Here is a 139,534-nt window from a genome sequence, read left to right on the forward strand (position 1 = left end):
CGCTCGGCTCCGCCGCCGCCGGCCCGCTGACGTCAGCCGGCCGGCCCCGGCCGGGCGCGAGGCATTAGCATAATGAGGCGGCGGCGGCCAATCCCGCGGGGGTCCCGGCCCCCCCCCCCCCCCCCCCCCCCCCCGGAGGCGGTCCGCGGCCGCCGGCAGCTCGGCGTTAACAGCCGCGGCGCGGAGTGGCCGGCCGTGCTGCGAGCGTCCCCGTGCGCCGCCGAAGCCGTTCGTGCCCCCCGGGCCGGCGTCGCTAATCGCGATTTTGGTCTCGTTTTGGACGCGTTTCGGCACAAACAGCCGTGCCGGTATTTTTTTCCCACCCTCCTCCGGTGCCGGCCCCGCTCTCAGCTTCGCCCCGGGGCTGCCCCGTGTTTGTGCAGGGCGGTTTTGGGGGGCCGGGCAGAGGCAGCTGCCGCTCTCCGGCACCGCTCGTGTTTATTTTTAAACCCGTTGGCCCCGAGTGATTCACACGCTGCACGTTCCCGTGTTCTCCCCGGCAAGTTTTACATGACAAATCCCGGGTAAAAATAGATGTTCTCGAAGGAAGCCGCAAGGACGCGGTGGTGAAACGGGGGGACCGGCGGCACCCCGACAGATGGGCGCCCCGGCCCCAAAAGGACCCCCCCCCAAAGGGACCCCGCCTGCTGCCCTGCGGGCTCACGGCCTCGGGGCAAAGCTGCCGCAGATCGCCTGCAAAGCCTCGTAAGGGAGAAGGAGCCGTCTTACAGCCTCCTCTCGGAGCTCTCTGGGACTTGACAGCACGTCAAGCTATTATTATTTATGACTCTTGTGTTAGGAGTTACTCAAGTTAAGAGAAACGAACGTGCCAGGAGTGACAGGCGATCCTGGCTTGCCTTCAATGTCCCACCTGAACCATTGGGCCCGGGCAGAAATTGTGATTAAAAAAACAGAAAACAAAAACAAAAGAAAACAAAAAAAAAAAACAAAAACAAAAAAAAAAAAAAAACCACCAGAAAAAAGGGATGTGAGCTTCCCAGAGAGACTCTGAGGAAACAGAAGAGCATCTTCACTCAGGAAACAGCACACGGGCTCTCAGGAGCCAGCAAAAATACCCATCTTTCCCCCAGACCTGGCCAGCAGCTAAACATCATGTGCAAGGGCTCCAGCATGCTTTCTTTTCCCCTAGAACTCAGGGGGTTGCATCACATCAGGCAAGAACTACCCAGGTATTCTTTCACAGGAGAGTGAGAAACACAAGGCTTGATGATTTAGGAATGATTTTAATTCCAAATTAATAACAACAAGAAGTTTCCAGCCATAACAGAGAGCAAACAGCAGATCTCACTCATTTCAGACCAGGATGAATACACAAGAGTCCTGGCTTTCAGGATTTCTCCCAGAGAGATCCTCATGCTCACACTGGTTGGCATTTCCAGCAGGGCAACCCTACCCATCAAAGTACCAGAACCATGACTGTCCCTGCCCCTCAACATGCCAACAGCAGCCTCTTCTCCAAGGAAACGCGTCCAAACCAAACCACTTGGCTGCAGGAGAACCAGAAACGAGCTTCTCCAAGCTCACTACAGAGCAGCAGCAGGACAGATAATTTGGCCAAGTCCTCAGCAGAGGCCACAGCCAAGTGAAGAACTGAGCTGGGACTCCATGACATCCATGCACCCAGCTCAGCAGGGCTGCGAGGTCTGTGAGAGGCTTCGAGTAGGAGCAGACAGGGTTTGGGGCAGCAGAGACGGTGGCTTGGAGACAGGCCTCCTGCTTAGACACAGCTGAGGTACAGAGAGATGAGACAGAAAGGACAGGAAGCAACAAGTGATGCAGCAGTGTTGGTGTGCAGGAGACCACAGAAGCAAAACCAAGGTGGCAGCGACATCCTGGTGCTTGCAGGCCAGTTACACATAGGATTCTCCCCTGCACACACTGCTGTACAACTGGACACCACATTCTCTTAGCAGAGATGAAATCTGGGATACTGGCAGAGACTAAGCACAGCTTATCCAGCTGAGCAGGCATCCAGTAAGCTCCAGAGACAGCAGGGTGAGGCATAGCCAGATGCTCCTCCACCAATATCTCTGGAACCAGCCTGCCCCAGAGCGGGACCTATCCATCTCCTGCTAACAAAAAGCCCTGGTGTGGTGTTCCCAAGCCCCAGCTGAGCATGAAAAGGCATCTTTTTCTCTTTGAGGTCATTTATTTATAGATTTAAAGAAACCAAAATAGAAAAAGAGGCAAAGAGTGCACGCTAAGAAAAAAAATGTCCATTGCAACAATGCAAAAGCAGAAGCAGGGGTAGGAAAGGGGTCCCTTTACCATGCCAGCAGCTTTTGAGAGAGCAAGAGATCATTCCTCTGGTGTGCACAGAGACTGAGGGCAGTGGGATTCTCCTTTCAAAACCCGCCGAATTCATGATCACAGTATCCTACGAAGAGAGGCTCTGCCTGGACACCCCGTCTGGAAGTGGAGCAGCGGGACAACATTACACAGGGGACACTGAACAGTGCCTGGTGCTGTTCAGCAGGGGGGTGGCAGGAGCTGACGGATGCCATTTCCTCAGCACAAAACTCTTGCCACTGCAGAGCTACCAGCCCATGCCAACAGCACGGGCCCTCTTCCAGCACAGCACACAGCAAGCTTTGCCCACACGCAGGCACAAGAAATGCCGTGGACCTCCAAGGGTCTTTTCACACAATTGAAAGCTTACCTCATTTTCAATCCCCCTCACTGTTCTACCCATGCAGAGCTGATCCCCTGAGGCTGTCCCTTGCACTGACACCACAAGTTGGCAAGGCCCAGCAAGGAGGGATGGTTACCTGAGAAGCTCGCAGCGGAAGTCAGCCAACCGCACATAAGCATCTTGCAGGTTCCTCACTGTTGCATTACTCCAAAGCCTCTCAGCCACAGCCCCGGCTCTCGGCCTTGAAGGAACATGGGACAAAGGCAGGTAGGTCAGAGAAAGCTTCTCCTGCAGCGCTGAGCTCCCAAACATCTCCCTGACCAAAGTCCTTTGACACATAAAAGCACATGGCTTCTGTACATCAAAAGATACATGCCTGGTCAGGTGCAGAGCAGATGACAGGACAGACCAGCATTAAACGCAAACTGGTAGCAGTGGCAGGTGGCACAGGAGTGCGTTTCATTCTTACAGACAGCCACAGAATCTCATTTAAGCTTCAGAGAAGTTGTTACTACACAAATATGCTACCAGAGGACAGAGCACCTTGAGACCAAACCAGCAGCAGTGGGTGCACATCATGCTGTGCTGAAGGAGTCGAGCTAACCCTCTCTAAACATCTCTTACCAGAGCCTGGGGGTCAAGTTGGTGACGTCCACGTATTCACCCCACATGCACGCCTCCCCGCCAATCACCAGATCCTTCTGCTTAGTGCTGCCTGCCAGGGGACACAGCATTCAGGTGATCAGGTATTGTAAGACAACTGCATCTTCCTGCCCTGCCCAGGGTGGGGACGGTGACAACCGAGGGCTGGCTGAGCTGTAGAGGCTGTCATTTGTCCTTCTGGAAGCCCCTGCCTCAAACTCTAGGCAGGGAAAGAGCTGAGGTGTTTCCTGCCTGCAGCGAGGGAACAGCACAAAGCCCAGGAGCCAGGGGCACACTGATTCGAGCACCTTCACACCATCAGCGAGAACGAATGACCAAAAAGGCCAGCCCTTGCACCACCTCTGAGTGAGCAGTCAGCAGCCAAGAGGGGATGTGACATAAGGAACGCACCACTGAACTTTAAGGGCTCCACCTGGTAGGCTGCCATCCAGTCTTGCCCATAGGAGATGCGGTTGAGGTACCAGGGGGCAGAGAGCAGAGCCCTGTAGCCAGCCTTGGTGACATTTGCCATCTCCTCCGCATACGGCAGATTGTTCTTCCACACGTGGATGATCGTGTCTGGCCTCACCTGGCCCCACAAACACACATAAAGCCTGCATACAGCATCAGTGCAGCAACAGAACACCACCTCCCCTCACAAGAAGGGCTCCCCCAAGCCATCCCAGTTCCAAACACCACTCTGGTGAGCAGGGTTCTGCACCAGAAAGAAGCCACGACCAGTTATAACAGTGAAAGCTAGAACTACACCTGCACCCCTGTCCTGACTCATCTATTCCCTCCAAGGAAACTGGATTTTGAGCCAGGTCAAGACTCACTTGAGTGAGTTTGGCATGGGTGCTGACACCATTCACCCAAGTGTTAGGGAACTGTGCTAGGGCACGTGAGCAGCTCTCACCTTCACTCCATTGTCAAACACCTCCTGCCACACCATATAGCCCTTGCCAAGGGAAGAGACGATGTCCAGGAGTCTGGAATGGAAACAATACTGAGTTTAGGGTCCTCCCATCCCTCTTTTCTGGTTCACCGATACAGCTAACATCCCCCTCACAGAACTTTTTTCTCCCTCAACTCCAGGCCTTTTTGCAGTCAGTCTTCTGAAAAAAAAACACAACTAGGTTCTCTCTTTAGGGACAAAAAGGTAGGACCAAAGGGACAGTAGAAGACATTTGTGTCTGTCACATATTGCAGATGCTGGCTCAGGATGCAGCCACCCTTACCTCTGGATGTAGTATGATTCTAATTTTGTGTAGTCTTCACCAAAGCCCATCTTCTTCATGAAGACAAGAATTTCTGGATTGGACTTCCTGTGTACCAGAGAGAAGAGAATAGAAACCCCAAGCACCAACTCACAGAGCCTCTTTCAGAGCCCAGGGGAGCAGAACACCCAAGATTTATAGGTGATCGTGGCCAAGAAGCAACTGGCTGGGATGTGGGGATCCTGTGCTAGATTTCCTTCCCTCTTGCTCTCTTCTGCACATGAATAACCCTCTACTTTCCCCCTGCCTCTTCCTGACACTTAGGTGGTTGCTCCTTAAGGTACCCATCCACAAGCACGTGCTAAGTGCCCAGGCAGCAGAGCACTGTTTCGGACCCCAGTCTCCAGCCTGACCCATCTCTGCAGGAATCACTCACCAGCACGTGAAGTCCACCTCATCGCCACCGAGGTGAATGAAGTAGTCTGGGAACACTGCGCTGATCTCCTGAAACAAACTGGTCACAAACTGGTAGGTGGTGTTGAAGATGGGGTTGATGGGCCCATAGGTCCCAGAAGGATCCTTGCCCAAATAGCAGGGAGTCAGGAGGCCTGGAGCACCTGGGTCATAACAAAATCAGCAGAGTGAGAAGGGACCTAAGTGTGGCCATATCTCTTACGTCCTACATCCCAGCTGATGGCTTGCTCTTCCCCAGAGACAGCTTACGGGATGCCAAGCTCATGCCACGCTTTTGTGATCCAGATCACAGAGATCCTTCCTCCACCAGGTACAATGGCAGCCCTCCTCACACCCAAGCCCTCTGGTGAGGGTCTGTTCCTCACCTGGACCCCAGGAAAGCGTGTGCCCAGGTGTGTCAAACTCTGCAATGACTCTGATGCCACGGAGACGAGCATACTCGATTACTGTCTGCACATCACTGGCTGTGTACACATGGGTCATGGCATTGAAGGCTCCCTGGAGGAACATGAGGAATTACAGCATCTCACTCACAAGCTCGAGGAGCATCCAGCATTCCCTGAGCTGTCTGGGGAGCTGCACCCAACAGCATGGGTTACCTGCTTGCTAAGCTCTGGGAAAGTAAAGCTCTCATACGGGAAAGATGGATCGTCCACAATGTGCCAGTGGAACACATTTAACTTGTTGTAAGCCATGACGTCCTGGGAAGAAGCAGAAAACATGGGTAAGCACACCCTGCTCCTTTTGAAAGGTCTGTCAGCTTGAGGAATCGAGTGACTTCAGGTCCTGGACAACATAATATCCCCAAATGCTCCCAAGGACCTAAGAGTGATGCAGACATCTGTCAAACACATTGGCATCACAAAGAGCTGAGAAGGGCCATTAGTGGTTCCAATCACAATAAAATCCCTATTCTCCTTATATTAGAGCCAAGGGTTGAGATTTGGAAGTTTAATTCTGGCTGGGACAGATGCGGGACCTCTGCCCGCTTTCATCTAATGCAACTAAGCAAAAGGCAGTGCTCTCCCCTGCCTCACAAAGTAAGCTGGGCCACAGGAATCTGAGATACCTCAGGGTTTCCTCCTCCCATGTAGGAAGGGAGCTGTGAGTGACACCAGGAGCAGATACAGATACTGCACTAGGGAGGACCAACAGCACAGAAGCATTTTTCTGTGATTCACATCTGTGTACAAAGAACTGAGGTCATACAGCTATCTCACCCCAGCCTGTTGCTTCATCTAGACACAAGTAAGCATGCATTCTCCAAACACCTAGGTTTGGCAAGCTCTTCCTTGATGAGATGTGATCACAATGACCTATGCTCAGATCTTTAGAAATGAGCAACACACACAAAAAAGTAAGAAAACAGGAAGGCAACTCAGGGATGCTCATTTATCATAGCGGGACACCTGATTAAAGTGCTCCATCCCCCTGTGGGGCAGCACACATGCCTCCCACTATGGGTTTCCTACCAGAGTTTCCAAGATGGCTTTCAGAGGCAGGTAGTGGCGAGAGGTGTCCAGCAACAGGCCTCGGTGAGGGAAGCGGGGAAAGTCCACAATTTCTGTCTCATTGATATAGTACTGCACAAAGAGAGAAGACAGGGAAGAAGTGAGCAGGTCTGCAGGTAACACAGACATCAGCAGGAGGCAGTCAGTCATCTTCATCCCCAGGGCTAGCAGGACTCATTGGCTTCAAGCACAGCTTGTCCTCAGGAGCCAAGGTAGACTTGCATTGCCACGGGAACCACACTGGCCAGCCCACATGTGAGCCACCCACTCACCATGCCGTTCTCGTCTCTCCCAACAAGCTGGCTGAATGTCTCCAGGCCTGGGGGAGAACCACACACAGTCACTTTTGCAGCTGAACAGAGCTCAATTAAATAAGTCTATGGGGAAAGAGAGGCACAAAGAGATGTCCTGATGTGCAGGCAGGGTGGGAGTGACCAGCAGAAAGCTCTAAGCACACCTCACCTCTAAGAGCTCCCCAGACAGCGTCGGCATAGAGCAGCATGGAGTCTCTTGAGATATTCAGTTTATCTGAAACACAGCATCAGATCAGATGGCACAGACATTATGTTCATATTCTGCTAAGGGGCTCAAAACCTTAGTTGCAGGGGTGCAGCTGGATCAGGCAGTGATTTTGGTGGGGAACTGCATCCTTGGGTCCAAGGGAACTGATCTGGGGGTAGGGCTGTGGGTTTTTTTAAAACCTTTCCCACTGCTTTATCAGCACCCTCAGCTAAGTTGCTCCCTCCCTGTCCCAGTTTCTCAACCATACAACGAGGATTCTGCCTCTCCAGAATTAGGATTAAGTGCTGTAGGGTGCTATTTCCAACCAAGGAGCATAGAAATACCCATACTCCTGTTCCAGTCACTTCTTCCCACACCCATCCTGATTCTTACAGTTCTCCTTGGAGTCCAGGTTGGGAAAGCCATTGCAGCCTGGTGTGGCAACCGAGACGAGGAGTTCAGTGCAGGATGTCCTCCAGGGCTGCTTGTTCTCTGCAAGGCACACAGACCACAGGCATTAATTCCCCTGCTGCAAGCCTCCCAGCCCAGCCAGCAATGGGGACATCAGGCTGGTACTGCAACAGCTCCCAAGGCTTCCTGGACACCAGCTGCAACTACTAAAGTCTTCTCCAGGGAGGACGAAGCAGGAGCTCTGGCTGACCTTCCCTATCTGAAAAAGCATTTTTGAGTCCTGAATATTCATTGGCACACATGGGAAATGTTGCCCTGACTCCAAAGGGAGGTGTTAAACCCACCCTGAGATAAGTGGGTCTGCCCATAGCTGTCCAGGAGCAACGTGGGTCACAGCAGCACCAGTTCACATCTATAGCTCTGTGGCATGGTCAGGGACAGGCTGAAAAACAGAATGCTTGGTTTTGAGTGAGCCTCATCATAAGATGGCCACCGAGCAGGCTTCAGAGAGACTGTGGCACCACCAGTATTAGGGGGAAACACAGAGAACGCAGAACCTCAAATGGGGTTCAAGGAAAGAATGGTGAAACCTTTGTGTGCAGAGGAGAAATGGCTCCAAGATATTCCTCCATTCTGAGGTTTCCTCAGTTACAGACGAGCTGGTAGCCAAGGCAACCCTGCAGCCGTGTGAGCTGGCACACGGTGCACAGCAAGACCTGCTCTCTACGCCTGGCAAGGCAGAGGCTCACCAGGAACGGCCACTCAGAGGCCTGGAGACATGAGGAACACCTATCTTCCCCTTCCTGGGATGAGCACATCCCAGCACGTCCCTCTCACCTCTACGCAGATGAAGATTTTGGTTTCACTGCTGCTTTAGGGCAGAGAGTTGATCACATAGCCCCACTTCTGCTTTCATGCCTGAAGCCCAGCAGAACTAGGGCATCATCTACAAATCTCCAAAGTATTTTCAAACCCTAACAACTGTCCCTTCAAGTGCGATATGGTAACAGACGTTCCTAGCATCATCCCACCTGGGGCAGTAATTGCTTTCCCTGCCCAAGGAGAGGTAGAAAAATGCATTGAGAAGTACACTCTAAGGTCACAACCCACAGAAGCGGTGCCTCCTGCTCTCCATGGCTCTCAGGAGGGGGTGCTACAAAGCCAATCAGCTTGCACAGGTCCACAGAGATAAGAGAGGACGGCACCGAAGCATTTGGAGGCTTTCAAGAGGACCTTAAACTTGTTCTCCTGAAAGTCCAGCTGACAGACCAGCGCTGCCCTGGCACACTGCAAATGGCTCAGGAGAAGATGCTGATGTCTCCTTAGCTCTCTGCAGCTCAATCGGCGCGCTTGTCTGTTCAATTGGACAGAATAGTGGCTCTCTGAAACAGGAAGAAAATTGTTTCTGTCATATACTATTTCCATTAATAGAAACTATTTCTTTCCAGTCAGGGTTTCCACTGCCTGTTATTACTAATCACTTGTGGAAAAAGGAAGGCAAAGAGGAAAAAGGCCCTAAAATTAAGCATGCAGCGTGAACTTCACATATAGGAGAGCACACGGAAAACTGAGTATACACAGAGAGCCTGATGTGGCGATCACAAGAGATTGCTCCAAGTCATGGGGTGGTCAAATTTTCCTGACAGAAACAGGAAAACGTGAGTAATTACAGCAGCAAATTTAAGAAACTATGTGGTCTTTGTAACTTGCTACTTAAAATAATAAATTTTGAGAAATCAAATAAGCCAAGTGTTTCTTCTGAGTGTTTCAAATGCACTTTTGCCACAAGGCACTGGAAACAAAGCAAAGCAACTTCCATTGCTGTCATCCCTCTCTGCTCCAATCCATGTGAAGCACTGGGGAGCAGATCTACGGCTGTTTCTGAAGAATGGAGCACTGGGCACACAAAGAGCTGCTAGAAAAGATGAGCTCAGACTTCGGAGAGGCGATGGGGCAGTTGCAACACAGGCAGCAGCTTTGTCACGAGAAAAGGAAGCAAACCGCAATGCTGCTGAACTGAAGTGAGATCTGGAGATAAAGCTGAGATAAAAAGACCAACCTGAATGAAAACCCCCCTGAAAGAAATGCACGCAGGCTGGTGCTCACTGTGCCTCGCAGGGCTGGTTTGGTTCCACTTTTACTATTTGAAAAACACGAGCACAGCAAAGCACTCCTCTGCATGTAGCAAAGCAGCACCAGCCTCTGCTGGGAGACTCAGTTCAAGCAGCTGTGCCACAAGACCACAGCCTACACTTCTGTCAGCCACAGCTGAACTAAAGAAAAGAAGGGGAAAAAAGCAACACAGGGGATTCCACCTGAGCCGGCAACGTGCCCTGAGAGTCCTGGACAGGCCGTGGTGACACCATGAGCAGATCAGGACACCAACCAACGAGTGGAAGTGGAATGAGCTGCAATGGCAGAGGTTTCCGCCGCAGCGCTGGCTCAGCTCGTGCCCTTCGGGAGCAGAGCTCCACGCGGAGTTCACAGCAGACCCGGCCAGCCGGGGAAACCGAGCTCCGGCCGCAACCCACGCTCTCGGACAGAGACCTTTGCTTTATTGCGGTGCGGAGTTTAAAGGCTCCACTGTAAGAAGGCAGCACGGCTTCTACGGAAGCAGCGAGAGAGGACTTCGGCTTTGGGGACCGAGCCCTCCCCAGGCGCACACCCCCGCCGCCCCTCACCTGCGGGCCGCGCCGCGGCGAAGATCAGCGCCCAGTACCGCTGGAAGGCCTCGTCCAGCACGGCGCAGCCCGGCCCCACGGCGGAGCCGGCGGCGTGCGCGAAGCGGAAGCGGGCAGGGGGCAGTGGGCAGCGGGCGGGGGCCGGCGGGGAGCGCCGCAGCTGGGGCTGCGGCCATAGCGCGGCCGCCGGACCCACCGTGGCCAGGAGCAGCAGCGCCCGCGCCGCTATGGCAACGGGTGCCATGTCCGTGCCGAGGGGAGGGCCGAACCGCTGCGCCCGCCCCACGGTGCGGCCTCAAGAGCGCGCCCGGCACAGGGGGATGGGGCTGAGGGCTGTAACGGGAAGCCTGTCGGCCTCCGGACCCGCCTGCCCCGGCGTCGTTCGAGGGATCGGCCCTCGGGTGGGAGGGATGGGGTTCGGCGTTGAGGGCAGCAGGGAGGTTTGGGGGAAGCTCAGCCCATATCCAGCAGCGCAGCCCTCCGCAACCACGTGGGGCACCGCGGGCTGCCTGTACGGCCGGGGGAAGCTGAACCAAAACCCAAGGATGGGCGCAAAGCAGGCGGCAGCGCCAGAGCCAGGAGGACAAAGCGTGGCAGTCTGCAGCCACTGCGTAAAAGTGAGGGGCCAGCTGAAGTCCGGTGTCAGCCTTGGGCAGCCTGGGAGCACATCCCCTGCAGCACAGCTCCAAAAGGAGGCGGTTCCCCAGGATGGAGCTCCTGGAGCGTGGGCTCACGAGCAAGGCCCAAACGCGGCTTATTGGGGGCACATCAGGGCAGCGGGTGCTCTGACAAGGGGTGCTGTGGCTTGCAGTGAATCCTTATTTCAGTTTGTGTTGGTTGGCTGTTCACCAGACTTATGTAAAACGTTGTGATCACGGCCTGCGGTGAAAATATTCCAGTCTTTCTGTGTACTCTGTTGCTGTTGCTATTTTAGGGGCCCCGATGTCTCTGGGGGATGACTCAGAGAAGTTCGTTCCTATCTGGCCAGCGTTAATCCAGACTAACGGTCTGAGTCAGGAATGCATCTTTACATCAGAAAGCTGATGCCTGTTGCAGAGATACCTGCGGACACCCCGTGTTGGTCTGCAAGGGCTGTCCCGTTCCAGGCAGAGTGCAGCGGCTGAGGGATGTGCAGAGAGCTGTGCTCTCCACCACGGCATGAGGTACAGATAGAAATTGGTTACTCTGCTGTAAATTGTGATAAAGCTGTCACGCTTTGGGTCTTTCTGGTTTGTCCACTTTTGTGGCCTTTGGGCTGTCAGTGGAGCTCTGTGTAACACTGCATTTTTTTATGGATAAAGCCATCTATTACGCCTCCCAATTCCCTGTAACACTGGCTGCATCTGCATTTAATCAGGTGCATGTTTTGCATACAGATTCCTCTGCTGGTGAGAAGCACGTGAGCCTGTGAAAAGGGAGCGGGGGAGGCTGACTGTCCCATGGCCACAGTCCATCCCAACACCTGCTGGAGTCCTGCTGGATGTGAGCACGTGCCTGGATGTTCTGCAGGGCTGAGTCCGACCCGTGCTGCCCGCTATTAAATCTGGCTGCCTCACTTTCTGGGATCAGTTTGCTATGCGTGATCATGGAAACCTTCGCAGGGTGCTCCCAGGGCTTTCCTGTTTGTTTTGCTCTTTGAGCCAAGCGTTATCTAACACTCTTGTTCCCGAATGAAGCCAGCTCCCAGGTCAATGGGCTTGCTGCTGCTGTGGCTGGAAGAGGGCTCTGGAGAACACAGACCATCTTCTGCAACTGCCTGCAGATCTCTGACTTTAATGGTTGAGGACTCAGAAGCTTTCGAGGCCAACTTGCTTCCTCTACTTGGTTGTTCATCGATGTGTCCATCGATTTGCACCTTGACCACTGCAAGTCATGCTACATGCTGCCACTGAATGGCTTGGCAGATGCACATGGCAAATGAATTTCTCAGCACAGTTCAGCAGCCTTGCCAGGTGACAGAGCACATGCAACAGGAGCAAGTATGAGAGATTCAGTGCAGGAGTGAATCTCAGCTCCAGGTGCTTTGTGAGGAGGAATATTTCAACAAATATGATTTTAAAAGCAGAGTCTAAGGCAACGTGCTTGAGGGCAAGATGTGTTAATCAGTCTGAAGGATTTGGGTTCCTGACTAAGTGCCACAGAGCTCAGCCAGGTGGTATTTGCACTACCAGTATTATTTGCAAAGCCTTTTTGCTCTGGATCATCTCCAGCTTTTCGGTGGCTGAACAAACCTCTGTGATCTGAGGGGCATCTCAGCCCATGCTGATGGTGCAGGTCTTTAATGGGCGTGAAGGCAGCCAAAATCAGCCCCGAGGGAGGAGAGCAGAAGCTGGGCATGGAGAAATCTCCTGGGTTTCCTTTTACCACTGCAGCATCTCCACAGGTCTCAGGTGATAGAGTTTTTCTTTTTTCCCCAGGGATATCTGCTCAGCCCCACATGGGTCAGGGAGCAATGGAGCAGGAGGGAGGCAGGAGTACCAGCACTTTAGAAGCATTTTGGTACAGCAAACAGGGGCTCAGGGGTTGCTTGTGTCAGGGCCGTGGGGCTGCATGGGGGATCATTTAAACAACGGGCTCTGCATGGTGCTATCAGATAGAAGGGAGACTGCAGTGAGTTACTGTGGAGGCTGAGTATTCGTGGCTGCTGTCCCTGGCTGCTCTCAGTCACATCTGCGGATCTAAGCAATCAGCTGAACTGGAGTCAGTCAAACACCCATGGATGTGCAGGGAAGAATTCCTCTGTCTGGAAATGAATGCAGGGAGGCCCTGCTCCTGTAAATCCCTTAAGCGTGTGCTGAACTTCGTGGAGCAAGGTGATTGCAATGCAGTATTTTACTCTTGTCAGCTTCAGTGTTAACAGTTAGTAGAATCACTTGTGTAATTAAGCTCTTGCAAGAATAAAATGAAAAAGCACCAGGTGCCTATGGAGATCTAAATCATTTTTCAGACCAAGTAGAACAGCAGTTTTCAACTTTCCTCGGTAGTTGGAGTCTTAAAATTCCCTGAGGCAGCACAGATCCCCTCATAATGAACTGAAGCAGCAGCAGTGCTTCTTGTGGGCACCGTTCACAGCCAGTACAAGGGGAAAGTGGGAACCCAGGGCTTCGCAGTGAGGATTGAGTCAGAAACTTTGTAACTTTTGCAAAAAGCAGGGCTAGAATTTCACACCAGTCAATGCTTTTAAGTGGAACGTGTTAGTGTTTTAAATTTGTTTTGTTTTGGACAAAACAGACCAGTTTTGTCACTAACACAAACTGACACATGCAGCTCTGGGCACAACGAGCAAAATTATCAGTAATCAGCAAAGTGCTGATTGGTATAGAGCCAAGGAAGAAGGCTGGGACCAAAGGAGAACCACATTTGTGTGTTGGCATTCTTCACTGCACAGAGAAGATCCCATCACTGTTTATAAATGTTTGTCACTGGAACCTGTGGTAAAAAAGGAATCAATAGAGTTTGAAAGGCAACAATTGTCTGACATCAACCCTGTGCTGGGTAGGAGGAGGAAGCAACAAGAGTGTGTGTGCTGCAGGTGTGGGGAGCTGCTGTGACTGACAGTCCTCGCCAAAAGGTGAAGTTTCATTAACGCCTGGAGATTAACTGGCACACTGTGAGCAGGAAGTCAACCTGCCTTCCTTGATATATCTATGTGCAAGAAAATGTAAAGGCATTTCTAAATGGCTCTGTTGTGTGATGCAGTGAGATTCGCCCTGTTCCCGATGTTCCGGTGGAAGGCGTCATTCCCATTCAGGGTACGACAGTGACCGTACCTCGAACTGCACGAAGCAGAAGGGGCATGGGGCAGCGAGGAGGCTCCGACCTCTGCAGCGTCGGCAGGGGCCAGGAGAGGGCAGCGAGGAGGCACTCACAGCTCGGGGCACGCCGACACCCGCGGCGAGGATGCTCGGGGTGGCTGCAGGGCTGCGCACCCGGGCGCAGGGCCCTCCCTAGCAACAGGAGGAAAAAACAGATTATGACACCTGGGTAACCCCGTCCCGGAGAGAAAGGTCATCTCTGGCTACGGGTTGGATCCGCATCCAAGTGTGGCCCCGAGGAAGTTCCAAAGCTCTGACAAAGCAAAATCCTACCACTCAAGCACCTTTCTCAACTCCTTGGGGTTCATATACTTGCTTACATGTAGGCGAGGACTCATGTCACCAGCTGGATAGGACACTGAGCCCCTGGGGTGACAGTCACCCTGGGGTGACCACTGCTCTGTGACCCTTATCTGCCAGGACACAGGCAGAGCTGGGCAGCCAGCCACTGCCTGGCACAGAGGGTCCTGGAGATACGTAGTGGGAGAGGATGTGAGACAACCAACCAAGCCACTGTCACTTGATACATGAGGTGGCACCAGCCTGGCAAATGTCCAGCTGGTAAGTCTGGAGCTAAACAAAGCCGGTGTTATTTATACTTATGTAGGACAGGATGATTAATGCCCAGGCCTTTGCCATTCCAAATAAGTTGGATAATTAGGGAGCTGACTTTGTTTACTAGTAGCTTAGCATAAGGGAATGTATATGCCCAGCCCAAATATCTCCCCAGCCCCACGTGCACCCACATGTGTCACTGCGATGCACTCCTGACCTGGCCATCTCAGGGCAGCTCAGGGACAGCAGGCCGCCAGCGTGATGCTCTTGGATGGAACACAGGGCTTTGGCAGGGTCCCCAAATGCAGGTGTTGCCCCTCCTGCCTTCCTGGTGCAAAGCAGCCATCATTTTGCACTACCAAGCACCTTCTCCTTCCCCTGGGTGCCCATGGGTTCTAGGAAGAGAACAGAGCCTTGGCATGAGAGGGGTATTTGCAGGGCTTTGCACAACTGTCTGGGGAGGACACGGGGCAGTGAACTCATTGGGAGCAGCTGTGATGCTACAAAACACACAGGGCTGATTTTTGGCACTGCTTGTATATCCAAAGCTGCAGACTGGTACCCAGAAAGGTTTCCAGAGAGACTCTCCCAGGAAATCAAACACCTAACCTGCTTGGATCCCCAGGGACATCTACCTGCGTTACCCTGAACTGAAGTCCCTGACACTGTGGCTATCATCATGCTTTATGTGCTCCAGCAGAAAATAAACATCTCATTTTCTGCACGTGCCTCTGTCTGTTTCACAAGGTATTTATTGTTTGTGCTGCATAAAGATGGTGGAAGCACAAGCAGGAAGTAGGATCCTGTTGTGCCAGGTGCCGCACGAAGTGTTGCAATGACTCCTGCCCGTAAGAGCTGATGAAACTCATCACACCTATGCTGTGTATGGTGAGGCTGAGTATCCCCCGCCCTCAGGGCACAGGTCATTTTCCTCCAGGCAAAGAGGGTGAATAATGTTACCACATCAGAATGAACTGCGTCACCCAGGTAGAAATAATTCCCCAGGCTAAGAGGAAGCAGAAGATTATTGCTGTGGAGGGCAAAAGGTGGCCCTGGAGTCCTCCTGGGGCTGCACAGTCTCCTCACATCCGCAATGAATAGCAGTGGAGGATATGGGATCAGCTGGCTCTCCTCTGGGCCAGGCTGCAGCCTGTTACCAAGCCAACCAGAGTCCCTTGCGCTCCCCAAACGGCTGCAAACAATAAGCCCAGCTCGCCTCCCCCATCCCTCAGCTGTACCAGGCTGAGCACGTCTGATATCGGAAATGGAGAGGTCTGGAGAAAGCCCACAGGTTGTGGGCAAGCTGAGCGGTCAGGGTGCTGCAAGATCTGAAGGATGCTCAACTCCTGCAGCATCCTAGCATCCTGGGAACCATCTTGGTGTCTGTATCTACCCTGTGAGTGTCCAAGAGAGACCCTGCAAGGGACGGAGCCACCTGGGAGCTGCAGCCCCAGGTCCCTGACCTGCCCAGAGCACTCTAGAACACCATTTGCTGTTTGCAAAAGGTCTGTTTGTGACCATGTGACAAAGGCACTAGTGCATACTGTCTCCTGCAAAATGCCAGATTCAATAATAAACAGTGACAAGGCACTATGTGATGCTGCCTCTTTTTATAGCACCTATCCTGTGAGATTTTTTGGGGGGTTATGCAGCCCACTGGAGAAAGGCAATCTAGCCCAGCACAACTGTGAAAAACTGGGTATTTTTATCTCTGCTGACCAGACGGAGCACAGAGGCACCTGGAACGGCTGGGGTCACACAAGGCTTCATGGCTGGGAACCAGTGAAAAATATGTCAGAAACACTGCCTATCCCTGAGCCCACAGGGAGGTATTGCTGTTCAGCATTTCAACGCTGTCTGCTGCTGTGTGGTCTTCCCCAAAGGCAGAATTACCTGCATGGCCCATGCCAAGTCAGTTTTCCTTGGGAGGTACGTGTGGATCTGCTCTCCTTGGAAAACATCGTCTGTGCACAGAAACCCACTGCTCGCAGTCCTGATATCCACTCCCTTCCTGGGACACTGGAGATGGCATTCTGAAACACAGAGATAGATAGGTCTGATAGATCTTGCTTGTGAGGCGCTGCCCCCAGCCTGCACGGCCAGGGCAAAGCCTTGCACATCCATTCTGGTGCTAGCACATCACTGAACATATTTTCCCTCACATCTTCCTTACAATTCCCTTTCATTTGCTCACATTCCCTTATCATTTCCCTCACATTCCTCTCATGTTTCCATCATTTTCCTTGTATCTTCCCATCGCATTTCATTCACAGTTCTTTCCTTCACATTCGCCTCATACCTTCATTTTCCTCACATTTATATTGTTGCCGTAACATTTTTCTGTCATTTCCTTCACATTTCTCGTTTCTTTCCTTCTCATTTTTTTAATTTCCATATGTTGTCTCCCAAATTTCCCTGTCAATTCCCTCACCACTTTTCTTCACATTCCTTGGTTTATTTCCTTCAAATTTCCATTTCCACATTTTTTTTCCATTCATAATTCCACTTCCTTCACATTTTCCTCCAGTTTGCCAATTCCTTCAAGCTTCCCTCACATTTTCCTCATTCACCTCATATTTCCATAATTCCCTTCACATTTCCTTCCTTCTCATTTTCCTATTTCCTCCTATTTTCATTCATGTTTCCCTCACATTTCTTTCCATTTCCCTCACAGTCCCTCATTATTTCTGCTATTTCTGTTGTACTTTCCTTCACATTCCCCTCACATATTGCATTCCTGTTTCTCTCATTTCTTTCCTTCCCACTTTCCTACTTCCCCATCTTTTCTCACATTTCCCAGCAATTTCCTCACATTCCCCTCACATTTCCCTATTTCATTTTTTTCTCTCGCATTTCTGTCCTTGTTTCTTTCCCTCACATTTCTCTACTCTGCCGTCTCTATTTCCCTCACATTCCCCCCATTTTTTTGCCACTTCCCTCCAATTTTACCTTCCCGCTCCCCTCTCATTTCTTTACCTACGTCCCCCACATTCCCTCACACCCCTCCTGCTCATCCCGCACAACGGCAGCGCGCACACCGCCAACCCGCCCGCCCCGCGGGCCGAGGCGGCCTAACGCCACACTCAACATGGCGGCGCGCCACACCCAAGATGACGGCGGCGGGCGGGAAGAGGCGAGCGGGGCGGCTCAAGATGGCTCCCGGCGGGGCGAAGGGAGATGGCGGCCGCCGCGCATGCGCGGCGCGTCACGCCGCAGCACGTCACGCTCCGTGCCGTGACGTACCGTGCGTGCGCGGCGCGCGGTGACGGAGCGGGTCGGCCGCGTCTCTTTGTTGGCGCTGAGGCGGCCGAGGCGCGGCGGGGCCGGGAGTGAGGGTGGGGGGCGGGCGGGAGCCTCCAGTTCACCGCCTCGCCATGGACTCGGACGAGGGCTACAACTACGAGTTCGACGAGGACGAGGAGTGCAGCGAGGACAGCGGCGCGGAGGAGGACGACGAGGACGACGAAGAGGACGAGCCCGACGATAACCTGGACCTGGGCGAGGTGGAGCTGGTGGAGCCCGGCCTGCGCGTCGGCGGCGAGCGGGACGGGCTGCTGGGCGGCGAGACGGGCGGGCTGGGCCCGGGCGGCGGCGGAGGGCTGGGCGGCGGGCCGGGCCCCGGCGGCGGCGGCGGCCCCGAGCAGGAGGAGGACTACCGCTACGAGGTGCTGACGGCAGAGCAGATCCTGCAGCACATGGTGGAGTGCATCCGCGAGGTCAACGAAGTCATCCAGGTGCGGCTCTGCTCCGTCGGGGCGCTGCGGGCGGGCGCCGGGGCCGAGCGGCGGTTGCGGACGGTGGAACGCGGCCCCGGCCCTCCGCCCCGCCGCCCGGGGGGTCGGGGTGCCGGCGGCCCTTCCGAGCTCCTACTTCTAGCCCTATTTCTGGGCGCTTGGCTTTAGGCGTTGAGTTGAGACAAACGGCGTCGCTGCCTTACGGTAAAACCGGCCCGGCTGCGGAGCCCCGCGCTGGGGAGAAATGCGAGGCTCCGGGCCCGGCACGCCTCCCCGGCGCACGCAGCTCTCTGTGGCCGTCCGCTTTTCCTGCGCTTTCCTTTTGTTCGGGTTGACGCTGTGTTGCTCGGAGGCCCGGCGAGCGGATTGCCGGCGCTGCTCCTTGTCCAGGAATGTGGTGCGGAGCGGTGTGGGGGGGGGATCGAATTCACCGTGTTAACTCGCGGCCGCGGCGCCCCGAAACTGGGCGCTTCCAGTGCTAAATGCGAGCTGCTCCGGCGAGTGGTGCTGCCCGGTGTGCGGCTGCTTTAACGGCTTTAAAGTGTTACGTGCTGTAAAGCGAGTTTATGGGAGCTTGGTGCAAATAACAGCCCCGGTGCTCACGTAGGAAATTGGTAAACGGCACTTCCGAAGTCAAAGTTCATAACTTTAGTAATAGCTGTGTGTGCATGGGACTGTGAAGAGACTCTTGCCGATTGCCAGCGTGCAGCTAAGGAAGATCTCCTGGTCGTGGATGGATATTTCTGTGCTCCCAGGATCCTGACGTGTTATTGATCTTAATGTAGGGAAATGAAGACTTGCAAACAGGAAGCAGACATGCAAACATTTGGTAACTTGAAATTTTTCGCACTGAGGTAGTGATTAAGGTGGTGACTATTTAATGAGTAAGGCTGTGATAATCACGAGCTGTGTTGGACAGGCGCAACCGTTTGACCTGCGTTTGCTTAAGTGAAGTGATGGAAATGTTCTGCCAGTGAGGAGTGCTGAGCAGGATCCTGTCTGTGTGTTTCCTAAGTCTGGTGGATTCACCTGCGGGTTCTTTAGGAGCTGACTTATTAAACAAGCTCCTGTTTTCTGGCCTGTGGTTTCTCTTCTTCTTTATGCTGCCCCTGAGCTGTACAACTTGAGTGCTTGGCCTCAGTATAGCAGAACTAGTGACCAGAAGTCGATAAAGGTGAAAGGACCCTTTTCTTTTTGTACCCGGGGAGGCATGACCCTGCTGCAGCTGGCTCTGTGGGATTCTGCAGAACGTAGCTGATCTGCAGAACTGCCTTGGCTGCAGCTGTAGATCTTGCTGTTGGATTTGCTGCAGTTATTTCTGGTTTAGAAGAGTGAACAAAGCCAATTTGTTTAGAATGTCACGAGTAAACCTGGAACCTAATGTCAGCTTAGGCACCACGATGCATCGGAAGAGGGTAGAAAAACATTCAGTTGTTCCAAACTCCTTTGAAATGGCACCTTACTTCTACTTCTAGTCCGTCTGGAGGTAAGTGGACCAAATTCAGTTGGTGCTTCAGTATTTGCTCATCCTCGCTTCTCTTGCTTGCTGTGAAATCTTCCAGGGCTCTGTTCTGTATATTTCTTTCTTTTGGCTCCCACCCAAGATTGCTGCTGCTGCTTTTCTGGTTCACTAAACCTTTTCTGGAGTCACGTTGGCTCAGGATCCTGCTGCGGATCCTTGGTTGCAGCCCTGTGATTCACTTGTTCCAGTCTAGTACTGAGTGGCCGGTCCATGTGTATCCACTTTGGTTCTTGTTATCAAATGGTAAAGGTTGTGACTGCCTGTTGTGATGCTTGGGAACTTAACTTGCTTGCTGCCGAGGTGCCAGATACCTGGAGGCTTTGGCTGTGGGGCGTGTGCCCTCTCATCAGTGGCACTACCGGTTTCTGGTCAGAAGTAATTAATAAAGCAGGCTTTTGTTTTTCAGTTGATCACTTTGCAGTTGCAATGAGAAGGAAAGGTGTCAGCGAGCCTTGAAGCATCTGCAAGGAAGCCACAGCAGATGTAACTTGCATGTGCAGGGTGCCCTTGTCCTGCAGAAAACACAGTCCTGCAAGAGCTCTTCACTGGCTAGGAGAAGTACTAGTAGAAGGAGTTGAATTTATTTGCCCATCCATTTTGCTGCTTCCCAAATGCAAGCTGTGCAAGAAAAGCATGAAGTTCTCAGGACAGGGATTTGATGTGATGAAGACTTTGCTGAGGCTGTAGCTGACTTGTGATCAACTTCCTGGCTGCAAAGCGTGTAATTTGTGCTGTTAGCACGTAATGAAAACGGCTGCTCAGCACCAAACTGGTGCCTTTTTGTCCTGTGGCCTCCGAAGACCGCTGAACTCACAGCGAGCTCGGGCAGTTTCAGTGTGAGTGACTCAGATGTTCAGCATATTTTGCATTCGCTTTCTTTTCTCAGGGCGTGAGTTTTCAGGTGTTTAATGATGATTTTTGCAAAGTATTTAACATTTATGCTGATGACTTGATTTGATCCTGCATCTCACACTCTTCTCCAAATGCGAAAATAGGGATGTTAATACACCCCTAACCTTGTGCTGTGGGTTAAGAGAGACTTCAAAACTCCACCTCAGATCTGAGCATTGCTTTCTTTAAATTACACAGCGTGGAGAAATGTTCCATGGGTTGCTTAGGGTTTTGTTGTCTGAGTAAGTGGGCAGATTTCTGGCATCTTTATCCAAGTAAATGGGCGTCTTTTGTCCAGCTGCTGGCAGAATAACTTCACTGTGAAAACCTTGATGTAAAGGTGGTATGAAAAAGCTTCCTCTTCTGAGAAGTATCTTCCCCCAGTTGGATTCTTTCCCTGTATTTTTCCTCTCCAAACTTGGGAATGAGGGATTGTCCAAAAAGTTTCTACCATCATTACATCTTCATATATATATATCACTGCTATTTCAATCTTTGCTGTAGATTTTCTGAAAATAAACTTGGTAGTGTTCAGAATAGCACGTTTATTTCTACTCTGAATAGAGCACGTGATGCTCAGTGCCTCTCTAGTCCTGCTTGGCTCTGCGTTTTTGCCCTGTTACAAGCTTGTGCAATTTTGGTATTTGTGAGTTGCGTTCATTTTCCCTTTTGGCCGCCCTTTTCTGCAGGCTTTGGCATTGTTGTGATGTCCCTTGACAACGTGTGTTCCTTCTGGACTTTGTCACGGTGAAGTGTTGAAAGTGATCAGGGTGCAGCTCTGAGGTGGCTGGGATTTAAAACAAAATCCTGCGATGTCGGAATTTCTGTGCTGAATGTTTGTTCCTATTTAAAGGATATTGCTTTGGAAATAAGCGTCCTTGCTGGATAAAAGTGTTGATGTGAAGTGAGTCCAAACCAGCGGACTGCTCTGAAGTTACAACATTGTGCTTGTTTGGCTTGGTAAGGAGCAGATACCCCAAATGCTGCTCTGCGGCTGAATCCAGCTCTGTTACAGCAAGCTGAATCCAGTGTGGCTCGGGAAAAGCGATCTAATTAAACACTGGCCTCTCTTGCTTGGACAGAAAGTGCTGAATTCCAGTTATAGCTGAGGAAGTCTCCCCAGCAGTGGTGTAATGCAGTGCTATTGGCAATGTGTCAAAATATGTTGTCCGAAATAGGAATGACTTCCCAGTGAGCAACAAGAATCGCTCCTGTCATGTAGGGCTGTGCTGAAGACTGTATTTAATGTTAGAAATGTCATCTTGAGACACCCTGACTGCTTGAAGCTGCTTGACAAGCATTAGGTAGGAGGCCGTGGGAGGAAAGCACTGGAGGCTGATGCTGCTCGCGTTTGGGTCTGTTGCTCTGCCTGCACCAGGTGAGCTTGCCAGCCTCTGCCTTCTCATTCTGTGTGGTTAGTTATTGATGATTAAATCCAGTTGGGACCCTAAATGTTATGATGCTGGAAGGAAATGCATTGTTAAACTCCACGGTGCTGTCACACGGTGTTTATAAGGTGTTTCATTATTGGAGGAATGTGTTCAGTGTTTCCAAGGAACGGAATAAACTTCATTGTGACAAAGAGCTCCTGAAAACTGCTACAAGTCATCACTGTGAGGCTTTTGGAAATGACATTATCTGTTCCCTGGCTGCCAATTCATGTAATTCTGAATATAATAACTTTTTTTTAGATCTATTATAAATTTCAGAACGTCAAGGTAGAAAAGCCTGTTCTATCTGGGAAGTCTCCAGAGTAAGCTAAACCTCGTGCTTCAATGACCCGTTGGCTTCATGCTTTAGCTTTTTGTTTCTCTTAGGCCAGATGTAAATCTCATGGCTGGCCATGAGTGAAAGCTGATGCCGGGCTGCTCTGTTCCCCCAGCGCTGTGCAGAAATGGCAACAAAGCGGGTGGCTCTGATGGGCCTGTGGCTGCAGGGTGGACTGGTGTGTTTTGGAGGCAGTTGCAAAATGAAACTGAAAACACTTTGTTCTTTTTTTTAGCTCCTTTAAAACGTTTGTTTATAAACGAGAAGAGAAACAAATAGTAGCTGCAGCCATTGGTATTCCCTGTGATTTAATTCTGTTTGGCGGAACCGCAGGTGCCACACAAAGCAGAAGCTGCATTTCTGCAGTATTTTGGGGGTGGGTGAGTTGCAGCAGTGTTTGTGGTCCTTGATGTGAAACGAGAACTGTTTCTGGCTGTTAGAAGCGTAATTAAATACAAAACAATAGCTCACATTTTTATACTTATCCCAGTCTCCAACTCCTTAGTGTTATACTTGCAGGAATTAAAACCCGATAATAGGAAACAAACCCACATTCAGGATGCTTTTTGTGTTGCTATGGCATGGGAGGGCAGTGCTATGTCTGTTCAGACCTACTTGCCCAGTGCTCTCTGGTAAGCTGTGCTAGATTTGGGAGCGTGGTGCACAGCATTCCAGTCTGACAGTGCTGCTTGAGATGAGAGCTGAGAGCTGGAGGACCGGGGCTTCGGTTTGATGTGATGCCATAAGCTCGTAAATGAGAAGCAGCTCCCCGTACTGCAGCTCTGCAGGGTCCCCCTGCCACCTGTTGAATCCTTTCCAGTTCTCTGTTTGGAAAACAAGCTCTCTCCTCTTGCTCCATGGTGAGATGAAGCAAACGAGGAGGGTTGGTGCCAGCTGTAATAGCCTGCTTGGAGGGAGCGACCTCTACACTCTGACCTGTGCTCCTGGTGTAATTGTGAGTCACAGGCCTTCATGCAAAAACAACGTTGAAGAGTCTTTTCTTTCAGGGTTGTGCTAACATGGGATCTGAGAATATTGCAGGCGGTTTTTCTCTTGTTTGTGGCTGTCTGTGCTGTGTTATTTGGAGTCCACGAAGAATGTTTGGAGGCTTGTCTGTATGGGTGTGTAGTGCTGCTGAATTTTGTGAAATCACTCCAGCTTCTGCACTTGCAAGAGATTGCAGCCTCACTTACTGTAAAATGCACACGGCAGGTTCACAGCTATTTGGGAATGCCAAATGGTGCATTTGAGTGCAGCCTGGAATACAGATGCTGCGTGTTTGAGGAAGGAGCTGGTGTGGGAGCATGAAGGCACTGATGTTGTCTGAGCCAGAGCAAAATCGTCGTTCTTAATTTGGTGATGGAAATTCTGATAGTGAAATCATCGTCGTGCTGGGATTTTTTTGTTTGGTTGGGAATGTTGAAAGCCTCAAGTTTGCCCGGCTCGTGCTTTGTTCTTCAGCTTCCTTTTAGCTTTTGATCTGGAGCTGGGATGGCTACTGGCTAAATGAACGCTTTGAGAATTGCTGTTGAAGGCGCCCTAAGAGGCTGATCTTCATGTGTAACTTGGCTCAGCATTGTTTGTGCTTCCCAAATTGGGGCCTTTTAGAATCTGAGATGTCCATATAACTCTGACAGTTTCAAATGAGGTCCCTTGTTTACATGGCACAGTACTGCTGAGTAACAGGTCTGGTATTCAGGGTACTTTGCTGCGGTGTCTGTTGTCATTCAGTGTGAGCTCAGTGGGTCACACAGGTATCTGCACCCTCACAGAGGCTGAGAACTCTTGGACACATCAGGAATAATTTCAAATTCTGAGTCTGGGTATTTTCTGCAGTATTTGGAACAAGGAGGAGACTAATAAGCCATGCAGAGACTTTTTGTCAGGAAAAATACTGCTTTCTCTTGTGACATAGCCCCCTGCTCTGGTCACGTTGGTGTGCCCTGTGTTATGGGTTGCATTGCAGCACCTCCTTGGCCACCTTGCTGCAAAACCAGACGGTCTGGGAAGGTGATTGTGACTCAAATGCAAGGGAGAAAAGGGCCCTCTTCCGACTCACTTGGTTATCTGGGGGGCTGAAGTACCCTCTGCCTTCTGGGGCACCATGAACGTGTTTCTTGATGTGGGGAGGGATCCAGCTTTGATTGCTTTGTATTTTGAGGAGTTTGGGGACTGGAGAGTGGTAATCTCTAACCCTAGAGATTAAAAGCTTGTTTATTTGTTTACTGTCTTTATTGCGCGTGAGGAAAATTCCCTATACTTGCTATCAGTAATGTTCTTTAATGATGTTTTGTTTGTTGCTTCACCAGGGAAGGGATGCCAGGGTTTAACTCTTTTCCAGCAGCTGAGCAGGACGGAGCAGGAGCTCTAGCTAAGAGGATTCTGCCTCGGCACAGCTGAAGTTCTTCTGGAGTGGAGAAAATAAGTGCAGAATGAGAAGGGTTTGTATAGTTGTGCCTGAAAATAGTCAGCTGGCAATGTAACTTCCTTGGGTCATAGTGCAAAGATTTCAAACTTAAGGCTGCTTGTTCTTAAGGAGAGAGCAGCAGGAGACTTTCTTTCCCAGATAAACAAAAAAAAGGAAACTTGAAGTGATTCTGAAGGTTTTCACTTCTACCTGGTGCTATGAGCTGGGTTGGCCTCTGAAGGGCTGTGCTAAGGAAGCTGCATGAGCTGTGCTGAGTGCAGCTGGCCTGTCTGCTTGAGCAAAACCTCTTCAGAGAGGAAGTAGTTGGTATCTGAACGTGCCTGTGATGTAAAAATCACAGGAGAGCACACTTGATTCTCCTGTTCCTGTGCTGCTTTGATGCACGTGTGGACGGGGATGAAACAGAATGAAGTACTTCTTTGGGTCATTTCCTTCCAGGTAAGGGATGGGATCAGTGGTTAAATGCACTGCTTCTTCCCAGCCATCAGCCAGTTTGCTGCTTGACCCTGTGCAGTCACTTTGTCCTGTTTTCCTGACTCGAAGTCATAGTGGTTGAATGGTTGGCAGCAAGAGAAATCGTGTGAGCTGGAGGCTGAGCTTTGGTAGCAAATTTGGAGTTTGTATAGAGTTTGTTCTAGGTACACTGTAACTTCTGAGAGTGCTGTGGATGACTGTTATAAACTCAGATCCCCTCTGCAGCTGATAATTTGGGATTGTGTGTGTTGTTGTGTAACACAATAGGAAGGCAATCAGTGTTCCTTTGTCTGGCAAACAAATGTGGAGAGGGATTTAGGGGGAATAGGAGAATTCTCGTGTGTGAATGGCCTCCCTTGCCACACAGGGTGAGAAGAATAACTGAAGTCTTAATGATTTACATCCTGTTGAGGCTCTGGGATCTGAGAACCAGGGAGGTGGAAGGAGTAGTTTGGAAATAGGAAGAATTAAGGACTTTGTTTTTAGAGTAAGTGAGCATATGTCAGATCTATGCCTCCAGGGACCCAAAGAGAGGGCTCCCAGGGTGTCATGAGATGCCAGAATAGGAATTTAGGAGTGACAGAGCTTTGCTAATCAGTGTATTCCAAAGCTAGATTGAGCGCTGACTTCTTAATAAAGAGCTGGGAAGAACACTCCAGCATGTAGTCAGCTGTTTGGATTCTCTTCTGGAGCTCTTGCAAACTCTGGTAAGCCCAGGCAGTAAGTTCTTGCTGTAAAATGAAGAATGCAGGTTCTCACTCTGCATTCTTCAGTTCACCCAATAGGTGCCATTAATGTGGAGCTGGTTTTTGTGTGAAGTGGAAGTCTTCACAGTGTAATTTTACCTGGTGTGCACATCCAGAAGTATTAAGCAACAATTTCTAATTACTGTGAACATCCAATGAACAAACATGTTTAATGTCCTCATTTGTGTAATTAGTAATACTTCTGTGATTACTTGAAAGGCTCTCTGAGCAACTTGAGGCTTTCTTTTTCAATTTTATAGATATTTTATTTAAATAGCATTTATTATTTAATGCATGTTTTATGTGCATTAGCGTATTCTGTAAAGACTCTTCTGATGCTCGTTTTTTTTAATCTTACTTGGGAAAGTGATGTATTTGAAACTTCCTTGTTTGTATTGCTAGGAGCTGAAATTAATAGCTGAAGATATTTTTATGTTTAACCGAGATAGCCCATGGTAAATGTAAGCGTAGTTAGGTAAGGCAGTGACCATTAAGTAGAGCTTGACACAGGTCCTGGACTGTTGCATTTAAGAAGTGAAAGATAATTTATCTTCAGCTGGGGAGGTAAGCTGCAGGTGGTTTCATGGTGCTACCAGGAAGCTGCTAGGAGGCAAATGTAGTGCAAAGCCGTGCTGATTTTTGGGATGCCTCGTACTGAAACTGTGTAAGGAGCAACTTGGGGGTGTTTGGGATCTGTCATCTGCAGGCACCAGGGTGTAATTCCCTTAAATGAGAAAATGATGGAAAGAAAATGGGAGGGGTTTCTTATTCTCCCCCACTGCTTTGTGTTTTGTTGCTGTTGTGCAGAATCCCAGCGGAACGCTTCTCCAACTCAGGTGTGCTCAGGTAGCGAGCGCAGCAGATGGAGGCTGCGGTTGCAGTTTGGTGTTCTTAGAGGATGGGAATGAGAATGAGCAAATGAACTGCCAAACCCTTCATGCCTCCAGAGCGGTCCTTCTTCAGCAGTGGCTTCTGTTTGAGGTGTGAACAGGCAAAATTGCTTCTCGAGTAGAAATTCTGGCTTGTGAAATGGGATGTTGCTGGAGCTCTGTTTTGCTGGTTATGGAACTAAGGCTAAATGAGTGTAATATGGTGAATAAACTGCAAAGTCATCATTATAAATGGTCTGAGCTAGAAGAGGCTTGTTGGGGAAAGGGTACTGGCAGGCTTTCCTGGTGCAGATGCAGTTTCTGCCAGGAAAAAAAAGTGCTTTTGCAGGTATAGCTTATTTTCTATGGGGAAGTGATATATTCTGTAACCAGATCTGCTCTGGGGCTTTTGCCAAAGTGCAAGTGTTGCCAAAGATTACATCCCCAAGATGTATCTGTGATCGTTTTATGGGTCTATCTAGTTTTAAAGTGTTATGATCACTAATTCTGTCTGTTTTTGTAGGCTACACTGTGGGCACTGCCAGAGTGGACTTGCTTCTTGTTTCTTAAGGTTGACACCACATGTGTGCCAGAGCACTTACAACCAGTAGCCGGTGTGTAAAGGAGCCCAGGGCCTTTATGCAGCGATGGGCAAGTCAAGGCAGCCCAAGCAAGCTGTTTCTTTTTTTTCCTAAAGAATTGTATATGCATTGCTGCTTTGGTGAGTGGGGGAAATTTCCTCTCTGTCTGAGGTTGTAGAGAGTGAGCAGCTTGTTAAATGTGTGCTGCTGTAGGGAAGGGACAGAATCCGAAGCAGTTAGGGCTGGAGAAGAGGGAATTGTCACGTTTGGATCCTCACCAAACCTAAGCCTGGGGAGGAAAGATAAGATGAAGGATATCAAGGATTTCTGCTTCCTAAGAATTCTCTTATAAATGCTACAGGCTAAATATTCTTCCACTAAGTCTGTATTTCTCATCCCGTGTGCATCCCTAGAGAGGTTAACAGTTGCAATCCCTGGTGACTGTGTGTCAACACATATCAGACAACCTGATCTCTGCAGTGAAGGGTTTTTCTTTTAATTGGGATAGTTTTTGTTTCGCTTTCCTGATCGAATTTTAACTTAATTGATTTGTGTGAGTGCTACTTGTATGCTGCTCATCCAAGAAGTTACTTTGGCTTATCACTTTCTACTTCCTGTCTATCTTCTCTGTTGGAAGACATTAATTATAATGTTCTGAAGTGGAAGTCCAGATTGAGGCACAGCCTACATAAGCAAGTTATTTATTGGGAGGTTTTTGCACAGTATTTCACCTCACGAGTACTGGTGAGTCCAAGAGGTCTGACTTTGGTTGCAGAAGTTAGCCTTTGCTTTTGTTCTGATTTCTTAGAAGACCAAAGCACTGGATAAGCAAACACTGCAACAGCTGCCAGGTGAGAAGCACGCATCTGTGTCCGCCGTGTCTTCTGGGTGAAGATCTGTGCACGGATCCCACATTTTGTCAGGGTAACCGTTGATTTTTGAGGAGTTGTGGGGTGAACTCGAGGCAGCCCGCGGTTGGGTTGGGTTGGGTTGTCTTTCACCTGTGATAAACATCTCCTCTGTCTGTGCCCTGCTGGTACAGATGCTCTCCTAGAGCCCAGTAACAGAAGTAGAAGGGAGGCAGGTCATCTGACCGTTGAGTTTTAACTGGTGTTGGGAGACATTTAGGCTGAATATCCATGGGATGTGATCATCTGCTTGTGTGCCATCTGAAGACAAGTCGCTCTTTCTTTAATCATCGCCTGGGAAAACTGGTGAGACCAGCAGAGGAGTGATCTGAGAGGCCAGAGGCTTTTCCAGAGAACTTGCACACTAATCCAGGAAATCAATTAGTTATTATTGTTCTGGCATACATTTGACCCTACAAGCAGATCTGCTATGGAAATTGTCACTTGGGGGTGAAGGGGGGAAGAATAAAAGCTGTCAGGAATTTACCCTTTCCAGTTTGTGTGCTGGTGCAGTGGCTGTCAGAAATGCTCTCATCCTAGCTGTTTGCCTGACTTCTACCCACTTGAAGCATGCAGTGGTATTACTTCTTGAATGCAAAATGTTTTTTGTCTTCAAAAACATCCTGGTGTTTGGACATCACGACATACTATGGGATACTCTTCCAGGAATTACTGCAGTGCAGAGTTTTTTTTAAAGTGTAACAGATTTTTCAGTCAGATACAACTCCAGTACAGCATGCAGATTTTTAATGTACAGTAACTGATCTTTGAGAATGAAGTGGTGTTTTGGTCTGTTTGAGAAAAGCACGGAGGATATTCTTGTTTTGTGTAACTGCCCTCAGAAGAGCAGATTTTCATACTTGTTCTGTGTGGTTGTATGGCTGATGCAGCACTGATGTGTTCCCCAGGAGAAGCCCAGTTTCTGATACCTTCCCAGGTACGCTCACAGCATCCTCCTAAGGCTTTTAGTGTCTGTTCAGTGTTGGAGTGGTTTGGCCAGGTGCTTAAGCAGCAGAAAGGAAGCTGTGCTATCCATAGGCTGTTCTGGCCAGTCTTGTGTTCATCTGGATGAGACGTGAGCCTTCTGAATGATGTGTTCTGGGATGAGTGCTGAGGTTGCTTGTGGGATGATGCAGGAGAACAGTGGCTGTAACGTGCATCAGATTGTACTTTGGTATGTTTTGAAGCCCTTTGGGACATGGAAATCTGGAAAGCCTGTTAACACGGGGAGAGCCCAACTTGGACGTGCTGTGTGGTGCTTGGGAGGCTGATCTCACAAACAGAGGCTCGTTGGCAGCAAGTCCCTCTTGTCCCAGTTGTACCAACCCAGCTGTCTGGCCTTCTTTTGATCTTGGTTCTGGCTCTGGTCTGGGTCAAAGTAAACCAGCAAAGCCCCTTTACCCAGCTTGTTAATTCCAGCTGTCATTCAGGGTCGTTGTATTAAAAAATGCTTTCCTGTTCCTCTTGAGCCAGTGCTGTGCATTTCCCTTCAAGCCCCGTAAGTGAACTGTCTTACAGGTGTGAGGTAAGAAATGGAACAATAACCACGTGTGTCTTCTAGGCTGCTGTGGAACTAAACATAACAAACGGTGCTTCTTTCTGCTGTTGGAGATGCTTATGATCTACAGAAAACCAGCAGCTTTCTTCTGTCTGGTATAGTTGGATCCATTTGCAGTATGTGGAGGTAAACAGTAACAGTTCAGTGTGTGTATTGTCAGGTGGGAGTGGGAAGTGATGAAGCCGTGGGTCTTTGACTTCAGGGTTGCCCTTATATAGCATAATCACTGGGCTGGATGTAGTTTTCTTCCTCTGCTGTGGAAGATCTTAAGGAGCCACTGAAATAGTAAATGACTGAATTATAAAGAGATGATACCAACACCTTCTCCTACTCTTACAGCAAGTCTTTGTGAATCGGTGGGTGGGAGGCAATGGGCTGAATTACCCTATTTTGAAGCACACCCAGCACCCATGTGCTCCCACTCCGCATCTCTCGGTGTGTCAGCTGTAGTCGCTCGGTGGCAACTTAGGAAACTATAGATGTGACACGTGGGAATTTCTCATGATGGGAACCACCAGAAGGAGCAAAGTACTTGGTGTGGTGCTGCCTCTGAGGGCAGTGAAACTACAGCATGCTGTGATCTGAGTGAGTTGGAAGTGGGATGTTGTTGTGTGCGTGTTCAGAGAGTTCAGGTAATGTACAGGGGCATGACTTGTCCAGGGTCACAGTGCCTCAGCCTGGGGTCTTTGTTCAGTAAAAAAGAAGTAAAAGCCAAAATGTTCTTCAACTGAGATGTGTCAATTAGTGATTAATATCTCTATCAAACCGTACATCTCCTGGTATAAGGTTGATCATAGTTGAAAACATTCAGTACAGCCTTCCCCAGCACTCAGTTGTGCAAGCGTTGAGCTGCTGGTGGAGCTTGTGCAACTGTTGGAGAACACATTTGAGCATAGCAAGTGTGTCCAACGTTCTTTTATTCAGAATTAGAATAATTTAGAATATTTAGTATTACAGTGTGAATTCAGCTTCGGCATTCCCGAATTTGCTAATTCATCCCAGAGTTGTTGCTTTAGGATTTTTATTTTTTTTTTTTTTTCAGGTTTAAAAGCTTTGTTAGACAATGGTTTTTTGTTGTGGCTTTTAATCATTAACCTGAAAACTTTCCAAAAGGCTCTGAGAAAATGTGAAGCAGCTGACTGCTTCGTTTTTCTCTCTTGAACCAATTAACTCAAGTAATAGAATTTTCTCCGAAGTTGCTTTTTATTATCTTCCTCTGCTAGAAGAGTGTGTGTTCATCAGCTAGAAACAATCAGCAAAGTGCAGATAGGTTACAACAAACTGAGATCTTGATATCAAGCTACTATGTGATGCCATCATGTAATGGTCCTAATTCAATAATTCTGCAGAACTTAATTTTCAGAGTTAGAGATGATGTGAGAAGGGCAATTAATGAGATGAAGTCAGATGTTGGAAGCCAAGGAGATGAGGCTGAAGTTGATGGATGTATTGGATATGCAGTGGATAGCAGCTGGGGGACAGCAGTAATAGCAGGGAGTTAGCCTGGCTTCGTGCTGAGTTGGTTGGAAGTGCAGGAAAATGGTAAATTTGGGTGATTCTGTGCTATAAACTGTACTTCAGCATGGCTTTGGTACGACCGTAGGATGCAAAGATCGGATCATAAGTGGGGTGTAATGTGAATGGTTCAGGTTTCTTTTCTTAGTACGGTTTCTGGCAGACTTTGGAGGGGATCCACGTGTGCTTGTTGTACCCATAAGCTGTGATGTGGCTGATGGCAGCAGTGCACTGCGACGAGGATTTCTCCCAGGCCTCAGGGATGGCAGAAGAGAGGGTGGGTGAGCAGTGGTGGACTGATGCGTCCCGCTGCTGTCCTCGTCTTCTCACAGAGCGCACTCATGGTCTGTAACTGAGCCAAGCTATATTAGGTTACACAAAAGTTTTCTAGCAGCTTTTCAGAGCACTCGGTGTTCTTGAAAACTAGTGAGCCTGAAGATAAACCCTTCAGGAGATCAACTCCTGAAAGTGCTCCATGCTCAGATCTCATCTTCTGCGTTTGGCTCCTGGGAATTTTATTAAGCTGCTAGAAATGGGTTTGTGTTTGTGAGATTTCCTGCAATTGTCTGGTGTAAGAATAAAGGTGAATGGATCTTCCCGAACAAAGGTCTCTCAGCACATTTGTGAAGCAATGCAAACCTTATGGTGACAGTGCTTCTGTAATGCAGTTTTGGCTAAAAGCTTGTCTTAAACACTTAAGGATAAACATACAGAGTCCAAAGATTACCTGTATGGAGCTGGGAGGCATGAAGCGAGGAGCAGTGGTGGTAGAACAGAGCAGGTGTAAGCCTGGCAGGGTTTGCAGTGACTGAGTGATTATTGGGGTGTTTGGCTCCTGATCGGTGGTGGCATTAATGCAGATGAGTGTTGCCTGTGCTGAGCCATCCCTTGCAGCCTGGAGCCATCCTGAGGGCAGTGGGGACGACACACCTGGTGCATCCAGTGCTGAACTGCAGTGAAGGCAAGCCAGAAGTCTGGAATGGACCAAGAAATCTTCCGATCCTTCTCATGGTGAAATTGCTCCTAGTCCACCTGCTGTCAAATGTGGCATGTTGGTTATTTGGGTTATTCTCCCTTCTGTGGCACATTTCACACGGCGTTGGGAAGCCTGGGAGATGCCGTTCGATCCTGCACGTGCTCAGAGGGCAGCTGTAATTTCCACTCCGTGCTCCTCTGCTGGCAAGTGCAGTGTTTTTCACTGATGAAATATTTACAGTGGAGGCATGACACCAAGCAGATGTCTGCCTGGTTGTTTCACACAGGTGGAATTTTGACCTCTTTTTCTTTGGCAACCCGTTGCTTTCCCACCAGTTTGTGTGATGTTTCACTAGCAAGCAGAAGTCTTCATCTTTGCACTCAAGTACTTTGAAACCAGGTGCTTTCCTTCATGATTACTGGAGCAGCTTTGTTGAAAACCAAACTGGAAGCAGCATCAAGTTCGTATCGATGGAACAAGTCTTAGCAAGCTGCTGCTGGTAGGAAATAAATCCTGCAGCTAGGATGAAAACTCTTGCCATGATTAAAGGGCAAAATGCAAAGCCGTGGAATGGGAAGAAACAATGAATTCATCAATACCAAGCGTGAGGGAGATGGGAAAGTCTTCTGTTGGAGGATGAGGCTTAAGATGAGCTGTTAGTAAATGGTTTTTATCTGGAGTGAATGCTCCAATTGGAACAGCAGCTTACTCCCAGCACGTGCTGAGAAGCTGGAATCTGAAAGATGCTGTTGTCTGGAAAAACCGTGCAGCTTGTCGTGACAGATGAAGACACGAATGGATCAAGCACTGCAAACTGTCATTCAGCAAACTACTCTGCTTGGAAATACACTTTTAAGCTGATGCGCTCGTAATCTTTGATTTATAATTCACTTAATGTCTTTGTGCATCCAGGTTCCTCCTTTCCCTTTGTGCCTTTCTTTAGGTGGCCAAAAAAATGGAACTCGACACTTGTGACCCAGCTCCTGAAATCCTGCTGGATCAAAGAATTTTATTTCAATTTGTGCTGCTTCTTGGGAGAAGTCCAGATGTGACTTCTGGACTTTGTAGCTTCCCTCTGTATCCAGTGTGCATCAGCGAGTCTAAGTATCGTAGGATAGATACAAATGGTGAGTGTTAATACCTCCCCTAGGAGTGGGAGGTGGAATCTGTTTGAAGCAGACTGGGACCTGGCTGCTTTGTGAGCCTAAACAAAACCCCAGCTGCAGCCTGCCTGTGTCTGACTGGGCAGTGCTGGGTGTTGTGGCTGCTGGATGTTGTGACAGCACATCTCCGAGTGCCCGGAGGATTTCAACAAAATGGCTGTGCTCCTCAGCTCTCATTTCTATCAGGATATCAACAGGCTCGCTGCCCCGAGCTCCAGCCAGTTGTCCTCAGCTCAACGTGGAGAATTTAATAGATGCCTGTTGTAAATGAGATCTACTTCAGCTCTCATCAAACCGTGTCTGAATGAAAACGGAGTGTCTGAGTGCGTCAGCTTTCCCTTAGTTTCCCATCTGCTTCTGGCTGTTTCGTTCAGTCGTTATTTTATTTTTTGTTAAACAGAAGATGCTCTCTGTGAGAGCAGGCGTCTCCCAGCATGGCAGTAATCCTGTCTGAGCAGTGCTGGGGCCTGCTCGTGGTTAATCCCTGCGTGAGCATGATCCTGTGTGCAGGTGGGGAGCTGTCTGGTCAGGATGGGAGGGAGACACTGCGTGTGACACCAGCATCCCCAGAATGCTGTGGTAATGCTTGCAGGTGTCCCAAGTGACTGCTGATGTCTCACGTGGTGCTGCTGCAGAGCTGTAACAGAACCACTATCAAAGCAGGGGTTGGAACCCAATTATTTTGGTGTTGTTGTAACCGTGGATGCAATGATTGTGTCTTAGGACCCAGGTAAGGAATGTGGCTCCTCTGTGACTCTCATTGGGGTGGGTGCTGGGATTTATGTGATCCGGAGCTGCTCCCAAATAACTGAGAGGAGGATGTGTGTGCAGGCAGTTAATGCTGAGCAGCTGTTACTGGCACTTCCCAGGTGTGCCTGGCCATGAATTAGGCCAATCCCTCATGCCAGAGCTTTTTGCATTTATCTGGGACTTGTATTATGCAAACCAAGCCTGTCATCGCTGCCTCCCTCCTCTCCTTGGTCTTCCCTGCGTGACGCAGGCACGGATTAAATTCCTGCATGCAATATAACGAGGGCAGAGCAGTGTTAGTCCTCTGTATCAGTGAAACACCTCGTGAGGTTTTACATTTCAGATTGTGGATGGGCCAAGCAGCTATTTCTGGTAGGAACTTGTCGTGCTGCTGCTGTTTCCTTTTTTTTTTTTTTTAATATTCAGTTAACATTGAACAAATTGTGCTGTAGCTACATGAAGCTGAAGCCCAGCAAGCCACTGAGAGCTACTGATTTGTGTTGGATTTGTGATGCTTGATGCTCACCGCGGATCAATTTATTTCCTTGCTAACAGCATAACTTACCATTCGGAACAAGGAAAACTTGTCTGTCTTCTCTTTTTCGAAAGAGAAAACCCAGACACTGCACCAGTCACCCCCTTAGCCTGCTAAGCAGTTAATAGGCAGTCCCCACTTGTAGCTTTGGAGTGGTGTGGGCGAGGGATTTGAATTACCAAGTTCCTTACAGCTGTGTACATCTGTGTAGGGCAGTACATCGAGCTCTGCTTCGAGGCAAGATGCGTCCTAGAGAAACGGAGATTTCCTCAGAGCAGGAGTTGTGCTGGCGCTGTTCAAACCAGGGTCACTTACAGATCAACTTGCTTGCTGAAAAATGAATGTTCACCTTTCGTTACTTGGCTCTAGAAAGCATGCATGTTCAAATGAGCTATTCTGAGTTTCTAAAGCTGCTTTGCTTCATGTGAGTTTTTTAGGCTGGAGGATTTTCTTATTTTGGCCTTAAACTGTGCTGGTATCGATGAGCATATGAACACACTGAAGAGGGAAAGGAGTGTGACTTATAGCAAAAACTGCAAGGCTAATTCTTTGTGCTCGCGTTTTATCTCTGAGGCTCTGTTTCAGTGACTACTGGTGTTGCTGCTGGAAAATGCTGTCATGTTGGTCCTGAGTTCCTTATTCCTGCCCTGTCCCTTGTGCTGCTGCAGCTAGCTGTGTGGTCAGGCAGTAAAAGAGACAGGGGACAGATTAGAGGGGAAAAAAAGTCAATTATCAAGGTGGTAATTTGCAGTGCTGCAGCATAAAAAACAGTTGCATTCCCGTGGGATGGTGAGTGCAGGATGTGCAGATGTGTGGCTGAGGGTGGGACTGATGCTCGGGCTGGCAGAGCTGGCTTCTGGCAGCTTGAAGTTGTAGCTATAGCCTGCAGGTTCTGAAATCACATTGCTGTTTTGTGTCCTACTTTCCAGCAGCCTCAGAGTCTGCTGAAAATCTGCCCCGAGGCAAACTCCCATTTTGGTGTCAGATGGCAGAGGACGTGCAGCCAGTCCTGGGGTGCTCTGCTTGCCTGCGCTGTGCGTGAGCAGCCCTCACACTGAGCTGGAACGGCTTGGGTTTGGGGAATTAAGGCACAATTCTGGGGTGTAAGAGATGGCTTCTGTTGGGTTCCTTGGCTGGAGGGGAGAGGTGAAGTTGGAGGAAAAACTTGTGGACTTTATTTCTGGACCAATTGTCCTTTCTGCATTGTAGCAGCATCCTGGTTTTATGTTGTGTATGCACGTGGGGCATTGAGATGCTGGGCCTTTTCTGTCTGTCCAGACAAACTCTTTTTCCAGTGTATGCTAACGTAATTTGTGCAGACAATATGTTATCAAACGCATTGACATCCTTATTATTTAAAGCTTCGCTTTGGATTTTCACAGTGCCATTTTAACATGCTAAAACAGTTATTCAATTTTCTTTTTTCTTCTAGAATCCAGCGACTATCACTCGAATACTGCTTAGCCATTTCAACTGGGATAAAGAGAAGCTGATGGAGAGGTAAGCAGCCGCATCGCACGTTAATCCAGTAATAAATGTTTCGGCAGGCATGATGTGTAAACAGATGAATTGCACGGTGTGTGGCAGAAGAATCTCTTGTGTAAGCTGTAAATGTTTCCTCCTTTTGTAACTCTTAGTGGCTAGGTAACTCCTGGCTTTAATGCTAATAATGCCTGTTAGGCTTCAGAGAAGTTTCGGGAGTCAGTTGCCCCTTGGAAGAAGACATACCTTGGTTTGATTACCTGCAGCCACTGGATTTTTGCACTTTGGACTAAAGCAAGCAGGAGCAGGTTCCTGTTATCTTGCAACTGTTTTGGGTTTGGATTTAGTTACTTTTTGTATGTCATCCTAGCATGTATGTTCCTGACTTGTTTATTCCTCAGTCTTGCCAAGACCAAATTCATCTTGATGATGAAGAGTGCTGGTGAAGTGCATCTGCCTTATCTTCACCTTTGCAGCACTAGTTTTTTTTTTGCATGGTATGTATAAATAATGGCTGGAATGCTGTCTCCCTCTGAGCAGAGCAGTTTATGGCTGCTTCTCATCTTTGATGCCTAGCTCTTGGAGAGTGTTGCTGGTAAAAATACTTTCTAGTTTGCTGGGTTGAACCCAGTTCAGTGGTAAAATTGACTTTTAGTTTTCATTGATTTTGTTGCACTGTTGCTGCTGTTGAGAAGATCCTAAGGGAGCTAGAGAAGTCTGCTTGCTTGTAGAAGCTGGGGAAAGAGGCTGGATCAGAAGGAGCAGTGAAGGCTGCACAGTGACTTGTGGGTGGTCTTTGTACCAAGTATTTGAGTGAGCACTGAAGGACTCTTAAGATTTCGTTACTGCCATTTGCTTTACCCAGTGATCAGGGTAAGAGAGGGCAGGATGCCTTGCAGTCTGTAAAGCTGTGCAGAAGGAGTTGTAGTATTGCTGGTTGCTACCAACAGGAAGAGCAGGTCTGCAGCAGTCTGCTAGCTGGTGGTTCTGGAGCTGGAATGTTTTCTGACAGGGTTAATGGTGTGTTAACATTTTCAGGTAGTGCTGGGACATCTCTGATGTTTTGTTTGGCTTAGATTTTTTTTCTGAACTATGGTGGGTTTTTTTTTTTTGTTTTTTTTTTTAAGCTTTTCAGTATTTGCTTTATTTTTGTTTGATTGATGACCTTTATTAGGCAGTGCCTGGAAGTATATGAAAGCTTTGTGCTGTGGCTGAATATAGTCTCCTTGAGGATATTTAAATTGACTACAACTGTTAAACATTCAGATTTAGTTCCTTCTGTGTAACTTCTGTCTCTTCATTCTTTCTCTTTAAGGTTCTTGCACTGGTTCCTTTGGTTGGACTAAGGTTTACTCTGGCTACCTCCATCTCATTTGGAGATACCCCACAGAAGTGTATCAAACCATCATTTGTGTATTCAGGAGAATTTTTTTTTTTGTCCTTCTCACTGAAAGCTTGCTTTAAGCAGTGATTTGAAAGCAAAACAAACTTGAAGGGGGTGTCAGCCACTTCAGTGGGAGGTATTATTGTTAAAAGAAAGCTTTTACAGGTTGCAGCCAAAATATAATTAAGCACGTGTAAATATTTACAAAGGTCCACAGGTAAATGTTTACTCTCTGTACACATTCATTAAAATACCTTAATTCTATAGGATTACCCCTGTGAGAAACGTAATGTGTGGCCCTTGCTTATGCAGAACTGTTTCATGCTGCCCGTAGTTCCAGTGCAGATACCCCCACTGGATTAGAAGAACACAACAGGGTTTTCTCTCTAGTAGCTATTGCTGCTTTCTGTCCCTTCTTCATCAGACAGCTGTCACCAAGGCCATGGCAGCCCTCTGCTGACACCACGTTCAGCCAGGAGCAGCATGCTGACAGCTGGCTCTTGGTAGAGTGGGGAAGAAGATGTTGTAATCGCTGCAGTGTTGGGGTAGGAGGCAGGAGATCACTTGGACAGGCAGGAAGCAAAACAGTCAGTGTGAAATGGTGATGGAGCTGGAAGTGAAGCCATGAGCTGGCTACAGATGGTGACTCTTCTTTTAAGCACTTGAGCTCTTATAAATTTGGCCTCTTTCGCTCCTAATAACCATTAGGAAAGCTTCCCTGGAAGTTCCTGTTGTTGCCTGCTGTTTGGATGGGTTTACTGCTTGCTCAGATATAATGTTTGGGTGCAGGTTCAGGTATTTGATAGCACACCAAGCCTGAGCTTGAGCTAAGTTGTTTAATGGTGTGTAGGGAGAGCTAGCCAGCATCTCTTTTGCCCTGGTTCATCGTGAATCAGCAGGACCTGGCAGGCAGCTGTATCAGTCTTTGCCTGTAGCAGAGCAGATAAACTAAGTGGCTTCTTTTTTTAAAGTGCTGCGTGTTATTTACTAGGGCTCAAGAGATGAGCATTTCCATATTTTAAAACATGAAAACCTCTGTGTTGCTTTGTTGTTGCATACAGTTCTTAATAAGCGGGTTACTGCTGTCTGTGACAGCTTTATCATGAAGTAATTGCATGGAGTTACTAAAGGAGCAGGTGTGTTACAGGTATTTGTTCCACTTGCAGTGAAGTAATAGCCACAGCTGAAACTCTGCCTTATCTGCTGATGAAATACTAGTTATTTGACTGGGTCTGAAAGCCAGACTGGTGTTTTGGAGTGGGATAGTCTGAAGGATATAGAAGTGGGCAGTGCAGGAAATGCTCCAGTTCCTGACATCCTACACGTGTCTTGGGGAACAGAGATGTTAAATTGTTTTGAGGAGAATTAATTCAGCATATAGCCAATGCCTGATTTAGTTGCTGGAGGTACAGAGATGCTGAAGTCCAGCGCAGGTGCTTCTCTGTGTGGCTGTGTCTCTGCACTGATCTTAACTTGGTGGCTTGGCTGCTAGCTCTGGTTGCCTCTCCTTACTTCTGTGTCCTGTCTGTAGGTCTGCCTGTCTCCTTTCCTTGGGGCATGCAGGTGCTTAAGGCTATTCAGCAGGACTGAGCAGGTTAAAAAACAACAAAATAAAATACTGTTCATGGCCAGGTATTTGATATGAAGGTACACTGTGAGTACACTGATGCTGTGATATTTACAGTGCCCTTTCACTAATAAATAGCCTCAATAGTGTACCAGAAGCTTTTTTTTTTTAAAATGGAGAGGGTTTTCATGTGAAGTATTCCCTTGGATGTAATTTTATTATGCAGTTACCAACAGCAGTGTCTTGGTTTTGGTAATCTATGAAGAGATTATAGAAGAACTTCAAAAGCGCTTTCACTTGTGTGGCTGTTCAGTGCAAAACAGCAGAGAAAGCAACTCCATCTGTTATGAAATAAATGAACTTCATTAGCTGGTTGTATTAGTTTATCAGTCAGCTCTATTGAGCAAAATCTGATGTTGAACAGGCCGCAATGGTTCTTGAATGCCATTAGTGCTAGAATTACTGGATTTCTTTTGTGCGGAGAGAAGAGCATAAAGGATTTAATTGCTGGGCCTGTGTGAATAAATACTAATGTCAGAAGGAGGGAAGAGGTGCTGTTGCCCTCCTCCAGGCTGAGAAGGAGGACCGAGTTATGAAGAAGCCGCCCTTTAATAGCCAGGGCTTAGGGATGGTGCCAGAACAGTTGAGAAAATCAGACTTTGGGGTGGAGGAAAGCTCTGCAGTGAGGATAAGGCACAAAGCAAATCTTCCAGTTTCCATTTGGAAATGATTGTTGTCACATGGCCCACACCAATCTGGTGGGGTAGGAAAGGAGGTGAGCATGTGTGCAGGCCAAGCAGGTGTCAGGGCATCCAGGTGAGTGGGAGAGGAGCGATGGGTGAAGGGCTGGTATAACCTGGAGCTTTCAAGGAGGAAAGATGGGAATTTAAAGGCTCTTTCTCTAGGAGGGATAATGGCATGGATGAAATCAAATAGGAAGGCATATGTTATGGATACAGGACTTTGGGTCTGTGCAGAAATACTTTGCTCAAGAGAGGAGTCGCAGAGCAGATGGAACCTGTTAATAAGTCACTTACTGGTTAATTGGGGGATGAATGTTTGTTAAACTTAACAAGCGTCTTGTCACAGATCTGTTCAGAACATTCAGTTCCAAGGAAAATCCAGATGTTGCACAGGAGAAAAACAGACAGCTGGGAGGGTCCTAGCAATGGAAGTTGTACCAAGAGTCACAACAGATCTCATCAAAAGAGACGGAGGAGACTGTGGAGTTTCCAGTAGATGGAAAATGTAGCTGCTAGCAAGGAGCTCTTGAGAAGGACAGGCATCCCATAGGATGCAATTGGTGGATATCTGCAGGAGGAACACAGGTGAAATTGTATGAGATCACTGTGAAATCTTGTTGGAGCTGCATTTGTTTTCTCATCTTTGATTTGAGAAGGATGAATGGAGATTGAAAGCAGCTGAGAAGCTCTGCTGGGACAGTCAAGCAGAGGAAGAGTGTTATGTGAGTAGCAGACTGCAGTGCTGGCAAGGCTGCACAGCTACCAAATACAAAATGGTCTTGAGGAAGAACACAGGGCAGAGGGGACCTGCTCAGATGTTTGGTCTGTGCTTAAACACTTAAACAAGTGGAGAAAAAGGTGTGGTAATAGAAATTGAGTCATTCTTAGCCATGGAAGGAACTGGAATAATCTATGGGTAGGGTTGAGAGTGTTGACACAAGGAGTGGTGGAGTGGTTGGAAGACTGCTGGACTTTACTCTGGAGTTCCCATTTCAGTTGTGTGTGTTCAGGGAACCCCAGGTTTTTCCTAGGCATTGTATAGAATTCGCATTTTCTTGCTGCATGATGACAGTCAGAGACAAATAGTTGCAGAAATGACTTGCTGAAAGCATCCTGGCACAAGGAAGAGAGCAAATGCATTAGAAGAAAACAGCTTGGAGGAGGAGGAGGACCCAGTACCCCATTTCCCTTCAACGTGGGTATGGTTTGCACAGTTTCAAAGAGCAGAGCAAACGCTATGCAAAGTAGCAATGCAGCAGTTCTGAGGGCAAAACTAAGCCTTTTTTTATTATCTCTGTGGTTTGTTACTCCTTTGTGTGGCTGTGCTGAGTTTCTCAGCTGCCTCATTTGTTTCCTGGGGAAGTGTAGGAGAGACCAGGTGCTTCTGAGGTGGAAATATGGGCTATGGATCAAGTACCAAAATGTAAGCACCTGAATGTTTAGCAGTGCATCAGTGCTTGAAAATGTTCAAATTGGATACAGGATTTATGCATGTAACCTGAGTTAGCTCTACTGCTAGCCTTGAGCCCAGTGAAATGGTGAGCTCCTCTCTGTTCTTGGGAAACTACTGAAAGGCCAGGAAGAAGATGGGTGTTCAGAGTTGGCTGCTGATGGTATTTGGAGGGGGGAGAGAGTTCCAGGTGAAAAAACAGCTGCTGGTGTCATGGCTCCACAGCTTTTGCAGACTTTGTGAGAGGAGATCTACCTAATGACAGTGGCTGAGCCAAGTTCCCGTTTGTGGAGATGTCCTTGAAAACAGCCCACCATTACAGATATCCCTGGTATTTCCATGAGCGTTGAGCCAACCATAAATGCCAGCAGTAAGGCTGCATCATGGGATTTGTCTTGAAACTTTTCTTTGCAAACATAGCATCTAACTGCCTGCTCTTTTCAAATGTAGGATGTCCTATGCTGCTTGTGCTGCATACGAGAACAATTTGAATGCTGGAAGCATTTTGTGGAGTTCAGTATTTATCTGTGACTTCAGCAAACAGGCGTATAACAGAACTGCACTGAATTCACTTGCTGAAGTTTTTTAGATATAAGTAATCCTGAAGGCAAGCCAAATACCTTGGTTAAGCTAAATCCCTCAGCAAACACCAAAGAGCAGTGGCAATCCTCGTGTGCTTCCAGAATACACCAGTACCTTCAAAATTCAGTGTCATGAAAATTGAGATGTAAAGTATGTGAACTGCATTAAGAAATGTATGAAGCAGCTGTGAACCATTTTCTGTGGTGCACTGACTCACGACATAATGATCTGGAGGGCACTGCAATTGGGTGGTTTGGCAGAAATGCCAAAATTCCATGTTTATTTGTAGTGAGGATGGAGTCCTAGGACTCAGGTGGTATTACCTGAGTGCTCTTTGGTGACAGATAGAAGATAGGAGCAAGAAGAGTTAAGAAAATGTCTGAAGTAGATGCTGCTTCATATCGATGTAACTTGCCGGTGATGGAAAAAGGGAATGGAATGGCTTGTATACTGAGGATGGAAAGGAGATGTACATGGAGGCAAGGTTGGCTGATTAATTGTCAGATCTCATTGGTTCTTTCTAAGTGCTGCAGGCAGAAAGATGCAATGCCTTGGTATTGGGAAGAGGTTGGCATGCCTGCTCATGGTTCTTTCCAGTCTGACCCTCCTCAGGACCTCTTTTAAGGTGCTGAACATATACTAAATGCACTGAGGAAAATGCAAAGTACAGGAGCTAGGAATGAGCCAATCGATGGGTGATAACTGATGGCTGATCTCTGCCTCCTCTTTATTGTTGTCTTGATTAGAATGTTAGCCAAAGGACTTAAGTCAAAAAGAGAATTGAAGCTGAGAATCAAACCTGTGCTTTGGGAAGGTGTCCTGATGCCTGGGAGGTGAAGTGAGGTGTTCTTGTAGTTTGCTGCCCTGGGGTTTCCATACACGCTGGTCTCTTGGAGAACTGTGTGTTATCTGAAATGCAGTTGAAGAGCTGGACATACCTGAGTCTTCAGGAGCGTGCAGTTCAAGCCCCAGTCTCTGAATCCATGTTTGTGGTATCCACTCCTGTAGTCAGGAAAGCAGTTTGTTAACAAAGAGCCTGTTGAAAGTAGTAGGTGTGCTGTATTTGTGTGTTTTTTTTTTTTTTCTTGAAGTATTGAAGCAACTTTGTGTGTTTAACTGCAGCATTTAACAAACAAGTTCAAGGGAAGTAGTTAAACTCTCACTTTCTCCTGTGTTCTGCAGGTACTTTGATGGCAACTTGGAGAAGCTCTTTGCGGAGTGTCATGTAATTAATCCGAGTAAAAAGTCTCGAACGCGCCAGATGAACACAAGGTCATCAGCTCAGGATATGCCTTGTCAGATCTGCTATCTGAACTACCCAAACTCGGTGAGTGTCAGCATGCAGAGCGCTGGTTGGCTGCTAACTCTCCTCCTGACTTTGCTATCTGCAGCTTCACGTTTTGGCAGTTCTGTAAGGACTTAACCAACAGCATTTGAAAAAAGCCTTAAAAAAACAAAAACAAAAAAACACAAAAAACACAAAAAACTATAAAACAAGCTTTCATTTTTTGATTGAGCTTTATCTCTAGTTTAAGTCTAGAAAGCACCATTCAAGGTTGTCTCTTAATACAATAAACAGTGTCTTGTGGTCTGTGTAGTACAGTAGGGACCGTGGAATGATGGATGCGTTATGCATTGTCTTAGTTCTTACTATGTGCCTCAACAGACTTTTTTTTTTTTTTTAAGTAACTTCAAGAAGTAGTGGTTAAGATGGAGTGGTGTTGTACTTCAGTGTTTTCTCCAAAAACCTTGGAGGATGCTGGGCTCTGGGCAGTGGGGTGGTAAAGTTATTCAGGAAAAGGCAAGTAGTGGATCAAGTGATTTTTGAAAAGGTCAGGTAGCAATTGAGACATGTAAATAAATGACAGATGAAAGGGGGAAAAAGTAGAAAGCCTGACAGGCAGAGGGATTTATTTAAATAGAATGCCAGGAAAGGAAATGGCTTTTAAAAGAAGTAAATAATAATGTAAAGTAGGCAAGCTACAGCATTCAGCATAAAACCAGGTGAGTCTAGGAATAAAATGAAGCTGTGCACTTCAGAGGATGCAGTCAGTGATATTTCTGTCCAGTTCTTTATTGTGCTACTGCACTACTTCTGTAATGGGAGAAGATTAGGGTAGAAATACCTGTGGGAGCCCTAATTCAGTCTTTCAGTTTATGGTAAGATTGATGAGAGCACTTATTCTTTAGCTATTCACAAACACTAAATATTCCAGTAGCACTGTTCAGAGATCCAGGGTTCTACTGTGTTTTGCACAGGCAAGCAACTTGCAGTCAGCTTCTCTGGGGTGGGAAATTCAGGAAGAATAGAAGTGGAAAAGTGAGAGTCTGTCAGTGGTTTTCCCAAAGGCAGAGTGCTGACGTAAATCAGGAGTTCTTCCTTCATGGGATCTTGCCATTCCTGGTGGAGCTGTTTTGGCTCCCTGAAGTACCATAGCATTTACCTGACCTTTAAAGAATGAAACAGCCCTTTCCTAAGACTTCCACTCCTGCTCAGGGAGTGTTTTAACTTGCTTTTCAGCAGCAATGGAAACCATGATGAGCTTTGGGTAGCCTGGAGTCGAGTGCTCTTGCTGTCATGGGCTTACTTGTGAGCCTTTTCCTCACTCAGGAGTGAGCAGAGCAAAACTCAGTTTGAGGCAGAAGTAATGCTCAATGCTAAGATTGCTATTGGGCCAGTGACCACAAGGCTTTGTGTGTCTCTTTTTAAGCCATGTGTGCTTATGATTTCCTTTAGAGAATATTTGCAAAGGAGGACCGTGGCTTGCTTTGTATGAAGAAGTGCTTTTAAAAAGAAAGATGTGTTTGAGAAGTTGTTCTATCCCTCTACCTCTCTAACTCCTATGTAATCACTTTTCCATGTTAGATAGTGAGGAAATAGCCATTCCATGGCCACTTAGGCTGTGGAACATCTTTGAAAACAGGGCAAGGGGCAAAACAGCGAGAGGCTTCTTCCCCAAATGTCCATCACAGGGAAAGGTCCTTTGGAATTTAGGTTTTATTCCTTAATGAATTGCTTACCTTCTTTTTTGTGTAATTGTGTCCAGCACTTGCAACTGACTCTTTTAACTTTATGCTGCCTGAGAAGCTGCTGGAGAGAACTGCACAGAGCACACCAACACTTCTTGTTTTTGTAGTTCCAGTAGCATGTAAAAATAGCACTGGCCCAGTTATGGGAAGAGCAGCTCTTAACTGGAGCAGTAAGGCATTGCAAGGGAGCAGGGTTTCTCTACATTGTTAGTGTTGATTAACTTGGGGTATAGTTGAGGGAAACCTCTTGGTCTGCCTTATCCAGAAGCTGGAGTGTACAGGGAAATCAATGCGTACAGTTTCTGTAAAAGGCTGTAGTGTCTCTGTGTCTAAGGAGACCAAATTCCATTTGGTTCAAGTCTGTTTTGAAGCTGTTTTAGTCCATAGGATAAGTGAGATATCTAACCTAAAATCTCAGCTTTAAATTCTCTGCTTTGGTCAGCTTTAACTCATTGTTTGTCCCCAGAAAGAGCTGTGCTTTTCCTGAGAGCACCTTTCAGCCCATGGAAAGCTGAGAGTTGCACCTGTTAAGAAATTTCACACTGCAAGGCTCTTAGAATGCAAGATTCTTGAATATTGACCCTGCTGGGTGCCTTTGCAGGAGATGCTTGTCTGCTTTTTGCAATGTATAAAAGGGCAAATACACCTCTGGCATCTCATCCTTCAGATCCCATGAGAGTAGGGCTGGGTGCTTCAGTCTTTTTGCTTGTTCCCTTGACGTCTGCAGTCAGCTTAGCCAAAAATAACTGGGAACTCCCTCAAAATAAAGAAATGAGTGAGAAGATGCTCCAAATTCCTTGCAGCTTGGGAGGAGGTGTGGTGGCTTCCTTTTGTGCAAGCACTTAGCAAATCTTTTTGGTGCCTGAAATAATACAAAGAGTCTCAACTGAAGGTAAGCCTTCTGGAGCACTCCCCTGTGTGTGCTTGCTGCAGGAGTATTGAAGTTTGCTAAGGATGATCTTAGTCCTTCAGATGGACTCTTCTCTCTTTAACAATCAACATCCTGCTGCTGTTTGAGGCCCTTCTGTGGAGAATGCCAGGTCTCTTCTAATTTATGGAGATTGATGCAAGATGATGGCATCTTGGGGTGGAGCTCTTGTTTTAAGTGAGAGTAAAACGGTGTGTAAAGCTGAGCTGTGCTGTAAGTACTGTTAGAGAACTGCTTCAGGTAGTTTGTCTCTGCTCCTGGCTCTCAGTGTGAAATAAATTTCAAGAAGATCATAGAGAAGTCACTTATTTCACTCTTTCGACAGCAGCATTTTCTTCCCCACCCCCTTGTGTAACTGTTCAGCACCAGATGCTATCTTGGCATTCTCTGTGTAGGTGATCCATTCACAGGTGAAGTTGTCCTGGTTGCTGTTTCCAGCAGCTGATCATTATTGAATTTTATTTAGTAATTTACACCTGCCACTTAGCGTCCTCATCTGATGAGCATCTGAGTTTCAGAGGGAAGCCTAGCAAGCGAGTTGGCAAACTTTGTGTGTGCATTAAAATGGAAGTGTACACACTTGTATTTCTATTGCTCAATGCTTGCTGATCTCCTCTCACACCTGTACAGAGGGAGCTCAATTAGTGCTTGTGCATAGCAGGTATGCATATTATGGGAACTATGGGCAGCACCCGTGTGTGGTAGCAAGCCATGTGGACCAAGAGGAGGAAAAAGGACTTGGTGTTATCATGTAACTGCCACCTGTTTGGTGGTGATGCCTTTGTTTTATTATTTTCCAAGAGTAAGATGAGGGGAGAGCCATTTTAAGATGAGGATCCGTTCAAATGGGCAGACAGGATGGAAACATCAGCCACACCTTTCCTTGCTGCTAGGGCTGGGGATTCAAAGTCTGACTTTGAAAGTGTGTCTAGAGCTGTGTTAGCAGTGTTGTGAGGTGGTGATGATACAAGTAAGGAGCAGAGGCTCAGATTTGGTATGGGGATGAGCGATGCAGTCAACTGCGTAACACTGAGAAAGGTGAAATGATGCAGTGAATTTGTGGGATAAAATAACCTGATATGTTGTGTTCTCTGTCCTTGCAGTACTTTACTGGCCTAGAGTGTGGACACAAGTTCTGTATGCAGTGCTGGAGTGAATATTTAACTACCAAAATAATGGAGGAAGGCATGGGACAGGTAAAATGTCAACTTGTACCCCATGTCTTCAGAAAATTCTGGGTATGGGGAAGGAAGGGGAAGGTTCTTCACTAAAGATTAAAAACAAACAAAAACAAGCAACAGAAAACCCAGAAGACAGCAGTGACAAAGCCCTCATACCTGAGAACTTTGAGAGTTACAAACTGAGAGGCTGAGGGAGCTGCATGCAGTTGGTGCATGCATCTTTGCTGTGAGTGGGAGGAATCATGCTGTGCACAGCGGAACATCTGGGATGTGATGATTAAGCCACTCGACTGTCTTTGTTATGGATTGTAGTGAAGTCTGTTGCCTTGAAATTCTTTGTGATACCAAAATAAAACAAGCAGTGTTCCTTTTATGATCTTTCTGTTTCTTTTTTCCAGACCATTTCATGCCCTGCTCATGGCTGTGATATCTTAGTTGATGATAACACAGTTATGTAAGTATTGAGAGTTGCTACTTCTTGGCTTTCCTCTCTTTTTTCATTTTGCTATTAACGTGCTATTCAGATGTTATGAAGAGCGTATAAAAAGCTGTGCAGAACTTTAATGTGCCAGTGAGGTTGGTGCTGAAGTGTCTGTTTCGATACTAAACATTTTTTGACTTGTTTAGGTCTGAAAACTCCATGCCACAGAACATGAAGGAAGGACTTCTTGACCTATTTGGTCATTAAGGCAGTAGGATAGACATGAGGAAGTCTTTCCAAACCCTGTTTAACTGCTCTGTGTATTTAGTTTCCTTCAGTTTATGCAGCAATTTGACTTCTCACCTGGTCAACTTGCTGGTTCACTGGTTCCTATACCTACAGTTGGTATGTGAGTCAGAGGAAGTTGGTCCTGTGTGCTGTGCGATGCAGGGGATGTTTTATGCCTTCTGATAGAGAGAAGTTGACCCTCAGACATAAGATTTGATTGAAGGGGTATGTCAGACTGTGTCACTTGGCTCATTAACTTGTCTGGCTGAAGGATGACTGCTCACACACAGCGAAGCAATGAATTCCTTGAACTTCTTTCTCTTTTATATTGAATGATGTTATTGCATGAGTAATATCCTTCATAATACTGAGCCTTGATTAAGTTCATTTTAATTCTTCATGCTAAAAGGCATCTAAACAGGAGCTCATTTTTTCTTACCTTACTCCTTCCTTCCTGAAGTCTGACTCACTCATTGATACTAATTTGCTGTTTTTTTCTGTCAGTTGCTCCCAGACTGGTGGCTTCCCATCTCCCTCTGCTAGCAGCTCTGTTACTCATAGTGTGTAGGCTGCAGGGAAGCAAACGAGCTGAAATGCTCTCATGCTGTCGAGGGGTGCTTTGTGGAGTTCAGATAGTGGAAGCTAAACTTAAGTTGTCAACTCATGATTGAGATTTTTGTTTACTGGAGTCTGAACCCAACTTGCGGTGTAGTGCATTCACAGTGGGAAATTTCTCGAGGGTGTTCTTGGTTAGAACAGTTTGTGAGTAAGATGTGTTGTGTATCTCTTCACATAGGCAGCTGAAGGTGTTGGAATTGGTGGAGACAGTGGGTGGTGGCAGTAGCAGGATGGAAGAGGAGGAGAGCAGCTCTGGCTTTGTTGCTGCTGTGTGATATTTAACAGTAGGTCTGATGAGCCCTGTGATTTGCTTCATGGTTACTGTAGTAGAAAGAACCACAACCACGTGCTGTGGGATTCTCTCACCTAGAAACAGGAGGGGCTTCTGACAAGGGAACGATGCTTGTTCACTAAAGAGAACAGATTTTCCTGATCTAAATGGAACTTGATATGGAGGTGAAAGCCTACTTGTCCCTGGTCTTATGGGGACTCCTGGGATTTCTGGGGGAAGGAAGGTGCATCTTCTGTAAAATCCTCATGTTTCGCTTGAAAACAGAAGATGATAATCTGCAGCAATTCTAGTAAATGGCAGGAACAAAGACATAAGTAATACCATCTGGAATCTTCACCCTCCCCTCCAATGTGCTTTTCTCTTTTTAATTCTTTCTCTTTTGTAAAAGCTCCAGCTCTAAGCTTTAGAAGCCAAAGAGCAGTGTGTACTGTCGAGAGACATTAGAGCTTCCTTATCTATCACATAGGTTAGATAGGCCAAATTATTCATTTATTCCTTTCTCAGTACTCCGTCTCAACAGAGCAGTACACGTGCAAACTGCATTCAAGTGTACAAGTCCAAGCTGAGCAATCCAGATGACTCGCCTTGATCTGTGAGTTCTCAGCTAGCAGATTGTTTGTCAGTCTTCCTCCTGCTCCTGTTCTTGCTGAGCTGAAGCAGGCAGGCTTAGAAAGGGCCCCTTTCAGCTCTTTGGAGACCTTTAGACAAGGTGAAGGTAATCTGCTTCTAGCTCTTCTTCACCCTTGCTAAAGGTGCTGGTAATTGCTTTAAATTCACATGTAAAGTAAAGTTTACTTTTCCAGCTTACTTTTTGTATCTTAGCTCCTAGAAGAATGGACCCAAAGGGTGGTTTTGTGGGCATTGGGAATGGGTTTCATCTCTTCATTTGTCATCTTTGTTTCATTATTTATGGGGAGAAAAAAAACCAATAGTACTCATCAGAGCCAAATGTAGAGCGGGTGAGGGTGTTGACACAGGTCTAGGGAGGTAAGCAGAGGCAGTGGGTTGTGTGCTCCATGTGCTCTGGCCAGGTGTAGCTTTACTCCTCATGCTCCAGTTCCTCTTGCGTACATTAAATGTCTCTGATAAAACTTACTGCATTTTTTAATGCTTTAGAAGTTTATGTATAGAGTAAGAAAGTGAGTCTTGGAATTCACGTGGCATGTCAAAATTCAGGTTTTTTTTCCCTTTTTTGATTAGTTTTGCTCTGAGATCGCAGACTTACCACAGAAAAGGGCCTGATGAGATGCTCTGTCAGTCGGTTTGTTTTTATTCTAGCACTGGGAATTTGGCTGTCACGTGCTGTGTTTATGTAATAACTGGCATGTCATTTGTCAAGGAGCTCCTCGACTGCTCAGGGCCAGGGTTTATGCAACATCCCAAGGTCACGTGCTTTCTTTGGTGCACGTTGGCATCATAACATGCAAGAGCACACTTGATTGTGGCTGCACCCCGAAATGGTGAATTAATTGCAGTATTTATGCAGTGCGGTTCTATCAAGCTGAACTCTGGGTTAACTTAAAACAAATACCACAAAGTGCATCCAGCTTTATGTTGTGAGGCTTTGTAAATGTGGATGTTTCTTTCATAAATTTAAAATGTATATAGTGGTCTTCAGGAATACATAATGAAAGAACTTACAAGATATACAGCATGGATAGTCTGCAAATACCTGCTGGGTCTGTGTGGCCAGGACAGGAGTGGTCACCGTGCTCTTAAAGGATTCCTGTCTGTCTAGTTTTCTTTGCCCTCTTCCTTCTGAGCTGACCTAAAGTTGATGTGTATACGCCCTCTGTGATGTTGAATTTAAATCAGTTTTGAATGTAAATTGACTTTGGGATTTCTCGTGAATACAACAGATTAAAACCACATTGATTTCAAAACTGAAATGGTAGCATTCCTGTGAATCCCAGGTAACGTTGGAGCTATCAGAGTCAATGCAGCACTGAAGACTTGCAAAGGAGTTTGACACAAAGTATGGCTGTTCCGTGTGGATGAGCTGGTGAAGCTGTTTGCTCTGGTTCTTGGTCTGTCAAACTGTTTTTTGAATGAAGATCACCCTCACTCTTTAGACAGTATTTCTCTTGGACTATGTGAGCTTTCTGTGTGATTTTGTAATTAATATTAGAAGTTAAATACGATACCTTTCAATTTCATAGTAAGAATAAATAGCAAATACAAAAAAGAAACCTGCAAGCACAGAAGGAAGAATCAAAATCATTTGTCTTGACTTTCTGGTTATGTAGGGAAGAAAGGAGTTTTCTACTACAACAATGTATTTGTTTTTCCTTTTCTGCAGGCGTCTGATCACAGATTCGAAAGTGAAATTAAAGTACCAGCATTTAATAACAAATAGTTTTGTAGAGGTGAGTTTTGATTTGAAATTTGGGTGATGGCTTCCGGATTGTTTTTTCTCTGTATCTCTGTATTGAACCAGAATGAGGCTTCTTTATAACTGTAGAGCAGGTTTTCTTTTGTGTGGTCTCTAATCAGATGTAATACAAATCAAAGGCTTTTCAGGGCTTGTTTCATAGCCGAGTTAGTTACAGCTGTAGTTGTAGGAAAATAGTCAAGAAAATCTGTAGGACTGCAGAGGTGTTATGTAAAAATACAGTGAATATCTGTAGATAAGAGATGACAAGAGCTGTTCAGTGTTTATTTTCTTAGAAGCACTTAATGTTTATGGTTATTGAATGCTACCTAAGGTGCTTCAGACTGAAAATCATGAAACACCATTCTATAAAGAATAACGTGCCTTAAACATTTGTCATGTGAAGTGAAGCTGTAAAATGTCTTTTAGCAAACTACTGCTAGTTTCACTGCTCCCAAAGCACCATTCTGAGTTTATTCTGATTTTGAAGACTTACCTCTGTCCCTGTTTCCTGGTTGTACGTGTTCAAATCCACTGCATTATGTTCTTTTTCTTTATTTTGTAGTGTAATCGGCTGTTAAAATGGTGTCCTGCCCCAGACTGCCACCATGTTGTTAAAGTCCAATATCCTGATGCTAAACCTGTTCGATGCAAATGTGGACGTCAGTTCTGGTGAGAGCAGTAAAGCAAAAGAAGTCAAGGTTGCCTTTTACTTAACGTGTTGAAAGTGTTAATAAAATGAAATAATGAAAGCTGATACAAGTTAATAATTAGTGAACTCAAGTGTCTTTTCCAAGCGAGATCCTTTTGTTCACCTTCTTTGTTTATAAGATAGCTAATTTACTTTGCAAGGTTACCTGAGTTGCTAGAAGGAAAATAAATCCCTGTCAAGTCTAATATTAATACCCAGACTGACGAATGCAATGTATATCCAATTATGGAGTTATGGGATTTGAGGGTTTTTTTTAATATGGGTAAGGTTTCCTTGGGGTTTTCCATATTCTTTCAGCAGAGCCTCTCAGAAGAACTCCTGTGATGTTAAGCAAGTTAAATAAAAGTATAGCTGTGTACTTCATTTGCTGTTTTCCCCTTACAGCTTTAACTGTGGTGAAAACTGGCACGATCCTGTTAAATGCAAGGTGAGCATCTCAGAGTTCTTTGCTAAACGTGTGACTTTGAAACATTTGCAGTCAACTTATGTGCAAGACATGCAGAAATGAAGCACAGGATTTGCAGCTGCTCACATCGAGAAGCATTTTAGTTCACCTGTTTAGATGGTAATGTGAAAAAAATTAGAGAAGTCTTCCTGGATGCCTTTAGGATGCTTCACTTTATTTGTTAACCTCAGCCTGGAGGAGAAGGATATTCCAGATGAGACCCTCAAGAAGAATTAGAAAGCTTCAGAAGCGAATGCTTCGCTTTACAAAGAGTGTTGCTGTACTCAGCATTTCTGCAGGTGCTCAGGGCTTCCACAGGACTGAGGTTTGTGACATGGAGGAAGTTGGGTCCTGGTTCTGGCACCTGCTTTCGTACAGCATCCACTGCTTTTCTTGTGAAGCTGTCCAAAGCTGTAAGCAAACCTGGGATCCCGTGGCCCGTTGTGGAGCTCACAACAGACGTGCTTTGTACCTTGAGGAGGGCAGTCTGTGCATCTCCAGTGATGAATGCAAAAAAACTTCCTTGGGGGATGGGGAAGGAAGCATCGCCAAAGGTGTTGTGCGTTCTCTGGGAGACCAATCAAACCTGGGTCAGTTTGTTATCTCAGAGGTGCAGGCAGGCTTTTGTGATTGTGTTCACTTGATGTAGCCGTGCTTCCTCTAAGTTTTAAAGAAGTAAAAGCCTGAGTATGTGGCCAGGACACCAGTGGACAGTGTAAGTCTAAGGAAAATCTTGTGACTTGATACGAAGCTAGCTCGGAGGGTCTGACAGCAGTTTTTGTAAATCACTCTTAGAATAATTGTAACAGTCCTGTGTGAAGTTTTTCTTAGTTGAACTTAAGAATGGCCAACTCACTGCTGAAGTGTTTGTGCATCAGCTGCACTGTGATGGTGCAGCAGGAAGCATCTGCAGCTAAATGGTTTGCTCTTTGCACTGCTTCCCCACATCACTTCACTGTTCTCCCTACCCAATTTACAGCAAGGCAATCCCCAAAATACAGGACTTGGGAATAGTAATAATGGCTTAGAGTTCTGATCCTTTCTCCTCCTGGCGTGTGTCTAGAGAGCGAGACAGAAGATTTTTATCCACTAAAGGAAGCTTTGTGAAGTCACACCTCACCTCATTGTGGGTAGCACTCAGCTCATAGGTGGCTGAGCATTTCTTGCCATCACCTTAATGTAAGCAGCTCTCTTGGGGACCTTTACGGTTCCTCTCTAACTTCTCCTTTGTTTTTCTAACAGTGGCTAAAGAAATGGATTAAGAAGTGTGATGATGACAGTGAAACCTCTAATTGGATTGCAGCAAACACAAAGGTGAGGGTTTTTTCCTTGTATTTTATATGCACTATCTAATTCCTCAGTTCTAGGATTGCTTTTTTTCTGTCACGTGTCATGAAGAACAAACATTAAAATGCGCAATCAGTGCTTGTTTGAAGTGCAGCTGTAGGTGTTACTGCCTTGAATCAGGTTAAATAGGTGTGTTTGTGTGGAAGAGTTGATCGGAGACCCAAAGGAAGCTCAGGTTTCAAGTCTTGGGGCTCCTGTCTGGCACTGGTGGCTTCCCCAAGCAAATCACTGCCTCACTCCAAGTGTGTGAAACATGTTAACACCACCTGTGGCTTGATTCGCCTGTGATAATTTACATCTGCCTTTAAATCCCCTGGGCTGGTCTCTTGAGTTGTTCATTTCCGTTGGGCATCATTCCAGATAGAGCCTGGCAGAACAGCTGTTAGGATTTTATTATGTAAATGTCTTCGTTCCAGCTAGCTCAACTTTGCATGAAACTTCAGCTTGTCTGCATTTGCTCGATTTGGGAGGAATAAAAGCAAGGGTTGGCACAGCAGGGAGGAAACAAAAGAAGCAGATGCCATCGGGGCCAGGAGCAGACCTGGGTCTCGTGGCTGCCAGAGGGGTGGAAGAAGGTGGGGAGGGTGTTAGGAAATGGCTGCTTTGTTTTCTTAGCTCTGTTGTGTAACTGGTCAATGGTATTGTTTGCAGCGGCGCTGTTTCTTTCTGGGGCTGGCTGCATGTTTTTCATTGAGCTGGAATGTTGTATTATGCAGAAACACCCATCGGTGAAATGCACAGTTAACAGACTGCACAGTTTCAGCATGATTTTGCTTTTTTCTGTTTCATGGGTTGATATTTGTGTGGTCCCTGCTTGGAGGCTGAATATTGCTCAATAAAATGAACGTGGCTTTTTCTGGGAATAATGTGCTCAGAGATGAACTGTAGCTCCAGAACTAAATCACGTTTATTCAAAGTTTGCTTGGTCTTCAGATATTGCCTATGCTAAACCTGAGGAAGAAGAGCCAAATCACTTGGGAGGGGTTGAGTATGCATGCTGCTTTTTTAGCCTTGGGGCCCAAATATTTGGAGTATTGCCATGTAGCAGCCTTATTTTTCTTGTGATTAAGCCTTGGGGCTCAGGTGAGCATCTGCTGCCCTCAGGGTGTTTCTGGTCCTGGCTTTAAAAGCTCTCCATCCCATCGTTTTAAAACCAGCATCTAGACTTTGCCATCGAGGAGCCATGCTAATGGCATTTAAAGCATAGCTCAGAAGTAGGATTGAATGTGAGCAGTAATATCTGTCTTTGTGGGAAACACCCATCCAGAGGATGGTGAGCAGAGGAAATGAATGTGGCCAAGCCGTGTTGGCATCAGCCCAGCTTATCTGTTACTTCCTGCAGTCTGGTGTCAGTGGCAAAAGATGTTGCCCTTGAACACCCCTGTCTAAGTTACTTCCTCGAGATGTAAGAAAATGCTTTGGATCTCAGGTGCATTGAGTTTCTTCGCTTTGAAAAACCTAGAAGGGGATTGGATCAGATACCGTCAGACACTATTTTCAGTTGCTCCTGCTGTCTCAATTTCTGGCATTTTTCAAGTTCTCTGAGCATGGCCCTGAGCTGCAGTCCTATCCTTTGTGGGCTCTGTTCAGGGAAGAACGCTCCCCAGCTTATCGTGGTAGAGGTGCAACCAAAAACACCAATCTTCTTGGAATGCACGTGCTTGAAGTCTGGGTAATGCTTTGCAACAGGGGGACATGAGATAGCTTTATTCCACCTTGCTCTGGGAGGAGGAAACATCAAGCAGCTGTTGTATGAGAGAGTAGAAAAGTGAGCTGAGTTGATCTCTGTTCACAAACTGGAGTGAAGCGACGCTTTTTCTGGTGAGTTTTGTGCAGTGATCTGAATGAGAAATGAGTTTGAGGAGCAAGTTTTGTGGTCTCCAGTAGGAGTTGGATATTGCATGGTTGGTTCTTAGGAGGCCTCTATGCTATTTAACTTGCCTACACAAAAGATAGCAGCTCTTGCAGTAGCATGGGGTGCAGTCGGTGGCCTTGTACAAAGATGAGCTGTGTTCACGTGTGAGATCTGTAAACTAAATTAAAATTGAAGCCAATACAACTGTTATCAAGCCTTTAATTCTCAATCTTTTTCAGACAAAAGGGTTGAATTGTTCAAGGTTTTGTGCGTTTCTTTTTCTCGCTTTGTTACACAGACTTGTTCTTAAATAGTTGCTTTATTGGATAAGGCTGGCAGCTTTCTGGTGCTGTGTGGTTTCTGTGGCTTTGGGAACAAAGAAACCATGCAGATCAACTACGGTTGAACCTTCAAAGGATGAATGAAGAAAAACACAATTTGGATTTGTGTGTGTATTTTAGGCTCGTAAAGTGTATCAGGACTGCCTGAAAGGAGCCTAGGAGGAAGAAGGGGAGCAAAATCGCTGGAACAAGGGTTTGGAAGTGGATTTGTCTGTATTAGTCTTTCAGTATCTTTGAGTATTAAGAGAGAAGAAGAAAGATGTTAACAATCTGGTATTCACCCAAGGCACTTTTTTTTTGTTGCAAAATTAAATTGATGGTAATGAAAGTTGTTGATCTGATACTACAAGTGCCCCTGCCTTACTGCTTTTGGCTCCATCTCATTCTCTTCTGGGCTAGACAAGACCTGAACATCTAATGTGTAAAGCAAGCAGTTTTTTCTTCCTCCTTCACAAAAACTATTGGGCTTTTTTACCCTCCAAGAGAGATTGTAATGGCACGAACCCATTTCTCTTTTCAGGTCACTTTTAATGCCTCAGCACATAGTCTCACTGTACTTTGTGGAAGTCCTGCATTTGTTCTAACGCGGCAGAATCCTGGCTGCCAGCTGATCCTCCCTGGGTACCAGCAACTAACTTTGTTCTTCCATTTCTCACCAGCATGATGTTGTGCCAGAACCACAAACAGCATTTGCCCCAAGATGTCACAGTGCCATCTTTCCTCTCACATGAGCAGGTGTTGAAAGTACCCTGCTTTGCTCCCTGATTCTAGGTGCTGTCACACTGTACGGTTTTGTACTAACTGTAATTAATCAGTAGTGGATTTAGTTGAAGTGCTTCATGAAATCTGTGTGGCACTGAGGATTCATCTTTTAGGGGAGGTTACAGGCAAACGCGTTGCTGGCGGAGCAGCTGATGAGCACCACTTGCCTCTGGGAGCCCTGGAGAAGGCTGATCTTTTTGCCTGCACTGACCTAAGAAATATGTTTCTATTTAGCCTTTGTTTGCAAAGTGCCTTGTGGTGTTCTATGAACATGCAGCTTTTTGTGACAAAACAGAGATTGTTCTCCTTTGCTAGGTTTGCTTGGGCTGTTGTTTTGAAGTTCAGTGTGCGAGCGTAACACCAAATTGTTTGGGGTGGAACGATGTGAATGAAGTCACTTCTGCATCATGGTATGATAGATAATGTGCAGAATAATCTGCTGGTTGAGTAATTTGATTTGCTGGCTGTGACTTTGCTGCATGGCTGTAACTCTCAGTAAGATCTGCCCTCCTTTTCCTCCTTGTGTATAGATCTCCCTCACTCGTTTCATTATTGGCTTGAGTGGTTGCTGCTCTTTTCTTTCTGCTGCTGTTCAGACTTTCTTTTGCGTGTTCTTCTCATGGCTTTTCCTTAATTTTTAATTATGTTCAACTACGATGAGCTCATCAAGCTGGGATTTTCACAACTGCGACAGGTTAAGCTAAACTTGAGTCCTGGTGTTTGTGCAGGACTGGAAGAGTGAGAGGGGCTTCCTGGAGGAGTCAAGCAGGCAGTGTACTGGTACTGTCTCTTCTGTGGAAACCATTTTTTGACTGAAGCTCACAAAACTGGATTAATTAATTAGGAGCAAGCTTACCTGACTGGACCTTCATCTTACAGACAGTCCAGTGGAACTGGTGTGAGAGGGCTTGCAAAGGAGCTACTCTGCTTCATTTACTGTTTGTAGCCAAATAAGCATTAGTGGTAGGAAAGAAAGCAGGGCTGGATTGTTTTCCTTTTGTGCTTGCTTGCTGCTCAAACCTATCAGAGCACCAAGGCAAAAAAAGCCCTGGACCAAACAAAATAACCAACCAGCTTGCGTGCGGCGTATTTCAAAGCACAAGAACAAGAGTAACTGCAAAGAAGCCTTCATCAGGCTCCTGCAAGTGCTCTGCTCCCAGATTTGGGGAATCTCATCTACGTGAGAAGCCCAGGTTAGGAACTGGACTTAGTCCTTTTGCAAGCTGCAGATGGGATGGAGCGCTGCTGTTCTCTCCTGGCAGGATGGCTGGGAGAGCAGCACTCTCCAATCAAGAGCCCTAATAGCGTTATGGCTCCCTTCAGAGGAATGGCTGTGCCCTTCTTCAGGAAAACCTTGTTGGTTGTGTGATGTCATGTGCTTCTGCTGCCCAGTCCTTCATTCTTCCTCTTCAAAAGCAGACAGAAGGAGCAGAGCAAGGCTTGGAAAAGACAGAAATGAAATCATCATTGAAGAGAGGGGGAATCACTCACTGTTTTGTGTTGAAAAGCCCCTTTGGATGTCATCTTGCTCAGCCCTTCAACTCAAATATAGGCTAACCTCAATGTTAGGTCAGGCTGTACTTACGAGACTTGAGTTTTGCAAGAAGGAAAAGTAGCTCAGCACACTTGAACTGTGTGGGCCAAAAAAGAAGTTGTGATCTTTCATGCGAACCTCTTCTCCCTTGCCCATCTTCCCCTTGTAACATATTTGTCCTTTGGGATGAGTCACTTCTGATCCGTGTTGGACTCTTGCTCCTTTTGAGTTATTTTCTGAGCACTTCTCAGTGTGCAAATTCCACTGTCCCTTACAGCACCAAGAGGCAAGGTTGTATGCAAATCTTGCTCGTGGTGATACCTGAGACACCTGGAGTGAGAGTACAGGGATCGGTTGGATTGTGTCCTATATAAAAGTAGCAGTTGCAGACTGATGTGTGTTAGTTACCTCCTTTACTGAGAATGATCAATACTGAATGTTGGAATAGGAAATCGTGCTCACAGTGTCTGCTCTGGTTAGCAAAAGGTAATGATGTGTTCCTGACTGGTGCATCTGCATTATGTTACTGTGAATAAAGTGCTGCAGGGGCAGGTGGCAGAAGAGCTGGACTGTCTTCCTTTGCTTGTGGGGGCAGCACAGGGATTTCTTTTTTTTTTTTTTTTTTTTTTTTTTTTTTTTTTGCTGTTCAGCCTTTGTGTATTCAGTAGGATAAAGAGAAATCTTTTCTTTTTAGTGTGCTACTTGAGTTGAATACTGTTTTAGGAAGTGGCTGCGCTCTGCAGATCTATGAGAGGGATATTTTAAAATAAAAACAACCTATTCCCCAAAGATTTCACTGTGCAGTGCTGCTCTTTGATGTGTCCTCCTACTTGGCAGAGGCCTCATACCTGGAAAGGAAGCCCCACGTGGGCTTCTGTAGAAAAGTCTTCAGTGAGCTGTCACGTGAAGAGGAGAAAAGGAGCCTGACAGGAGGTGTAGAAATGCCGCAGGAGGAGGATTGTCTTTTTAGCTGACAGAAGCTTCTTTGAAGCACAATAGATTCTTGCTGCTAGTTTTTGGATACTTCTGGGATGACATTTTACAACTGCAGGTGTCTCAGATTGATAGCAGCGTGGTACCAGCTCACTGTTAAGCTTGTTTCAGGCTTGAGTGCTGCAGTGAACCAAACAGTTGACAGTGAGGAAAGCCAGATGCCTTCCCCTGGGCAATTATGGATCATCAATCAATACTACTGTAATTTTGGAGAAGGTTGTGAAAATAACCCATCCAGTTTACTGCTAGGGATGTGCAATAGCAGTGTAGATGAAATGTGTTGCTCCTTAGAGGTTTAGGTTTTTTTTTTCTTTTTTGGTTTGCTATCTGGTAGCTCTGAGTTTTGGTATTAAAGACGTGACTTGGAAGAAGAATTTAATGATCAAAGGGGAAAAGGAAATTGGGTATTTCACTTGATATGCCATTTCTTGCTGCTATGGGAACCCTTCTAACTTTAGGAGGTGGTTAAGGGGTACCATGCCTAAAAGCCCCGGCGCTAAACCTGTTTTGCTTCCCCTGCTAACTGTACTTTGTGTACTGTCAACAGGAATGCCCAAAATGCCACGTCACCATTGAGAAGGACGGGGGCTGCAACCACATGGTCTGTCGGAACCAGAACTGCAAAGCTGAGTTCTGCTGGGTGTGTCTGGGCCCCTGGGAGCCTCATGGATCTGCCTGGTGAGTTTGGAAGTGGGCCTTGTGGGGAGGTGAGGAAGCCGTGAGAAAAAGAGCATTTGTTTGAACTGGAGTCCGGCGTCTTTGTCCCTGTTACAGGTACAACTGCAATCGTTACAACGAGGATGATGCAAAGGCAGCAAGGGATGCGCAGGAGGTGAGTCCATAACCTTTGGTGGTAAGGGAAATCAACTCGGTGCTGTTCTTTCGGGCTGTCTCTAAACAGACATCAGCCCCAAGGAATTTCCTGAATTTGGGCATGAATCCAGAAGGCACCAGCAGCTTTGAATTCTTGCCTTGTGTAAGGTTCAAAATCACTTTAGCCCATTTTAAAGAGCGTGGTAACTCAGCTGTTATCTGTCGTGCTGCCTTGTCTATTTCATAGCAGCTCTTTGCATGAAGTCATCTTACTGCAGATCAGACAGCAATCCCAGCACCCTTTGGAAAATGCTCTTTGCTGCAGAGTTCTTAATGCTAATCCTGAAGTGTTTAAGCACAGCAGACTTTAAGTTATACAGCATAGACTTCAGTTATTCCACTAATTATACTTGGAGACCTGACGTAAGGAGAAATTGAGAGCGAAGCTGCAGCTACATTGAACTGCTTTGTGAATATGGCTAGCACAGCCAAAACCCCTGCTAACTTTTAATGGGGAGGAATTGCGTGCTGTGTGCTGCAGCTTGCAGAAATCATTTCCTGCACCTCTGTCAAAGTACCGTTACAGCCAAGAACCCAAGTATTTCCTGCAGCCCCACCTCCTGCAGATAGGACGGCTTGGCCTGACGCGTGCTGCCCTTGTACAGACTCTGTGCAAGTTGAACCATGCCCATGTTGTCCTTGTTCTCAGCTGATCTGTCAGTGAGAAGAAAATGAGATTAATGATCGCGTATTGAGTCATCTTGGATCTCTTGTACTGCATAGCACGTGGCATCTTCCCCTGCCTTGTAATCGACGTGCCTAGGCAACCTAAGGTTGCCCTCTTAACACAACCACCATAAATGTTTAATTAGAGTTCCTTAATAGCCAAAAAAGGAAAATCTGCTTCTGGCTGTTTGTCATGACACTGGAAGCATTTAAGCCCTCGTAACTTGAGATGGGAGGCTGAAATTAAAAACTTCAGGCTCCAGCAGTGTGATTCTAATTATTTTTGAGGCTGGGAGTGAAGATGCTGCAGCTGTGCTGGGAAGTTCACCACATGACAGCAAGCTGCAATGGGTCTGGCCCCTCCTCTGGGCACAGAATGGGGGTTAACAGTACTGCACATTGTTGGCCAGCAAGAGGAGTGGAAACTGCTTTGGCGAGGAAGCTTCTTCTTAGTGTCAGGAAGAGCCTTGTGGAGGGCTTACTTCTCTCGCAGCCATTACTTTGTTTTAACTATTTGTTTTCTTTCTTCCTAATGGGAATTAACACAGAGATCCAGAGCAGCCCTGCAGAGGTACCTGTTCTACTGCAACCGCTATATGAACCACATGCAGAGCCTGCGCTTTGAGCACAAGCTCTATGCTCAGGTGAAGCAGAAGATGGAGGAAATGCAGCAGCACAACATGTCGTGGATTGAGGTGCAGTTCCTGAAGAAAGCAGTCGACGTCCTCTGCCAGTGTCGTGCCACACTCATGTACACTTACGTCTTTGCCTTCTACCTCAAAAAGAATAATCAGTCCATTATCTTTGAGGTAGGAGCAAACGTGGTTCCCAGGAGCTCAGATAACAAAGATGAGTGAAATAGGGGTTTTCAGTTTGGAGAAATGGTTCTCTCCATTTGCATGGAAGTTTTCTGAATTTTCTGTCTGCAGTACAGCAGCCCTGCGAGGCATTGTGTAGGTGCTCTGCTGGCAGAGGAGGCGGAGCTGCAAGTTGCCACACTCTGAAATAAGAAAAAGGATCAAAGTTCTGGCTTTGAACTGGCAAAGAATGCACAAAAGCTGAAAGCTGGTGTTTTGCATTTCTCTGGTCTCTTTCTAAGGGCATTATCATTAAAATTGCACTTGGAGATTTAAATGATCTGCTTTGCAGGTGAAACTGTTAGCTGTTTGATTTGAAACAATCCTTTGCTGGTGCACAACCCAAGCAGAAGGCTTCTGGGCTGTGTGCAGAACTACTGAGCAGCAGTCCAAGCTGTGCTCTGATGCTGCAGTGCTTGTACTAGGAGTCAGCAGAGGCTTTGCCAATGCTGAAGATAAACAAATACACAAGGGACACAATGGGAGATAATTTGGCCTGTACCACACTGTACTGCTAGTAAGGAAAAGACTTTTCAGGCTTGCCAAGGTATTCCAGATTGAGAAAGACATAAGACTTGCTGGTAAATACACAGATTCTGTTCTGACCAAAGGATGAAATTTCTGCTCTTTCATTCATGGTTCTCAGACCAGGTTACCTGAATATTATGCAGTTTCACTCATCCTGTTTTTTCTTTCATTTGGACTGATGAAAGAAATTTCTTCCTCCTAAAAAATGCTTTTTTTTTTTCTTCTCCCGTCTTTGCAGAATAACCAAGCAGACTTAGAGAATGCTACAGAGGTGCTTTCTGGGTACCTTGAGCGAGATATCTCCCAAGATTCGCTGCAAGACATAAAGCAGAAAGTACAGGATAAGTACAGGTTTGTTCCTGAACAGCTATCTCAAAGCTGCCCTTCCTACTGTATTGTCATCCATTGTGGTATGCTGTGGTGTGGCGCCTCGCCAAGTTGGCCTTTTCTCCAGTCATGTCCCTGGGAAGCTGCGTGGTGTCAGCCTCCTGCTGTGCTTTGGGATCCTCTGCCTGCCCCTGAGCCACAGCAGAGCAGTGCGCTGTGCCAGCCCCTGACATCTGGTGACCAAAAGCAGTGGCTCTCCACGCACTGCACAGAAGGAGCGCTGAGGAGTGGCCAGGGCTGAGACAGACCTGCGCAGGCAGGTCTAGGGAGAAACAAGGAGTGACTTTGTTGTTCCCAACCCACAATTTTGGCCTAGGTCAAGTTGCTGTAATAAAGCAGTCAGCTCTTTCCATTGTCTGTTGAGTCTGCTTGCACAGCACGTCCCTTGAGCAAAAAGCGAGTGCAGAAAAGCTGTACTGAGGAAAAGGGAGAGAACTCAGGAAGAGAGCAGGAGAGCGAGGGCCCAGGTGATACAAGTGCCAGTGCTCTTTGTAGTCCTGGGGGAATTGCTTTTGCGCAGTGGAAAAATACAAAGATGTAAAATGCGAATGAGTCACAGGATTATGACTTCTTTTTTTTTAGGCGTTTTGCCAAAGTCACCAAATTTCTTGCATCTAACTTGGGGAAGAACTGTGCCCAAGTAGCGTAAGCTGTAGTGATGAAGGGGGCGTGAGGACTGGAAGCAGCCATTAGCCTGCAGTGGGCCAGTAGGCCGTTCTGCTGTGCGGGCTGGCAGCACTGGACAAGGCTCACAGGAGGCATTTGATAAGTGGCCATTAGGCCGGGTTGGCTGTTTGCTTTAGGTCCTGTGAAACTGAATGCTCTTCTAGGAATGATTACATCTATCCAGAAGAAATTAGAGTGTGATATAGCTTGAATTGCCTGAAAACAGCATCCCAAGCCTGCCTTCTTATTTCTGGAAAGCCCGTGCATATCTGTCAAGCCTGTGCAGGTCCCAGTTAACTCATTTGGTCACGTCTTAATCATGTCCTGCACAGTGCTCTTTGTGTACTGCTTATGGAGTAACGATGCAAGATTGGAACCAAGGATGTTACTGAGGTGGGCAGGTGGGGTTTAAAGAACTGGGAAGCTCATCTGCTTTACAAAAGCTCTTCTGGAAAGCAGGATTAAACCCCCATCACTACAAAGGAACTGAAGTTGGGAAAGCAGGAACTGTTGCACGTTGGCTATCACATGCTTTGTTAAATCAATGGGACTCTGTGTGTGATGGCTTGTGTTGCAGCAGCTGACGGCAAGGGGAAGAGACAGAGCAGTTCTGTGCACATAAATCTGCCCCATCTGATCAGGTACTAAGCAGTGTTAGAGCTTACAAACTAGCAGTGTTAGAGCTGCTCATTTATAGTTTGCTCCTGGAGCCTGAATACTTTCAATGTTTTTTCTGCTTTTATCTTTTTAGTTGGCTATCGCACTCGAAATGAATATGGCATCTTTTGATATGTTCCTATGAAATCCCTTTTCCTCACTATCATTCTTTCTGGTAGGACTGTACCTAAATCTGGAATCAGTTTATTTGCAGCTGTATCAGTTGAAACGAGTGTAGGTGTAAAGAGTTTGCAAGGCACTGGAGTTAGGGGGTGAAGCTTCTTTTGCAGCCAGGCCAGTCCCCTTCCTGTAGTCTGCTCTCAGTGCTTGGCCACATCCATTGGGAACCAAGCAGGGTCAGCATTCCCAAGATTTGGCCCGGCCTGCTCTGGGTTTGTCGTGCGCCAGCTCTCCTCTGAGCGCGCTCTCTCATTTCAGGTGTCAGTGCTAAACTGTGCTTTGGCTTTTTCCAACTGGCAGCTGCCACTTCTTCATTTTTCAGTTATTAAAGCTCTATTATTCAGTTATTTCTCAGCTCTAGGGACTTCGGGGATGCTTTTGCATGGGGAAACTGTCTAAATTTGCATGATGTTTTTTCAACCAGGGACCTGGAGCGAGTGACTGGAGTAACTGAAGTCTTAATTAGCGCTGTTAACTGGCTACAACTATAAAGCCCTTCTCAGGGGATACCCCCTTTTGGAAGCAAGGCTTAATTTAGGTTTGCATTACTCAACACTGGGAAAGAACTGTGCCTCCTAACCTGCTTTCTCTGTGCTGTTCCCCCTCTGCTGCAGATACTGCGAGAGTCGACGAAGGGTTTTGTTGCAGCACGTGCATGAAGGCTATGAGAAGGACCTGTGGGAGTACATTGAGGACTGAGAGTGGCCCCGCATTAAACGAACTCTGAAACTTTTACCATCTAGAGCGCTCATGCGATTAAAAAAACACACACAAGGCACTGCGCCTGTTACACCGCTGGTCTGTAGAACCGGGATTCTGTTTTGTTAACGGAAAATTTAAGTAAATTATATTGTAATAAAAAAAAAAAGGTAGATAAACCATTGTACAACAGTATTCTAGGCGGCCAATAAGAGTGTGACAGACTCACTAAAAAAAAAAAAAAACCAACAAAAAAAAAAGCAACCCTCCAACTTTAACTTGTAACGTAGCTTCATTTTCCAAGCCGACTCCTTTTTCTTTTCTATCTTTCTTTTCCTGTGTGTAGTACAGATGAAATTTAAACAGTTTCTTGACACTGCTTTTCATGTCCAAACCAGCCATTTTGATGTACTTTGGTAAGGGGGATGCCTCCTGCCCCCCTCCTCCTCTCTACCCCCCCCTCCCCCCCCAGTACATGGATGAATGTTGATTGGCTCCTTGTAAAGATGACTTTTTGGGGAGGGGAGGAGGGGGGTACACAGCAAGGAAAAAAAACTTTGTATATGACTTTTAAAACAGGAAAAAAAAAAAAAAAAGAGGACAACACAGTATTTTTCAAAGTTGTATATAGCGCATATGCATGGACAAAGAGCAAGCGTGGCACGTGTTTGCATAATGTTTAATTACAAAAAAAATATTTATTCTTTAAAAATCTTCAAGATTATGTCTATTTGCTGTGCATTTTCTTTCAGTTTGATTTTTCTTTTATTTTTTTTTTTCCTCTTGTTCTGTTTTCCCTGGGATGGGGTGGGGGAAGCATGTGCTGGCGGAGTGACTTATTTTTGAAGGCGTTCACCAGAGAAGCTGGAGTTCTCCTCTTCATGCAGTTCCTTTACGTCCGTCGTTTTGTGCCCGTTGCTGGTGACGGACCCGTCCCCCTCAGCTCCTGGCACTCGGTATCCAGGTGTGCATTGCATTCATGAAGAGTGTATGTTGTGATTCAGGATGCTTTGCCTTTTTTTTTTTTTTCCCTTCCCCACACTGGTACTGCTTGACCTGCCCCAGCTCTGCTGTTCCCATCCACGCACACAGGATGCTCTCGGCCTGGAGGAGCTGTGTGTGTGTGTGTGTGTGTGTGCGTAGAGTTGTTTTCTTATTTCTCCAAACTCCGAGGCGGGAAAAGGAGGGGTATTTTGCACCACTTCTCCAAAGACTATGGCAAGATTTCAGCTGTGGATCTCCTCTCCCATCCCCTCTCATCTGTCCAACGGAGCGTTCCTTGCTGTTCAGTTTCACTTACGTTATAAGAGTCGTAAACATTGAAAAGAAGAGATGATGGAATTGTCTTTGTGTTTGTTTTGGGCTCAGTTACCGGGCGCGGTGTCCCGGCCGCTATTTAACACTCCATCTAGCGCAGTAGAAATTGAAATCGAGGGGGTATTTTTCAATTCAAAGGGGAAAGAACTAATGAGCTAGCTGCTGAGTCCATTTTTATGATTTCTGTAACAAGAGCTATGTTAAAGTAAACGATTGGTGGTGGTTTTATTAAATCTACTCCTGTATAGGAACTCCTCCTGTGGTATTTTTCGCCAGGCCTCGAGCTCTGTGCGGCCTCCGGGGGGAGGAGGGGCCGAGGGCGGCTCCGCAGGGCAGGGCCGGCTCCGGGGAACGCCCGCAGCGCCGCCATGTTGCGCCGCGACCCGCGCCGCCCTTCTGCCGTCGGAGCGGCGCCGGGCGAGGGGGGCGGGCGGGGCTGCGGGGCTCCCCGCGCCGGTTGGACGCTCCCCGGCAGCGCGGCGGAGCGCGTGAGGGCGGGGCTCGATGGAGGAAACCGCCGTCGTGTTGAGTGCGGGCGGGCCTTAGCGCGGTCCTGATCGCAGCCGTGAACCGACGGCCGCCCGGCCTCCGCGCGCTGCTTGGCGGCTGCCCGCCCCGCCCCGCCCCGCCCCTCCCGGCGCCGCCCACCGCTCCCCTCACGGCCGCGCCTTCCCGCCCCGTCACCGCGGCAACCGCGCTCCTCCCGCCGCCATGGCGGAGCCGCAGGCCGGGCCGGTGAGCTGAGGGGAGGGAAGGAGGGTGGGCTGCGTTGGGGGCGCATTCGTTTTGCCTCTGTTCGTTTTATTTCTCTTCGCTTTGCCTCTGCGTTCGCTTTATTGCCCCCTGCCCGCCTCTCCCCCCCCCCCCCAAAAAAAAATCTTCGCCGAGTAGCCGAACTTGTCGTTGAGAGCGGCGGGAATCGCTGGGGGCCGTGCCGCCCTGCTAACGCCGCGCTTCTCTCTCCTCAGGTTTCTTCGTCGGCAGCGGTGGCGGGACCGCCAAAGCCCCATCCTAAAAGAGGTTGGTTTTCAGATTTGGTTGTTCTTCTCGGGCTGGTTGGTCGTAAGATTTCTTTTAGAAGAAGTCTAGCAAGGATCCAGTGCTCTGTGGGAAAAATGAGGCAAGCGCCGCGTAGAATCATGGGATGGCTCGGGTTGGGACGGACCGCAAGGATCGCGGAGCTGCACTCGGGCTGCCCGGGGCCGCCCGCGTCCTGGTCGCCTCCAGGGATGGGGCACCCGCAGCTCTGGGCAGCAGTGCCAGCGCCTCGCCGCCTCTGTGCCCGCAGTGTTCTCCTCACACCTCACCTCAGTGTCCTCTGTTAGTTTAAAGCCGTTCCCGCTCGTCCCATCTGTTGCTGTCTGCCATGCGCACAAAGCCGCTCTCCCTCCTGTTTTGAGCTCCCCTCAAGTCCTGGAAGGCCGCACTGAGGTCTCCCCGCAGCCTTCTCTTGCCCAGGCTGAACACCCCCAGCTCCTCAGCCGTCTCCATAGCAGAGGTGCTGCAGCCCTGGCAGCATCTCCGTGCCTCCTCTGCCCCGCTCCAGCAGCTCCGCACGCTTCCTGCGCTGGGGGCCCCAGGCCTGGGCGCAGCACCGCAGCTGGGGCCTCACGAGAGCAGAGCAGAGGGGACGGTCCCCTCCCTGCCGCTGCCACCCCTCTGTTGGTGCGGCTCAGGATGCCGGTGGCTTTCCGGCCCCCAATGGACGCTGCTGCCTCGTCTGTGGCTTTCATCCACCAGAGGTACTTTTTATAGGGTCTGTGCAATCACTAGCTTGGTGCTGTTGCTGGCTACTTATTGTATGTACAGAATGCTTCTTGCAACCAGAGACGCTTTGTTTTATTGCATACGTATTTCTTGGGTTGTTAATGGATTTGAACGTCATTTATCTTTTTAAATAAAGAGTGGCTTTGTACTTTCAGGTTCTGTTGATACTTGCATCTATCCACACAATGTCTTACTGTAAAAATGATCTTGAGAAACTAACATCACATGCTGTTGATATTCCACATTTGCATTTCCAAAGTTACGAAGTAAAAGGGATGTATGAGTGAGATCAAACAGTCAGGTTGGGACATAGCTATCATTTGCTATGTTATTTTCTTATTTAAGATGTTGTTCTGAAATTTGGGTTGAATCTGAACTGGAACAGTAACAATTTCAGTTACCGTTTCAAAAAGTCTGACTAAGTCCTGGTATTTTGTAAGGGGTCTCCTAGAGCCCACTGAGCTGTGCTCACTCTCCTCATGCAGATCTGCTCAATATAGAGACCAGTGTACCTGCCTGGGGGAGATTTGGCTTTTGTAGATTTCCCTTCCTCCCGCGTCCTTCCTTTTGGGGTGGCCATGCTAACTGTGCACAGCCCTCGTTTCACCTAACTTTGTCAGCTTGCCTCTGGTGCATTGCCTGGAGTTGAGAAGGGACTGCTTTTGCTTCAGGCCTGAACTCAAGTGAAAACAGACTTTGGTTTTATCTCCACTACCAACTCCTTTGGGGTAAGGGCGGCTGTTATGTTTTCCCTGGAGGCACTGATTGACTCCACAGCGAGATGGTTTGTCTCCATCCTTCTCCATACAGATGATGACTCTGGGCCCCTCATCCCCAGTAACCCCACATCATTACCTGTGATGTTTGCAGGCTGGGAGGCTGTGCCTTCTGCCTGTTTTTTTTCAGCACACTGTGTGCCTTCAGATCTCTAAGGCAGCTACAAGACTGATGGTGTTTGCCAGGTGATGGGCTATCACCGCCATGCTATTTCCTGGCTCTATTAAGTCAACTCTGCATAATTCATGAGTGAATGGAATAGCTGAGAAAGAAAGATGGGGCCATCAACCGCACAGACAAGCAGTAGGGGTGTGCTGCGTGGAAGCTGCCTTCCCTCTGTCTGCGTGCTTGTTAAACCATCAAGGCTTCCTGCCTTTAAATGTGCAGGTTTAGTATTGATCGTCTGGGAGGGCGAGATGAGACAGTTGTGACTTTCTTAACAGGAGCATTTTGCAGATCTTGCTGTTTGATGAAGCATTACTTGCTCGTCGCTGTTGTTGAGGAGCTTTCTGTCATAATTTGGCATTTTGCATTGCAAGCCTGAAACTGAGCTGGATGCTTTTTTAATGCCACCAGCACTTGTTGGGGTTTTAAGGCCGCGTGGAAGAATTGCTCTGTCCCCTTCACCACCCAATGTTCTTCCACCATCCTTGATTTGGCATCAATGTTCATACAGCTGTGTGCCAGAGGGGAACAGCTAGTAAATGGAATTCAGTTCTTAGTGTCCCTGGGTCTCCCTGGATTGCCAGTGTGATTCTTTGGTCAGAAGTAACAATGACAAAGACAAAAAAAGAAATCTAGCTTGGAACTTGTGTAATTATGTCAGCATGCCAAGGTGAATGCGGGCATCTCCAGTACGTGGGGCAGCCGTGGCAGTTCTTAAATGAAAGGGTTTGGGGACCTTTGCCATTAAGTATTTGACTGCACTGCCTTCTGTGCAGTGGGCAAAAGCTGGTCTGAGCTGCTGGTTAATCCCTGGGAAATGAGGGCAGCAGCAAGATCTGCCATAGGGAGTGATGTAACAGTGTCCTGTGCCTGTAAGTGTGCTGCTGCGGCTGTGTCAGAAAGGAGGAGAAACAGTGAATAAAAGCAATGCTGTGTGTTCTGTGGGGAGTTTGGCTTCTCTAACCTGTGGCTGTTTTTTTTTTTTTCTTCCTTTTTTTTTTAAGAAGATTATTTCTAGGATTTCTTGTTGAATCTCTCTTCCTACATCACGCCTTGAAGGAGCCAGGCAGATCTGTGTCTGTTGTTTTTGTGCAGAAGAGCGCTGCTAAATTTACTCTAAACTGACATTTCGGAGCACTGAATGGTAATTTTCTTTGCAGCAATTTGCCTTTTTAACTTGCACTGTATTTTCAGGAGGGATGCAAGAGAGATTCTGAAGGCAGCATGAGCACAAGCGAGTTGATGAGATACAAAGTCGCTGTGATGTGGCAGCGTATGGCCCTCTGCAAAAGGTTTGGTGCAGATTGAGTTTGTGCCTGAGCGGAACACGTGTTACAATAACCACTGACAGCACTGTACCCAAACGGGGCAGAGTGTGGCTGCTGGACTCCTAACTGGAATTGTCACTGTGGGGAGTCCAGGCCGGTGCAGCTGCCTGTGTTTGCACTAGGTAGCAGAGAGGGCTGAAATAGCTGCTTCTGAAAACGGTTCAGATTTGCAAGAAGTAATTTGAGTGACAAACTGCAGATGTGCGTTTGGTCTGTCGGTGGAAGGATTGAAGGCAAACCCCTGCGAGTGCCTTGCTGTGGCACTTGGGGACGGTCGTTACTCAGCGAGTGACACACTGATAGCTGAGACCATTCATTATTTTGTCCTTTACCTCCGCGGGGAGAGCCGCTCAGAAAGGCAATTCCTTTTGTTGCTACATCAAGATCGCAGCTCTCCCTCTGTTGATATTTTGTCCCCAAGCAGTGGGTCAGGGAATAAAGGGAGCTCTGTTCCCTGAAGCAGTGCAGAGTTAGCATCAGCCTGCCGAGGTGGGGTTTGAATCTCCTGGCTGCATTTTAAATTCATCGGGTATTTTCCAAAAGGCTTTACTGGTTTGGATTGAACTGGTCTGGATGTGTCTCCCATCCTTCCTCTTTCCTTTTGCCACGCAGGCAGCCGAGTCAGCTTGCACTGATAGCGCTGTGGTGGAGAAAGCTCTTCTGTATGGCTGATCTGTTGGGGGATATAGCTTGAATTTATCTCGTTGTGTCATGAAAAATTCTATTTAGAAAGGCAGTTCTGTGCTCTTGTGTTAGCTTAGTAATGGTTCAGCGTTGAGTGGGGCAATTTTTAATGCGTTTGGATTTCTACACAAATCTTAGGTTTTGTGAGATACGGTGGTGGCTTTTTCATAGTGAGATAAAAGGAATAAGTAGAAAGGTCGAATATAATAAACACACAGCAGCAAAATAGAGTGTGCTTGGGGTCACTGGAATAACGAGGCCCTTCAGGCTGTGAAGAAGGAGGATCCCAAATGGCTGCCACCCACCTCTGTGCTCACCCAGGGCACAGGCAGGTTGGTAATTTCCACAGAATCACAGAATTGCAGGGGTTGGAAGGGACCTCCAGAGATCATCAAGTCCAACCCCCTGCCAAAGCAGGTTCCCTACAGCAGGTCGCACAGGTCAGCATCCAGGCAGGTCTTGAACATCTCCAGAGAAGGAGACTCCACCACCTCCCTGGGCAGCCTGTTCCAGTGCTCTGTCCCAATTTCCACAGATAAACTGTTCCCTTTGTGAGCTGCAGAGGCATTGGCAGGGATTGGGTGTTCTTCCCTGTCCTGGGCGGTGGGATGGTTTTTGGATGTGTGGCAGGTATGATTTTTCTGGTTTACAGGAAGGAATTCTGATTAGCTGCGACCCTTGGCCAAGCGCTTCGGCTTCGTTTTTTCTCATTTATCAGCCAGTGGATTGCTTTAATCCGAAGTGAAGCTACGTGAGTGCTGCAGGTTTCCAGTTTGCGATGCGTTTGGAGGCGCGAAGTGCAAACTGCTGTTTGAATGCATCCGTGGCGCTGCGCTGCTGGGGATGGCGGGGCGGAGCAGAGGGGAGGGGCGCCGTGCGCCCCGCTCAGCTCTGCCTGCGGGGCGTTTCAGCGGCTCATCGCTTCGCATCACGGCGCTTCTGCACAGCCCGCAGCTCTACGGCTGCTGCAGGGCTCGGGAGGCTTCGTCTCCTTTGCTGTCCTAGGTGGGTTCCTCTTCTGTCTTGTGTAATTACAGTGTCACCAGCCGGAATGTGTAGTGGGCCTCCAAAAGGGAGGAGGTGAGTCATAGAATGGCTTGGGTTGGAAGGGACCTCAGAGCTCACCCGGTTCTGACTGCGTGCAGCTCTGATGTTACTGCAGAGGAAGGTGCTGACCCACGGTTAAAGCGGTGGTGAGGTGGGCTTCTCACTGGTAACACGTGGGTGCTCAGGGTCCCTGTGTAAGTGACAGCCAGGTTTGATTTAGACCTGGCTGTTGGGAGTAAATCAGCAGAGGTGGGAAGCGTGTGTTTTAAAGCTGTGGTTTCAGCCCGTTCCTTTGTGCTCTTTTACCACTCAGAAAACCAAGGTGTGGACAGATGACAAAGATGCTGCGTTTCTGCATCTCTCCAGTGTGGTTTCCGTTGTTTCACTGGATTTTGGAATACTCTCAAGTGATGTTTATTATTCTTGTCCAGCTGAATCCCACAGCAGCATTCTGCTCAAGCACTGATAATGCTGTCCTTTTCCTGTAGGTACTCATCCTTGAGGATGAAGATAAAGGCAGCGGGTTCCAACAACAAATAATTGCAGGTGCCACTTCCATGGGCAGTAGAATTCCCTTTGCCTGGTACTGACTCTTGTTGGGAAGTGCTCACGATGCTCTCAAAGTGTGACTGTTGGTTAAGAAATAACTATAGCATGTGCAGAAATAGACAGAAGTCTTCAATGAGCTGTGCTGTGGATGCATCTTGCTTTGTCCCCAGGCAGCTGACACAGATAGCTGCTGGGCATCCCTCCTGCTCCTGCCTGTGTGCTGAGGGCAGGCCGTGGTGGTCCCTGATGAGCAGGCATTGCGCACTGCTGGCTGGGCAGTTCCAAATTCCTGATGGGTTTTCTTGAATCAATATGAATGGGTTTTCTTCAGTCAATATCAATGCATTCCCTGAGCCAGCTTCAGAGCTGCCTTTGAACTGCTCAGAATGAAACTACCCGAGGAATCCAGATAAAAAATTAAGGATACTTCTGACTGTGTCAGAAAGAAAGTGTTGTGTCTGTGGGGAACAAATGCATTTCCAGGTGTCTGGATGTATTGGATTGCTCCTGTTTGCCCATCTGCACACAAGCTTTTGGCATCCGTTTCAACCTTCAAACTTGGTGTAAGAAAATGATTTCTAAATAATACAGATTAGGTGGTAATGTCATCATTGTTCTGTATGAAGATATGGTATTTTTCTCTTTACAAGTGGGTAGCACTGCTGCCGGTATTTTGTTCATTATGTGACACAGGAGGTTTTTATTTTGAAGAAAGGCGATTGATCATTTTTTGGGTAATTAAATTGCATACAACGTTTCGCTTCATCCCTTTGGCCTCAGACCAGCAGCTCAGGAACCCCCGCGTCGTAAAGAACTGCAGGCGCTGCAGTTGGAATGTGCTGGTGCAGCTCTGCCCTCTTGTGTGTGCACGTTAATGTCTGCGAGAGCACATGGGGGGCCCTGGGATGCAGCACGGTGGGGGTGTTGTTCTCTCAAGGCCGTGACATGCAAGCCTGCTCCAAACTTAGGCAGTGAAAGGAAGCACCAGCTCTTGTAGCAAGCGGGTACCACTGGAGTGTCTTTTGCTGATTTGGTAGTTAAGAAATATGCAACACTGGGTTAGGGGCAGCAGGTGGGGGAGGTACAGCTGCAGCATGCTTCTTATTGAACCACAGCATTGTGCAATGGCTTGGGTTGAGAAGCACCTCAAGCTGAGATCAGGCTGCCCAGCACCCATCCAGCCTGGCCTTAAATACTTCCAGGGTTGGGCATCCACAGCACCCTACCACTCAGCTTCCTTTAAAAGCCCTTGGTGCTAGGCAGTGCCTTCTGTATTTTAAAGCCATTGTGTGTGCCCGAGGTACTGCTTATGGAGGAAATGGCAGCTCCTAGTGGGAGTCTCTAAGAATTTTAGCAGCAACAGTTTAGACACCTCAGACGTGGAGCTCCAAGTCAGAGCAGGTCCCCTATTTGCTAAGTGGGAAGTTGCATCTGATGCCACTCCTCTGCCCTCTCCCATATCAGGATGAGGGGAATCACCCCAGGGACACGTCTTCCTCTCCAATACATCTGCACAGCCCAAGCTGTAACTCGAATGCCTTAATTTTCAGCCTAAGTTGTGGGAGGTGCATCATGCTCGAGAATGGCAGAATTGATGTGTGTGCAACCTCAGTCTTCTGTCACGTTATTGCATGCTGGCTTTTGCCCAGCTCTCTGACATCATCTGTTACACAGGAGTGATGGCACCCACTGATAAAGGAGCGGCTCAGTGAGAATTTAAAGTAATAAAAACCTCCTTCACGTAGGACACAGCCAGGATTTGTGTTTGCCTTCAGCACAGATGAATTCCCTGATGCTGTAAGGTGCTTCTGTGTCGTACTCCGTGTGTTAGATGTTAAAGACTCACAGGACAGTGTTTGTAATGCTCATTGCCAACAAGAGGCGAGAGAAGAAAGTTGGAAGTGAATCAAATTTTGGGCATACAGATAGTGGAGGGCTTGCTTCTGTGGGGTGATGAGCTGTGTGCACCATGACACCTCGGTGTCTGGGGCATCACCGTGTGTGTTGTGAGTGTGGGGAGATAGCGGTGCTGTGGTGGGGCTGCCTTTGGGCAGCTCAGCTCGGTGCTTTGTCCAGCAGCAGTGAGCTTTTGTGTCTCATAAGCATCCTCTGTGCCTTAACAAAGAGGCAGAAACCCTGCTGTATAAACACTGCTGGTTCACACTGTGTAGTGACTTCTGATTTCATACAGCACCTAGCTTTGATTTATTCACCCTGTTTAGGCTGAGGCAGGGCATCTGCTGAAAACACCCGTGTGTCCCTGTAGCTGTAGGTGCACACGGGCAATTAATGACGAGACAAACAGTAGGGAAAACTGACCGTGGAGGCAGCGTTTACTCTGGGCTGCACATCAGAACATCATCCTGAGCAGCGTGTGTGCAAAGCTGCGTTCGGAACCGGGCTCTTGTGGCAGGAAGCAGCGTGCTGTCACACACCCGGCTGCAAAGCATGCTTTGTTTGCAGGGATGAAATGAGGACAGGATCTTCTGCTCGCTGCTGAGTGGGATGTTCCAGAGGCTGTCAGGACTGCACTGCACTGCTCTTCCTTAATTTTGTTTTACTTTCAATCAGGAAAGCTGCTGCTTACGAAAGCCTTATACCAATTTAAGTTTCAATTTCCATGCAAAACACCTCGTGCTGTAGATAGAAAAAGCCAGAGCACACATATTTAAGCCAGAGGGAGGATTAGACTGGAAATCCTGAAAGCACTGATCGCTGCCGTGCCCCTGATACAGGAGTTAATGAGAAGCTGGTCATGCAGGTTACGTTGGGAGCAACTGCAGCCAGCATTACTTCTTTTGTGGGGGAAATCTCTCCCGTCCCTGCTAACATCTCCAGCCTCCCCTGCTACGGATGGGGCATTTTGTTCTGTGCTCTGTGCCTCTCTTATTGAGGAGCAGCACTGCCAAGCACCACCCAAAGGCAGCCTGCTCCTTGCCTCCTGGGGTGCTGGCACAAGGCTCCCAGCAGGATGAAAGCTTTTCAGGGGAGAAAACAGGAGAGGGCTGTGCCAGAGGTTTGAGTCCTCCAACATCTCCAGGTGTAGAACCCAGTCCTCAGGGACACAAGACCTGTTGTCAGATCAGCCTCTTTTTGTCCAGATGAGCTTGAGTTTAAAAGAAAACATGGCAAAAGCTGTTTGAGTCCCCTGGTTTTCTCCTTGCAGCGTGTGTTGCTGCTCAGCAGTCAGCACTGCTGGTCAGAACTGATTTGTGCAGAGGACACAGGCTTTTTATGAGTTTTGGTTTGGAGGTACGTGCACGTTACTCGATTTCACCACAAGGTTGCTTGCTGTTTCGGGTTGGAATCGTCTGTGTTGTGCTGTGACGATCAGGCTGGTGTATTTATGGCTCCTCTCCACCGCTCTAAAGGCATCAGCACCGCAGAGCACTGCCTCACCAGCTTCATGCTGCTCCCCATATCCAAACTGCTTCTGCCACTGGCAGCATCATTGTGGCTCCGGGAAGCCCACGGTGCCCACAGACGTGTATTTACTTCTATATCTTCCCCACTGTAAGATGCCTGTAGTAAATAACCAGTGCAGCTGTTGTCTTGCAAAGAGGAACATTTTATCTGCAGCAACTCAGAGCTTGAAACGTCATCCAACAGAAAGTGCACAGAAGTAGGAGCTGGAACTCTTTGTGATTGCTGTGGTGTGAACTAGCAACGGGAAATGCCTTTTATTTATTTTTCTTCCTAGTGTATAAATCACCTCCAAGACCGAATTTTCAGCTCTTCCGTATGACTGTGGCTGATGTTCCTGCAGGGGGAGGTGGAGAGTCAGAAATGTCGCCTTTTTGTTCAGCCCCGCTGCTGTTAATACCCGGTCGTCAGATCGCAGCCGTGAGTTATGGCTTTCCTGACAGCATCGGGATTGTGTCTGATGAGTTTTATTAACCCCAGCCTACTGTAAATAACGAGGAACCGCACGGGTCTGTCATTTGATTTAAAGGTGTTCTGGCAGCAATTTGCAAAAGGGAAACAGAGGATTCAACAGGAACGGCGCGGCGATGCCAGGAGAGGGTTGCAGAAGGCTCTCTCCGTGTTTCTGTCGTGCGTGTGCATTTTGCAGGTATTTGTGTGCACAGACACCTGCAGCCTCACATACGAGTGTCACTCGGTGCAAAGCCGCCCTTGGGCCGTGATTTTCTGAGCCATTTTCATCGTTCCTGAGCTCAGGGTGCATTTGATCTGCATTTATGCTGGTTTCAAACTGCAGAGCTGGGCTGGGTGTGGGAAGGGCAACGTTCCTCTATCAGTTTCAACTCAAAGCTGTAATGTATTTTCCATCACCAGGAGCTCAATTGAAGCCTTTGGGTGCCTGAGAGAGGAGGAGGATTTCTTACTGCATGTGCCTGTGCACCAGCCCAGCGAGGAACCTGTAGGGTGCTTCACTGCTATCAAAGCAGTCTGTTCTTAAATGTAAAATCCTTCACTGAGGGCTTCCTTTCTCTCTAATTTCTATCTTACTTTGGAAAATGCAGTTCCATGGCAGCGGTGCTTGATTCATAGTAGCTGTTTGGATTTGTTCCTTTTTATTTTAGTATTATTTTTCCTTGAAGATGCTCATCACCTCTCTCCCACCAGTTTTCACCCTTTGCCTCGCACCGGCAGCCTGTGCTGCTCAAGGCAAAAGGGAGAAGTGCACAGCTGGTTTCCTCTCTGCCTTTCCCTTCCTATCAGCATTTAATTAAACACAGTTGTGAAAACACCGAGCTTCATTTTGGATTGCAACCACAGCCATCCCCAGCAGCAATCCTTCCCGAACTCAGAGTGACTGTAACCCTGGTAATGGTGTCAGCCAGGGCCTCGAGGAGGCTGAGCTGGGAGTTGAGGGATGCTGTAGAATGGGAAATGAACCTCGAATCAACGAGCTCAATCCTGCTTGTGGATGTTAGTGCCAGCCTTGCCCTCTCTGATGAGGGGAGATAACACTGCTCTCACTGCAGCCAAGCTTCCTCTTGGCTTCTTTCTGTGAGCAAGGTGCACTTGACTACTTTTTTTTCCTGCTAGTAGCAAAATGCTACATTAGTAAGAGACGTGGGGTGTTGCATCTGTGCTTATTTGGTTTGGAAGTAGCTGTGTACTTTCTCAAGGCTGGAGGGTTTGGCTTCACAGCATCTAAGTTTTGGGAGTGGCAGAGTCAGGACACAGTAGGGCAGTCTTCCCACATCCCTGGTGCTGACTGCACTGTATCCGGACACTGACACATGTGGTGAATGTGTAATCAAATACTCCTTAAAATCACTTTTCTGAAGTTCTGCCCTCTCCTTGCTTGGTGTGTTGCCTGGGCAGTAGGTTATTATGTGTTTTGGCAGGGCAGCAGTCCCTTCCCCCTGGAACACAGTAGGAATCTACGGATTTCTTTGTTTGAGCTCTTACCCCCTCCCTGCACTACAACAATTTCAAAGCCTTTCATTAAATCCGAAGACCTCTCTTTGATTGTTCATATCTAAGCCATAATTACCCAATATCAAGGTACCATTTCATAGGGGGGTTCTCGCAAGAGAGAATAACTCTGATTTGATTTCTTTCCAGTCCTTTGAGAAAATCCATAACAGGATGAATCTAGTGAAGAGTGATGATAGCGCAGCACTGATACAAACCTGATGATCTTCCCCAGGTTCTGTGGGGGTTTCCGCTCCAGCAACTTCCTTAAGGCTGCCCTGTCAGAAAGAAAAATCGCGTTGTTGGCAGTGGGTTGTGCAATCAATCACTGGCCACAGAGAGAGGGGGGATCAGATGGATTCTCAGTGGAAACACTGCAGAGGAGCTGGCACAGCCCTTCAGGTACTTAGTTGTGTTTGGTGCCTGGCTCCCCTTCACCATTGCTTAATGAGACTAGGCTGTTGTAATGCCAGAAAACAGAGGTAGGTAGGTAATTACATAAGTTATAAATCCTTCTCACTTACCAACTTCTTGGATTGTTGTGTTTTCTTTGTCTGGCCTGAGAGCAGGTTGATATTCAGAAAATGCATTATTTCACCACTAGAATGGTCTAAACCACTGCTTTCCTAACCTATAGTCCTGCTGGGCCAGGGCTATGCAAGAAGTGGCAAAGAATAGTTTGCTTCCGTGTGCTCTGCAGCAGTTACATACCAGGAACTTGTGAAGGTCCGTATATTGGAAGAGGTGGAAGATTGCTTTGCAGACAGCCTGAGGGATGTGATGAACACACTCAGCTCCTCCTGCTCGAGCCCAAGCTCCTGACCTCCCTCTGTACAGAAAGCTTCTGAGTGGCTGTTTGTGTTCCAGTGCCTAATTAGGGTAGGATTGCAAATGGCCGCGTGCCCTGTGGAGCAGCCGCTGTTCCCCATCATCCCTGCTGGGAGACTGAGGGGCGCTGCCTCTGCGTCTTTCTCTGCTGCTGCTTGGGGGATGCTGCAACTGTGTGACGTGTGTCACCTGGTTTTGTTTGTAGGCGTTTCATGGGTAACTGTTAAACTTGAAAAAATGCATAGATAGTAGGACTGGCAAAGGTTGAATTGGGTCCTTTCAGAAAGGCACAGGATGTCGTCTTCTCTTCCTCCCAAGCAGGGGGGTACTGTCCTCAGAGAATGCAGTGACCCCTTGTGGTGGGACAGTCCTTGCCTGCTGGCTGGGGGGCAAAGGTGATGGGGATAAATGAAACAGAAGCATTTCACTGCTTTTGTGGTGCAACAGGAATTCAGATTGAGCTGGCTGTGGCTCTGCGGAGATCTGTCAACAAATGGCATTAATTCTTTGCACCTCTGAAAAGAATACAAAGCCCAGCTACCAGTGCTTTGCTGCCCACAGCCCCTTCTGGGGGGATTAGACAGGTTCTAACGTTGAGTCATGTATCAGTTTCCTCAGTTTTTGTCCTTCCACTCTTCAGTGTCCTCTGTGGCATTCACACCAGGTTTGGTTCGTAATGTTTCTCTTAGATTCCTTCAGAGGAAGGGTCAAAGCGTTGCTGTTTTCTTCTTTTCGAGCTCAGGGGCTCGACCTTCAGATTACTTGTATCTCCAGAGTAATGTAGGCACTTTTTCAGAAAGACATTGGAGTTTTTTATTTGTCTGTTTTTTGTTTGTTTTTTTCTTTTTTTCCCCAATTTGTCTTGGGGAAAAAGAAAAAAGGAGGCTGATGTATTCTCAGTCAGGTGTGTTGCTATTTCCAAATGAGTTTTACGAGAGGAAGAACTCTGTGTGTTTTCCCAGCTCCACGTGGTTCTCCTTGGAGACAGCAAATTGCCGGGGGAAGCAGAACCGTTTCATCTCTGCAGATGTGGGTGCCGTTCACTTCTGTATCTCACGGTGGTTTTTGCTTTCTCTTGGTGTACCTCCAGCACAGCTCCTCAGCTGGGCTCTGCAGATGGTGTCTGTGAAATGTCTGCGCCCATTTTATCCTTTTCTTTCCATTTCTGCATCGTTTCTCAGCAGCAGGACGGTAGCAAAAAGGAACGGCAGGCACAGAAGACAGCTCTGTGGCTCTGCCTGTCTGTGCTGTGGGCACTGGGGAGCAGGCCTGGGCCCTCTGGGTTTTCTGTCTATTGCAAGAGTTAATGGTGCTCTGTTTCTTTTTAACCTCTTGGCAAGACCTGCGCTGTGCCAGGATTCGGGCTGGAGACTAACAGGGTATGTATGTCTGGAGGGCCTTTGAACGTTCTCCATTTGAAACAGATTTCATTGTAGTGGTAAAGGATGTTGTAATTTGAAGCTATGACAGTAGGTGCAAATGGATAAAGTGTACTTTAATTTTGACTGGAATCAAAATCTTTATAATTAAATAGAGCTTATGATGTCTGCTTTGAAGTCCGTGCTTACAGAGGGGGGTCGGAGCGGTTCTGTGTGCTCCCGTGGTTGGTACCACGTGGTGCAGGAGGATCCCGACCTGTGCTGCAGGCAGGCAGTGGGCACCATGAGCCTTTGGGAATGCCACCTCCTGCTCTGAGCTGCTGGGAGCTCAGCCTGCAGCTCCTTGCGCAGCGCTGTGGGTCTGCGTGCTGCTGGGGTCGGGTGGCCCTGCCAGCCCTGTGGCCACAGCTCCTGCAGCAATCTTTGCCTCATGTTGCCTTCTGCACTGGTGTCATAATATTGACTTGCAAACACCGAGCTTTTTTTGCCAGTTGCTATGGTTACCTTGCAGTCACCAGCATCTGAGCTGTAGAAGTGAGTAGGAAGCAATACATTCTGAGCCTTAATGAAATGCACAGCAGTGTGTTAAACTTCTAAACCCAATGTAAGTATTATAAGCAACATCTGGCCGTGCTGGGCCATAATTACTGGTGCAAGCTCCTTATGGCTGAAATACTGGAGTGAGGGTTATGCTATTCCACTGCATCAGATGCATCTTTCTGCCAGTAGCCTCAGCTGCCTCAGTGATGTTTCATAGTCACTTCACAGTTTCAAAGAACTGAGTTTGACCTCTCAAAGTTACTCACGCCTTGCAAATGGCAGCATCTCCAACATCTCTTCTTGTGTGTGCTGCCAGTTTCCTTCTCATTCTCTCCTAGAAACTGATTTTTAAGGAGTTCTTCTGCCTCAGCTCCAAAGTACCAATCTAACTCATACCCCTCAAGCTGCTGCTTGTGTACCAGTTTGGAACCAATCTCATCCAATCAGCATGAGTGTTAAATTGAAATTAGTCAACGTGCTGCTGCTTGGTGCAATTGGCTCCCATAACTGCCCCAGGAGGAGCGGATGCCTTGAGCCTTTAGAGGTGGTAGATTTTTGTTTTCAGCTGAGGGCCCTGATGCCTCTGTCTCATGCAGTGCATTTTACCCATCATTTTGAGAAATGGAATGCAGCTGGGCGCTGGTTGTGTGTCCAGACTGCAGGCTTCAAGTCAGGATGTCAATTGTGCTGATGGGTGCAATTGCTGTTTTCAAATTAGTTGCATTGCACTTGCAGACCAGGCAGTTCAGAATTGCTCTCATTCTCTGCTGATTAATCTGATTTTGTGTGTTCTGCTAATATTGTATCTCTGCAGTGCCGGAGATACCCATGCTAGAGAGGAGGAACTGGTTCATCTATCTGCTGTACGTTCGCAGAGAGTACAACGAGTGCAAGGTAGGAGTTGCTTCTGAGACTTTGCACTGGAAAGGATTTTTACTGCTGTTAGGAAATGGCAGTTTTCATGCCAGGACAGAGCCAGCTGTGCTGTGATGGGTGTCCCAGGTCACCTGGTGAGCCAACAAAGGGCCCTAGGGTCCTCTCCTATCCCATTAATCTGTATGTCTTCAAAATAACATCCGTAGATTGAACTAAGGCTGTCCTAACCACCCCCTCTCCTTACTTCTCTTGGACTAAGGTGACTAAGAGAGAAACAGCTCAGACAAGGCTTTAATTTTCCTCATTCCTCAGCTGTGCTCAGAATTCATATGTGCATTTCTCTAGAGCTGTCCATGAGCTGTTGATGATAGGTTTGGAAGCGGTAAGAATGAAAGATCTGCAAACTTTCCTTGTTCCAGGAGGTGAGTGGTGTCCTCCAAACTGATTATAAGGCAGCTCTAGTGCAGGTCTCTCAAGGGTACATTTCTACCAACTCTAAAATACATCTTGGCTATCCTAGAACGAAATTCTTCCATTTTGCATGGTACAGCACTGCACCCTTTGATTTCTCCTAGGTTTAGGGTGTAGCTTGAATGGAGTTGTTTGATTTGGGATTGCAACAATAAATGGGCTACGGAAATGGTGAGATTATTAAATGTTGTGTTTTCCTGACAAGAACACAAGGCATTGAAGGTGATGTGCCAGTGGGTGGGAGGAGGGTGTAGGAGTGCTCTGTTTGTTTTCCTAATGTGCAAAGTGGATCTGAACATACTTTTTTCCTCCTGAAACACTAGGATTGGCCAGGACTTGTCCCTCTCTCTGTTGGAAAGCTCTTGGGGGTGCTTAAGAAAGTGGTAGGCCAGAAGAAAAGCATTTAGCTTAATTAATGAAGCTGGAAGGCTGCATCATCAGCAGAGCCATTTCCTCTCAGATCTTGGTTTAAATAGCTATAAACAAAAGCTGGATTGGTAATCTAAATAGGAAGTTGCTGTCCTTTTCTGTTTCTGTTTGGTCCCCTGTTTTGTATGTGTACTGTTGCCATGATGGGATGTAAGACTGTGGCGTGCAAAAAAAAGTGTCCAGCTCAGGGGAACAGGGAAAACAGCCATGTGGATGCTCCAAAGGGAACACTGCCTTCTCCAAGTCTCCATCAGTCACCAAAGGAAGCAAAATATGGGGAAAAATGGAGGTTTTGGCACCAGACCACAGCTGGCTGGGTCACCTTCCATCCCTCTGCCCAGACACGATGCACGCGTGCTCGGAGGCCTGGATTTGTCCCAGAGAAGTTAAGAACATGCTGGATCCTTCTGCGCTCTTCAGAGGTGGCTGTGTCCCAAAGGCAGTCTGCTCTTGGATGGGCTGAGCTGCCCTCTGGGGCCTCCAGCTCTCGCTGCTGTTCTGTGGGTCGCAGATCTGAGCAGGACGCCCAAAGTGCTTTTGTGCGTGCGCAGGGCTTAAGAAAGTCTTGTCATCTCCAATGCCTGACGTTGCTGTAAACTTACAACTCCAAAACAGTTTGGGCGTTCACTCAGGTCTGTTAGTTTTCTTTTAAGACTCAGGTAAGAAATGAGTGATCTGTGTTAATTTTTTACTGTTAGCCCCTTTTTTCCATTCACTGCTTTCAGAGGCATCATCTCTAGCTCCCCTGTTTGCCAGTGATGTAAAGCACCTAGGAAATAGTGTTTGTTTGCTAGCATCGTCTCCCCAAAATCTAACGGGTTGAATTGGTTTTAACCCTTACAGTGCCACTCTGTGTGCTCTGGTGTTGCCAAACTTCTGACAAACTTCTTTTGCTGCTTATTACAGCGGCACATTGATAACGGGCTGCTTGATTCTGCTGCCCAGCATGATGCAAAGCAGATATCCTCCAGGATGAGGATGCAGCACCCCTTGCTATGCAGACGGGGATGCAGGATTTGTGGGGTGATGTTGGAGAGTGTGGGGACCGGCCCTGCTGAGCAATCATCATCACTCAGCTTCACATGCAAAGCTAATGAGCCGTGTGTTCTGCTCACAGCCTCAGTTCTTCCTCCTAGCTGTATTTTTTACAACAGAAATAATCTTCTGTTATGTGTGAGGGAAAGATTATTAAAATTACCAGATGCTTTTAATTAATTAAAATCGCTCATGCTGGTTGGTCTCCTGCCAACGCATCTGAATTCTGACAGCCGGTTAAATAAAGCTGGGAGGAAACGCTGGGATTACAGATCATCCTTCTCAGCTTCAGGCCTTTTGCTGTGGGATTTTTAGGGTTTGAAGAATTAATCAACTCCCTCTGGAAGGCAGCTCTCTATTGCCCTCTCTTGCTCTGAGAGACTGCATTTGTGCTGATGGAGCAATGTAGTCTGTCTGCCTTCAGGAGATGCTCACTTGCGTCCAAGCCGAGTGTCTGATAGCAGAGTGCTTGGTGAAGACCAGAATGCAGGCGTGTGGAGGGCTCTGGCCAGGAGATGGGTAGGTGCAGACCCCAGGGGAAAAGCACCTGGCTGCTTCTTTTCCTTCCTCTGTTTAATTCTTTTTTTATGATGGAGGCTGCTCAATAAATACTCTCCTTGCCTTTGCCCTGCTTTCCTTCTATGTGCTGCATTTGAGGTTCAGTTTCCCTTCTTGTTTTCAGAGGCAGGGGATGGAGGTACAGAGCACGCCAGATGAACAGCGGGCTATTGCTAGCCTGGGAATCCTTTCCCCCTTTGTCTCTTCTACACTGGAGCTCAGAGAGGAGGCTCAGAGAGCAGAAGCAGTGTGTTTGCTTTGTGGTCCCAGTTTGCATCCTCCCAGAAATCACTTTTTTGGGGCTTCTTTTACAATTTCAGATCACGTGTGACTGTGGAATAGAGCCAGACTACACCTAAACTGTCAGCTTTATAGATGCAGACAACAAGGATTTACATTTTCATCATTTTTCTTCCCTTCTTTTCCCATGCTCTCTTCGTTAGTTCATTCAGCTTCCATTAATTCAGCTACAGTTGCTCCAGTTCAATTTATTTCTTCACAAAGGGCTTAGAGTAGGTGCTGTTATCAGCAGAGGATGCTTCATAGATTTCTTGCAGTGTTTTCCCCAGGTGATATGTAATTATCTGTAGCAGTAGGAATGAGCAGACAAATACTGCCAGGCCTGCAGTGTTGTTGGCACTGTGCTCTTCTCAAGCTCTGACCAGTTTGCACTCTTTACCTGCACTCTTCTTGTCCCAAACACAGTCCTGTGTCTTTGTTATTTGTGTGGTTGCAGTTTCTGCAACTGAAACAAAATCCCTTTCACTAGCTTTGTTAAAATGTTGGAAGTTTACCAATTTTGTACTGTTTTCTCACAGTATATTGCAAAAACTAGCTGCAAATTCTATCTTAAAGCTGATTTTTCCAAACACAAGGTTAGATTAATCGGTGTTTCAGAGACTGAGGTTACATTTGCCATATACATTTGCACTTCTTTGTTTCAGGCTGTCATCAAAGAGCAGCTCCAGGAGTCCCATGGGAGGTGTGAATATGCTGTCTACGTTCAAGGTGCTGCACACGTGAGGCCTCTGAAAGTCTTCCTTTGGCTAAAGCCAGTTACTTGTGATACAAGATAGAGAGAGCACTTGGGGACAAATGGAAAGAACAATTATAAAATTCCTCTGTAAATATGTCTGGCCCTTTTTGTAATGGACAGATCAGATTTTCTGTTTTCTCTGCATTGGTGAGTTTGTCATCAGCTCCTCCTCGGGCTGTGGGCTCTTGGCCATCGATGCACTGCTCTTCCATTGGGTTGTGTTTTGCTGTGTGCTGTGCAGTGTGTTACAGACGTTTGTTTTCTGCTAAAGCGATGTCCTTGGGTGACTCATCTTAACTCTATGAGCATCTTCCACTTCCTGTCCACCCTCTGTCCTCCCAGAGGTGTCCCCAGAACTTGGCCTTGCAGTTCAGAGGGCTGTGTGTCTTCCCAGCAGTTGCCTGGGGTGGGAGAAAAGGGAGAATTTTTGTCCAAGGACATATTGCAGCCTGTAGAATTAGGAGGAGAGCGATCCAGACTGCATCTTAACGAACAGTTGGCCAGGGTTTTAAGATGCCTGAACCATAGAGAACAGAAATGTTTCCAAGCAAGCATGAGTCCTATGTGTGCGTTTTCCTTCTGCCTCAAGTTGCTGCGAGAGGGGAAGGACCAAATGGGCGTTGTTGTAATGTATCTGTACTCCCTGTTCTTTCCCTGCTGTCAGAGACACTTCTCCTGCTGATAATGGGCTGATTTGCCTGGTATATGTTTTCTTACAGCTTTGATATTTCGCTTGGAGGGGAAAATTCAAGAATCTCTTGAACTGTTTCAGACATGTTCCATTCTGAACCCTCGAAGTGCTGACAACCTGAAGCAGGTGGCGCGATCGCTGTGAGTGGTGTTTGATTGTTTCACTTTGATGTGCCACCCAGGACCTTCCACGTTTTGTTCTTCTCCCAGGCATCAAGCAGAATCCCTGGCTGCTTAATTCCAAGCATGCTTCCTCCTCATCAACACTTGAGTTGCTTTCCAGGAGCGTGGGCCACCCTTTAAAGCACAATCTCTGTAATCTGCCTGGCTGCTATTGTTGTATTTTATTTGATTTTTTTCATTTGTGCTTTAAGCAAGATAAATAGCACACCAATTTCCAGATCCAGAGCTAAAGGTGCTGCCTGGAGCTGTGTAAACTTGCCCTGCAGACCCCTTTCTGTCTCTGAGTGTCCTGTTTGCTTTTGATCACCTGTGTTTTCCCTTTGAGACAAAGGCAGATGACGGAGCTTGCGGATTCATTCCTTGCATCTCCAGTCACGTAACGGAGTGCAGAATTGATGACCTTGGCTCTGAAAGGGAGCAGTGCTGACTTATTGCTCAGACTACAAAATTCTCAGGGTTTCTCACTCCAGTCTCTGGAGAACTAGCAAATAGCATCATTTCTCAGTGGCAGAGGTGGCGGTGGTCACACAGCAGGGTTTCAAAGCAGGAAAAAAGTAGAAATGGAATTGCTTTCACAGGTTTCTTCTGGGGAAACACAAGGCTGCCATTGAGGTGTACAACGAAGCAGCTAAACTTGATGAAAAGGACTGGGTAAGTGTTTTGTTGCTTTGCAGGTTGCTGCACAGTGCAGATGGTTCTCCATTTTTCTGAAAACAGCTGCGGATGCATTCCAGGCAGAGATAAGCTGATGTTGCCTGCAGTGTCAGCAGAGGAGGAGCTGCAGGGCCAAGAGGCATCACCTTTTAGCATGGGTTCTTGAGCACTCAGGCTCTGCACCCTCTGGTTTGAGGGTTTCAGCCTGCAGATTTCAACCTACACATCCCACACCTTGTCCTGGGGCACAAACAGACGATCAAGCAACGTGTTTGAACCTTGCTATCAGTATTAACATAGCCATTTATAGTATAAAGAGCTGAATTACCTTCAGGAAGGGATGGAAAATGCTCCCCTTCCTTAACATTATACACTCAGCATTAGAACTTACTTTAGTAATTGGGAATCCTTTCATAATGCAAAAAATGAAAAAGATTACCCTCAAGTTAGCCAAGAGTTACTTCTTATCTACCAAGCATTACCTGCTTTGAAAAAAATGTAGGCTGATAACTACAGGAGCAATAATTAAATTAGCTCTTTCAGGAGGGAAAAAAAAACATGAAGAAAGAACACTGCAGAGGGAAGTGTGTGACAGGTGGTGAGAAGAGAGGGGACGTGGCTTCAGTTAGTTGTGGGCAGCCTTTTGCAGGTGACTTTTGCCCGCAGAAGTGTTTCTGAGACAGGCTTGCGAGGTGTGATCTTATTTCTTAAGACATCAGGCTCTTGCTGACTTCTGGTGCTCAGCAGGTCTACAACTGAGGCTTGCTACAAGGATACATTTGGTATTATTCTTCTTGTCAACTCATTCTGTGCCAGTCAACTTGGAAACCTTGCCATGGATTTTCTGTGAAGTCTGTCTTCTCTTAGCTGGCCTGGCTGCCTGCAGTATGTGCTTGGCATGGCTATAGCTTTATTCGCAGCTGCAGCAGGCAGCCTTCAGGGGGAGTTTTGATCAGTTACTTCCTGCAGCTGGCTCGGACTGGCAGTAGGGCCAGCCTGTGCTCTTCCCTTGTGCTGTTCTGTTCTACAAGCCGCAGTAACAGGGAGCGGCTCTTTGATTCCTTACTGCTCTCCACAGATGGAGAGACTGCACTGAGGCAAGTGTTCTGCATGAATTAATGGGTAAATAAGAGAGTTTCCTATCAAAGGTCAAGTCTGTCTAAACTGGTGAAGCTTACCAGAATAGAAACGAGGAATTGTGGACCCTGCTTTTCAGCTCCCCAGGACGTGCCAGGGTGAGGAAGATGACAAGTAGCTTGGCAGTGACACTGCTGGCAATGAATTAGAGGCGTGATGGTTCCCTGAAGTGTCACCAGTGTGTTTAAGATGCCAAAGTGATCTTCCAACTGTGTTGCAAACACGTTTTAACTGCCTGCGATCCTGGATTTCAGCCCTTCTGCTCCTTGACTTCTGTTTCTTGGGTTGGAAGGGACCTTAAAGATCATCTGTTCAGCCGAATGCCGTGTTGTGCAGATCTCTGTGTGTGTACAGGTAGGTGAGGAGCCACCTATCAGGGCAGCAGGCGTCAGCTTCACTGATCTCACTGGGAAATGAGTCAGAAAGCAGCCTTTCCTCCTTGTTCTCCAAAGAGACCTCCGTCACTCTGTGCTTCAGCCTCAGTGGGCTGTAGACTTGTGTGTGCCATCACATGTAAGCTCTGTGGGTTCCTGAAGCAGCTGGATTTCATAGGTTTATTTGAACGACAAAGCCAGCTTGTGGGCAGGTACAGAGGTCCCCCTGTCTGGGCGGCCGATGACTGTTGTCAGGGGTAGGTTATGTAGTGCATCTCAAACCTCATCCTGATTTGGTTTTGTGTTGTTTCGTACAGGAGATCAGCCACAACCTGGGTGTGTGCTACATGTACCTGAAACATTTCAACAAGGTAATGCAAGTGCTCGTCTTACCGACCTGACAAATGGGAGACAGGGCTTCCAGAAGTGTCACTCTGGTAGTTTTGAGGTGGATCCTTTGCAACTGTTGGTGTCAAGGAAGCTTTTTGCTTCAGTGTTCGTCTCTGGAATCAAAAGATCATGAGCTGTGTCTGTTCTTGTCTGTGTGTTGAATTACTGAGTCAGCTGAAAAACTGTGAGCTTGGGTGAGAGTGAACCTGAGCTTAGCCTTGTAGCTGGTCAGGAGGCATTTTCTGAAGTAGGGCTTTTCAGAGAGTGTTTTTAAAGAGAGTGTTCAAGGAACCTCAAAGAGCTGCTTCAAACTAGATGGAAAACCAGCAGTGCTCCACAAAGAGCTGCCTCTGTTTCAGAGCCTTTTAAAATCAGAGTTGTAAATGTAAATGCTGCTTGTTTTGTGAGCTGTGGCAATACCAGTTCCATCTTCTGGAAGCAAGACAAGTGTGATGGTTGAGACCCCAACTTCTTCACCAGTATATAGCTCAAACTGCTGCATCTTATGCAGAATTTCTTTGATCTGAAGGAGCAATTGCTGCCCCGTGTCTCTGGCAGGACTCAGTGGGTTGTGGAGTTTGTGTATTGGAGGTGAAGCAGACTCCCCTTTCCCTGCCCTCCATGTGCAGGATTTATTTCAGTGTTTGAAGCTGGTTTTTGCACCAAGCCTGGAGTAAAAGACACAGAGAGGCCTAGCTGGAGTGTGGGCAGTGCTGCTTATGCTTTGTAGCCAGTAAAGAACTTGAAGTGGAGTTTTGGTCCCTCGGCTGAGGTGATTGATTCCTCTGGCTGATCTGGCAATCCGTGCTTGCTGTTGGAGTAAGCACTGTAGTGAGGAATCAGATGTAAGATACCTAGGTATTAACCTAGCAAATCTGAGGCTTCCCTCTCCCAACTTCAAACGCGGGAACTCTGGTCCTCTCTTCCTTGGGAGGTCACTGCCTCTCCTCTTGGCTCCAAGTATGCCACTTGGTTTTTTCTATCCCAGAAAGCAGGTGGTTCCTGATGCAGAACTTGTTTCAACACTTAGCTGGGTTGAGTTTGCTAGCAGGGCTCTCTGAGCTCAGGGGGTGTTAGCTGTTCCCTTTCCCTAGCTGCTGTGGATTGCTTTTGGGCTGTTGCTTTGCTCTGTAATCACTGACTATGTTTTCATTCTCTGTGGTTGTGTGTTTAGGCACGAGACCAGCTAAACAATGCCCTGGAGATGAACAGACATGATCTGACTTACATGATGCTGGGAAAAATTCACCTCTTGGAGGGGGAGACTGAGAAAGCCATCGAAGTCTATAAGAAAGCAATAGAGTAAGAATGTATACATATATATACACACACACCTTTTATTTTATTATTTTATTTTATTTTATTTTATTTATTTATTTATTTATTTATTTATTTCTATCTGTCCATGTGCCAGCAGGAATTTGATGGTGTCCTAGATTTGAATTGAGGGCACAATTAAAAAGCTAATGGGGGTTCTAGTGTCTCTGTGCAAAGCAAGCACTTTCTGAGCTCTTCAGCTGTCTCTGCTCTCAGCTGTAGTCCTCCTCCTGCTGACAGCGTGTCAGGGAAGAAGGGAGCTGCTTGAAGGTCTGCCAAGAAAAAGTGGAAAACAAATGGGCAGAAATGCCTGGGAGCAAACACTTCTCAAGCTGACTTCATAAATCCCAAAGGCTTATCTACCGAAAAAATTTCACCCCAGCTGTCTCTCTAACCCTGTCTGTCTCTCAAAAATCAATTGTTGGGTTTCGAATGCTGTTTTTACTTAGAGTGATTTGCGTTTGAAGGAGAGTGAGTAGGCAGAAAGGAGATGGGCTGGTACACGGTGAGTTTCTCCCAGCCTGTCACCATTTCTCAGTACTGATCTGTCTTGTTTTAGGGCATTCCTGAGTGCCTGATTTAGCAGTGCTTTTAAAATGTAGGCAGAACACTAAAGGAAAGCAGGAGCACGCCAGAAGCCAGAGGAGGATCTACAGTTTGTACTGGCTGTTCTTGTATGCTGTTTCCTTACACACCTGCTTTTGGCTGCTGTCTGACAGTATGTTGGGTTGAGTAGATGTTTGAACTAATCTAGAATGTTCATTACGTAAACAATCCTTGCTAAGCATCTTACCAGCTTTATATTGGTTACTGTGGTGCCCCTTTCCCTCCCTTTTCTTATCTGCCTATGACATTTTGCCTGCTGCTAGCAGCTGCTCTCTGGGTATGTACCAGCAGGCACAGCTTTTGCTCAGGTTGAGATTGATTAAGGTTTGATAGCAGGGTAGGTGAGGCCACAACCGTACGGTGCCCTTTTATACTTTTTTGTTATTGTTGTCCTTTGCAGCCTATTTATTTAATCCAAACCATCTGGGAGTGGCGCTGCATTTAGCATTCACAACATTGCCTCAAACTAGCAATGAGGGTTTGGGAGTTGCTTGCAGTAATTGAAAATGCTAAGGATCTGTTCCTCTCAAGCCTTGCTGTGCTGAACAGCAGCGTGTATCATCAGAGACGTGTTAAGCACCACGGTGGTGCCTGTCTGAGCACCGTGAGTTGCAGTGCAGCACAAGGCTGTGGTGAGCAGGGAGCAGCTTGGAATCTTATGGCAGGGCGAATTGCAAGTGTGGTGATGAATGTGTAAAATCCATCAGAAGCACTGAGGACTGCCTCTCACACGTGGCCCGAGAAGCTGGCAGTGGATTTACAGGATGGTTTATGAGGGGCGATGGGAAATCCCATTTTCTATTTCCAGGTCACTGATGCAGGCTCACTGTGGAGATTAATAAAGCCACGTTATCTTATTGTGCCACCAGGTCTGTTTCACAGAGCTACCTTCACTTCCCATTAACATCCATAAGGCATTTTGGAAGCTTGGATGTACTGTTGGTCTCTGTGATGGTAACTGCTGTAGTATTTGGGTTTAATGGTTAATTTCCTGGTGTACTACTAGTGGAATGTAGCAAAGTGATTCTGTTTTTACCTTGTTCTAGAGGGGCCAATAAACAGTGCAGCTCTCTGGCTTTTGTATTTCAGATTTTCTCCAGAAAATACGGAGCTCCTTACGAAACTGGGGTTAATTTACTTGCAGGTACTGAAAACTGCTAACTAGTTATTGTGTGAACTTATTTATTTGAAAAATGATGAGTTAATTTCTGTCTGTCCTCAGCTGACTTGCACACACTTCTGTATTTCACACGACAGTTTGCTTTTCCGTGTCTTCCTTTTTCTTTTTGCTGCTAACAGCAAGCTGATTTCCTGGATCTGAGCCAGAGCAGGAATTCTGTTTGGCAGCTGCCTTCATTCTGTTATAAATCCTCCAAGTACAGTCATTACCTTGCTGCTGGAGCTGTGGTCCAGCAAGTTAATCTGCTACAAAAGCAGCCATGAAATGGTTAGCACCAGTGCACCATAGAGGAAAAGAAGGGAGACTTCTTTCCATGTGAGGAGTGCCAGGGGCCCTTGGGGGCACTGTGGTGAGGATTTGCAGAGCAGCAATTTGTTTTATGGCAGAGGCAAAGGAGCAGAGGAACATTAACTTGAGTTCACCGTATAGAAATGTCAGAGCACAGACACTGCAGAAACCTTTGTTTTGCTCAGAACAGTGAATCCTGCTCAGCAAAATCCATGGTTAGCATTTATTTAGTACATTACTTAACGACACACACACCTTCTTGTTTGATAATCGGAAGCGCTGTAAAATTCACTTTTCTGAGTCCTTGTTTTAATTGAACCAGGAATTCTGGTGTCCAGAAAGTGTGTTCTCTTTCTGAAGCCCTTATTGCTGCACTTCTCATCCTTGCTTCTTTTCCCAGCTTGGCGATTACCAGAAGGCTTTTGAACACCTTGGAAAGGCACTCACTTATGACCAGGGCAACTACAAGGTATCAGGAGTGGAAATGAACCGCTGTAGTGTCTTCCCATCTGCTGTTAATCTGTCTGTGCTTCCAGCTGTTGAATACAGGTGTGACTTTTCCTTGGCTCTGGTCTGGAAAGCCGAGCTTGGCATCTAGGTATCATTGCTGGCTGTGAAAGTGCTTCCCTTTTTGGACATGCTGTATTTCTCTGTGCCTCGTTCTCCTGTAGGACGTTAGCAGTGTATAGTATGGAAACGTGTGGTTGACAGCTGATGCATGAATACAAGCCAAATGCTATTGTGAAAACACCTTTACACTTACAAATTTTACTTGTCACTGTAGTGTACTATAAATCGCTCAGCCAGCTTAGTGTGGTTTAAATATAGTGTGTTGCAATCACTTGCCTTCCCCTCCATGCATATTTCCATTAATTTGCAGTATCATCCAGTCAGTGTGAACTAGGCTAGCTTTGCTTGCTTTTTTTTTTTTTTTTTTTTTTTTAAACTCTCCTGTTAAGTTACACCAGCCCCATTTCTGTCTGTACTTGTTGGTGAAATGGAACGGAGTGCATAGATCTTCTCACAGACTCAGGCTCCAAAGGCACCCTGCAGCCCACAACATACCCTGCTACGTACCGTACCATACCATACTGAGCACTTCTCACACTGTAGTGTTTCTGAGGCACTTATGATTGGGATAAGGCAAGAAGTGGGCCTGAGTCCCTCCTTGCCCTGACTTCACTTTGTGCTCAGAGATTCTAGAGCCCCCCGCTGTTGCTCTCGGCAGCTCCCAGAAGGAAACATGTGGAAGAGCTCCTCTTGAGATGGCTTTAGTTTAGGAGCTCTGTCCCCTTGCCTTCTTGTTGTGCTTGGGGAAGTGCACGCCCTCAGCTGGTCTCTCTCCTCCTGAAGGCTACGTTGGCAGCTGGCAGCATGATGCAGGCCCATGGAGATTATGACGTTGCCCTGTCCAAATACAGGGCAGTGGCCAGCAGCATGCCTGAAAGCCCTCCCTTGTGGAACAACATTGGGATGTGCTTCTTTGGCAAGAAGAAATACGTCGCTGTGAGTGTGCTTTCCTTTCTCCTTTCACCTGTATGAACCAAGAGCCCTGCTGGGGCAGACGGGAGGTCTCTCTGGGTGCACTGCTGTGCAGCACACCTCTTCCTTTGCTGCAGGCTATCAGTTGCTTGAAGCGGGCGAACTACCTGGCTCCTTTTGACTGGAAGATTCTGTACAATTTGGGCTTAGTCCACCTCACAATGCAGCAGTACGCATCTGCTTTCCACTTCCTCAGTGCTGCCATCAACTTCCAGCCCAAGATGGGAGAGCTGTATATGCTCCTTGCAGGTAATGAAGTACTGTTGCCAGGCTCTGGTGTGTAGCCAGCCTGGGAGATCAACGTGTTTCAGTGGGAAAGCTTGGGCTGAAGTAAACAAGTATTGGACACAAGTTGTACTTGTGAACAAATAACATTGAGTATTATCCTAAAAGTGAAGTCCTTGTGAAGCATCACACCTTCTGTATGTTTTCCTTTGGTACAGTTGCTCTGACAAACCTTGAAGACATTGAGAATGCAAAACGTTCCTATGAGCAAGCTGTGGCACTGGACAGGTAAGTCTTAATCATATTGGTCAGTTGATCACGTTGCTTTTCCTTCCTGCACCTGATTTCCTTCACGTGCTTTATCCCTCCCTCCTCTGATAAGTTTGCACCAAGGAAACATTTTTGTTCCAGAAGCAGTGCAAAGCAGCTTTAAAACCTTCTTTTTTCATTCAGTTCTGAGAAATGAAAGAAAATTTGAGACCAAACCAAAGCCGGTTTTTATTTTGCTGTTTATTTAGTGAGTCAAGAGATGATGGCTTTGGATTCCAGTCTTTCTTCCGGGGAATATGGAGCAGATTGAGTAAACCATTCATCCCAGAATATTTTGTAACTGAGCTTGAGCACTGCACAGAGCACCGAGAGACTTTTGGGATAAAGCCTTTCTGAACTGGGCAGAGGGAAGATTTTAGCTGGAAAAAATGGGAGGAAGAAACCAATACAAAGCATATAAAAGGGAGTGTGGTGCAGCCCTTCCTCCTCTGCTTTACAAGCAATGTCAGTATTGGGAATCTAGCTATTAAGGTCAGAGCACCTGCTTTCAGAAATGTTAAAATGAGCCTTTCAGTATTAAAGATGGTCATTGCCATCGTTTCAAGCAGAAGAAAAACACAGTTTTGTCTCAAATCTATGAATAGTTTTAGCTGCCTGGGTCTGCTTTTTCTTTTGTTTTACCTCTCATGTTTTACCTTTCAGATATTAACTATTAGGTGATGCTCCTCCCCAGCTTACTGCAAATATTGGCATGCTTTTGGAGCAGCCAGCGCAGTGCTCCTGAGCCCGGCAGTTTGTGTGCTGGCAGCAGAGCTGCAGGGCAGGCTCTTTCCATCTGCAGTCACCATGAGGTGGCATGTATTGGTGTGTTTAAAGGAATACTGCTCCCTTCCCCTCCAGCCTAGTCCACACCAGGCTTAATTCTGGAACTAAAGGGTTCTGGAAGTTTCCAAGCCCATTAAAACAAGCATCAGGTTTCAGAAATTAGCATTGGACGCCGTAGTGCAGTTCTCTTTGTAAGTACTCTGAGATTTTTGTTGAGAATTGCATGGCTTGCATGCAGGACAGAGCATCCATCTGGTACTGAGGTTCTGCATGAGTTATGCATCGACGCAATTGCAGAGTAGATCTAAATGTTACTGCTGCATCCATTCTAAATGTCAGTCCTCTGAGGCTGCTCAGACGTAACTGAACCTGTACGAGCCATCGTCAGACATTTGCAAATGCATTGCAGTGTGAGAGCATTTTGCAGTTATGCATCGACCCTTCCTACCAAAATTACTGACCAACGTCCAGTTGACTTCTCTGCCTGGTTTTCCTGGTCAGCCTAGCAGGGGGTGCAGGATCTGAAGATTGCTCAGACAAAGTTGTGGGTTTCTGCGCTTTGATCAGAGAGAAGGAATAGAAATGTAGCTCCACTACTTTGCCTAGGGATTTGGCAGAAGCAAGATGCTACAGCTTCAGTTTTACTGGGAAAATCAAACCCAATCAAAGCAAAAATGAGCCCCAGCTGCTAGTCGCTGCTGGGAGGAACATCCAGAGACTGTAAGGCCTCGTTCAGCTGACATGCCTTGCCAGTTACGTGTCAGTAACTTGCTTACTGACGTGCCAGTTACTTAATGGCTGAATCCCTGTCCCCACAGGCTTCCTTCCCTGGCAGGTCAGGAACTGCCTGGCCCGGATGTGTTTTGTTTTTATTGCAGGATCAGTGTTCCAATTTCTCCGCTAAAGGAAATCCAATGGTTATGAATGCTATCAGGTTTCTCTAATGGTCTCTTCCTTGCAGCCCCGTCATATAACTTAGTGAGGATGGATGGCCCTGGCCTGCAGATGACACTTGCTATTTATTGAGCGGTAGCAGCAGCCTGCTCTCCTGCGCCTTTCCCCAAGGAGGCGCGGTGCCACAGACCTGCACGGCTCCAGCTGTCCCAGCCGTGCTCCAGGAGAGGGCAGCAGTCCCTCGCTCGTGTTTCTTGAGCAAAACGCACAAAGCGGCCCTTACTCTCCTGTGTGCAGAGGTGCACGTCTGCGCCTCGGTCTGGCCACAGGCGGCCTCTGCTTTTCCAGGGCTGAGCCTGGGTGAGAGAGCAGGAGCTCCTGGGGCAGAGCCTGTGCCCGCCTTGCATTTTTCTGTGTCAGACAGTACCTGTGCGTTCTGCTTTTCTGGATGTTCCCCTACGGCAGCACGCGCACTTTTACATTTTACTGGGGAGGGAGTGAGAGGAGGCAGGGAAAATGAATTGTAAACAGTGTGTTCTGTAGTGTGTCAGCCTGTAGAATGTCATCAGTGAGGTGCTCCTGCTGAGCTGACCCACCCCGAGCGCTCTCCCACCAACCAGCAGAACTGTGGGTAACCCGAGGTAACCAGCAGAGAGATCACCTCTCCTCCCACAGTGAACACAAACGTGCTGTGTGTGCTGCAGGTGCAATCCCCTTGTCAACCTGAACTATGCCGTGCTGCTGTATAACCACGGCGACAAGCAGGGGGCCCTCTGCCAGTACCAGGAGATGGAGAAGAAGGTCGTTGCACTGAAGGAGAGCAGCACTCTGGATTTTGACCCCGAGGTATGTGCTTGAGAGTTGTCAGCGGGAACTAAATGGCCACATTAAGGCTGGCAACAAACAAGGGGGAAGTTTGACTTTTGAGTCCAATTATTAGGAAAAATTCTGCTTATGAGATTTTCTAAGACTGCTCTAAGTAGAGCAGTCACCTGCTGCGAGCTGCGTGCTTCATTTCTGCTCTTTGAAGCCCAGTTCTTCAATCAATACGCAGCAAGACAAGATTCCCTCTTAATTAAGAGAATGAATTAGTGGAGATGTTTCCCTCGAGCACCAAGGCAGTTGCCAGCCCCGCACAGCTCTTTTTCTCTGTTGACTTCATTGTTGTCTGAAGTGTCCCTGTCTATGAGGGTCTTTTCTTTTTGTTTTGTTTGAGAAGATGGTGGAGGTTGCCCAAAAGATGGGAACTGCCCTGCAGGTCGGGGAGAGCCAAGTCTGGACGAGGCCTGCTAAAGAGTCTAAATCCAAGCAGCGAGCTGCTCCGTCAGGGAAGCCATTGGGCTCCAACCAGGCCTTGGGTCAAGCCATGTCCTCAGCTGCTGGCTATGGGAAAAGCATGCAGCTTCCATCAGGTACCTCTCTTTTGCATTGCTGTGAAGTGAAACCATGGGAAAGGAGAAGAGAAACCTCTCTCCCTTTGGTTATGGCATGTGTTTAGGGAGGTATTTACTTACTTACACAGAGCTCCCTTCAGCCTTATAAGGCTTAGGCTGATAGCTGTATGTGCTGCAGCTTGCTGTGTGGGAGCATCTCCTGAGCCATCGCTTTCATCCTGACCTCCTCTCACCCCTCAGCTTCCCAGGAGCAGTGCAGTGGAGACACTGCTTACTGCAGCGATGTTCTGTCTCTCTGTGTTTTGTTTCCTGTGGTTTGTGGCACAGGAGGAAGGTTGTGTAATCCAGGCCATTTCTGTGGCACCCCTGAGGACCTGCTCCATTTCTCTTCCATTTCCATGGAAGCTGAAAAATAAAAATGTGGAAATTCAGGGGTTACCCAAAAGGCCCGTAAGATTAGCTGTCAGCTTAGATATAAGTGTAGAAACAACTCTGGTGTGGTGGTGTCCTGCTCTGATTTTGTTCTGTGAGGAGCTGCTAACCGCTGGGAAGCTCTCCCTGAGATTGCTAAAACTGTGAGCTGAGAACTGCACTGTGGCTTTGGTTACAGTCTGAGTACAAACCAGATGCAGTGGAACTATTTTCCCTACCAAAGTTTGAGTTAACTCCTGAGTTTCTGCTGACTTCTTGTGGCAGCCCAGCTGAATGAGAAACTCCCTCAGCTTCTTTTCAGCAGAGTTCCAACTACTGTCATGTCTCTGGCTGGGTATGTTGCAGAAGAGCTGAGTGCTGCTGATAAATTTCATGCTAGGCAGAAGAAATCAGAATAAAGAAGAGCTGCAGTTGTTTTGTGTCTCCACGCTGCTCAGAGGTGCCAAAGAACGCACAGAACATATGCAATCATCCTTTCACTTCTCTCCCCAGGTGCCGGAGCAAAGCTTCCCTCACTGCCCCTGGAACCAGAGCCAGGCCCACAGCCAGGCCCAGAGGTGACCTCAGCGCCAGCAGAGGCCGAGGAGCAGCGGCAGGAGAAGCACAAGAGCCGTCAGGCCGCAGAGTAGGATGGGCAGGCGTGGGCCTGACCTGCGGGGCAGGGGACCCGGCCTCCTGTGACCTGGAGTGGCTTCATCCCGCTGTCAGTTAGCGTAGAGGTGGCGTTTCTGTCAGTGATTTTAGCACGAGGTCTCTGCCTGGTCCCGGGAGTCACTGAGGCAATCAGCAGAGGACACTGCATGGCTGCTGCGAGTGCAGTCACACCTTGCTTCCTCAGGAGTGGGGAGGATGGCGGCTCAGCAGGGAGTGTGCAGCAGCACAGAAGTCAGCCAGTCCTAAATTCCAAATTCTTTGCTGAGAAACAGGGTGAATGAGGCTCAGTGAAGCCCTGTGCTCCTGTGATTGGAGTTGTTCCTTTAGAATTAGTATTGCCCAACATGGGGGAAAGGTTGGTTTCCGGGGAAAATAAAGATCTTTTCTGAGAAGGCTTGCCATGGTCAGCTGCAGTGCTGAATTTCTTTCAGTAAAGCTGCAGCCGTGCTCTGAAGAACGGAGTTATGTCCTCCTTGTGAGATTTTCAGGAGATTCAGTTCTGCGAGCTGCAAGAAGGCAAAGTAGCCCCGTGGTGAGCAGAGCAAGAGATCTTAATGCCCCTGTGCTACTGAGATGTTGGAGAAACGTCTTTATTCTCAAAGAGAAAAATCTTAGCCTTCCTTTCTCCGCTCCTGTCAGTTTTTTGCATCTGGGATTTATCCAGAGCTTGACACAGGCCCTCAAAACAACTGTGCTGGGGAACTAAGCTGAGCCTGTCATGCTTTATATAAGGAACCAGTAACTGGGTTAAGTAAGTGTAGTTTTCACTCTTCCTCCCCTCTGCATAGAGTTGTGCTGCTGTGGGACTTGGGATTTTGCTTTTCCAAGCAGAAAGTGCAGCACTTTCAGCCCAAAGAAGCTGTAGCTTCAGGAAGGCTCAGCTCATATGCTAATAAGCCTGATGAGCTTTTAAAAATAAGCTCCTGTTTTTTTTCATGGTTTCATAATCGACACATCCAGTGGAGTGAGGTTTGTAATGGAAACCTCCTGCAGCAGCCTGCAAAAGCAGCATGACCACGGCCCTGGATACCTTAATGTCCTCCAGCAGCTCTTTCTGGCCAGCTGCTTTTATCCAGAGCGATGTTGATGTGTTTTTAGAGTGCAGCAGGGACCCAAAGTGTTGCCCTGCTCCCCAGGGGCCACTCAAAGTAGGATCCCTTTGCTTTGTCTGTTTTGATTGCCAAAACTACCTGCTTACCTCAAATGTGGCTTCTTTTTGTTTCATCTGTCCTCTGCTGGTTGGCTTTTTATCAGTCCATCCCTGCAGCAGCACTCCTTTAATGCTTTCCTTGTGCTAGAGCAAAAGGAATCAGAGGTTTTGTGCAGCAGCCGCCAATTGAAACAAACCAGACGAGCTGCAGTGTAATTCAGGTACAGTGCAGCTATTTTATTTGCATTAAACTTTTTACACTGCAGATCACTGCGGTGTCAGGGAGTGTCTGTGCAGGAGGCCAGGAGTACAGAGCAGGGGTGGGCTGGGAATGATCTCTAGCCCCTAAAGCTTTTATTCAAGGTGTGTTTTTCTGTAGCCATTGCTTGTCATTGTTTGGGCTTACCATAATGGGTGGCAGGTTTGGGAAGTTCCATTCAAGGAGCAGCGTGTGGAGCAGAGTGGTCACAGCACTGCTGACACAGGGAGCTTTTTTCTCCAGCTGCTTGTTGTAAGGAGGGTAAGTTTAACTTCAGGACTGTGGCATTAAGGAACTGCTCTGGGGGAGCAGCCTCATCTCATAGGTGGCCATAGGAACCAGGACCACAGCCTGCCTGAGGCACGTGAGGCTCTTTGCTCACCCAGTCCCACCTGGGCCACCTGTTCTCTTGGCTGCTAGGGGCTCTTATAGGACAAGTGCTGCGTGTTACTCATGGGGCGTGCTGCTGAGGGAGGCACTGTGAAGGTGTTAGAAATATTCCTTCAAAGGTACAGAGCTTTATGCAGATGATTAATTCTCTGTGAAAAAGAACAGTAGCACCTTGTTACTTTCTGCTTTGGAAGGGAGCAGAAGGGAGCTTCGTGTCTGAGGAGGTGTTTTTAAATATGTAATTATGTTGGATAATAAATATTACTGCACTGCTTTGTCCCGTCCCCTCTCCTCTTCCTCCCAAGGGCTGCAGCGGCAGTATTTGCATACAGAAAATTCACAGTGTATTTATAGAAGCTTTCTGTGCTCTCTAGTGATGGGAATGAGGTTGGACTGTTCCTTCAACTGAAATAAGCAAGGGGTTTTTCAGCAGGCCTGTACCAAATCACAGAAGGAATTTGGAAAGCACCACTTGCGTTCCAAAAGCCGCTTCTGGCATCAGCCATAATTCTTACTTTGGCATTGGTTTTATTTTTCCCTCCTAACTGAAAACATAAGATGGAAAAGAATAATGAGCTGAATTTCTAGGGAAGCAGAAGCCACCCACTTTAGGACATTTTGTTTCCCTTTTCAGAAAAAAAAAGTTCATCAGTTAATAAGGTAATTCAAAGCGCTTACACAAGGCGCACTGTGACTTGACGTCCTCTCGGGGAAGAAACAGGAGACGCCGCAGCTCTCGAAGCCTGGGCAGCAAGACCCTGCTTCAGCCAGGAGCAGCGGGATGCGGGCTGATGCAGCCAGCACCCAGCCACTGCCGTGTTTGCCCTCTTGTGGTCACGGGCAGACGAGGTGAGAGAGGTGGACCCTGCCTTGCATAGGACATGAGCGTGGGGGATTTCCCTCGTGGCAGGGGCAAGGACTTTTCTGCAGAAGCAAACCAACCTCAGCGCTGAACGGAGAACGGTGAGCTTTACTAAGGAATAAGTTCCACACATAGATACACTACAAAAGGACACAGAACACAAGTGATTCGTCTGCCAGGACTGGTTTCTATGAAAGCAGTTCCACCACAGGGAAAGCTTGCATCACCCTCTGAAACCAAACCGCGCTAAAATGAGTTTTCTGCAGTGGTTCTTGAAACAGATGAGCTTTGAATCCAGTTTTAACAAGGCTGCGCTGAGCAGCTCTCCTGACAAGATCACGGGTGAGGCTTTCAGAATATTTGTTTCCCCTGCTTGCATTTTAATGCAATTGTTCACCCTTAGCTGCCAGGATTTGATTCCTTCAGCTGCTATGAGCTCAGGGAGGGATGGTAGCAGGTTCACCTTCCAAGGGGACAGTGACTGTTTGGGACCAATGCCTCTCTCAGGGTTTTGGTGCAGAAGGCAATGCCTGGGCATGCTGTTTCCAACCTGCATCTATTGAGAAGAGATTGAGAACTTAATCTGACATCTCTGAACAGAGAAGAGAGATTGTTTTTGCATCTACAATAAAGTTTGGCTAAAGAGTTTCATCAGACTCTACTGCTAGAGGGGAAGGCAGACAGGAGTGAGGTCTGGGAGTGTGAGGCTGAACATGCAGCAAAGAGGTTTGCTTCCCAGCCACTCAAACCTTTAAAACAAAGCACAAGGACAAGCTTCAATATCCCCATTTCCCTCTCAAATCTCCCTGCCTGACTGTGGGATGTGAGCCAGACTTAGTTAAGGGTTCTGCTCCTGCTATTTCAACCAACAAATCTACAGGTGTATTTATTTTTCCCCAAAATGAAGCTACTACTGTGGTATGATCACTGAGTTTAAACTTAATTCCGTACTTTTATCCAAACTTTCCCTGCTTCATACCACTGGTTCTCCAGTCCATTAAAAACCACTGAATACTCATAAGACAAACAGGCCACAAAAGTCCTGCCAGATGTGCTCCAGCTGTGTTTCACAGCAAAAACAAAACAAAGCACCCAAGCAACAGTAATGCAGTGGGGATGGATGAAAACACCAGTCCAGGGACAAGTTCCAGCCCTCCCACTTAAAAAGTACTTCAGGGGAGTTCTTTCATCCTGTGCTAAAAACCTGCTGCCCGTTTCCATTTCAGCAAGGTGTGTGAAAGCAGGTTGAATCTAAACTCGTAATATTTGTGTTGAGTACAAGCCAAAGTTACCCTTGGGACAGTTACCTGACTTTACATAGCCAAAATAGGCTACGACAGCCCAACAAGCCTCCTATCAGCAAATGTTTTTGGAAGAGAGCTGGGAAGTAGAGCAGCAGGACCAGCGCTTGTGACAGCTGTGTGTATTTGGTTTGGTTTGCTTTCCTTTCCTGCTCAAGAATCCACGCTGCCTGGTCCGATGCCAGGGAAGCTGCTGGTGGTCCCAGCCAGCCATGATCAAAGGTTACACAACGCCCCTGCTGACGGCCTCAGACCTGCAGACGGTTGTCAGGAGACGTTTTTTATTTGTTATGTTTTTTTCCAGTAGGAAGACTAACCCAGAACTCCGAGTCCCGTGCTACAGTTTATAAATAATAACTTTTAAAAAGACACTGAAGAGAAAGGCGTCCAGTCTTGAGGAGATCCTGCACTGAGATACATACTGAGAGTCAGCGGGAGGCCAGCGTGGGACACGCAGTGGGAAAACACAGCACTGACCGTTTCTCTCGTCTCACAGACGACTTTGCTCAGAGGGAGAGGAGCAGTTAAATACATGCTGACAGATAACATTTTGCATGGCGTCCATAAAAGTTCAAGCAGCTGTCAATCTTTGTCCTTACAGAGCATTCACAATGGTGTTTTCCACCAGGAGGACATCACTAAATGCCATACAGCAGCCTTGCTGAAACAGGTCGCTCCAGCCTCGGTGATCCTGACTCTCCTCCTGCTGCTCGGATGACCTACGATCCTGGTACAGCACAAGTTTGCACAGACATTTAACTGTCACACTGAAAATATCCGTATGATAGCTATGGAAATAGGAACTGGAAGTGGCAGAGACAAAGCTATGCTGGAAAAGAGACAGAAAGAATACTGATGTTGTGCAATCAGTGATGGGCTGTTAGCAAAAGGTAAAAAATATAAATAACGTATTAAACAATACACAGATTAAACAAGATTTCTAAACTAGCAAGGCCATGACACTATTCAATTCGACTGATAAGACACAGCTCTATTTTAATTTTTTTTTTTAATTTAAAAGGCTGTCCAGAGCAAAGACAGTGACCTCATCAAAGGAAAAAAAGCTCCTCCCGTCAGCCTTCCCTGCTAAACACTTAGAGCTTCTGAGGGCCCTTCCCTAATAAATCCATCTGAACAGAAGGCAGCAAAACTGTAGAAAACTGCACAGGAGTTCCCAACAAAAAATTAGTCTCCAGCACTCAACAGGTTGCTGTAAGCTGTACAGCACCCCATAGAAGCAGCTGTTAGCAAAGGGAGCAAGCAGTGAGCCCCTGTGGCTGTGCTCTTGGGGTTTAGCACGAAGCAGACACAGGTAACGTTTTGTTGTTTACCTGACAAAAAAAATAAAGCTGTCTCCCCAAATATAAACCGTGAATATCTTCACTTTCCATTGCCCCAAGACTAACTGCAGGCAACGAGTCGAATCCTGTCAGTCACAGAAAGAACAGATACCCAAAATAATTTAAACTGCCTTGAGCCCACCTGTGCACTGGAGGAGCAGGTACAGCGTGCATCACATTTTCGGGCTCTGGCTCCGTCTGCCGCAGGGGCACTGAGGTTGAGAGGTAATTTTGTCAGGAACAGATTTCATCAGCACACTGAGCGAGCGGAAGGTTTGCTCCTGCCACCTAGCCATGTGCTGGGAGGAGATAATGCAGGAGTTTTCTATTTTTACTTTATCATAAGCAAGACAGGGCTGAGCAGCGCTGCGCTCTCCCTGGGATCCACGGGGAGGAAGCTCTCAGGGCTGCCACATTTTCCAGCACTAGCAGACAAGGCCCACGTGCAGTTACAAAGAGCAGACCTCCTCCAAATGGGGATTTTGATTGTCCCCCCCCCCCAAATACTTAAGACAAAGAAAAGCCATTAGATCATTAAATATGAAAACCTCTGCACTTAAACACGAGGTGTTCTAGCCACTGCAAAGCGACTGGAATGTATCTGACGGTTTACACCTGGAATTGTTCTTTGGCTCTTCTGTTATACCCAGAAAACACACTGCACCCTGACTCTGTTCCTATATCAGCGCCGGCTGAAATCCTAGTGATAACAGCACGGTTCCTCAGACACCGTACAGTACTGGAGACAAAGGGGACCTCAGTCTTCTACTGAAGATTTATTTCTGAATATAGCAGTCCTTCAGCTGAGATAGCATCCCCGAGCCCCACGGTCCGCACGGGATCTTTGCACACCAGAACAGGCGTGAAATGGAAGGAGATGCCTTCTCTGTGCCAATGCACCACTGGCTCGTCTGGATTTAAGGATATTTTGGAAGGAGCCTCTATCTGGGAGGTGACAAACTCCAGAGGAGCTTTAAGAAAGACCCTGCTAGTATCGATGGTTTCTGTCGCGCAGGCCTGCGCCCCTGCCGCTCTGGCGCCGGCAGCCACGGCAGCCACCTGGTTGCCCCAGTGCCCGTCCACTGTGGCGAGGATGTGGTAGGCCAGCGTGTGGAAGTGGATCCGTGTGAGATCCGAGGCCCGGTCCGCAGTCTTCCCGTGCTCCTTCAGGATCCAGAAGAGGATGTCGCTGACGGCACCCACGTCGGGGACGCCGTTCCAGGAAGCCAGGGAGGCGTGGGGACCAGAGGCTGACTGCGTGAGGAAGAGCAGCTCCTGCTCGTTCAGACCGATGGAGTTCACCAGGGGAAAGACCTGCTAACAGCAACATGGGAACAGGATTTTTTTTCTTGGAGAGAGATCAGTTCTCATCCATTCTACAGAAGTGTTACAGTCTGCTGACTACTGTACATCTTGTGCAATTAATTTTCTAGACACACTTTAAGGAGCAATTGAGTATCAAATCCACACGAAACATTCCTAAGACTGGGATTGGTGCCGTGTCAGCTTTGACAGTGGACCATCAGGACTGGCAAGAAGGAAGGACTGCAGGAAATTTAGTTTGTTGAAATTAAAAAGCTCAAATTTAAATAGAAATCTGCAATCCTGCTAAATCTAAACCAACTGATGGTACTTGTACCTGTGGAGTTGTGACATTCTCCTTGGTCATCTTTCCCTGATGGCCAAACATCTTCACCAGAGAGAACAGAGCCCATGCTATGTCTACACAGCAACAGCTGCTGAATAAGCTCAGATCTGCAAAAAATGGTACTCCTTGGTGAAGGTGACCTGATAATCAACTAATGAAACTTGCAAGGAGACCATACTCTGTGAGCTGAAAAAAAACAGATCTGTCCTCTGCTAAGCCCCAAGTCACTGCATTGAGCTGTTAACATCAGCAGAGAAAACTCAAAGTGTTCAGAATGCATCAGCTGGCATTAAACCTGCATTCTTAATTTTTCATCAAAGGGACTAAGAGAAATAATTTCCACTTTTCCTTTCTCTGTTCATCCACCAGGCTGTACACTGTGATACTAAAGAAAAGGAAACCCATAAAAAGAGCACGTCCTCTCATTTTTGTTACCTGATGCACAATGTTGCTCATAAAGTCCTGATCAGTCATACTGGCCAGCTCCAGGTGTATAGGAATGTCAGTAGGAATGTCAGAGATGGAGGCTACCGCCTGCAGGGGCAAAGGCAAAAACATCTAAAACACATTCCTGCTAAAGGGAATAAGAACGACTTCAAACAACTTGTGTTTTTCAGAGTTCCAGAGCTGAGCTGGGGGTAGGTTAGGTTATAATCAGTTTTCCTGCAGTCTGTTTCAGAAACGTGAGATGTCTGAAACAGCCATAAAACAGTCGATGTTAGAAGAGGAAAAAGGCTAGTGCATTGAGATGGACACTCAGGTGTGAGACAGGCAACCTGGCACAGCTCCTTAGGGCTCAAAAGCGGATGTTGGCATTTGGGTTATCTAAGAGATAACACTTAAAGAAGTCTTGATTATAACCTTGATCATCTTAGCATGTGGAACAGAAGAAGTGTAATCAGCCACTATCCAGGCTCCAAGAACAATGTCAGTCTGCCCAGCCAGCCAGTCAGCACTAACAGAGAACTTCTTTTGCTGTAGACAACCCACGGAATCCAACAAGACTAGACTGTGCCATCCTTCCAGTTTGCATTCTTCTTGTAGCATGCAGAGACCTGAAGATGTGGCCTACTTACAACTTCAAGCCTGGGAAGCCAAAAGTTTGCTGAGGCGCATTTGCTGGAATGGAAGTTAAGGAGATGCTGGCGTTTAAGTGTCTTACCTCCATAAGACGTCTGTGCCGCACCTCCTTGCTCTGGCCTTCCATCATGTGCAGTCCTGAAAGTACCACGAGATCAGGTTGAAACTCCTCCAAGCTGGACACGAACACTTCCAGCATGTTGAGGGCCCCATTTGAGAGGTCATGGGAGAAGATAAAGCGGTTGGCGTTGGGTGCCTTCACTTGTCCCCACTCTTCACCTAGGGAGGGACAAACATTCAGAAGAGAAGCAATCCAGACCAGGTATGCAGAGATTATTTTGGGGGATAGCCTGCTGGAATGTGGAGGCACGATTTCCCAACTAACAGCTACTGCCAGCCCAATTATACCTCCATGTCTGCTTAGGATATCAACAAAGTGCAAAGTATGCTTCATTTCTGTAGGCTGTAGCACAGGAGAATACAGAACCAAAGGGATGGCAGCACAGCAGCATGAGACAGCATTTACAGTAACTGCATTACAAAGAAGTAAAGTTTCAAAGGAATGTAAGATGTCTGTTTACCTACCACAGCTCCCTGCAGCACAAAGAATTACCAGATTAGCCCACTGACAGCTGCCAGCACTGATAACTTACAGGGGCCTTTTGGAATTAATTGATTCAAAAAACCTCACGACAACAAATCAACAAACTTTAAAACCAAGAATATCTTTGCGACGCCCAGGGTTCTCATCTAGCATTCAGCCTTTGGCAAGGTACCTGCTTGATACTCCAGGATAAGATGGAACTCATCTCTTTCCTGCATGGATTCAGGTGGCACAACCACGTTGTCATCTAGTAGCTCATGGAGCTTGGGACCAACTGGGCCACAAAGGAGGATCTAGGAAACAAGAAAACCAATCAAGGATCCCCTGCCAGTATTTCAGTTCATAGAAGTAGCCATCTTATTCTCTGAAAGCCACTCCATGTATGCATCAGTCTCAAATTTGTTGATCTCAACAGCAGCTGACGAGTGAGACAGCTCTCATACAGGAAAATGTATTCCCTTCAGTGTTTGGTTGCTCACTTTACAGAAATCTTGACTAAAGCCAGCACAGCTTTAGAACCAAGCTCTGTTCACTTTCCCAACCTCACTGAGGTTCTTACACCGATCTCTTTCAAACAATCTGGTCTCCACACGACCACCTGAAAAAAGAAACCGGCTTCTACTAAAACAAGAGAGCAAAAATTGAGAGGATTAGGATGACACACGGATTTGTATTTGTTTTATTAGAGGGGACGTGAAGACAAAAGCCAATAACTCAAAGGGAGCAATAAACTAGCAACCATTTCCTAGACAACAGATGTGAAATATTAAGAATTAAACAAGTCAGCTGTGCTTTTCAGTCTATAAGGCCAATGACGTGTTCCGCTGTACCCTAAGAAAATCTCCCAAATCTCCAGGGATGTACTTTAAGCCTCATTAAAGATGAGCAAATAGCATGAAATTCTTGGAACACCTACCTTCAGGTCTGGATTTGCTGCAAGCTTCTGACCAATGAGAGCAGCATTGCCTCCAACGTAAAGCTGTAAAATACAAGGGCAGGTATGGGCACTGCCTTGCTCTGATAGCTTTACACATCTTAGTCACCTGCAGAAGACTCAAGATTGTAGCATTTCAGAAAACGTCCCAGCATGAGAGAATTCAGCAAAGCTCACTGGGGCTGATGGCAAAACAACTACAATTCAGCCAGATGTCAACAGATTTCATGTTCCCTTTTTTTTTAAACCTAAGTCTTTGTCCTCAGGTAAAGCACACCCCTCTAACGAATCAATTAATATCTAACAAACATTCCCTCTCACATCTCTGCAAGTTTTCAGGTTTGTTTGTTTAAATCAGCAAAGCAAACTAGCAGTCATTTAAAAGTTGCAACAATATTTCATCCAGTTTGCAGGCAGGGTTAGAAGTGCTACCTGTGCCCACACAACGTGAGCAGAATTGTGGAAGCTGCTTCTGCATTTGGGACAAGGAGCTAACTGGTACCAAGTAGGTTCAGAAGACCCAGTGTAACCAGAGCAAAAGAACTTTGCTTCTGGAAAGGTAGGCTTCAGGTAAATTAATTCCTTCTTTTCATCATTACCTCATCTTCTAGGGAGAATTTGAACCCTGCATTGAAGTGCTGAAGCTAACTGGAGTGTTCTTAACACTTAATCCATTTCCTTCCTTGCTTTCTGCCTCATTACAAGACTTTGGAGCCTCTTTGATATCATCAACCCCATCTGGCTCCCATGAAACATGAAAATATCTCCAGTAGAATTCATACAGAGCCATCTTGGATGGACATTTTGGTCTGAAGAATGCAAGCAAAGCACGGGCTATTCAAAGCCCTGCTACTCAGTGCAGAGTTCTGTTCTTAGCTATAGCATAGCTTCTTCCCTAAATGACTCGTGCTCTCCCTAGGCAGAACAGAAGTCATCAATGATGCAGAAGATAAGAAAGAAGCTTCTCAAACCTCATCTTCATGGGCAAGACGTACCTGTGCCCCAGGGTGCTGCGAGGCAGTCTGTGCTATGTGATGGAAGGACTCTGCGTCGCTGAAGAAGCGTTCGGCAGCCGCTCCTTTCTCCATGAAGTGAGAGAATGCTTCTCTCAGGTCCTGTCTGGAGTTCAGGACATCATGATTTTTTCCCAACCCGGGTTTAAGACCAAGTGCCTCCAACAACTTCACGCCGGACAGAACCACGTCGACGCAGGCATTGACGCTGAAACAGAGAAGGAAAACACATACTGGGAAACCACAGTGTGCTGGGGCACTGGTGAGACAATACAGTGACATCACTTCCCAGCCAGCGAGGTCTGCTGCAAGTTCTGGCAGCCCTCAGGAAAAAACAACCAACCAAATGAGAAAAGCAAGAACACAGAGATACGAGTTCCCTGCAGTTCTGAACTTCAGTGCTCTCCTCTTGACGTGTTTTAACTGTGCTCCAGCACAGGGCCGAGGAGATGGATCTCTGAAATTCCAGTGAATTGCAACAAGAAAGCATAAGCTGCTTATTTTCAGTGCTGGCTGTGTATGTTCTAATTTGTTTTACACCTCATTTGCTGTCCTAGGCTTGCTCAAAAAAGAGCAGGCACAATAATAACAGCATTTTTAAGTTTTAATTCCTAGAGCAAAGACATTTTTATTGTCTTAGTTCTGGATTAAGACCTGCAGGCAATTCAGAACTGTTAAAAAGAAAGCTGGAAGTATTTAAATCTACCCATCAACCTCTCAAATTTCAACTACCAACTAACAAAAAGCAGAACCACCTACATGACAGCCCATACCTGGACCAGCTCTGTTTACAAGAAGTGAGACACTTTTCAGTTGAAACACTTAAAGACCACAACTTCCAAAGCACCATCCTGAAGTTCCAAGATAGCCCACCTCCTCCTCACAAACAGAAGAGTCCAGCACCAGTTGGGAAGTTATAAGGACCGACTTAGCAGACTTGGATGAAATCACACCTGTGGCACAAGCCTTCCAGTCCCCACCCCTTACAAACTACAGCGATTTAAGCACAGTGAATCGAATACAAAGAGAGCAGAAAAGTTTCTGGGCTGGAACCAGGTCCCCAGGAAACATCTAGCATGCATTACTAGTGTATTTCAGGGCAAAATTATGAGCACTTGTTCCTGTTCCTGGGTTTCATAGAGATACTGATATAAGCAACATGTTTACTAAGCTCACATGAGCAATTACTATAGCATTTTCTGGGGCCATGCAGCCCTGAGAGGAGAAGGCTCTGGAGACATGAAGTGGCCTTTCAGCATCTAAAGGGGCTGTAAGAAAGAAGAGCACAGACTCTTAGGCAGGGTCTGCTGTGACATGACAAGGGGAAATGGTTTCAAACTACAGGAGGGGAGATATTCGCTGGATGTAAGGAAGTTTTGCACGCTAAGGGCAGTGAGGCAGTGGCACAGGTTGCCCAGAGAGGCAGCGATGCCCCGTCCCTGCAGACACCAAGGTCAGGCTGGGGGCTCTGAGCAGCTGATGTGCTGTGGGTGAGGGGGGTTGGACTGATGGCCACTAAGGGTCTCTTCCACCTCCAACGTGGAACCATTGAACCATTCTGTGCTTCTGGAACTGTTCTTAGCTGTGCTTTCCCCTACAATTCTGTGGTTCTGTTCCTCCATCCCATGCTTCCACGACAGGGATCCAAACAATCTGCAAAGCTTTCCCAATATCTCCAACCTACTCAGCATCTGTCCACAACACTCTGAGTACCGCCGCCTGCTGCATGCCAGCTCAGAACACACAGCCATTCCTCCTCGTCAGTGACCTTTGATGCATGACTTGCTCCCAAGCACAGCAAGGCTGCATCGTACAGAATAAAGGACATGAAAAACCTCAAGGGTTTTCAGTGCAGGTTGTAACACATATTAGAACAGAAACCCTCTGTGCTGTGCATCAGCTGATATGCTAAAGAGAGAAAAATCCCCTCGCCTTGCAGAGAAAAGCAAAGAAGCAATGAGCATCAGTGGCGTTTTAGCCACAGTCTCGCCGCAGTGAAAGGTCAGCAATCTCATGTTTTAATGATCATTAAAGACATGAGGGGACCTAAACCAAGTAACAGTTCTTTCAATTGAGACGTTTCTAATCATCTTCCAGCTGTCTTCCCTCTCCCTACACTGCTAACACACTTCTTGCTTTCAATAAACTCCCCCAACAGCAGGAATGAGCTACTAATGAACTGCTTCTGCTGGTGAACTTTGAGGCCCTGGGTGTCTGGTGTGGGCATCTGTTTTATATATATATACATACACAATCAGTCCCTTTAAGGAAAGGAAGCAAGGAACAAACTGAAGTTAACTGTCTCTTCCAGTGAAGGTGTGGTGAAAGAGAAGGCATGAGACATTTGAAAAAAAAAAACTATCTGCAACATATTCAGGGCAGAAAGTCTGCATCAACCATAACTCAAGAGCATGACAGACTGTAACACTGTATCAGCTCTGCATTCATTATGCTGAATAACTTTTTTCAACACTTGAAGGTTGAACCTCATGGTCAAAGACAAGTTATTCTGTCAAGTCCTTCTATTCAAAAGAAAGTGAGTCAAGCGCTACATATAATACCAAATTTAATGGTCAGATTTAAACCCTGCTTTTCAGATCGATGTGACATTCCTGAACTTTCCCCAACCCTCTTTCTTTGCAGGTTAAAAAGAGTGCTGGACTTCACCCGGCACACACAGGTGTTTTAACGCCCACTGCTCTTTCCTATCCCCTTTCTTCTCTCATTTCTTCCCTTTGATTCCACTCACAGAATCAAAGAACTGTAAGGGCTGGAAGGAACCTCTAGAGATCATTGAGTCCAACCCCTGCTAAAGCAGGTTGCACAGGTAGGCAGGCGTCCAGCCATGTCATAAGTATCTCCAAAGAAGGAGACTCCGCCACTTGTCTGAGCAGGCTGTTCCAGTGCTCTGTCACCCTGACAGTAAGTTCTTTCTTGTGTTAGTATGGAATTTCCTGTGTTTAACTTTGTGCCCCCTTGTCCTGTTGTTGCACACCACCAAAAAGAGCCCGGCCCTACTCGCCTTCTGCCCTTCAGCCTTCTCTTCTCCAGGCAGAACAGCCCCAGGTCTCTCAGCCTTTCCTCACACAGGAGATGCTCCAGGCCCCCACGCATCTCTATGGCCCACAGTTACACTTTCTAGAAAATCTCTGCATTTTTGGAACTGAGGAGCCCAGAACCGGACCCAGCACTGCAGATGCGGCCTTAGCAGGGCAGAGCAGAGGGCAGATCGCCTCCCTCGACCTGCTGCCACGTTCTTATCGCTTATCACTCAGGTAACACCGCTCTTCTCCCCACCTCTACCTTTGCTAGAAGGCCTCGCTCTGTCCAACTAGCCCCCTCACACCCATCAGCGCCGCCAGCCGTCCCCAGGTCACCGTGTCAGTACACGAAACCATTTCACACACAGCGAAGCGGGGCGAGGCGTCCCGAGGCACAGCGCACAGCCCGCCCCGCCGAGCGGCCCTCAGCGGGCAGCAGCCTCATCCTATTCCATCCCATCCCATCCCGTCCCGCTCCGCTCAGCGCTGTGCCACGCCTGCCGCTGGAGGCCCGCGCACGCACGGCGCCCTACACGACGGCGACCTACCCGACGGCGACGCGCCCCCAGCCCCGCGCCGGGCGGACGATGGCCGCCTGCCAGGCCGCTACCATGCGGCTCTCCAGGGAGCCGGCGCGGCTCAGCCCGCCCAGCAGAGAGGCGGAGAGGTGCTGTAGGATGGAGGGGGGCGGCCGGGGACCAAGTAGGCAAAGGTAGCCCAGCGCCAGGGCCAGGAGGCCCACGCACGCAGATCGCTGCCACATCGCGCGGCCCTTCCCCCGCCACGTCTGAGGGGGGAGGAAGGCGGGAGGGATGGACGCGGGGGCCCTCCTTACGCCGCCTCCGTGGCGCCCCGCCCCCTCCGGGCCCCGTCTGCCGTAAAGCCGCTTCGGGAATCGGGGCGGGCTCTACGCGAAACGCGCAGCTGCTCCCTCCCTGCGCCGTTTGCGTACCGCGGCGAGGTGCGGCTGCGCTGCGGGCGTAGCTGAGCTACGGGAATAAGGGGGGAGCGCAAGCGCTGCAGTGCTTCGTGAGGGGAAATGGCGGGAGGAGCGGCTCCCTCACGACCGTCGGGGCTTCGGGGTGTCCTGGGGCCCGAGGGAGCCCGACCCCCGCCCACGGGGCGTGAGTGCCGTGGTGTGGAGACCGAGGAGCGTCCAGGGAGCGCTGTCCCGGTGCCTCCATCGGGGCTCGGTCCACACAGGATGGAGCTGCGCTCGTTTTCGCCTCCCTCAGGCCGCCCTTTCTCCTCCGTCCCTCGCTGCCCTCCTCCTCTATGGGCTCACGGGCCATATTTCTGCTCCGTGTTCTTCAGCCTTTTCCTCAGTAACGCAGCTCACGATCTCAGCCCCCAGCCCCGGCTCTGCCCGAGCTCCGCACGGACCGCTGCCCGCCTTGGAAGCGGGGCTGTGAGGGCAGCGGGGGGAGCCGGGCTGCTGGAGCGGCAGGAGCGTCAGCTGTGAGCCTGCGACGAAATGTGCGGGAGTTTGACAGCTGCGTTGGCTGAGGGCTGATAATTCCCTCACTCAGCTCCGTGTTGTGAATGGCTGTCACTTTCTCGAACTCTGACAAAACAAACAGTAAAGGAGATGGAGCGGCAGAAGGCTTGTGGGGTTCTTTCGGTAGGACTTTCCATTTAACTAGTTTACCCTTTTTCCCTTTGGCCCTTTTCCTGCTGCTGTATGCACCGTGAAATCTTGCTGCAGTGCCTCTGGGCTCCCCAGGTGCAGCTCTTGGTTAATGCTGTGCTGCTGGAGGACACAGCCAACACCACAGGAGCCCCTAGCTGCTCAGTGCAATCAGGTCTTCACCTGTGGGAGCCTGTGTATTTATAGCCTTGTTGCAGAACATCATAATTAGAGTGCCCATAAGGCACCTGCAGCGCTGACACAGCTCAGGGATTCTGTGATTAGTGCTGTGCCACCAGAGGGTTGGACACTGAGCAGATAACCCATCCAGTAGTGTAGTATGTCAGGGAATTAGCCTTGATTCCAATTTGGGGTGATTAGTTTTTCATCTGATGCTAATACTGTGTTCTGTATTGCTGCTCTGAAGACTCAAGTTGTCTTTTTTTATTCCCAGAACAGGTCCAGTTTCCACATTAAACCTGCCTGGGAGGAACCACTGCTACTCAGTCTCTGCAAACTGCTGATATTCTGGCTCCATGACCAGTGTTGTTAGTGAACTTGAAAGAAGCTGCAAAGGTAATTGAAAGATCTGTTTTATGATCTTGACTCCTGCAAGACAACAAGAAGAAAAGTTCCCTTACTGAACCTGTTCAGTCACAGAGCTAACAAGCAGTTTAGATGCATACTTGTTTTAACCTAGTGCAGATCTAGATTTGCCTGGAAAAGGTAATTTAGAGGTGAAACTGTCAGCTCCCAACCAAAATGCAGCACCCTATGTCTCGTCCCTCGAGCTGCCCACCGCCCCACAGACTTCAATTAGAGGTGATGGGGAGGGGCGCAGAGCTGCTGGATTCATGCAGTGACACAGAATTGAGTAGAAAAGTATTAATTAAATTCCTGTTTAATTATCTCTCATTTAGGTCTGTGTATTATTTTAAAGGTGTGACAGAATGATTTTAAGAACTTTTGCTGGAATACTTCCTAATACAGGAAGAGTTGGTAGATTTCAAAACAGAGTTAAAATGTCACCTCTACAGTTATTCTGCATTTCTTCTTCTTGGTTATATGAAGTCCTTTGTGTAAGAAGTCCTTTTCTTGACACAGTTTCGTGGTATGAGCTGCTTGTGACTTGGAGGGGGTGTACAACAAAGGCAGTTTTAATCAGTTTTCAGTTACTGGAAACTGAATTTGTTCCCTTTAGCAAAAGGAAGAAAAAAAAAGAAAGTGAGGAGGGGGGAACTTTGTCTGCAGGAGGCAGACAAACAAGCAGGCAAATGCTTCTTTTGAAAATTAGCTATGGAGAGTTGCACACGGAGCATGTGCTCTCAGCAGCCACTCAGTGCTCACAAACCTTTATGCATGAGCTTCTTAATGACCTTACTGAGTTTGCTTTTCTGATCACAGGCTCAGTTTTGAGACATGGGGGTTTGCCAGAATCCTATTAGGCAGGAAGTGAGAGGAAAGGGGATGAGGATAGGCAAGCAGAGGAATAACAGGGAGGGGTGAAAGCCAGAGCTTTGGGTTCCCAAAGGAACCGTGGAGAAGTGTTTTTTGTAGCTTGAACTCACAAGCAATTGTTTTTACTCCTTATTAAGTTGAATTTACATATTTAAATAGAGTCATTCCTTTTGACCTACTTTGGCCACCTTAAACTGTAGGCATGCGCACAATGCGGGAAGGAGTTTTTCTCAAAGGATGAAAATTACCTTTATTGTTGGTGGGATCGGTCATGCATATCTTCAGTGCCTGGGATTGAATCTTTAGCTGCACCTAATAAACATTAGGTAGTGCTCAAGGCAGGATTTGCATTGCAGATGGCTGCAGTGCTGTTGCCTCCTGTGGCAGCCAGCACTCCCATCACATTACTGTGTCTTTGCACTCCCTTGGCTTCCTGAAGTCAATTATTCAGGTGTTGTCTGCGTGTTCTCTGAGATCAAGCCTTCCCCTGAAATCCCACACCCTCCTCTCTTTGATTGCAGGCTTTGTTTAATCCAAGTTTGAAACTCATTAGAGCAGCGATCTGTCCAAACTCATGGAATTACTGCGGATGTTTCTGATGCTTGGACCTGTGACATTTAGTGGGAGCCAGTAACAGAGTACATGAGCACAATTGCTTGCTGCTAGAGGAGTGGGAAAGAGTGGAAAATAGGCTTTTTGGGTGGGTCCTAGTAGTGGCCTGGAAAATTCAGAAGAAAGTTTGCACTGAGCCATGCAGATGAGCAGAGGAACTTCAATTAAAATACAGACTCTGTGCTATGCTCAGAAATTGGGCAGCATTCCCCATCTCAGCTCTGCCAGCATATCTCAGTCCTGGACTTGAGCACCCACTGCTTCTCTGCTCCATAACACACGCTCAGCTTGGCCACCGCATCTCAATCTTGATCTGTAACACCTCCCGCTGTTCCAATTCTGGGGCCTTTTTGAGCAGAAAATACCATCTCTCTCCTAAATTGTGCCAAATTGCTTGGTTTTGGCCACAGAACTAATTTTCACTTGTCACCTAACGGGTACCTAGAGACTTTCATCTAGCAATGTCAGTGCCAGAGGAAAAAGAACATGAGAATAACCAGCCCCCTGCTAAGTCCCCTAATTATATAGTGATGTGTTAATAACAAACACGCTTTCATGTCTTGGCAGTTGCAAAACACTCATCAGTAGTGCAGTGCTTCAGAACTAGAGTTGCGCAGGAAAGATGCAAGTCCCCATTTAAATTACTTAATTAGGACAAGCATTGTCTGTATCCAGGATTAGAGTTTGGAAGAAATGCTAGTGTGAAGCTGTCAGATGCCAGTTGTTTGGGTGTTCTGCAGAATCTGAGCCACCACATAAGCGCCTCGCTGTTGCAGAAGCAATCTTTCTGTGCAGAGAATTTTTCTTCCCGCTCTGCCTCATGATTATAAATCTGTCTGATTTGGAGGCCTCACCATCTTTTTTTGAACTCAGCAGTAGGGGGTGGAACGGCTTCCATCTTGGCTGATGCATCAGGGCTGAAGCTGGGAACATCCATATCCAAAATGATGTGCTGCTTTCAGTTTGAGCCAAATTGCTGGGATTTGCAGTGCTGATTGCTCACACCCTGTGGCGATGAGCCTGCTTTCCAGCAGAAGGCCCCAGAGCTGGAGCAAGAGTGAACCACCAAGAGTGCTGGTGAATACCCTGAGCAATTCAAGTTCTTGGCAGTGGCAGCCTGTGCACAGGAAATATTGCCCTGTTGCTGGAGGAAATGATTCAGATCATCAGAAATTGAGGGAGTCTTGACCCTTCATCAGAAGAAGATGGGTTCTTCTGATCCATCCTTGATAGGAAATCTGTCAAGGAATGTGTGAGGAAAAAATTGATTTGAGGAAGTCTTGATTGCCAGTATGAGACAACCAGGGGATCAGGTCCAGCCTGCACAGGTTCATGAAAGGCAGCTGCTGCTTGGCCGATTGCTTATTGCCTTCTGTGACCAGGTGTCCTGCCTGGTGAAGGAGGGAAAGGTTGTAGATGTAATCTACCTAGATTTCAGGAAAGCCTTTGGCTCTGTCTCCCACAGCACTCTCCTGGAGAAGCTGCAGCCCATGGTTTGCACAGGTGTACTCTTTGCTGGGTAAGGAATTGGCTGAAGGGATGAAACAGGGAGCGGTGGCAAATGGAGTTCAATCCAGCTGTGGACTGGTCATGAGCGGTGCTTCTCAAGGGTCAGGGCAGACCCTGCTTGATATTTTTATCAGTGATCTGGGTGAGGGGACTGAGTACATCCTCAGTAAGTTTGCAGATGACACCAGGTTGGGAGGAAGTGTTGATGCCCTACAGGGCAAGGAATGCCCTACAGAGCGATCTGGACAGGCTGCATTGATGGGCTGAGGCCAATGGGATGAGCTACAAGACCAAGGGCCAGGTCCTGCACTTTGGTCACAACACCGCTGTGCATTGCTACAGGCTTGGGGCAGAGCAAATGGCAGTGCAGAGGAAAAGATTCTGGGGCTGTTGGTTGATGCTCAGCTGAACACAAGCCGGCAGTGTGCCCAGGTGACCAAGAAGGCCAATGGCATCCTGGCTTGTGTCAGGAATAGTGCAGCCAGCAGGAGCAGGAAGGTGTGATTGTCCCCCTGTAGTTAGCACTGGGTGCTAACCATGCCACGAGTGCTGTGTTGTTTTGTGCCCCTCACAAAAAGAAAGCCATGGAGGCCCTGAGTGTGTCTGGAGAAGGGCTACAGAGCTGTGAGAGGTCTGGAGCACAAGTGTTACGGGGAGTGGCTGAGGGAGCTGGGATGGAGGAGTCTGGGGAAGGCTCAGGGGAGACCTCACCTCTCCCTCCAACTCCTAAAAGGGAGGCCGTGGTGAGGTGGAGGTCAGCCTTTCCTCCCAAGTAGCTGCGATATGATGAGAAGGAATGGCCTCAAGTTGTGCCAGGGGAGGTTCAAGTTGGGCTATTAGGTGAAACTTCTCTGAAGAAGTAGTACTGCAGTGGCACAAACTGTCCAGGGAGGTGATGGAGTCACTGTCCCTGCAGGCATTCAAGAAATGTGGAGATGTGGCACTCAGGGATGTGTTTACTGGGCATGGGGGGGGGGGGGTGGGCTGATGACTGGACTAGATGATCCTAGTCTGTTCCTGCACTAATAGTTCTCTGATTCTGTTCTTGTTCTGGTGAGACTGCAAGTTGGTGCAGCAGCACCAACTGGAAAAGGGTCTTCTGGAAGTAAGGGGGAAGTTAGGAAACCTGGAAAGTATTAGCATGTGGGATGATAGCTTAGGGGAAAATGGAGAAGGCTAGTCAATTAGAACAGCAAAAAGAAGGGGAGTCAGGTGGGAGAGGTTTCCTTTTCAAAGGTGGACAGATGTGAATGATGGGTGTGTTGTGTTAGCTTCTGAGTGTTAAATTGAGCTGAGTCTGAAGTCCCTACTTGTAAATGCAGCCCGTGTGCTGGCTTTGCTTTGGGGCCTGGCATCAGCTGCTTGCCCTGCCTGGCAGGGCTTCGGCCCCCTCCCTGCAGCAGATCTGGCTGCGAGCAGGGCTGCCAGTTGTTGAGAGCTGCAGAACAACAGGCCAGCTAAACACCTCTTTCTCTGACAGGTTTGGCCCTATAAACAGCCCTGCAAAATCTGTTGGGTGCTGACATTGTATAATGACCCGGAAGAAAGGATGGATCTACTTCTGATATGAGCAGGATAAAGCAATGCTTTAAGTGCTTTCTTCTATTCCAACTTCTTTGGCAAGGTAAAAGATGAATGACAGATGTCCAATCTTATCTTGGGAAAGGAAATCTGAAAACAAAGCTCATGAAATATTCTTCAGTCCACTAGATCCATCCAATTTACATAGCAACTGGGGAGCGTTGTGTGGATTGTATCTCATAAAACATACTTTGCATTCTTTATTGCATACACTACAAACTCTGTTCCTGTCATGTTGGTGTCACTGAGAGTGAGTTGGTTTTAAAGGTTTGGTGGCTCTCTAGCATGGCAGCAGTGAGGGCACAGACTGCTGCTAAACAATGTTATCAGCACGTACCTCTACCAGATGGGAGTAGTACCACCCCATCAGCAGAATTATACATCTCAAATGGATCACTTGTTTCTGTTACCATTCAAGAAAATTCCTAAAAATTGGATCTCTGTGATGCCTTTCATTTGCAACCCTTTAGGCTTTAATTTAAGCTCTCGCTGTGGTGGAGGACTGTGAAGAAAGCTGTAGGCACACCTGGATAGACTAGAACAGAGGAACCAAGTGTTGGCTGTCCTTAGTTCTGCTTACTTGCAGAGCTGTATGCGAGGGCGTGCTGAGGTTGCTTTGCCAATGGATAGGGCACACTTGGGTCACAGTTCTGTGAGCGTAAGTGAGGGAAGAGGCACGATCTGTAGCTGACAGCCGTGCAGTTTTACCAGCAAAGTGTGTCTTCTAATCACAGCTGTGGTAGAATTGCATTGCGTAAGTGTGGCACAGGCTGTGCTGCAGCTCAAGGGACAGGAGGGCTGCAGCAGAGTGGCTCTGCGTTCTGACAGGCGGGCGATGTGCTGACTGATGCAGTGTGCCTTCTGTGCTGTTCTGAGCTAGGCACAGTCTAGCACTCAAACTGAAGCCCCGATTCGTGTTTTGCAATAAATTTGTGTATTGTTCTACTGAGAGGCAGCTGTTGGAAAACTTCACCAGTGAGACTGCCAACACTATTTGTATATTTCATAGTTCATATTGTAAACTACTCTTATGATCCCCGTGCCATATATATTAACCGACACAGCTCACAAACAGTGGTGTCTAGCAAAACTGTCTTCTACAGGTCTGTCTGCAGAGGTTTTAGCAACAGCATACTTGCTTTAACGAAGTTGTGGTGGTATTTTCCTTCTGCGTAAGGTGTGGAGGGTGTGTAAGGGTGTAAGGTGGTTCAGTGATAGTGATTGTCTGTGAAAACTGATTGGTCTTAATTGGCTGAGGAGGGCAGCTACTTCTGCTCTGCTAATCAGCAGAGGAGGGCAGGCAACAAATGGAGAAGTTGAAGCTTCTCCAGAAGAAACGTGGCTGAGTAAAGTGATGTGCACGTGAAACACTCAGAAAATGTTCTATGAAACAAAAAGGAGGCAGAGGAGCAAAAGGGAGGTGAGACTGATTATATGGGGAGTGGGTTGAACAAATTTCAAAGCAAGTAGTTTCTTATGCACTAGGAATAATAGTAACTCAGTCACAGAAATCCAGAACAATCTGTGCTATTGTAAATACTGTTTGATGTCTGTTCTGACTTACGCTACCGTGCAGATACTACTGAGACACTGTGAGCATTAAATTCATTTTCCTTTGTAGTTCTGAGGCAACTGTAGCTCCTGTGAGGGTGTGCTGCCTCTAGGCTAGGCAGTGTGTATGACAAGGAGAACAGCTAACCAGAGGAACTTGAACTGAGCCAGGTAGATTCCCAGCAAAATGCTTTGTGGCCATGTGGCTGACTGACCCGTAGATTCCAGAGAGCTCCTTTCAAAAGCCTGCACGTTATTTTGTGCTGTTGTATTCATGTTATGAACTCAGAGATGATTCTTCGTGAAAGCTATTTTGCAGTGTCTTCAGGCTAATTCAGGCGGTTGGGCTCTTCTCGCCGACTCAGATCAAAGCACATCTCTTGCACGAGGGCTGTTCAGCTCATAGCATTGAAGGCCCACTTGGTGGCGCTCTGGGAGACAAGGCCCAGCGGGCAGGTGGGCTGACAGAGGAGAGAAAGCACTGACAGCACCTCTGTGCTGAGCATGCGAGAAAGACTCTGCCTCCCTCATGTTTACAACTATGTAGAAGAAAGCAAAGTGTTCCATTTCTACCTTATTTTAGACATAACAGCTGATATATTTACTGTGCTATAGTTGTCAAAGCAGATTATTGTGTCACTTTATTGTTTCATACTTTAACTCCAGCTGAAATATCAAGCATGCAGAAGAGTTTAACAGTGAGTGAGTCCATCTTGTGTCTCTGAAGGAAAGTGATTAGACCTGTGACTTGCTCTAAAGATAGCTGCTAATTCTGCTTGGCTACAAGAGTAGTTCTGGTTGCCCGTTAATCTAAAAAAAAAAAAAAAGTTTTGTATTTAAAAAAATAATAATTTCTTCAGAGAAGGGCAATAAGGATGATTCAAACCAGCTTCTGTACAGAAGCTAAACTAATGGCATGCTTCAGTATCAAGCAAAGATGCTCCAGAGAAATGTCATGGCAGGTTATGAAGCCACTTGTCTGGAGGGTGACCAGTGAATGATTGCTCGCTGTCTCTTTCCCAGGCATCACACTATTCAGCACTGTCAGAGAGGAGATAGTGGTGCTGTGGATGTGCAGTGTGATGTGCCGTGGCAGTGCTGTGTTTTGTTGTGGAGTGTTGAGGTGTTACTGAGCATGGGCTTCTCTTCAAGTGAAGGCCTGAGATGTCAAACAGGGAGAGGTGTCAGAAAACACATCCCAAACAGAGCCCTCTTAGGGAAAGGAGCTGATAACTGTGGAGTCTACTACTTGATTTAGCATTCGGTAAGCAGCTGAAGGTGAAAAGGACAGCTGCCCTGAGACACTACAACTACAGAAGGGCACGGTGATGCACTAAGCACTTGACCAGGTTAGCGAGTTACCCAGGTAGGTGAGGCAGGTGAGGAGCAGGAGCCCTGCGGGCAGCTGGAGTTTTGGTGGCAGTGCATGTTATTTTTTTCTGTTCAGCTGAAGTCACAGGTGCTGCAGTGCTTCTTGCTGGTAGGCTCTTGAGCTTTCGGCCGGGCACCCATCCAGCCATCCGTCACTCTTGGATTTTGTCCACGGGAAACCAAATGTGATCTGAGAGTTGCCACCGCAGCAGAGACATCAAACAGACACCTGGCATTTAATACAAACTGAGTAAATTCGATCTGAAAATAGAACCGGGGCGTGCCTTGAGTGCCAGGCCTGCCGTGGGGCTTCTGGCTGCTCCCTGGGGGCTGGGTCACAACCTTGTAGGTCAGCTCCAAGCAGCAGGCAGAAACAAATGTTTGGATGTCAGTGTAGAAAAGCCAACGTGGGGCAGATCAGGACCTCAGGTACATTGAAAGCCAAGACAGGCTTTTTTTTTTTTTTTCTCCCCCCCCTCCACAGTGATGTGATCAAATGAGGAAGAATGGAGCTCTTTTGTTCTTTGTGGCACAACTGACAGATAATGTAGGGGGAGGAGAGAGTGGCTTTGTTTTTAACTGTGAAATCCACGAAGGGCTGTGTTCTTTGTGAATTAATTAATTTGGAGAAAATGGAATTTAGTGATTTGACAAAAGATTCATTTCCACCCACTTCCCAGCTGGCATCCTAGCATGGTTTAAACATAGACTGTCACATTCTTAGCACTCGTGCATGTTTGGATAGAAATAGCTCGTGAGTTTTGGAGCAGTAAGTAGCAGCAGTGCGCCCTGTGCTGCTCATGGCAGCAGGTGGGACTCGGTGTTGTACCCACTGATGTTCTGCAGGCAGGTGCAGATACACATTAAGGACAAAAGCTGTGGCAGATCATAATCATAAACTCATTAGTCTGCTAACAAGAGCTGGGAGAATAAACCTGAAATGAAAGTGTAGCTTGCTATAATAGCATGCGGCAGGCACCTGCTGGCTTCCCGTGGTCATGACTTCACCTTGGGAAGTGGTGAGCTGTCTGCCCACTGATAATAAGCCAGCTCAGAGGCTGTTAGGATATGTAAACTCCATATTTCTTCCAAATCATTTAACTATTGGCAAATCTTTAATTAGATCTACCAAAGAAAGCTGTTTTGGAGCCTTCTACGTCAAGATGATGCACCTAACCCACAGCTGATCTGATCCCTTCATGAACTGAGGGTGATTGTGTCATCTGCTGCCAGCAAATGCAGTGGCAGGACAGTGATGTCTTTCCTTTTAATGTCACCACTATCAACAGAGCTAAGATGCCTCTAAATAACACAAGAATGTTTAGCAATTGTCAGTCTCATGTGAAAAGTTCAAGCTGTATTTCAGGGACAGAAGGTCTCCCAACTAAAAGGAGATCAAATCCCCACAGGGCAGTTGTAAAATGCCACTGTTAGTGCCCTCAAAATGCCTTTAGCTTATTTTGCTGAAACTGCATGCTGCAGCTTTCATCTGTAAGACAAGAAAAGGACAAAAGTGTGCCCAGTTGGGACCCTTGGCAACTTTTCAGATCATAAATACAGCAAGGCAAAAATAAAAGGAGGTATTTCTTCTGAGCATAAGAAAATGCAGAAGACAACAGCATCAGCCAGGCTGTGTGCCCATTTTGGGTGCAATTAGAAGGAATCTGAGAAATTGTGCAAGGCAGCTCTTTAATTGCAAATATTTGATACTCTGTCAAGATTATGGGACACCAGAGAAGTCCCATTTACTGTCTGCAAGTGTTTAATATAGTGTGAGCCCCAGGAAGTGCTGACCTGGGAGTTGCATGGCAGAAGACAGGTGTTTTAGAGAAGGGGAAAGATTCAGAAGGGCAAGCAAGGCAAAAACCTTTGTGTCTCAGGCAGGACTAACCTACACCCTGTGAATCTAGATCTGTTCCTCTGTTCACTACCTAAAACAGAAAATATATATTTTTTTAAGATTCCTTTTATCAGTTCTATGCCTTTTGATTTTCATCTGCAGTCACGCAAGAGAAATCAACTGTAAACTTCAGTACCTGGAAAGCTGGAGCTGTGCATGACCACAGCTGTCTTAAACACAGTAAATCTAAAGGGAAGCCTTCAGGACTGTCAGAGTTCAACGTGCCAGCCTGGCACGAAGTTTGATGGCAGGGTGCATGTGTGTATATATATGTTCAGCAGTAGTCAAGGGCACGTAGACCTTGCCTGTGTCTCCTTTGGGCAGTATGGAGTTGACTTGTTCCTGTTCCCCTGGAGCCCGCCAAGGAGAACTTAATGACCTTTTGGTATCTGTCTGCCCTTATCTTCTCTGTGTTACCACAGCCAGTAGTGGAGGAGGGACTAACAAAAAGTGGAGAAGGACAAAGGAAAAACAAAACCTTCTATCGCCAGCGCACAAAAGACCACCTGGAACTGCCACCAGGAGATCCTGTCAGTGTTAGACTGGTTGGGTTTTTTTTCCCAGGACAAATCATGCGCTTGGAAGCCAGCAGGATCTGCGAAGCAGATAAATTCTTGTTCGTATAGCCTAGCAGTAGAGAGTCATATATTTCACTGTAACCACAAATACATACACTCACTGCAAGTGTGAGATGAATGAGACTTGGAGGACAGTGAAATATGCAGCCTCCTGGGGCTTGATCAGCAGCACACAGAAGGAACGTAGGCCTACCAGCTTGCTGTAGGTTTTGGAAAAGACTCTCAGCCCTGTTACAACCAGCCAGCCTGTCACCTTAGGACTGGCTTGCACACACCCACATCTAGCCTCCCACACAGTGTGCACAGGATTTCTCATAGTGGTAAGGAAGGAAGGAGCAGTCTTCCTCAGCACAGCAAAAGCTGTGCTTGTGCCAAGTATGCTGAGCTAAAGTAATATGTGAAACAAGGCTGGTGATGCATGAAATGGTTTGGCCATGCTGGGATGGAGCTGGGGACCTTCTGCAGTCCCTTGCAGGGAGGAAGAAGAGAAATGTTTCTACTTTGTTTCTATGTTTGTTTTGCTTTTTTTCTTACTGTGCCAGCCAGTAAGACATTGCTCCTTGGAAGTGTTGTTCCTTGTGAAGGAAAGCTGAGTTCTCTAAGGCATCATTCCTGATAGCATGGAAGCACCAAGCTTGTTTCTTCTAGGCCTGACATCTCAGGCAGTGCTTTGTGTCCAATGTTGTTGTGCCTAAGGAAGAGGTCTGATGCTTTTCTGCATCTCCTGGAAGCGGGACACCTCACCTTCATCCACTGGGAAGGTAAAATGGCAACTGTAGATGAGCTTTATTTATTCTATCCATGCAATGTATCTACATTTATAAAGCTCTTTTATTCGTACCCTTGGCTTCCAGCACTTGTCCTTTAAAATAATTCCAGACCAACCAACCAAGCAACTTCCTACTGAAATAAAACGTGTCATCATTTTACCTTTGGCTCTGTACAAGATCTTTTGCATTTCTTCTCCTAAACCCCTCTCCCAGGACAGGCTGGGCGCGGGGATGGCAGGAGCCAGCTGCTGGGATGCTCCTGGTGTGCAAGGCTCAAGAGATACTCTATGGCAAGGATATAAGAATGGACTGCTGAGTTATTTCAGCTGTGCAGTATGATGCAAAGTGCAGTCAGACCTTGGGTGATGAGCGCTCCACACTCCTATGAACAGAACTCGCCTTTATCCGGAGTGCCCAGCAGTTGATAGAAAGCGTACAGGCAGGCAAGGATTTGTGCCTTTGCTTGGCAAAAAGCCACAGGCCTTGGCTCAAGGTGCTGAGAAGTTATCGTTAGAAATCCTGAGCGCCGCAGGGATCGGCCCCTGTGAAATGTCAGCTCTGCACATTCGGCTGCTGTGCGCCGGGCAGGAAGCTGGGAGCAGGACGGCACCCCGACAGCAAGCGGGGCGTCGGGCTGCGGGCGCTTCGGCGGCACCGCGGTGCCCGCCTGGCTGTGCGGCACCGAACCGCGGCGGGCGGCCTGCAGGAGAGGGCGCTGCGGGCCCGTGCTGCGCAGCCGGGCAGAAATGCGTGCCTGCAAAGCTTGCAGACAATGTGCAGTGCAGCGCAGACAATGACGGGCACGAAGCAGCAGCGGGGTTCACCTTGGAGCCCCGAGATTTCTTCCTTCGCGGGGCAGCTTTGCACCGAACAGCCTAAAGAGGGGAGAGAAGAGCTCGTTGCTAACCGCTTGTACAACAGGGAGCCTGTGAATTTCTGAACTGTGTTTAGTGCTTGTGATGGGCAGAGGGCTCTGTTTGCCTTGGAGGGTGTTTCTGGTGGATTAACGCGCTTTAGAGTTCAGTTGCTGCTCACCGGAAAAGCTGGTGGGTTTTGGTTCGTATGATCAGTTGTTTTTTCCTTCTCCTGCATCAGTTTTTCCTGCGAAACATCCAGGCCTGAAGGTTTTTGGTAGGAAAGAATGCTAGAAATGGTCCAAATCTACATCAGAAAAGGGGAATCGTGTCACAGGCATTTGTTCTCTCCCATTTCCATGGAAACATGCTAGCATGGACTTTAGTTTCAGGCAGAGCAGCCTGGCGAGGTCTAGTTGGCTCTCTGGGATGAGCTGCTGGCAGCAACACACAGAAAAGTGGCTTGGACTCGTCAGGTTTTGAGAGACCAGGTATACCGGTCCTTCAGAAAAACAGTGCTTAGTATATAGCATCGTAAGCGACAGATGTAAAAAAGATTTGATTCCCCGCCCCCCCCCCCCTTCCCATCCTTCCCTTCCTTGTCCCACTGCCCCGTCCAGTCCTGCTGAGGAAACAGCATACACCGCAGGCTACAATTTTTAATTTCCTGGGGGTGGAGAGCACATCGTATAGCGACTGACAGGCTTTTTTGTTCTGCGTCAGTCCTTTTATTAACCCCCTGCTAGATCATTCACTCTCTCTGCTTAGCCGCCCCTGCTGCGTTAGTGATGAGAGCGTTTGTAACAGCAGGTCTGCCTTGGGAGATTATGGGGATCCCGTGGACAGGGAGCAGTGGGTTGGTCGCTGTGCGTGCACAGATTGCTAGCTGCAGCTTTGCCTCCATCTGCCCTCTCTGCTGGCCCGCATACCTTTCATTATCCCTGTAGCGACAGCAGTCGCCTGGCCGATCCCCTGGGGCAGCTCCGCGTTGCCCCATTGGCGGATTTGCTGTCCCATCTGTGCAGGAAGGAGCTCGGTGGAGGCAAAAGCGACCCTTTGTCATCCCGGGCAGTTATTTCCTTTTTCTTTTGGTTTAGGCCGTTGGTGGTGGTTGGTTAGTCAACCTAATTTTGGGATGCTCACACAAGTTGTAATTAGCTGCAGTTATTCACTTATTTCCTCCCTGCTTCCCTCCCACATCACTCAGAATTCAGAAACACCTCCCCAACGCAGTGTGCCTGTGATAATTGTCCTCCAGGCCAATCCTGAACCTTTCAATCTGCGATCAATACCTTCATCTGTCAGCCACGATTAATTAAACGGAATCCCACTTTCAGGGCTTTGATTCATATCACCCCAGAACAGCTTACTATGTGCTATAATCCAGACGTGATTCTAATGCTGGCCTCGAGTGAGAGGGAGGGGCTGACTGATACATCAGAAACAACTTCATTACAAAGCTAAGCATGCACGACCCCTTGTTGTAAGGCAAGTGCTAAGTAGGTGGCACCGTGGTCTTCTCTAGAGCCTGGCTGCTTCATTTGGGGGAATAATGCAACTGAAACCAAAGGTGTGAGCTAGGGTATTACTCTGAGAAGGGGAAGCAGAGTTGGGCCCAGCACCATCGCTTTGATGTCGGCGCCATGTGTGTGGGTGTGTTCTGCTCTGTTCTGTGTTCTGCTGCTTTTGGCCAGCGGTTGTAGCTTTGGAATTTGATCTGGTTCTGAATGGTAATTTGGTATCTGAAGGCTGTTCTGAGCTTCCTGGCTCTGGTTTGTGGTGGCCCAAGCCAGACTGTCAAAGATGCTATAATAAAATTCTTAAGAATGGTAGAACTGTTTTTTACTTAAGATCCTTCTGATGCATTTAGTAATTCTCTTCTCAGAGCACAGAGTGGCAAAAGTGAAGAGGGGTGTGAAGCCAAGCCATGCAGTGGTGAAGCAGGGACTGGATCCAGGATTCATGGCTCCTTCTTCTTTGCTGTCTTCCTTGGACAGAAAAGGAGGTCAGATCAAAAAAGGGTAATTTGAATCTGTGCTAGGCCTTAAACCAGAGAGCCACGACCTTTTTTGCTGATGCTGACCATGTGTCCTAACCAGACAGCATTTTCTCCTATGATTTCTGTTTGGTTTTTTTTTCTTCTTTTCTTTTCCTTTTTCCCCCCATCTCTGATTCGCAGGCAGGCTGTCACTGTCTCTCTTTCCCTGAAACACATCCCTTGCACCTTTACCCTCAGGACTTCAAATGGCCTCAGATCCAGCCCCGAGGAGTCTGAGGGCAGATGTTGTTATTCAGAAAGGGCAGGCATCTCAGCAAATCTTCAGGTGATAAGAGATGATGTTTTCTGGCTTCCAGCCCCCTGGTAGAAAACAAAGTTGATGATGATGCAGAGTCATGACCTCAGGACTGGGAGCAGCAAATGCTTGAGCTCTCCAGCAGTCCTCGGTGCCCAGTTTCATCTGTCTGACTATCTGGGGGTTTGCAGGATGTTCTGCAGCTTCCAAATGATAGATGTGTTTTGTTTCGTGCCCTCGTAGCACAAATGACTTTTGAATCATTACTCAAGAAGAATGCACAGGCTGTGCAGGATCTGTGCTGTACGATAGAGGGGATTGCAGTGTTTGTCCAGCACAAGCAGGAGCTTGTTTGCAGCGCTGGAGCTGTTCGGCTTGTCCTGCCTGGCAGAATTTACACCTCAGTGGTACATAACGGGCAGAGGAAACAGCAGGAACACAAAGCACGCAGTGGGCTGGACACTGAGTTTGCCTCGCTGACAGAGCTCACAGAATTTCACAATTGTTTAGCAGAGAGGAAAAGCCAATATGTGAAACCTGCAAATTAATTTGTTGGGAGTTTGTTGCGCCGTTGTTGCCTTTTGCTGAAGATTGGAACAGTAACAGGGCTGTTACGTTGCCTGCACTTTAAGCTTTGGTTTGTAAATAGCAAAATCTCTGTGAACAGAATGATTTTAGGTTCATGTAAGCCAAAAAAATGCCAATTTCTCTGCTACCCCCCTAGGAAAATAGAGCAATGGGATTTAATGGAGCAATAAAACACAGAGCCTTTGTGGGTGAAAAGTGTTAGCCTTAGGTTCATTGGAAGATACAGGAACAAAGGCCACTTTGCTTTCGTCAGCCACTTGAAGAGTACAGACCCCCCATCACACTCACAGGGTGAGAGGCTCTGCTGGTAAAGCTTTATTGCCAGTATAAAATGAAAATTGCCCACAAAATATAGAAGAGAAAATTCGTATCTGTGCATTTGAGTGCTGTGCCTGGTATGACATCACTGTTAGCCAATCAGCAAGCTCCCTTTGTGTCTGGCTTTCTAATAAAAGCCACTTCATCAGAGTAATTTGCAATAGTAATTTATTCACCTTCTAGGAATGACACCACCTGACTCTTAACAGGCAGAGAGAGCACACAGGGATCTCAAGGGCAGGTGCTGCAGCTATGCCCTGGACAAGTATATCTCTAACACCAATGCTAAGAGTTGTGTTCAGGTTGCAGTTAATATGATTACTTATATTAATTAATCGCCCTATGGTTGGGCACTCCTAAACATCCTCAGCACTGCAGAGCAAAATGTCACTGTGGCAGTGGGAGAAGGGAGTAGCACTGTGGCCATGTAGCTGGTCTCAGCACGCTAGGGCAGGGTTTGATGGCTTCCCCACGCTTTGCAGGGATGCATGGAACAAGGTGCTGTTTAGAACGGAAACTTGGATGAATTTGGCCATTTTGAATTTCAGGTTTGCCTGAATGAGGGACAGGGAACACTGAAGTGGAGGCACGGAAAGAGAGAGGGCATCAAAGTGTTGTGAACAGCTCACTTGCCTTGTACTAAGCAGGGAAGGATCTGGAATGCCAGAGTGGTGCGGATATGGCCTCGGGCTGCTGTGTGAAGAGAAACCTCCTTTCCAAGCTGTGATATCCCACAGGTCTTCTGTGATATGAAATGTGGCAGTCCAGTACTGTATGTGAGTAACAGCCCTGTGAGCATGTGTAGGCATGGAGATGCTAAGGTGTGACGGCAGGCAGCTCTAAAAAGAAGTCCCCAAGTCGTAAAAAACCAAAACATTGCTTAGAGTGAGGTCCTGGAGAGCTCTGGGGCTGAGTCTGTGTTCTGCAGGTGTAAATTACCCTTACCAGACTCTGTGTAGGCAGTGCAGCACACAAAGGCACGGAATAGGCACCAAAACATGAAGACAACCAGAATAAGAGATCACTTCTGCTCTGAATAATTTGCTTTATTGCACAGTGAGAGAAAGCAGCAGAGCTGAGAACAGCAAGCAGATGCCCTGAGTCAGTCCAAGAAATGCACCAACGTAACCATGGGCATGCTGGTAACAGAGATGTCAATTGGGAATGCAGCTGGGCTAAACACCAGCAGCTGATAGGTGGCAGAGTGATGGGATGTTGTCACAGCAGCCCTGCTTTCTGGTAGAGCTGGCAGCATTGCTGCCTCAGCATCACCAGGGTATCTACACAGTGTTTGGTTTTGAAATTAAAAAACAAAATTCGAATAATTCAACTAGTGCAATTAATTTGCTCTATAAATCTTCTTGCAAGCATGTTAAAGTGGGCTTTTTGTCAGGAGCTTCTCCAGGAGTTTACCCTCACCCCGTGTGCAGCATTGATCCTGGAGAGCAGGACAGCTGCACATGATGAATAACCTACCTCTCACTATTCCTTAATGAAGTGTTTAGCCAACAGTCCATACTGCTCTGATGGGGTCTATTATGATTCAGGTTGGAGGAGCCACTTAAGGAGGCACAGCCTTGTTAGCTTCATGGAAAGCTAACGAAGACCAGATCCTGTGCCTCTGTGAGTGCTGGAGGAGTGGGGAGTGCTGGAGCCACAGGCAGTAAATGTCTGCAGGGGTGAGTAAGTATTCCCCTTGGATTCCTAAGGAAATCTACCAGATATGCTTTTCAGTCTCTCACTGGGGCTGGAATGTTTCTTCAGGTGTTTCTAAAACAAACAGGGCCATCTAAAACAAACAGGAGACCACGCATGGCACAGAGGATGGCAGTGAGGAGGATCTATTCCTATGCCACAAGATGCCTTCAAGCCTGCTCAGATCTGTGCTACAGCCAACATGATGAGTGATGGCACTTCTGAGCACTGCACAGCTCCCTGTTCAGCCAGGCCTTAGCTCATTCTCCCGTGCTGTATGGTGGCACTGGGATTTCAGGAAGGGCTTTGCTGTTTGGATCTTGCTTGTTTTGTTGGTTGAGTTGCATTCATCCTGTTTAAAACAGTGATTGGGGCTGGGTGAGTAAAGTGGAGGTAACTGAGGAGAGAGAAGGCCTCTGGTGTCTATAGGACTGCTTTAAGTGTTGTTTATTGATTTGCTTTGAAAATATGTCCTCAGTCTCATCTGAGTGCAATGAAAGGTGACAGAACTCCAGAGCAGAAGAGTTTATAACATATGTTCTAAGAATTGCTTGTCATACCTGAAGGGAAAATGGAAGGGTAACATAAACATGCACAAAGCTTTAGGGTAATGGCTATTACTGTGCAGAGACAGCAGTCTCAGGGTCGGGAATGATCTGATGAAGTCTTGTAATGGGAATTTGGACAAAAATATCTTATACAGCCCTGATTCTCTTTGTAAATGAAGCTTCATAGGAGAATCTCAGAATTTCTGTAGCAGGTAAGTGAACAATTTTTGAAAGAATGGGCGTTGTTGTCCTTACTGTCCTGCTGCTCCTCTTGGAACCTGGCTTCCAAATAACCTCTGCTGCTCAACCCTGAAACCAGCTCAGCACAGAGTACATGTCAAACAGGGAGGATTGTTGTGTGAGGAGTTTACATTTACTGTCTTGTAGCACTGGGAGAGAGGCAATCACTTCTTGGGATAGCTCATTTATGAATCAAGGCTGCGTAACATCTTGCTTCCATCAGGATTTGAGTCTTAAAAGCAGTTTGCCTTTGCTGTGCACATGCAGGCAGCGATAGAACAATGTCTAGACCACCTACATAAGTGGTTAGGTGCCTCACCTGCTCTTCCCCATTGCTTTGGTCCTGCATTTCCAGGCATTAAAATATCTGACTCTTTGTTGTCCTCAGATCAGGCAGCAGTGAAATTGACTCCATCTGGTTTAAGTGCCAGAATGGGTCCTGTTAATACAACCCCACTGGTACATTCCCAGTGCCCTTTTCCCCTCCCTCTGGCATGCAAGACTTACAGAGTGTCTCTACGCAGCTAGAAATGGATTCTCTTTGTTCAAAATCTCTTTGCCTTGGGCTCTCAAGGCAACTACCTAAAACCTGCAAAAAAAAAAACCCAAAAAAAAACCCAAAAAAAACCCACCCACATCTGTAAGTTGCATTAATCCCTTCATGACAAATTGGATGCTGTTGTCAGTGACAAGTTAACCCGGCTGTTCTCTGCATGCTGTCCATGCTTTCCAGCCAGCAGTCTCAGGTAAGTGGGCAGTTTCAGAAAGCAGTGTCTGGTCAGCTGGTGCACAGTCTAGGGTCAGGTGTGATTTTCAGGATCCCACTGTTCCAGCCCCTGCACATCACAGACACTACCCCTTCGTTCAGCATCTGGGTAGCATGTTGGATTGGCACAGTTGCCCAACACAACTCCCTGCCAGCTATAGCTGTGATTCCAGTCTATGGCCACCACCAATGTGTTTTCCTCCTCTGGTTGGGTATGGCATTGATCCTGTCACTGTCTCTGGGAGGGTTTCACTCCCCTTTCCTATAGTGTAGATGTCAAGAGTTCAAACAAGGATATGACCTCTTATTTTGGAAGGTCTCTCTTCTTCATGGGAAACCTGACTTCCCTGTGCCTGCCCTGCTCAAATCTTCTGCATCAGTTAAGTCTTCTGCATCATATTAACTGCACCAGTGGACAAGGGAAGAGCCACTGATGCCACCTTTCTGGACTTCAGTAAGGCCTTTGACACAGTCTGCCTCCACATCTTTTTCTCCAAATAGGGAAGATACAGATTTAACATGTGGATTGTTCAGTGGATGAGGAACTGGTTGCAAGATTATACTCAGAGAGTGGTGGTCGGTGGCTCAATGGCTGGGTGGGGATCAGGGATGAGTGGTGTCCCTCAGGGGTCAGTCCTGGAACAGACTCTTTAGCAGGCTCTGTTGTGGTAAGACAAGGGGAAATGGTTTCGAACTACAAGAGGGAAGATTTAGATTGGATGTAAGGAAGAAGTTTTTTACACTAAGGGGGGGTGAGGCACTGGCACAGGTTGCCCAGAGAGGCGGTATGTGCCTCATCCCTGCAGACGTTCGAGGTCTGGCTGGACCAGGCTCTGAGCACCTGATGGAGCTGTAGATGTCTCTGTAGATTGCAGGGGAGTTGGACTAGGTGACCTTTAAGGGTCCCTTCCAACTCAAATGATTCTATAATTCTATGATTGCAGTTCTTTACCTGCCCCATCACTCTCCATTCTCCCAGCCTTTCTCTTTTCCTTCTCTGCATTCCCTCTCTGGGTGACCTTATTTACACATTTTGCATATGTAATGTCCTGCTGATGACTCAGAATGATCACTTTGCTCCCTGCCTGTCCTGTGCTGTCCAAATTAATTCAGTCTGTCTTTTTGACAGCACTTTGTGGATGCCTACCTACTGGCTTTAGCTCAACACAATCAGTGCGAAGCTTTTAATCTTCTCTTGCTTACTCTTCTCTCCTACCTTCCTTGATGTTTCTGAGCTTTCCTATCATCCTCCCAACACCTGGCTCCTCTCTGACTTGGCCTCCCTCTAAACATCAGGGCCCTGCCGAAAACTAGCCAGTCCTTCCTGCAGAATATTTCCAACATCCAGCTCTTCCTCCCCGTCTACCTGAAATCCTCTGAGGTGCCCAGGTTTTCTGAGCAGTCAGATGACTGCCAAGCCTCTCCATTCCCCTTTAAAAACTCAATCATTCTACATTGCTACCAGCAGCGACATACTTGATGTCTACTGCTGTTATCCAGCATCTGCCTTCATGACTGTCAGTGCTCTTTAGCTCGTGTGTGGCTTTTTGTTGCATTTAAATGTGTCCTTGGGATGTACACACATACACACACTGCTGAGCATGGGACTCTCCCTCAGTGGCATCCTTTCAGCATGCTTAGCAAGGTGAGACCATGGCTTGTGTTTGCTCCTGCGATAGAGCCTATAATGAAGGTGCAAAGGCATATTACTTGGAAACCTAAATTATTAAGGCTTGTCATTTGAGTTTCTTGGAACAGTGAACGTGATACTAGTTTTAATGCTTGCAAATACTGTTTGTATGCTTCCACTTCCCAGGCACGTTGCAGTTGTGTTGCCTCTGTCAAATGCAGCAACTTTGGTTCTCCTCCCACAGATTTTCTGGGCATGTAAATGACCTAAGATAGATACACTGTCATTTTCTCATGCTGTGATTTTACTTACACCCCCTCTGTGGTACATGACAATAAAATTACCCTTCTAGTTCCTTTCCCACAGACAATCTTCCAGGCTTGCCAGTCAGCATCACGTGCACAGTTCTCCTTCAACTGCATTTGGGACCAGGGGGGTGATTTGGGACAGTCTGTTGTGCTGTATTTCACCCTTAGGAGAAGAACTGTGATTTCCGTGCTGTTTTCTCTGGTTCTTGTGTGTCTCTTCGATCACAAATTGACTCCTCAAGCTTTTGGAATTAGTTACCTTGCAGGATTTGCCTATCATCCTAGTGATGTTGTTTTCTGACAAGCTCCTCTCTTTACAGGCTCTGAACTCCTGATTAGCTGATGGACTGTGTCTGTGCTGTTGTCACAGATTTCCTCTTTTTCACCTGTATTTAAGTGTTACTTGGGTCTAAAATGCTTCTCAGCTTTTCTGTCACTGTCCTCTGTCACCTGGCCTTTCATGTTTTCACTTTAATATAAGAAAGATTTCAATATTGGATCCACTTCTCTCTCATTTTTGTCCCCACTGACCCTTCTGCGCGACATACAAGCAGACCTGCACCAGCAATAATTCAGCAGAGAGCCTGCAGGTGCCTGCTGCACTCACCAGCGCTTGTTAACAAGGCTCCTGCCTTGAAAACACAAACAACAGAGCTGTGATATGCCAGCAAGGTCTATGTCAAATAAAGCCCTTATGCTTTCTCATATTCCTCCCCCAATGACTTTATATATAAGTGTTCGCTCTCGGGGCTGAGTTTGAGCCAGTCAAGCCAGCATTAGAATTGCTCCCAGGCAGTAAGCATTTTAATCAAATGTCTTCCCTTTTACTGCTTATCATGCAGCATGTACTGACACCAGAGGAAACGGGAGCCAGGTATCAGAGTGGACTGCCAGCTGCAAGCCAGCTGGCATGTTCTCCTTCCCAGCACAGACACTAATGGTGGGATGCTCCTGAGTGATGTCAGTCGAGTGTGGAACTGCCTGAGGAGTCCTTATCTGTAAGAAAACCACGCATCGTGCAGAGATGTGGATAACGAGTGGTTGTGGGTGTCAGTTTCTGAGCATTTCAATATGTTTCGTGGATCTGTCAGTTCAGCCTCAAGGAGGGCTTTTGGAAAAGAGACAAGCAAGGTGCAGTAATGGTGATTTTCAACTCTTGGGCTGTGAGGGACTTCTGTAGAGACACTTTTTTTTTGTCTGTGGGCTGAACTGCACAGTGCAGGGCACTGCAATCTACATCAGGGAGCTTTTCAGAGGCCTGAAAACTGAGCGTCTGAGCAGACTTCAGAGAGAGGGAAGGGAGAGCAGCTATGGACTGCAGAGGATGGTAAGCTGTGGGAAAAGAAACCTCCTGATCACATGTAACAGCTCTCCTTGCTCTGCCTGCAGCAGAGAAATGACCCTTCAGGTTTATTTTCTGGATGAATGACCCAGCATGAATGCTGCAGCTTGGTGTTCCACATGCTTCCCACGTGTCTTGCCCTCTAGAAGAGACAGAGAAGCACTAATGGAGCAGCACACTGATGCCAAGCTTGCTCTCAAAGCAGTAGCCAAAGGAGATCATTGTCAGCAGCTCTCAGACTGAGCCCTCCAGCTGGTCATGTTGGGGTGTAAAAGGAGCAATGACCTCTGCTTTGACTTTGGAAGCAGAATGTCCAACTGGAAACTTTAAAGAGCAAACTCACAGAGCTTTGCAAGAAGTTGCTGCACTCTCTTCATCCCAGGTCTGGCAGATGGATCAAAGCTAGTTCTGCATCAGATACCCACTGTGTACTGAAGAGAGGAAAGGAAAGGGAAGGGAAAGGGAAAGGGAAAGGGAAAGGGAAAGGGAAAGGGAAAGGGAAAGGGAAAGGGAAAGGGAAAGGGAAAGAGAAAGGGAAAGGGAAAGAAGGGAGAGGGAGAGGGAGACAGAGATGGAGATGGAGACGGAGAGGGAAGGGAAGGGAAGGAAAACCTCATCTGGTTCTTAATGTTCTGCCTCCACATTCACAAAGGAAACAACTTCCATTTTCTGTAACAATTTCAGTGTTTCAGTATCAGTAGTGAATGACCTCCTGGTTAGATATTTCAAGAACTGTGATGACCAGCTGTAAGAGGGGACCTTGCCTTTGCCTTGTATCTTCCAGGCTTGCATAAGCTGTCTAACTCATTACTGGCACGTACAGCAGCGCTGATGGTACCTGGGGGCTAGCAAGGTAAAACTTTCCTAGCTCCTTCTCCTGCCTGAATTCTGGGCAAACGGGGCTCACAAGTGCCTATTTATACAGGCAGAAAATGTCATTATTCTGTCCAATTATAATCCCAAACTTTAAAAATTAATTGAGGTAGGTATTAAATTAAACAGGTTTTGCTTGAGTAAATATTTTCCATTGTGGAGCCTAATCTATTCACTTAATAATCTAAAGCAATGTTATTAATTTTTTTTTTTGGTTTGCAGAAAAAAAGAGTCTGTTCCATTAGGAACTGCCACTGGCTTAAGAGGATTTTACTCCCTTTTTATGGTTTGACTCAAAGAAAATTTATTCCCGCAATAGGTTTAATGATTCTTAGCCAATGTTGTCTTCCCAGCTGCAATTGGGCTGTAATAAAAAAAAAAAAAAAAAAAAAAAAAAAAAGGCTTTTGTTAGACATGCACATTCTTGGCTGTCAATAATGATTAATATTTCCCTACAAGATCATCTTATTTCTCAGGTTTGACTTAGAAGCTGCTGTTCCCTCTGAAGCTTGCTAAGGGTTTTCTCCCAGAGCGGCTTTGATGCAGCACAGGTGAGACCTGCAAAGCCTTTCTTTGTAGTCCATCTTTGCCCCTTGATTGCTGACCTGTGGCACTATGCTTTCTAGGGTCCTTTGCACAGGAATTCTATTTTGGGGTGACAGAGAATTATTTGCAAGAGGAATTTTTGAAGAATTCCACGTGGGGAGAGGCCCTCAGAGGTCCCAGTGGGGAGGACTGTCTGGACAGCTTGGTGAGCAGAAGAGGGATGTAGGGCTAATTCTGACTCCTCTCCAGTGTTGGGCAAGTCACAGGGGGCTCTGACACTCACTCAAATAAAGAGCAAGTAGTGGTAGCAAGCTAAGACACTGCCGTTAGAAGCCCTTTGCTGCAGGGCTCCATCCCTGCAGTGCTCAGAAGGAAGGACTGCATCCCAGCCACCCTCATGTGGTGTCTCCTGTTAATCCTGTGTCTGTCCCCCCTCGATGCACGGGCAATGATGGGTATATCCAATGATGGGTACATCCAATGATGGGTACATCCAATGATGGGTACATCCAATGATGGGTATATCCAATGATGGGTATATCCAATGATGGGTACATCCAATGATGGGTATATCCAGTGATGGGTATATCCAATGATGGGTATATCCAAGCTCAGAGGTGCAGGAGGAGGCTGGAAGAATAGGGCTGGGCTAGGTGGATATTTTTTTGAAGTGTTACAGCAGAGATTTTGGGGCATCGCCAAACATATGGGGCTGGAGCTTCACTGAGAAAGTTTGCGTTCTAATTCATGGCTATTTTGGCAGTGCTGTACTGGTTCATAGTAATAAAAACCCTGGGAACAGGAAAGGACGAGATGCTTAGCCGGCTTAACAGAGACCTTTGCCATTAGCAGGACATACATGCTTTCAGATGAGCTTGTCACATCAGTCCTAAATGCATTTGTGATTCATGGACTTGCGAGGCTCTCTGTGCCTTTGTCAGGCAGATCTTTTGGACAGTATGATGACACCAGAGATCTTGCATAAAGGAATCTCTTCTCTCTTCCTGTTCTCTGAAAGGCAGCTAATTTCAGGACAGAACCTGGCAGCTGATTGTAGGAAAAGAAGTGATCATCAGTACCAGCAATTAAAATTGAAGTGGAAAATGAATGAGACAAAATGCTTGGACTAGCATCTGGAGTTCCTTTGGAAAGCAATTGCAATCTGATACAAGTTGTAACAGTATTGTTAAGCTTGCTAGTGTGGGTTGATGGATATCTCTGCCCTGCAATTTTTGTTTAGATAACAGAAAGAGCTGTGTCTCTGAAAACCAAGGCGATAAGGAAAGTCTGCTGAGTCTTTGCACCAAGGAAACAGGAGGTCCTACTTGGATTTGGTCACTGAATATGTAACATGCTTCTGGGAAACTTCTGCATATGTAACATACCCACTGGAAAACTTCTGCGTATGTGAAACGAGACATGGATATATACTGCATTGTCTTGTGAAAGCTCGACAGGACGATTACCCCTATGCATCCAGCACTGAGATTAAAGGATGTCTGCTTTCTAACCCTTCAGCTTGAGTCTTAGGGAGTTTCCTGATCAACTGTCTTGTGGTATCAAAACAGTCATGAGTGGTCAGAGCTGTTGTTTTACTTCCATCAGAGCCCTGCTGCATAGCAAAGAAAAGATTCCTTTTCAACAATGGCTGTCAGCACAAAGAGCTGCAGAAATGGTGCTAATGCAGCCTCGCACTAAGCCAAGACAAAGACAAACTACTTTCAGCATCATTTCAGAATCCAAGGTTAGACGTCGGGCTGGTCCAAGCAGGTTTTATGAGCAGCCCTCGCATAACAAACCTGTGTGGGTGCAGAGGGGGAGCATAAGTGCTTTTTGGAAAGGAGAATTGCTTCGCTTTCCAATTTCTAAAGGCTCACGATAAATCATAGCCTGAACACTCAAAAACAGAAACCCGATGGCTTTTCTGCTCATCTTGTAGTGAAATAATGGGTGCTGAGGTGAGAAAGCATCGCTGTGAGAGACACTGAGTCACCAGGAAGGAAGCAGGAAGACATTAGCTTGAATTTCAAACAGTGTCTGCTAACCTCCAAAGTGGGTGAACCAAGGCTCAGGGAGCACTGGCAGAGCCCTACAGGCTAACGCTGCTTTGAAAGGACCTGAATCTGAAGGTCTTCTCACTGCAACTGAGCCGTGTGTGGGTCAGACAAAACTATTTGCAAAACTGCAGTCAGATTCAGCTTGGCAGGAGGGTTTGTCACCCAGAGGGGTCACACCTGGACCCGGCAGGACCAAGAGGTGCATCCCGGTGACACAGTTGAGAGCAGGTGTAGATGACCATCATTTAGAACCACAGAATCTTTTGAGTTGGAAGGAGCCCTTCCAACTAATGGTTGGTGTGGTCATCTAATCCAGCTCCCTTGCAATGAACAGGGGCATCTACAGATAGATCAGGTTTATCCACTGCTTTTGTGAGCCAAGTGATTTCCGTGCCCCTCTTCAGTTGGTCTTCAGCACCAACTGTGTGAGTATGCCCTCTTTTCTTTCTTTTTCAGCCTAAGTTGGATATCAGGGTAAACTTCTTTACAGACAGGGTTGTGAAGCACTGGAGTGGGCTCCCCAGGGAGGTGGTTGAGTCACCATCCCTGGGTGTGTTTAAGAACCATTTGGATGTGGTGCTCAGGGACGTGATGTCGTGGTGGGTTGTTAGAGTGAGGGTGTATGGTTAGCTTGTGGTTGGACTCGATGATCTTTAAGGTCTTTTCCAACCTGAGCAATTCTATGATTCTATGATTCAATCACTGCACCTGTATTCCTGTTCCTGGATTAGTGTAACCATATCATATGTGGAGAATATGTTTTCGTGTTCCTGCTGTTCCAGCACATTACCCATCCTCACATACACCCCTCTGATGCTATTTCTGGGCTCAGCACTTATCACCTTCGTTGAGAGATGCCCCTATTTTCTCACATCCTTTTCAGCTGTTCAGGTAACTTAACAAACGTTTCCTACTGCACAAGGATCTGTGAGTGCAAGGCATATCGTGAGA

General features: G+C 47.4%; 4 protein-coding genes across 12 annotated transcripts; 2 read left to right on the forward strand and 2 right to left on the reverse strand.

The window, feature by feature from the left end:
* Positions 1 to 1,224: 1,224 nt before the first annotated feature.
* Positions 1,225 to 16,493, reverse strand: HEXA (hexosaminidase subunit alpha). Of its 2 annotated transcripts, none has more exons than XM_042885645.1 (14): positions 16,354 to 16,493; positions 7,392 to 7,490; positions 6,960 to 7,025; positions 6,770 to 6,816; positions 6,459 to 6,569; positions 5,586 to 5,687; positions 5,352 to 5,484; positions 4,949 to 5,129; positions 4,534 to 4,620; positions 4,212 to 4,284; positions 3,707 to 3,884; positions 3,278 to 3,368; positions 2,790 to 2,894; positions 1,225 to 2,430 (listed from the first exon to the last, which is right to left on the reverse strand). In XM_042885645.1, exons 1-14 carry the CDS (start codon positions 16,364 to 16,366, stop codon positions 2,367 to 2,369), a joined length of 1,350 nt encoding a protein of 449 aa, XP_042741579.1. In that variant the 5' UTR covers positions 16,367 to 16,493; the 3' UTR covers positions 1,225 to 2,366. The 2 variants fall into 2 exon arrangements, with proteins under 2 accessions (XP_042741579.1, XP_042741578.1); XM_042885644.1 differs by lacking the exon at positions 16,354 to 16,493 and adding an exon at positions 10,091 to 10,334.
* A 1,296-nt stretch (positions 16,494 to 17,789) lies between these two features.
* Positions 17,790 to 66,284, forward strand: ARIH1 (ariadne RBR E3 ubiquitin protein ligase 1). The gene is made up of 14 exons (XM_042885643.1): positions 17,790 to 18,194; positions 36,310 to 36,377; positions 43,268 to 43,412; positions 47,147 to 47,239; positions 47,623 to 47,678; positions 51,143 to 51,209; positions 51,780 to 51,886; positions 52,311 to 52,353; positions 53,614 to 53,685; positions 59,751 to 59,881; positions 59,978 to 60,035; positions 61,291 to 61,551; positions 62,366 to 62,478; positions 64,632 to 66,284. Exons 1-14 carry the CDS (start codon positions 17,835 to 17,837, stop codon positions 64,714 to 64,716), a joined length of 1,659 nt encoding a protein of 552 aa, XP_042741577.1. The 5' UTR covers positions 17,790 to 17,834; the 3' UTR covers positions 64,717 to 66,284.
* Positions 66,285 to 66,720: 436 nt separating this feature from the next.
* On the forward strand, positions 66,721 to 100,021 carry BBS4 (Bardet-Biedl syndrome 4). 6 transcript variants are annotated; one of them, XM_042885818.1, is made up of 16 exons: positions 66,721 to 66,768; positions 67,002 to 67,053; positions 81,300 to 81,379; positions 84,799 to 84,862; positions 85,610 to 85,721; positions 86,342 to 86,414; positions 88,246 to 88,299; positions 89,493 to 89,620; positions 91,331 to 91,385; positions 92,110 to 92,178; positions 93,063 to 93,215; positions 93,329 to 93,500; positions 93,695 to 93,764; positions 96,170 to 96,311; positions 96,685 to 96,877; positions 97,784 to 100,021. In XM_042885818.1, the coding sequence occupies exons 1-16, from the start codon at positions 66,745 to 66,747 to the stop codon at positions 97,918 to 97,920; spliced, it is 1,578 nt and encodes a 525-aa protein (XP_042741752.1). In that variant the 5' UTR covers positions 66,721 to 66,744; the 3' UTR covers positions 97,921 to 100,021. The 6 variants fall into 6 exon arrangements, with proteins under 6 accessions (XP_042741752.1, XP_042741758.1, XP_042741756.1 ...); XM_042885824.1 differs by lacking the exon at positions 81,300 to 81,379 and having other exon boundaries at positions 66,739 to 66,768; XM_042885819.1 differs by lacking the exons at positions 66,721 to 66,768; positions 67,002 to 67,053 and adding an exon at positions 79,928 to 79,945.
* Positions 100,022 to 102,166: 2,145 nt separating this feature from the next.
* On the reverse strand, positions 102,167 to 112,361 carry ADPGK (ADP dependent glucokinase). 3 transcript variants are annotated; one of them, XR_006181442.1, is made up of 8 exons: positions 112,116 to 112,361; positions 108,509 to 108,734; positions 107,496 to 107,558; positions 106,752 to 106,872; positions 106,058 to 106,254; positions 105,331 to 105,429; positions 103,390 to 104,564; positions 102,167 to 102,736 (listed from the first exon to the last, which is right to left on the reverse strand). XR_006181442.1 is itself a non-coding variant. In XM_042885826.1 (7 exons), the coding sequence occupies exons 1-7, from the start codon at positions 112,328 to 112,330 to the stop codon at positions 104,013 to 104,015; spliced, it is 1,470 nt and encodes a 489-aa protein (XP_042741760.1). In that variant the 5' UTR covers positions 112,331 to 112,361; the 3' UTR covers positions 102,167 to 104,012. The 3 variants fall into 3 exon arrangements, 2 of the variants coding, with proteins under 2 accessions (XP_042741760.1, XP_042741759.1); XM_042885826.1 differs by having other exon boundaries at positions 102,167 to 104,561; XM_042885825.1 differs by having other exon boundaries at positions 102,167 to 104,564.
* Between the last annotated feature and the right edge of the window lie 27,173 nt (positions 112,362 to 139,534).

The sequence above is a fragment of the Lagopus leucura genome, unplaced genomic scaffold (genome assembly GCF_019238085.1).
Source record: "Lagopus leucura isolate 7727_CA_CO unplaced genomic scaffold, USGS_WTPT01 Super-Scaffold_100052, whole genome shotgun sequence".
Classification (NCBI taxonomy): Eukaryota; Metazoa; Chordata; class Aves; order Galliformes; family Phasianidae; genus Lagopus; species Lagopus leucura.

Coding starts and splice junctions, on each gene's coding strand:
- HEXA (XM_042885644.1), bottom strand. CDS start 10,334: ATGGCACCCGTTGCCATAGCGGCGCGGGCGCTGCTGCTCCTGGCCACG. Junction 6,570..6,769: donor GGAGAGACGAGAACGGCATG/GTGAGTGGGTGG, acceptor CTCTTTGTGCAG/TACTATATCAATGAGACAGA. Junction 5,485..5,585: donor TCCCAGAGCTTAGCAAGCAG/GTAACCCATGCT, acceptor ATGTTCCTCCAG/GGAGCCTTCAATGCCATGAC.
- ARIH1 (XM_042885643.1), top strand. CDS start 17,835: ATGGACTCGGACGAGGGCTACAACTACGAGTTCGACGAGGACGAGGAG. Junction 59,882..59,977: donor GAGCCTCATGGATCTGCCTG/GTGAGTTTGGAA, acceptor TCCCTGTTACAG/GTACAACTGCAATCGTTACA. Junction 60,036..61,290: donor CAGCAAGGGATGCGCAGGAG/GTGAGTCCATAA, acceptor GAATTAACACAG/AGATCCAGAGCAGCCCTGCA.
- BBS4 (XM_042885818.1), top strand. CDS start 66,745: ATGGCGGAGCCGCAGGCCGGGCCG. Junction 88,300..89,492: donor ACCTGAAACATTTCAACAAG/GTAATGCAAGTG, acceptor TTGTGTGTTTAG/GCACGAGACCAGCTAAACAA. Junction 93,501..93,694: donor GCTGTATATGCTCCTTGCAG/GTAATGAAGTAC, acceptor CCTTTGGTACAG/TTGCTCTGACAAACCTTGAA.
- ADPGK (XM_042885825.1), bottom strand. CDS start 112,330: ATGTGGCAGCGATCTGCGTGCGTGGGCCTCCTGGCCCTGGCGCTGGGC. Junction 107,559..108,508: donor CGCAGCACCCTGGGGCACAG/GTACGTCTTGCC, acceptor TGTATTTTACAG/CTTTACGTTGGAGGCAATGC. Junction 104,565..105,330: donor TGAGCAACATTGTGCATCAG/GTAACAAAAATG, acceptor TGTTGCTGTTAG/CAGGTCTTTCCCCTGGTGAA.